Source organism: Ammodytes marinus (genome assembly GCF_949987685.1).
Source record: "Ammodytes marinus genome assembly, chromosome: 5".
NCBI lineage: Eukaryota > Metazoa > Chordata > Actinopteri > Uranoscopiformes > Ammodytidae > Ammodytes > Ammodytes marinus.
In genome coordinates, this window is record NC_137234.1 from 26,577,115 (window position 1) to 26,707,415 (window position 130,301).

Genomic DNA, 130,301 nt, shown 5'->3' on the forward strand with positions numbered 1-130,301 from the left:
AAATGATTAATTGTGCCCGGAACATGTTTTTTTTAAGAGTTCCTGAGATTTAAACTGCTGCAAATGTGTGTGTAGTAACAATGACAATTTGGTTGTCTGGTATCATGGACTTAAAATTGAACAATGCCATTCACCACCGTTTTAATAGGAGTAGTTGCAGCAGAAGTCTCTCGAAGTCTGGTTATGAAGTCAACTGAAGACATATTTTGTAATTTGAGACTCTCTAATAATGTTATAATATCATATATGCTTTATATAATTGGTTTCTATCCTGCTGTCGAATGTAAAATATTAATGCATCTCTGTAAATGTATCATTGTCATTCAGATGTCTTAGTACAGCATATGTCTTGCACTCTTAAGCTATTCATTATACCTTCAAAATGAAACATGAGCTTCCAATATGTCATTTTTAAATAAGCTGTTGGTACTGTATCTGCATAAGGAAAGTAGGGAAAGCAGGTGGCCTCAGTGTGTGGTCTGGAGAAAGAGATTAATGAATGTGCTGTTAATGATCATAAAAGTGTCCGCCCCTGATAAGCTCCTTTCAGACATGGACAGAGATGTGTTAATGGCAATTTGGCTGTAACATGTTGACGTCATGTTTAAAAATGTTCTCCAGTCCTTCTTTGAGTGATTGAACCAGACAGAAGAAACAGTTCACACTTTGAATGCTGGACCTTGATCACTGAAATCATTTTGACTCTGCGGAATGTATTTCAAACTATTTGAGCTTCACCTTCAGCTTTTGTGTCAAATTTTAAAGAGGTTCGTTGAATGCCGTATATCATGCATTTTGACTGAACCTTTTCATATTTCTAAGACATGACAGATTTTTTTCAAAACTCATTCAAAAATACTAAGAAAAAGAGCAGGAGAAAAGGGGAGACAAAAGCCTCGTTCACACAAGCAGCCTTTACCAGTAATGTTCCTGCATTTTCCTGGTAAGGGTTCATCTGTCTGATTGAAAGCCGGAATCGGTTTTTGGGGAAATCTTCACAGGCAATTCCCCACCTCAAGACTATAGAAAGAGAATGTATTAATGAAGAAAAAATGGAACGAAAAGTCGGAGTATTAAAAGTACCTTGCAGGTCCTGAAAAAGCAGCCAAGCAAGGTTAAGAATCAGGTATAGCCCATGCTAATTACTTACGAAACTTTGAAGAGTACGGAAGGAAAACTCTGAAGTAATATGACGAAACAACGACAAAAAATTGTTTCATTTATTGAATGTAATTATTTAATGATGTGACTTGCTAGCCACCTCATGGACATAAGTCCAACAGTCACTTTCTGTTAGCGTAGATTTATTTAGATACAGATTTATTTCACATGTCATTTGATACATGCTCTGCTTTCCGAATCGCATACTCTTTCTTTTTTCCATTCTACATTCTACATCTGACGATAAAAAGAATCTTAGTGGTAGGATGGCCTTGAGGAAAGGTGGCCGACCAGTAACCTCATGGTTGCTGGCTCGGTTCCCGGCACCGGACAGGAGGGTGTTAGTTGTAAAACTAGTGGTGGCTGCTATTACATCTACAGTGCCCACCATCTCTACCATTGTGTCCTTGAGCAAGACACTTAACCCCAAACTGCTCCAGGGGCGCTGTATGGCTGACCCTGCGCTCTGACCCCCCTCCGAAGTGTGGTAACTTGAGAGGGGATATGCGGAAAGAAAAATTTCAATGTGACCATTGACTAATTAAGTAACGTAGGCCTATCTTAACTTTAAGAAGAAAATTTGCTTTTACCTTGTAGTGTCCCTCTAAAGTTGGGCTTACATTCTTCTTATCGATTGACTGACTGATAGATTGAACGAGGGGCAGAGACTGGGGTTAACCAATTTGACACCTGCGTTTGTCATAAATTCAGGTGTTAGTAATATGACTAAAGTAAATTATAGCCGTGTCCTCTTTCAAACCTCTAGGCACTAACACTAAGTTAGCACAGCCCAGTCCAAATGTTCAACATGTGGTCTGGCCTCCCATAGAATTCATCATAACCAGCATCATAACCTCAAATCAGTGAGGTGGCTCGGTTGTGAAGAGATGAAGTATGCTCTGAGTCTGAAATGAGACCATAAACGTACCTCTGTTGCCATGGATACAATAATGCGTGACCCTGAAATCTCCTAGGCTATAATATATTTGTATAGCCTACTGAAGGAAATCTACTGGAGATGAATGCAAGATGTGAGGGCTACCTTGGATACAGTTCATCTAAGTGTCATTTAAATGTGGTCTTAATAAATACAGTCATATCTGCAGTGTGAGCTGGTTTCTTCCCAACCTGCTATATAGGCCTACGCACTCTGCCTCTCCCCAGATAGCATTTCAATTTAAGGATGTACACATAGGCTACAAATTACAGTATGCTGATACTTTTTTTTTGTTGGCATTTTTATGCTTTAGGCCTATTGATAGTGTAGAGACAGAGTTGAAATGGGGCAGAGAGGGGAGTGACATGCAGAGAACGACTGCGAGCTGGAATCGAACCCGGGTCCGCTGCTGGCCGAAGCCCATGGGGGGGACGCCCTACCAACTGAGCCAATGGCGCCTTGTAGCTGATGCTTTTATCTGAAGCAAGCAATTTATAATAATTGCATTGTCCATGCAGAATAGGCTATTTAGGGGCCTGGTGAATAGGGCAGAGGGACAGAGAGGCTGATTTGGGGTGGCCGCATGGAGGTTCCACTCTGCAGCTGATGGGCTGACCTCACCAGAGCACATAACATGTGACAATAGAACAAGGTACATTTTGATTATTATTTTTTCTATCACAAGTTGCAGAGAGTAGACATCGAGTATAACTTCAATTTGATATCATGCATAGGCTGCTACATGATGCATATTTTTAAGTGGCCTAAATGTTTATCAATTTGAAACCGAGGCAAGGGTGGATTCTTCCAGTATGTATTAAGCCTGTTTATATCACAATATGGCAAATGTAGGCTATGCAACATAATATTAGATAAAAAAAATTATAATAGGCCCTATTCAATAAACTAACAATCGATCTATCGTATCCATTTCGTCATCAGACGGATGTAAAACCAAAGCTACAACCACTCATTTCGATCTTTTAATTTGTGAAATATAATTAAATCCCTACAAAGAAGACTGTCAAAAGTTGCTCGCACACTAATGACCACAATCCCCACAATCCATCGGGCCGTTTACAGCTCTGAGTGCGTGCCCACGCACAGGAGCAGACACTGCACTGTGCGATCGTGCAGCCGGCCTCGGTGTTGGTTAGAGGTAAGTTTCTTTTACTTTATTTTAGGAAGCCCTCCTTTGGAATACTGAATGGAAACATGTACCGAAACAAAGAGCGCTGGTTATGTCTGAAATGTGTACACGTGTAGGCTTGTATAAGTTGTTGAATCGGCTGCCGTTGCCCGGTTTAGGGCTAACGTTGGGCACGCCTATATGTAGGATAGCTGCTCCGGTGTTCCAAAGCTGCGCGCGCGGGCCCGGGGTGGCATAAACACTTGACGGGGTCGGGATATTTTTAGCAAGCGGTGAAAGGGCCAATGACAGCCAGTTGGATATTTTATTATACTATCTATGGATATCGCCTGGAAATATAAATGATCTGACGTCCAATATTGTCTCGCGGCGAAGCATACGAACTGTCTTTGCCAACATAGGCTTAAGTCAACGCCAGAAAATAAGACAACACACAAGCTAGTAGTAGCTAGTTAGCTCGGGTTAAAATAGCCATACATGAGCATTTCTATGTTAACGCTTCTGAATGAGCTAACTTTGCGCTCCCTCTAGCCTTAAGTTTATTTACGTGGGCCTGCCTAGTGCCTACTAGATATGTCCCTATGGTATGTATGATATGTTTGGGACTTCAATGCTAATGGTCAGGTTTCAGTTTGTCCCAGTAACAACAGTGTTTGGATATGTGGGAGCACATGACTTGTGCTGTCAGTGTCACCCGACCGGAGACAGACGGCGTGCTCAGCATAACACCACTGCCATGTTAGTTAGTTAGGTAACGGTTAGTTACTTTCGAGATTTATTAGTGTGAAAGTATTTGTATACTTCTATAGGGCCCGCATTTTACATTAAATATATGATCGAAAAGATCATTTTGATCTAATTTTCCTACACTGGATTTAGACAATCCCAATCCTTCTCAGTATTGCCACACGTAAATAGCTATACACAGTTGCAATGACGGATATCATTTTAACATATGGTTAAAGGACTACTTCACCCATACGGAATCGGCGTTCTATCATTATAAAATCGCTATTATAATATAATGAATGAGGTTTTTCTTCCCTCAGTCTTCCCTTGGCCCAGCTGTCCTGTTAATCCTAACCCTACATATTACCATGTGTGATGTCACACTAGTAACATTTAGGGTTGGACAGTGAGACCATAAAACACTCTTTCTGTCTTTTCTCAGACATTTATACTACACAGGATCTCAGAGTTCAATACACCTTCATATTTCCACTGGTGAAGTAGGCTAGGTCTTTAATCATTTGTGATATACTGTACATGAGAAAATATAGAGCTCTGGAAAGTTGCACATGTGTTCGGTTGGAATGAGATCTGGTGACTGAAGGCCATAGGATAGTCATGTCATTCTAAACCTCTTTTTAAGCCTTTTTATTGAAATTAATAAGGAGCCTGCTACTGTTCTGTGTTTCTTTCTTGTTTTTTTCTGACTGCTCCCCTCCCACTCTGCCTCTCCCCAGTGTGTGTAGCCCGTAGCCAGGCAGGGTGAGTCAGGATGGTGGACCAGCCTTTGTGGGAGCAGATAGGATCCAGCTTCGTACAGCACTACTACCAGATGTTTGACTCGGACAGATCACAACTGGGATCCATATATGTGAGTAAACAGAACCCTGCTTTGGTTCAGTTAGGAGGTTGTCTCACCAGGAGGTGTGGATGCGAATGTGAATGAACTTTTTTCAATGATGCAACCCAAATCTAACATTTGGTACCTGCTGTGCTCTGTGTGCACATGTAATGACGGTGTGTGAGTCTGCTTTAATAGCTGTAGTGGGGCATCGTTGTGCTCTCACTAGAGAAACAAAGTTGTAGCAGTTTTCTTGATTTAATTGTAGATTCATCATCAGGTTTTTGCATTGTTTTCACAAAACAACCCATGTTAATAAGTGACTTGAATACATGAACACAATAAAAACTAGTTGACTTTGTGGATTCAATATAAGACCAAATAGTGATGTCACTCAAAACTGCTGTGTGTGCGTCCATGCCTGCTGCCACTCCCCGCTGTCCGCTGTCGGTATTCGACAAATGGTCAGACAAAGAGCTGAAGCCAACAGGAAACATTTGTGTCATACTGGGCTTTATTTAAGACTACGCAATACATCCAGCTGTCAATACCCTTAGGGCCTGCCTCAAAAAGCAAGGTCAGTTGAGTTATCTGCCTTCACCAAACATGGCAGAAACAATTAGTCAGCGAAGGAATTAGTTGATGAATAGCAATGTAATAATTTAATCGTTCCAGTGATTCTCCGATTCATTAAAGCCAAATTAACGGGTGAATATTTACTGTTTTCTCTGTCTTATTGTTTTCTCTGTCTCATTGAGTAAACCTAATTCGGCAAACTGAATCTTTCGATGATTTTGGACTGTAAATGGACTCCACTTATATAGTGCTTTTCCCTGGTTTTTCACAGACCCAAAGCGCTTTACATTGTTTTGTACACATTCATCCGATCTCACACGCATGCATACACCGATAGCAGGGTCTTACCCAAGGACACTTCGACATGTGGCGGGGAGGCGGGGCATCGAACCACCAACCCTGCATTCTAGTGGACACTTCGCGACAGCCACTGCATTTTTAAAAACTTTTTATAGACAAAAATATGGCCCAGTATATTAATTGTAAATAAAAATAATTGTTAGTTTTTGCAGCCTTTATTAAGGTATTATAAATAAAGGTAAGCATAAATAACGCTAATTTGGAAAAATTGCTTCCCGATTTGAATAAATAAGTGTACCGTCTAAAAAGAGTCAAAATATACATGAACATAATCAGGTGGTACAAGCCAAGTCAGTGCCTTAGATAGCAATTTATATTAAGCTTACTCTACAGGAGACTTATTTATCGAGAATCGCAACAAAAAAAATTACAAAACATTATCAAAAAGTATTGTCACGAAAAGTTTAAGCCTTCCTTTGTAATTAATGAATGAATCCTCCCTTTGTATCACTAGAGTTATGTGATGTGGCTCTTTTGACACACCTTCCATCTGCAAATAGCATCCTCTTCAATTCATTCTTTTCCCCCCTAACCTCTCTGTCTCTGCTCCATCCACACAGATCGATGCATCATGCCTCACGTGGGAAGGACAGCAGTTCCAGGGAAAAAGAGCAATTGTTGAGAAGCTCACTGTGAGTTTATCTGGGAACCCATTGCTTTATACAGATAGTCACACGTAACAGGTTGTGGGTGGTCCAAGTGAGAAACGCACTGTTCGATACATTCACATTCACATGCACACCGGAAACCAGGTTACTCTGAGAGATGTAGTGAACATGCTCTGTAGTAGCCTGGCTATTGTAAATCTGTATATACACATGTAGCAGACAGTCTAAGTTATCACATTTCTCTCCAACCCGTGTGGAACCACAGTCCAATGTATTATGGAAAGGAGCTTCAACAGGCCACTTCCTATGTGTGCGTGTTTGCGTCAGGGCATTTGAAATGACGGTGCAGTGACAGGACAGATCTTTGTCAAGTTTCCGTCTGGTTTTTTTGACAGATACACTAAACAGAAATTGCTCTTCTCATAGTCAGAGTCTATGAGATCTTCACGTACTAGATTGTTCCTTTGTTAGTGCTTTTAAATCTCAGTGCAGCTTTTCATACTGGGGACCACCTTGTCTCGGTTAAAAGGCTTAGGAAGTGGATGAGTATCTTCTTATTTCTACTCCACCGAGTCTTGGGTATGAATGGTTAGACCTCAGTCTCTTTGCCTCTTCTCTTAAAGGTGCAGTGTGTAGAATCTATTGGCATTTTTTAAAGAAAATACTTGGTAGAAATGGAATATAATATTCATAGGTATGTTGAAAATAAAAGTTGTTGTTTCTTTTATGACCTTAGAATGAGCCTTTTATATCTACATACCGTAGGAGTGGGTCACCCCATATGGAGGCCTCCATGTTGCACCACCATGTTTTCTACAGTAGCACAGAATGGACAAAGTTAACGGCCATATGCATTTTTACATATAGTGGGTGTCCTTGGAACATGCACCTGTTGGATGATGCCATATTCAGTAACTAGCTTATAGTCCTTGAAGGCCACTGTAGGTTCTGTAATTATGTGAAAGAGAGGGGTTATCAAGGAAGCGTTGCAATCCATAACTTTCTATAACTTTAGAAGTTTTAACTAGTTCAATGTATATCAGAGGAATCTCCTTGTTTTAGATTTAGGGGTTTCTATCAATGTCTGATAAACCTTTTTGAGTAATCTTCCTCTTGTGTATTCTTTGTGTGTGTGTGTGGCAGAGTCTCCCCTTCACAAAAATAGCGCATAGTATAACAGCGCAGGACCACCAGCCAACTCCAGACTGCTGCATCCTGAGTATGGTTGTAGGACAGCTTAAAGTAAGTTGTGCAATCATTCACATCCTGTTTTAGACCACGTCGTGTGTTGTTATAGCTAAATCATGACAAACTGAAATGTAAAGTAAATCATGTTAATAATTGAAGTAATATTTACTCATTTCTGTTACAACACTAACAAGTCCCCCTTAACAGGATTATCTTTAAAAAAGTATCATGTACCGTCATGAGAAAAAGTATTCAAGGGATATGTACCTTCTTTGATGGTTCGCAATACCCAGAAAAGAACATTTTGGCACTTTTTTGTTAACACTCACTTATTCCTTTTTCAAAACCAGATACAGCCAAAAATACCAACAATGCAACCCAATACACACCTCAAGCTCTTTTTCATAGTCTCCTGCCATCGACAGTCACTGACTCAATCTTTTGAGGTCATTTATCCGCCCCACCCTCTGGAGACACAACTTTTTAGTAGTAGTAGAGTAGGACACTCTCCAGGACCTGTATACACACTTTGATGTGTCAAATCACTGTTGTGTCCAATACGCTGGCTGCTTCAATCACAGTATCTGCAGCATGGGCTCATGGTTGACTTTTTCTTCGCCCTGGTGCTTGTGCTCACTTGAGTCTCTATAGTTGTTCTATGAGGAATCCCCTTAGCAAGCCATATTTTGTCTTAATTCTATTCTAAATTGTTCAGTTGGCTTTAATGATCTTCCCCACAATTGACATGCTGCCTTTTTGAAGTGTGCAATGATACATTTAATCACTGCGCTGAAACCCTTGCTATCTCTGTTTGTGTGTGTGTGTGTGTTTGCAGGCAGATGACGACCCCATCATGGGTTTCCATCAGAGTTTCATCCTGAAGAACATTAACGATGCATGGGTGTGCACCAATGACATGTTTAGGCTGGCCATTCACAACTTTGGCTAACCCCCCCCCTCCCTCCTCCTCCTCCCCCACTCTGGTGGACAGGGGCGGCCATAGTGAAGGGCAATGTGACGGAAGGAACGGAGGGAGGCGCTGAGGGCTTGGAGACGAGAGAACACTCATCCCTCCCTCCTGCCGTCTCATTTACGCCTGTTTGACAAACAAAGCAGACAACCGGATTTTAGATGTCAATCACTGTACCTCATCCAGGTGGGTTTGCAGACGACCACCACCACCACAGCAAGTAAGAACTGCGACATGTTTCTTTTTGCTGAGAGCCGGCCGACCAACCAAATCGCCCCTGTCTGCCACTCTGCCGAATTTTTTGCATGACGCTGGGAGTATTTACAATACCTGCACTCAAGCCACCAGAAAGACAGACAGCTGACCGACCGACGCCATTAACTCATACTCTGCTCTCCCACCCTTCTTTACTTAATTCTAACCCCCAATCTATTATGGCTGTCATAGCCTGGTTCTGTTAGCACCTGTTGTCGGCCCGGTTCGTAGAACCATTGTTGGCTTCTTCAGTTCCGACTTCTTGTGTTTGTAAGTTTGTTTTTTAGATGCCACTTGTGTGTTCTTCTTAGTGTGTTTAACAAAGTTCTATCATCCTTCACATTACTGTTTACTTTGCAATGATTGACTCTCTCATGCCGGGTTTTGCGTTGGCAAACCAAAGAATCATGGAGGAGTTCGGGAGGACATAAAGTTTGACCTTTGCGGTGTGATTGCCTCTGATCCTGCATATTCTCTCTTTGTCTTTTTTCATTTACACGACATGTCTTGCAGTTAATATGGACTACAGCCACGATAGACAATAAAACCTGGACTTTTTTCTTAATGGTGTGGCCTTTTCTCTCTGTATCTCACTCTATGGCTGATTTCTTCCCCAATCCTTAACTTTTTTACACAGGCTGATACATTTCTCTTTCTGTGACATCACAGAAAGAGAAATGTAGGGTTAGACAGTGAGACCATAAAACACTCTTTCTGCCATTTCTCAGGCTAGGATGATCCGATTTAGGTTTTTTTTTGCACATTTATACTTCATAGGATCTCCGAGTTCAATACACCTTCATATTCCAACCGGTGAAGTAGGCCTTTAACGTTTACACAGTAAGTCTGCAAACAAGTGTGTATATATACAACAAGTGCACTAGTTAAACGTGTTATGGCGGAAGGTCGGCTGGAAAATGGAAATACCTAGTTTCTTTATTGTGATGTAGTTGGTAGAGAATGTTCATATTAATGCACCGGAGGTCCGCTAGATTATAATCCCCTATAAAGTGCATTGTGAATTGCTTATACACTTTAGTATTTCCACTATATGAGTCACAGCATTCCCTGTCCTCGCGTCACCTTACATAATAATGAGGTCAATAAATTCCAACTAGCATAATATTAATATTTCCAATTTGGGGAAAAAGAACAGCAATGGTGTTTGGTTTGTGGTTAGTGTCAGCAATTGGTAAATCCTTTAGTCAGCCGTAGCTATAACTAAATACAGATTGGGGAACAATTTAGAAGGGGATAACCTGAATAAATGAGTGGAGAAACATAACAAATGCAGATGCCTAAGGACGTCAAGCAATTAACAGCACATCATGCTCTGTGCTATATAAAAATTATGAGGATCCCCAGCTGATACTCTATCAAGAGGGAAAGAATGAAGTGACTTTCAAAGAGGGTCCATTGTTGCTAAACGGATGGCATGAGTTTTCCGTCACAAAAACCGTTCAGCTGATAAGTGTTTCAATAGGAACAGTGACATCAGCATTTTTAGATCTATGGGAAAGGGGTCAGTTAAATAGGGTCGCAAAACCAGTCCAAAGCTGACATTGGATGACAGTGATTCTCAAGCATTAGTGTGATAAGGGAATACAGACGAGAAACTCCTCCAATGTCAATGCAGAATGATTAGACATAAGTCAGCGAGTCAAAAACCTCTATGAAAAATGAATGGTCATTTCAGAGATGAGTTGCTCAGGCACTGTTCTACAGATATGTACAAAAAGTGATGTGGTCAGATGAGTCATCCTTCACCATATTCTCCACAGGGGGGTGGGGATGGGGGGAGTAAATGTCAGTGGACACTCCAAGAGAATGGTACCCGCCTACATGACCCCTACAGCGAGGGGTCTGGTAGCTATGGGATTCTGTGGAGGGCATTTACTCCACATACATCCTCAGAGGGAAGTGTCTCTGCAAGTCAATACAAAGTAGTTCTGAGTGTTCAAGTTTATCCTATCATGAAACCTTTCTATCCCGATGGGAGGTTGCATTTTTCCATGATGACAATGTCCCCATTCATAGGGCAGGAGGGGTCACTGAATGGTTTGAATGAAAATAATGTGAATGTGCTAAAGCCTTTTTAACCAGATCTAAACCTTATGGAACCCCCTATTGATGACTTTGGACTGACTTGCTGGACAGAAAAAACACCAAATGAGATTATCATTTTTTTATTTATTTTTATTTGCAGAATAATTTAAGCTGTTGGAGCCGCAAATAGTCACGCAACATCTTTTCATCTAAGACACTTTATGGAGGCTATGTTGGTTTGCCCTTTAATTTTGTCACCACATCTGATGATTCTAAAACTTTTCTGTTTTCCTTCCATAGCTGTTGCCATATAGTATTTTTGGTGTTGTACAAGTTTGAGTAGCACTCTGCACAGGTAGTACTAAAGACTGCATATTTTGAGGCAGAAGTATTGTACAATCATTAAACTGAGTCAGAGCCTATATATAGAGTCTGGATGTGCCGCTGTGCCCACTGAATAAATGATGGTTTTCAGTGTTGAATAATAATGAATTGATTTACTATAATAGCAATACAGGAATTCAGATTAGTGTTGAAATGATGCTGTTAAAAAATATATAGAATGTTCATTTCATTTGATCTAAAAAAAGAAAAGAATAAAACTGGATTTTATAGCCATTTTTTGTGCCAAGGAGGATTCTCATTGTCTCGAGAATATGAACCGTACCAGTTTGTAATACTTTACTTTCAAATTCCAAGTACTCCCATCATGTAAATCTTCTTCTTATACACAAGCATACAACAAACTTACATCCCAATAGAGGATAAAGTATGGGAGCATAAAACCAAAAAATGATTGCAAGAGATGTCATTGAAGAAACTCTGTACATCAAAGATATTCAGTGCATGGGGATATAGGAGGGAGCAGGTTTTGTGAGGGAACTTCAACAGGGGGCATCCTGTATAAAATAGTGTAATACTTTGCCATACGGAGGTCTCGCTGAGGAGCATTAAATAATGCAGCAAATGAGAGTGAACCACTTTCTTTGACTTGAGGCCTTCTATGACAAAATAAGTGATCAAATCAAATGTTTAACAACATTTGTTTGAGTGTAATGATATTTATTTTGTGGTGTAGGCCTATATTATATGAATGTGAGCTATGTATTAATATTAATTAACGTATGCCGAATTGTTTATTAGTTTGATTTATTGTTTAAATTGAATACGTGGAATCTTATTATATAATGTGTACCATATGTCTTCAACCATGGACTGATCTGGTCTGGAACTTGAGGTAGGAACGAATGACTCGGCACAGACGCAAGTCGGAGCTCGAGGCGCGGACATAACGGAAGTTTAGACGGTTGCTCTGGGTGAACGGAGGGGAACATTGACAGCATCGCATCAAACAAGAAATCATTCTCTCCCCCTAAATCAACCCAGTCTCCCCTTTCCCTCACACATGGCGTCCAATTCCAATATAGACATTGAGGGTGCGACCCAGCATCTTCGGGACATCCTCAAGCTCGACCGTCCCGGGAGCGGCGCCGGTAAGGTTGACCGGGAATGAAGAGCGGCTCTGCTAGCTTAGGCCTCGGAGGCTAATGGAATGCTAGCTAGCTGGCTAAAGTGGTACCTAGCTAACGTGGGTTTGGTTAAGCGCGGTTGCCCGAGTAAAGTTAGCTGGACAGCAGCTTCACTGCCCGTTATCGGAAGGCACCCTGTCGCGTAGAAGCACAGTTTGGATGGGAATACATGTACACATTTAGTATTTTATCACTTAATTCCGCGTAGCTACGAATGTGTTGAGGTTCGTCGAAATGTTAGGGCGCTAACTGCGTCAGAAAAAGTATTTAGTATTGTATCACCAAGTGTTAGCCAGGTTACGAGCTAGCTTATGTCTAATATATATTTTCTAGTATCGAAAAGCTGACCAGCGACGGAAAAGTTTCAGTTTCGTTTACTCGAAATGTCTTTAGCACTTGCTCGTGAGTGACTTCAAAGCGATACACTTCGTGCCTGTTTACACAGCATCGTTTGGCCATAGTTATTATTATGTGTACCGCTAACAAGAGGGTTTAGCCTTAACCTCAATAACTGCGTAGAAAGTGAACTCGGTTTTCTCTGCAAATTTGGATTTACTGTTGCCAGGTTAGGTAGTGGTACCCTAGTAGCACCTGCTTAATTAGAAACACACCTGGCGAAATTATCATCGTATTTTGACGAAGACATTATCTGCAACAGGGAAATTAGAGAAAATACAGGTGTAGGAAAGGGGTGCAGACTCTATCCTGCTCCAGTGCTGTATTTTTTGTGTGTGCCAGAAGTAGTTTGCTGTGTTGCAGAAAATGTACACACATGTTAATATGGAAGCATATGATACATATAAAATATCATTGTTTGATTAAAGGTGTTAGTAAGTTTTTTATAAAAAAGCAATATGAAAGAATGAGCCAACATAAACGCCTTAATCTAATCAGAAAACAGCTTTTTAGTAGTTTGGACTGGATTTACAGTCCAGGTGTAAAGTAAACACATCTGCCATGCTACTGCTGAACTTATTGTCTCAAATATTTGCATACATTTTACTGGACGTTCTTTTGTTTAAATCAATGTGCAACCCCTTTCACCAGTAATCCTTTAAAGATAGTAGTAGTAGTATAATTATTAATATTGTATAAAATTATTTTGTGGTAATTTAGTTTGTTTCAGTTCATATTATTTGGACAGACAGTTGCAAATAGCTGAAATGGTGCTTTTCTGAGGCCTATAGCTCTTTGTCACAGCCAGTTTAAGAACAGGTGTGAGTAATAACATCAATCAAGTGTCCGGTAGTTGGTGTAGCTCTGAGCCAACATATATATTAAGCGGGACTTTGGAATGGGTAAATGTAAATTGGATGCATTCTAGGGCTGTGAATCTTTTGGAATCCCACAATTCAACTTGATTCCGATTCATGGGGTCCTGAGTCGATTCAAAATCGATTCCTGGATTCAGTTTAAAAGAAGATGTCTACTCCAGTCCACTGTGTGCTAAGAGGCGTTGTGGCAATATATGGCATGAAATCAAGTTAAAGTCCATGTCTTATTTATCTTCATTTAAGTCTATTCTAGGGGGGGGGGGGGGGGGGGGGGGTGACGCCCTACCAACTGAGCTAAGGGCGGCCCTGAATTGACATATTTTTAACAGTGTATCCCGACCTAACCCCATGCATCCATGTCTCCTCAGATGCACAATCAAGTGATGGTCTGAGAATGCCATCTTTTAACGGTGAGCTGAACGGGTTGTTGGGAGCCGCAGGCCTTCTGGGAAGCGCCGATCGCTCGACTATGTCAGAATCCACCCGGCCCATCTCCACAGACCTCAGCACGGCTCAGGAGACACAGATCATGTGAGTGGACCCTGCGCTTTAGTTAGAATGACTCGTCATATTATGAAGCATAAAGTTGTGTCTCTCCTCTATTTGAAATGAATCATACAGAAATACAGAGGCAAATTTGGTAAAAAACACATTGAACTTAAATGAATGTGTGCAACTTTCAGCTGCCTGTCTGGAGACGATGGCTCCACCTGTATCCCCATCACCTCCAACAATGTGGAGATTGTGGCCAGTCAAGATTCCAGCATTAACAGCAAGGCTCGTGGCAGCAACAAGGTATGGAGTCAAATCAGCAAACCAAACAACATTGTCCATTGTTAGTGTGTACATCAGACAGGAATGTGTAAAACCTACGGCACCGTCAACGTATAACGGTCGAGCTGTTTGTAATGACTTAACAAGAGTCAAGATCTTGCTTTTGTACAAGTGACAATTCCTGTTTAATTTTAAATCCCTGATACACCAGATTTTTAGAAGAAAGTGTGTTATCACATAAGTGCATTCATTTTGAATGGCTTGGCTTTTGGCTCACACAGCCTCATGTTTAAAGAGGGATTCCGTTGAGAGCATTAAGTCATTTTGAATGTTGATTTTTTTTTCATTCAGGTGAAGATTCAGCCTGTTGCCAAATACGATTGGGAACACAAGTATTATTATGGCAGACTGATAGCTGTGTCCAACTCCTTCCTGGCCTACGCCATCAGAGGTGAGAGTCCTTAAGGTCCTGTTATTTCTACCATCAAATGACACAAACATCAAATAGGGATGTAATAAATCAACTACTACTACTACTACAGACAATTTCGGTATAAGTACATGGTATGTGGCCTTTAACCCATTGATGACGGCTGCTGCGCGATGCCACATTGGCTCTCCTGCCTGATGCTGCATCGTGCAGCATTATTACTTTATCTAATTTTCATGGCATTCCCAGCATTGAATGCACTGTCATTGGTTCAAATACACATGAGGTGGGTTTTGTTGATTTTTTTAAGACCACGTGACCACCCAAAAGTTGTGTGGTTTGCCGAAAATCATGTCAATCAAAAAGATTAAAAATTAAAATAATAATAAAAAAAATACGCCAGCTATGTTGGCGACAGAACAGTTAGTGGCGTTTGGTGCGCAGAATCAAGGTCTACTATAGACTACTGACGAAAATCACACAACACATTTCATCTATTTATTAACAATATTTAATAATTTTTTAATTCATCTAATTTTGACGATTTTTAGAAATATTTGTTGGTTTGTAAGCGCTAAGGGAGCATGTTTAAATAAAACATGTGAACCTTAACTTTTAAATGTATTTTATTTCATGTTTCTATGTGCTACACAGGCTTAGATATTAAGGTTTTGGTAGACTTGACAATTCGTACTATTTTTTCAGAAAACCCTCAGGCATTAAGGACATGCATCCTAGATTGCCATAGTCATCAATGGGTTAAAAGATAATGCTTTCATTTTGGACAAAAACATTTTTCTAATCAAAAGCAGTTGAAACAACAGGAACCACGGATGTACATTGGAGAAAAAAATTAAAAAAGCGTTCTTTTTCTGTAAATAAATTCAGAATTGGTTTCCCTGTCACTCTGGATAAAAGCAACCTCACAGTCTACAGTTGAATAAATATAATAAAGTTTTTAGGAACTTTTTCCTCAGTATAAAGTATTCCTAATCAACAGTGTAAGTGACCCACAGATCTTTACAGTTTAAAATTCCTTTTAGGAATATCCTATTCCTATTGCTGAACAGATATTTGACTCTAAACCTCTAATGATCAGATCCAATGAGTCTGTTGTTGCTCAGATGAATAATGTACTGTGATACCTCATCCCCTGGTTTATCTCATTCCTTTACATAAACCTCTCTTCCCCCAGGAGCCAACAACCATGCAATGATCCGCGTGCTGAGTGTGGGCTTCACCGAGCGTTCCCTGCTCAAGGGCTTCACCGGAGCCGTCACAGACCTGGCCTTTGCTCACCTGGACTCGTCCCTGTTGGGTTGTGTAGACGAAGCAGGCAACCTGATGGTCTGGCAGCTCACCTGCACTGGGAGCAAGATACTGTATCCTGACATGTGGGACAAAGTGACAGGGCACAACTGCATTGTGGTTTTACACAAATCCACGTGATATCACAACCTGCTTTGGCATAGTTATCATTGAAAGAAGTAGATTTTTTTCCCTTTTTCCTTAACCCATCCTCCCTACAGTGATCAGGTGGTGATCCACGTTCGACGGCCCGAAGACACTCCACTCAACTCCCACCGTCGCCTCATCTGGTGTCCCTTCATCCAGGAGGACAATGAGGAGAACCAGGATGACACCAGCCAAACCTTAGCTCTTCTGCACGAAGACAGGGTATCACATTTTATTTTCATTTTCACACAAGTCTCTTAGACAGTGGGTTCACAAGTTCTGACTCAAAACATTGTTGATTCAAAAATTCATCAAAATGTGCACATGATTTAAAATGAATACAAATTAATATACATTTAATTATTTTCATTTATACAGTAAATGTAAACAAGTGTAAAATTAGGGAGGGATCCCACTAAAATGGAACACACACACACACACACACACACACACACACACACACACACACACACACACACACACACACACACACACACACACACACACACACACACACACAGACATACACTCTCAATCATTTTAACCTCACAAAATAGAAAGAAGAGAGAGATAGGTGGGAACTTTTTGTCTGTAATTGTATCCTCCTCTCAATGTAGGCTGAGGTGTGGGACCTGGAAGTCTTGAGAGCCAATAACAGCAGTTGGCCCATCGATGCTGCAGACCTGAAGGACGGCCTCATCACCATCAAGGGACACACACAGGTACGGGTCAGGATAAGACAGTGATGTAAGAATTAGAAATGAGATATTTTCATGAAAGAAGTTCAACTGCAGCCACTGGAAGTACAAAGTGGTACACTGTATGATTTGCCATCTAGATTCCTTGTGAAACTGAGTGTGTGTGTATGTTGTTTGTTTTCTGCCCCTGCAGCGAGTCAGTGAAGGGGCCCTGTCTCCAGATGGGACTGTGTTAGCCACAGCCAGCCACGATGGATACATCAAGTTCTGGCAGATATACATAGAGGGGACGCAGGACAAGCCCAGGTCAACACAGAGGAGGTTTTAGAAATGAACATTGATTTCACTGCAATGCACCATTTACTATTAGTTATTGTTATTTATTTTCTCCAAGTCATTTTTGGAGACAAACAAAACACACATCTCATGTTGTAGTCACTCATTGCCTTTTGGTTTGGGTTTTCGTCCTATAAATTCTCCACTTTGTGACTCCTCTTTACTCTCCCACCCAGATGTCTTCATGAATTACGGCCCCACGGAGGACGTCCCCTCTCCTGCCTTCTTTTCTGCGACAACCACAAGAGACAGGACCCAGAGTGAGTATACGCCGGTGCAATCACAGCTCTCACTGGAAGTTGTGACATACAGTAATTGATCTGATTGAGTGCGGCGGTTAACATTGTCTTGCTCCGCCCCTTTGTCACCTCTCGTCTGTTCTACTTGGCTCTTGACAGGGTTCCCTTCTGGCGCTTCCTCATAACTGGAGCAGATCAAAACCGCGAGTTGAAAGTGTGGTGCACTGTTTCCTGGACCTGTTTACAGACCATCAGGTGATTGCTGTGCTCCATCAAGTCTAAATCTGTCCTTTGTGACAAGGGATGACCTTTTCTAAATGTCCACTTTGAAGTCCCCCATGAAATACAAGCCCAAATGTACTTCTCAAGTTTAGACATTTGTGTATGTTTCTTCTGCTTCACCTCATTTGATTTATAACACCAGATGTATAGACACTTATAGTAGTGTGTTTTTCTTTTCTTTAGGTTTTCTCCTGATCTGTTCAACTCATCGGTTATGCCGAGTCTAAAAGCGAGCCTGGACCTCTCTGCGGAGTATCTCATCCTCACCGACGTACAGAGGAAGGTCAGCTCAATGTTGTCAGCTGTGGGCTTTAACCCTTCCATGCTCCTTTAAAATAATCACACTTTTACACCTTCGACACACTTGTGTGTCCATGAGAAATGAGCCTATAAAAATGATATAAAGTAATATTTTTGTTAAAAAAAAATTACATTTTATTTTAAACCAGCATCTGAACTAAACATACATATAAAATATTAATGTATTTTTTTGTTAATTAACCCTTTAATTGACATGATTTGACAATCAAAACCCCCTTTTTATCGGTTGAAATATGCAAAATATGATTTATTTTCAAAAAACGTTATGCAAACTAGACTATTTCTGGTTTGGTTATTGCAGGCTAGTGTGTGTGAAAGATTAGCAGCAACATTTATCAATTTGTATTTTCTATTTTTTTGCAGTGCCATATTTCATAAAATACTCACACTTTTACACCTTCGACACACTTGTGTGTCCATGAGAAATGAGCCTATGAAAATGATATAAAGTAATATTTTTGTTAAAAAAAAATTACATTTTATTTTAAACCAGCATCAGAACTAAACATACATATAAAATATGAATGTATTTTTTTGTTAATTTACCCTTTAATTGACATGATTTGACAATCAAAACCCCCTTTTTATCGGTTGAAATGTGCAAAATATGTTTTATTTTCAAAAAACGTTATGCAAACTGGACTATTTCTGGTTTGGTTATTGCAGGCTAGCGTGTGTGAAAGATTAGCAGCAACATTTATCAATTTGCATTTTCTATTTTTTTGCAGTGCCATTTTTCATAAAATACTCACACTTTTACACCTTCGACACACTTGTGTGTCCATGAGAAATGAGCCTATAAAAATGAAATCATTAGATTTTTTTATTAAATTATTTTACATTTTATTGAACCAGCATCAGAACTTATCACACATATAAAAATATAATTGAGTCAGTCATGCCTTTCAGGCCCTCCAGCACGACCCTCCTTCCCTGGTTCCGCTCTGCGGGCTCACCAGCTGTTCGGCCGGTGTAGACAGACACCCTCCATGCGTATGCAGTTTTCACATCGCATGATGTGACCCACATTTTCAGCCCATATCTGGCCGGCTTCTTTGGCATATACTGCCGGAACTGGCAGCGCCCCCTGTACGGTACTGCTCGTCGACGCAGACATCTTTATCTGGGTTGAACATCAGGGGGAGCCTGGCCGTCCAGAGATCCCACATTTCCCTTACTGCAGCCAGCTTGCCGTTTCCCCTGCGCCGCGGTCTAGAAAGTCTGTCATCGAAACGGATGATTGTTGCCAGCCTCTCAAATGTCTTCACGGACATTGTCGCCCTGAAAATTTGCCTGCCAGTCTCATGCTCCCAAAGGCTGCGGGTCGCTTCTCCCCGAGAGCGGTAAACACCGGCCAGCAGGAGGAGACCGATGTAGCTCCGCACGGTGATGTCATCAACATCCTTCCTGTCCCGGACCGTCCTGTTCCCGTGCAGGTTTGTATAAGCAGTGATCAGCGCCGTCATCTCGGGTGTAAAAAACAAATAAAGGTGTCTACGAGCTCATTGACGCGGGCCACAGCATAGCGGGTTGGTCCTGGAGTGAGTCCGGTTTCTGCAGGGAAGTACCGGAGCGTCTGGGCGTTTGACGGTGCCCAGTGGATGAGGCCGTTCTTGGACCCCCATAGCTGGTCCGGAAGAGCCTCCTCTTCCCCTGAATTGGATGCTTCACTGGAGCTGGCGGAGGATGTGTCAGGGTCCGGATGGTAGTCCAAGTCTGCATCCTCATCCGCCGTATCCGTATCGGAGTCCGATGTGCAATCTGCCTCCTCGGGCTCTTCGTCCGTCTCCATGACCATAAGCCGCGCTTCCTCGGTACAGTATAGTCTCTCCATGATGCCAGGTAAGAAATCAGAAGCTTTTCTCCTCTCTACTAATGTAGAGAGGAGCATTGTGCACCTGTCTAAACAAAGTCTGCGTATATTCTGATTTTCACGGCGGCATTAACTTTCATGATCTGGGAAAGGACCTGAGTTTCATTTATATCAAAGTTGTGCAAGGGCCAGGGGTAGATGTCTGTTTTAAGTAGTTTGTAACAAAAAAAAATGTGGTGCTTTGAACTTTTGCATGAAAAATGCACATGAATGGAATGGTATGGATAAAGGCCATTTGAAAGCACCTGCGCTTCAACCCATTCGCTCATACAGTAATAAAGTGTGCACGCTGAAGACCCGCGCGCGTGCACATACACAAACTTTGATGTGCATTCATTCCCACACACACCTACTCGCACACTAACACAAGAATAATGCCCTAAAACTTGTGTAACGAGAGTAGGAGAAGGATAGAGTGCGAGCGCCCTATTTCGCAAAAAAACGTTTTTTTCTCCATTTGCCACATATAGTAAAAATGACGTCATCTCCAAAGAAATGCCTCGGAGCACACACTTGAAGCCCCAGGCCTCGATTGAAGTGGAAAAATTAGACATTGCATGTTTTATACTTGTTATTCAAGCAGGATCAAAAATAGAGATTTCAACGGATTTGAATGGGTTTCAATGGGACACACTTTTGTGCTTAGGTGTAAAGGTGTGAGTATTTGCAGTAGGGGTGTTTACAAAAGGCAGAACATAAAGTATTCATGAAAAAAATTGAGAAAACCCTAAAATGCACAAGCTGGCCAAATTATACACAATATAAGCAACAAATGAAAAAGATATGCTAGAAATTAAAATCCCAAAACACACAAGTGTGTCTAGGTGTGATTGAAGGTTAAATAATGTTCATAAACACTTGTTTTAACCAATAATATTGCTTAATGGAGATTAGCATTTTTCTTTTATTCTTTCTTGTCACCTTTTCTATCGGTTAGTTCCACTCTATTGATCTAAATCAGGACCATCACTTTTTAGAATTTTAGGACTTGCTAAGTTTTTTTCCATGCTAACCAGATGGACACTCGATACTGTGATCAGAGCTTGATGCTTTGCTGATGTGAATGTGCTCCAGGTTCTGTATGTGATGGAGCTGCGTCAGGACATGGAGAAAGGAAAGGCCACGTTCACAGCCGTCTCAGAGTTCCTGCTGACCCACCCTGTGCTCAGCTTCGGGGTGCGCGATGTGGCCCACAGCCGCCTGAGACACACGGAGGTCCTGAATGCAGAGGAGGAGAGCGAGAGCCTCACTACAGGTGGGAAACACTTAGCACAAAAGAAAGGGACTCTTTGCACTCCTGTGGTATTTGTGTCAGTCCCGCTACCGTACAATGTTTTCTTTTCAACATATATACGTGGCAGGCATTGATCCTTACTAACAAAGCATCCCTTTTTGTCTCTCTTCTTTCAGAGGGCTCTCAAGGACCCACAGAGTCCAAGTCTGGGATCCAAATCAAACTCTACTGTGTTCACACTAAGTAAGTTTCCTCCCATGGTCTGGTGTCAGTGGTAAGATGATGGCTTTAGTCCAAAAGAGTAAAGCCCTCACGGACATTATGTCATTTATGTTATGAATTAATGAATACCAAATTACAAAGACTAGCTTTTCATTATAAGTCATGTTAAGTGAATGGCGATGTTTCAGAATTTGAGAGGTATGCAACACACACACACTAGGGGTGTGAACGTTAACAAAAACGGAATGTATTTTGTGTACACCAGGGTTCAACATAACTTTTTTTTCCTACTGGCCCGCCGGGCCAGTGGATCCGAGTTTTGCTGGCCCCTTGTATATTTTCACTGGCCCTGCACACACTTTTTTTTTCTTCATAATTTAGTGTCAATAATTATAATATCTGTATTAGAAAAATAAAGAAAGATAACCAGATCTAAAGGGAATATCTATACTGTAACAGTATAGATATTCCCTTTTAGATCTGGTTATTTTTCTTTTAGTTAATTATATGAAATGTTGATATTGCTCATACACATATTAAACCAGGCAAACATATTGAATTAGAAGCCTACAACTGAAAGTATGTTGAAAGAGTGGGCCAGTATTTTAAAGTCCAGTAGTTTGATGGTTGTTTTTATTCTTGAATTTGGGCAGTTTAATGAATAGTTCACCTAAAGAAGTCATGTTCAAACATAAAAAAAAAATAAGAGATGAAGGTCTGATCATTCTTTGTGGTGTGGTAGGCTGTTTTTATTACTTTCTCTATATGCATTAGGGATGTGAATGTGTCGACCGAATGACCGGTTTTCCACTTGCGCTCAAGTTGACTTTAAAAATAGAATAGAAATCCGAAAATCAGTGGGTTATGCCGTTTTTTTTAATGGGAGATTTCACCGTGTATGTGAGTTCACGTCTGGTCGTGAGCGCGCTGCAGGAGTGTCACTTCTCCATGAAGTGTCAGCTTCACATAAGAGTCCGGTGTGGGACCATTTTTTCAAACTATTGATAAAAAACAATGCAGTGCAAAATATGCAGCATAAGTTAAACGCTCGTCTAAGACTATGACGTTAAATCACCGAAACACACAATGCCTTCGTCCGATCACAGCAGCGTTTCACCGTGTGATCTCGCCAGCGAGTGAGCCGCCGCGCAGATGAACTGTGGTTTGTGGCTAAAATAATAACCGGGGATATTCTCCCCGTTAGCGATTTCAATGGGAAAGACTTCCGCGATCTGATTGAATGTCTCGAGCCTGAAAACACTGTGCCAAACTGCGCGACTATAGGAACTGTACAGTGAGCGGAGTCCCTCCGTTCGTTTCTGTCTACAACCGACACAATCACCAGAGACGCATTCACAGCGTTTAAATAACGCCTCTCATTTGTATTACCATTGGGGCTTGGATGCAAATACTGTAACATTACGGCGGCAGATAAAGGAAAAGCGCAGTTATCATTTTCTGCACCTCAACCTCTGCTGTGGGAAGAAAGAAAGGGGGCAAAGCAAGTCGATTAATTTGTCGACTCGCAGGCGGACGGTAGGCAGCTCTGCCAACGGAGCGAGAGTGCACCCGCTTGTTGCTCCGCCTGTCAAAACGCCCACGCATCGGTTGTCCGCTGGCCTTTCATTAAAAAATATATTTTATATTAGGTTTATTATATTGAGTCTTAAATAAACACTGCTTTCATTACGACTCTCAACGCGCATTTCAATGAACCATGATGTAGTCTACAAAAAGATACTGAACTGTGATTTGCCAGCCCGGGCCAGTGACTGGCCAATCAACTTGCCCTGCATATGATTTTACTGGCCCCGGGCCATCGGGCTATACGTTATGTCGAACCCTGGTACACGGTTAACCGTGACGTCTTTGCAGTCTTCACAATCTTAAGCTTATCTTTCATCACACTTCCGTGGCTGTGACTCGAGCCCGACGGCGACTGTGTGTGTGTGTGTGTGTGTGTGTGCGTGTGCGTGCGCGACAGACAGTTTCTGCAGACTAGCTTTCTTCAGCCCCAAATAGTTTTGCTTTATTTGTGATGTGAACTGAATGATTGCATGTGTCCAGAACATATTGAAATCACTTTCAAAACTTTATTTGTAAGAAAAAATAAGTTTTTTGTTTATTGAGTTTTCCTTTATGGTTATGATTGACTAACCACACGCACGTTGCAGTTATGACATTTTGGAGGAAAGGGGATAGACTTGCATGTTTGTGGAGAAGCCTTTATTATCAGTGTTGTCTTACATTGGTGTGTGTGTGTGTTTTCAGGAGCCTGCAGGATGTGCAGATCTGGTTTCAGCCCCATGCAGGTTCCAGCTCTGCAGCGTTCCTGCCACACTCTGATTCACAGGATGGTTTTGGTGAGTCACAGCCCAAATGAACCATTATGAACAAAAAAAGACTTCTACCTAAACAAAGGAAAAAAAAATTCCGCTATTAGTGAATTCTTACCAACCCTCGATAAAGCTTTTTCTCTTTAACCACAGCTCCTCTTCCTCCTCCTCAGTTTTCCATTTTCATTTCACGGTTCACTCTCCTCCTTCCTCCATTTTGACTTTTTTACTGAACTTAAAGAAATCCTGGATCACCAATTGTGATTTGAGTTGATGTCTTTATTATACTGTACACTCTGTTGTTTGAACGTTCTTTCTTTCCATGTTGTGTTTCCAGCAGGCTTTTCAGACCATCTCACAGACCAGAGTTCTGACAAGGAATCAGTAAGTGGTTCCCAGTCCGACCTCAGGAAGATCCCATCTCTTCCCGCTCCGACCGACTTCCTGTCAAACTCTGTCACTCTCGGCTCGACAATGCCCAAGCTGATGACTCCAGACGCCTTCATGACACCCAGCACTTCGGTAGGACCATTGATGAGCAGGGCTGTCAATCTTTTGGAATCCCATGATTTGACGCCATTCCGATTCCCGTGGGCTCGATTCGATTCAAAAATAGTTTTTTGATTCAAAGCGATTCCTTATTTAAAATCGGTTTCTTCGATTCAGTTCAAAACAGGATTTCAGGATCTACTCCAGTCCACTGTGTGATATGAGTCAAAGTCAGCTTTATTGTCAAAATATGTGCCAGACATACAGAGGAATTGAAATCACGTTTATCTCCGACCAAAGGTGCAATAATAACAAAAGGATAAAATTAGGTAAAATGCGATTTTAAGTAATATTTACAATAAATAATTTCTAAATAGTGCAAAAGGTAAGGCAAAACAAAATGGTATATATGAACTAAAATAAAAAAGTAAATAAATTGAAATGTGCAATGTGAGGAACATTATTTACAATATGTGCAATATACGTAATATAAGTAAACTGAAGAAATTCACAGTGTACATTTTGCCAGCCCTAATCATTTTACTTATAGTTTTATTTAGTTGAAGGGTTTTTGCAATTTGGGTGTTTTGCTTGATGGCAATCCATCCCAGTTATCTGCTTTAGTTTTGTTCAGTATAGGAACTAAAGCATAATGTTAACCGACAAACATTCAAAAGTAATTAAAGGAAAATAATACAGTATATGCATGTTCATTTTTAAGCATTGAGTTGAGGTGACTTTCTTTTTCTTTTTGTACGGCCTGTAAACCGTTTTTTAATCCTCCAGGTACCGGCATCTCCGGGCAGCAGTGCCAGCAGTTTGACTATCGTGACAGCAATCAGCAGCAACTCTGACTCAACCAACAGGTGAGCTTTTCTTTGCAGTTAAGAAGAGATTCCATCATGATAAGGTAATCCGTAGTGACCAGCATCTGTAGTACAGTGGAATCTCCAAATAAAATGTCATGTGTTTATTTGATAAGGTTCTGATTAGGGATTAACCATTTAACCGTTAACTGATAAGAATAATTATAACCAATTAATAGTATCAGTTAAACGGTAAAATTGCGCGAAAAGTCCTTATGGAAATCGCCCCGACTGTGCATGCTTTAGTACATCCTTTAGTACATCCTTTCTCAACCGTGTTGCCGCTCATTTGATTTCCCTGAGTACAGCGTGTGTGTGTGTTGCTGTGTGCAGAGCCATGGATGATGTCAGCCAGAGTCCTAACAGGACAGAGAACAACAGCAGCAGCAGTAGTCTGACCCTCTCCACCAGCAGCCCCAGAGCTGCGTCTGCTGTGCTGCTGGAGAACCTTCAGGTAGGATCTGACACACATCCGTCATCGCTCCATAATCTGAATGGCATGATCCTTATATTTAACTAAACTCCTCCTCTCTCTCCATCTGCAGGCTCTGGCGTCCCCTGTCGGTCCTCTGTCACTGGACAGCTCTCAGGTGGTGGACTCTCCCCTGCTGCCTCCTCTGGCCTCTCCCACCAGGGCCCGCTCCCCTGATGTCATCTCCTCCGCCTCCACAGCCATGTCCCAGGACATGCCGGAGATCGCCTCTCAGACCCTGCGTGGACTAGTGTCAAGCCTGGAGCCCTCACCTCTTTCTGCCCTCCAGACAGACAGTATGGCCTCTGCTGCATCTGCCCTGCACCTGCTCACCTCACCACGCACTGCCAACAACAACAGGTATGTTAATGACAAGTAATGATAGCTTAACTTTAAATGAATGCGTGCTGACTTAAAGCTATAGTGAATTACATCTGTCGCCCTATGCAAACAACACTGTTGGCGCATCTACATGAGATAAGCCTTTGGTGATCGCGCACAGATTTAATTCCTTCTGCCATAAGTCCAGGTTTTTACTAAGCAGTAAAATCAACAACTGAAAACATTTTGTGTGCACCTACTGAGCTCCTGCACCAGTGTCAAGGGGAGGGCGGGAGCGTTTCTAAATGTGGCCGTACTGAGAAATACAGAGAGAGTTTTGCAGAGCTGATAGGCTTAATATACTTTGTGTCAACTCGTTTGGCTTTGGCTTGAATGTAACGAACATTCATTCATATGAAAAAGTTACGCACTACGGCTTTAATGTTCATAGTAAATATGCATCTCTGAAGTTGTCGGAAAGGTATACAAATCATTTTTAAATAGAAGTTCTGTGGAAAAACACTTTCAATTACCCGGTGATGGGTCTTTAAAAAAAATTAAAAATAATGTATTTTCTGTGTCAGCTTGTTGCCCCTGGAACTGGGAGGTGCAGAAGGCCCGGTGGGCGGCTCAGTGGAGGCAGAGCCCAGACTGAGCCACACCCCCTCTCTGCTAGAGAACGCCTTATCGCAGGAGAACCCTGGGGTCGGAGGAGGGGCCTCAGAGAGCAGCGTCACTCTCACACCTTGGCCGGCCGCGCCTGACATCACCAGAGAGACCAGGAACAGCCTCAGGGACAATGGTCTCGGAGACTGGTAAGAATTCCCACATACAAAAACATATAACGATCATGCATATATATAAAAAAGTTCTAACATCTAATTCTCAAAATCCGACGACTCAATATCACTTGTATAAAAGTTCAATTTTGAATGGCGAATGAGATCTCAAGCATTCGTTGTCTTTTTTTTGTAGGATTGTAAAATGTGGAAAATGATCCCCTTTAACTTACCAAAGTATATCAATCACAATAACATGAGAAAAAGAGTTGCATTGGGCTTGCAGGTGTAAAGCAAATAGAGGATCTGGCCTCTGACGGAATGAACAACATATCAATATATCTTGTATATCCGTGTTGAAATCGTCAATGAAGTGTGAAAATAAGTTTTGTGTCACGTGTCTACTGTGTTGCAGTTCACGAGAGGAGTCGAAGGAGAGACACTTGAGCTCACCGTACCACCGACGCTCCTATCACCTCACACAGAATGACTGTCAGGACGCTGGCGCAGAGCAGAGGTAACACCCAATACAAACAACAACACTTCTAGTGTCATTGTAAATGGGAGATGATAACATAACGAGAAGCCACACAAATTCACAGCTTAATTGAAAGCAGCACTAGGTAGGAATTTTGGTTTGGCGACATCTTAAGGCCAAAACGCAACTGCAGTGTTGTGAATAGTAGAGTCTGGCTGCAGTACTAGTAATGTAACTAGGGATGGGGATCGAAACCCGGTTCTATTAAGGACCCGGTTCCGCTTTATTCAAAACCCGAAAATCAATAACGTTTGAGCTTATCGATACCCTTATGGAGTCCAGTAGGTCCCATGACGTAATGTTACATTTCAAGCAGAGTCGTGTCATTTAAAAATCTAATCACTTCAGTGTCATATCTTATCACAGTGGTCCGCATCATAGACTGCATATAAAAGTGTTGTAGGCCTACCTTCAACTGTCTTTGGGTTAAAAGAAAAACTCCTTTAACTCAGTATCCGTCTACCGGTAGTCCAAAAATAAAAAATAAAATGCGCACAGCTGCTGCTGCTGCAGACGGGCTCGAAGAGTCGGCAACGTGCGCATCAACGGTCATTCAAAGCAGCGGTAGTTATCACACAACCGGACGGTGTAGAAAGTTGCGTCAGTTAAAAATAGTTATCCAGTTTAGCTAGTTAGCTTAAAAAAAGTTGCTAACGGTGTCCAATGTGTTGTGTTCAGGTCGGCTCGGTAATATAAATATTAGGCAAAGGTAAATCATGGTGTGTTCAAATGTAACAAAAAAAGAGAGAAACTTTAATAATACAGTTTTGGTGAAAAACTTGTTTTTTCAGCAATATAAAATAGATAGTAACTATGGAATTATGACTTGTTTAACGTCCTATCTTGAGCTCTCATCATCTTATGGGCAATTAAAGCAATAATACCAGTTATCTTTCAACAAAATAATAGAAAAGTATCGATAGTGGTATCGATAAAGACCTTGATCGATAAGGAGACTCGATAATGGTATCAATATCAATAAAAATCAACGATCCCCATCCCTAAATGTAACACTCGGGCACAAAACTCCATTCAGAAATCTGTTTATTTAATGTTTCCTTACTAATTTATCCAGGTGCGTAACTCTGGAATGTACATAGATTGTTGTTAATTTGCGGACTTTCCCAGTGTGAGTACACCCTTAAACCCACCTTGAAGATGTTTATTAAGGTGGAAAAGTTCCCTATTGTTGCTTTAAAGGGCACAGTGATGTTTTGATATTATTGAGCTATTCCAAGATGACTTGAGCGCACATGGCCTCCACTCGACTACATAGACTGATACAGCAGCACGTTTTCTGTGTTTGACCCAGTGACCCTGACGATGAGGTGGGCAGCATGGCATCAGCACCAGGGAGCTGTGGCAGCCGCTCCTCTCACAGGCTACCAGTGAAAGACTGGAAGACCTCACCGCGAGGCTCGCCAAAACTCAAGAGGAAGACCAAGAAAGACGACGGGTATGTTGGGAGATTGTCAGGCCGTCGTCAGAACTAAAATGGGCTTGATCTTAATGTACGCTGTGGACTGACAGAGGGAAGGTGATCAGTCAATCTACAATGACTGACAGAGTGCTCATAGCCCACCCCTTGACTTTTTTCAGCATAACTGAGTTAAAGTTCAGCAGCTGATAGATAGTGAAGATTAGGCAAAGACCAGGCTAAAAATATCTTTGTAGCTCCAGGTAATGTGTTAATGTTAATCTTATTAACGCCTTCTTCATCAACAAGTAACTCTGACATAAACAACAATCATTACTTTTATGTTGGTTCATATACAGTACATGTACCAAACTGTATAAAATACTGTATTGTAGTGCAATAAAAAAAACATGCATGTATGTATTTACACATGAACAAAATACTTGATGCTGAATTATTGGTTCAAAGTGACACACTCTCTCTGTCCTTTCTCCTCAGTGAGTCGTCTCAGTCCAGGCAAATGGACTCTAGTCAGGTAAGGTGTTCACAAAACAATCTCTGCGTGTTGGTGAGCTTCTAACTGCCACTATGCTACCAGGAATTAAAGAAAAGTTACTTTGTATTTTAAAATTGCCACCTATCTTGATTTTAAGCTTGTAGAGGACAGATAAATATCAAAACAAGCGTGCAGACACTTGGTTTGGTTGGACACTTCAGTTTTACGAAGCTGAAAGATATTGTTTTTGTGTAATTTAGCATTGTACCTCGGTCAATTTGCCTCCTCTTTCCATAATTCTCTGCATTCCCCTCTGTAGATGAAAGCGGACGTCCAGGACGAGTTGTTGATGCTGCTGCGAGGCCAGCAGAGGGAGCTAACTGAGCTGCGTGGACAGATTGAAGCCATGCAGAGCTCCATCATGGCCCAGGTGGACCACGTCCTGACCAACCACCACGAACAAGAACGTATCCTTCAGCCTCTTATCACTCACTCACCCAACTTGTGGAGTGGCTTGTTCACTTGTTCACTATCGCCACCAACTATAAAAACGTTCTGTGTAAAAACCTGAACCCACTCTGTACCCTAGGCCTAGTGCACAATGACATCACTATTTAAAAATACTTTTATAAAATTTGTTTTTCTTTGGTCGCACAACCTGAGGTTAACCGGACCACCTGACACTACCTCTAGCGTGGATCACTTTAGGACACCCAAAAGGTTGTGTAAAAGGTCTTTTCTGACAAAGTTGTTGTGGCAGTATGCATTCAGGTCTTGATGTGTTTGTGTTTGTGTGAGCCTTGACCCTTGATGACCTCAGAGCGCAGACTAGAGCGGGTCCTGGCAGAGAGTCGGAATCATCAGCAGCAGCTTCAGGAACAACTGAGCCAGCAGCTCGGCCACACGCTCAGCTCGGCACTGACCAACAGAATGGACAAAGTGCTACGAGAGGAGATGAAAAAAACTGTCCCGCAAAGTAAGGACCCACACACACACACACACGTAGGCACCAGTGTGTTAATACAGTCATTCACACCTTTTACCAGATGATGGGGATGTTGCACCATTTTTTATTTACAACAAAAGTATTTGCTGTTATCCAAGTTAGGGATACAATAATCCAACCTTTTCTATCTCCATTCCCATTCCTACCTATTCCAATCTTCTCTTTTTTTGTCTGAATTTTAAAATCTTAATAGAACACTGCAAGTTTTATATATTTTTCCCGATGCCGTCAGAGTGAGAGTATGCAGTGGAGAGAAAGATAGGCAGACAGAGTTTTATTTTATAATTATGCTCCTGACTTTAGACTAACTCCGAATGTTAGAAAGTTAAACTGAAGGTGGAGCATGTAGGAATTAATAAATATTGTAACGAAACACAATTAATGTGAGTTAGTAGGCCTATAGTAGCTCACATAGGTGCACCTGTTGCGTGTCCGCAGTGCTGGTTCCCACACACACACACACACAAACACACACACACTGAGAGGGGCAGACGGATTCTGCAGACTAGCTTTTATCTTCTTCAAATAGTTTGTGTAATTTCTGATTTGAAATGAAATACTGTGTGTTTCCAGAACACATTGAAGTCATTTTCAAAACTTTATTACATTTTTGCGTTTATTGATTTTTCCTCAAAGGTTCTGATTTACTAACTACACGCATACACGTGCACACCCCTAATTGCTACAGATGTTCTGGTCCTTTTTACTCCTGCCTTGATCTCGTGCAGACCAGTTCTAGCTAACATGCCTTTCTAATGCTTTCCCCTCGCTAGCAATCTCTAAGAGTCTTGAGCCAGTGACGGCTCAGCTGAACAATACCATTGCTGCTAAGCTGACCGCTGTGGAGGTCACCCTGAAGGACAATGTCAGCAAGGTGGTTAAATCAAAGGTGAGTGGCTGTCTAGTCTTTTGTCCTAGCCTAACCTCTGAAGACATGACCTAGCTTCTCCTGCCTTGCTCACTGGACCCGCTTCCTGTTTACAGAACACAACGGATGCGATTGGCCGGGCAGCAGCCGAAGCCATGCAGGGGCCCATCCAGGCAGCCTATAAAGACGCCTTTCAGAGCATCGTGCTGCCAGTCTTTGAACGAGGCTGCCAGTCCATGTTTCAACAAATCAACGACAGCTTCAAACAAGGCACCCAAGAATGTAAGGCAATCTTATCTCAAAGCTGAACACTCTACATCCATTAACAGTAAACTAGAATTCCAGAACGTTTTGCAATCGTCCCTTGAATCTTTTCTGATTGGCTCAAGATGGCCGCTTTCCTCATTGGAAAAACTGTATTTTTAACGTGGCAGTGCTCATGTTGGTTGATCCCTGTATATAGCCCTGAAATCTGGCTTTGTTATTCTGGAAGTCTAATTAAATAACCATCCCTTTGACAAGTTCAGGGACAGCCTTTGTAATGATGCCTTTTCAGACTAATCCAGGGAACTGATGGGTTGATAAGCACTCTATCTATTCTGTGTTTGTGCTCATACCCACGCCAGGAAACTGCAAGCAAGATGTTTTTTTTTTTTTTTAATTATATTTACCAAGGCTGTAATCATGTGTACAGAGGGGAGCTGCACACTATTAGCCTGCAGTACATGGGGAGGCTACAATATCCCCTCTGAGCATGTGCTCTCGTGAGCTTGTTCCAATTTAATTTTAATCCGCGATCAAATGCAGGGTTTTGTGTTTAAATATTGACTTTAACTACATTCAGACAGCAGGCACTAGTGGCCCAAATCTGTTCATGATAACTTAGAATCTGATCTATTCAATCCTAATATGGCCACGTTTCATATGTGGTCCTGAATATAAAAATCTATATAAATTAGATTTTTATTTATTTATCTATATTTTCTTTGACTAAACAGTCATATTGGAATTCAATAGTTTTATGCCACTCTTAACCGGCTTCGCCACAATTCTGTGCTGTTGCGCCCAGGTTAGACGGATGTGAGTAAAACTTTGCCCTTGAAATTCTTTTGCTAATTTGTCATATTGATGGGTTGGAGTTAAAAAGAAGAATTCTAATGAATAAAATACCATTTGATTGATTTTAAAAAGGCTAAGCTTAATACTGAACGCACATGCTGGAGAACAAAATAATAGCTGTGCAGAGTACTACAGACTCCTCTCTTGAAAACGTTCATTTTTGTAGTACATGCATGTTTTATCTGTTTGCTTAGCATGGGTTAAGAATGGTAATGCTTTTGGGGGAAATCAGTTGTGAAAGAATTTTCAAAACATCTGTCCATCTGTTCTTGAAAACACTTAACAGACAAAGTAAGGCCCACAAAATAAGTATGTGAGGAAAATGGAAGTTGGAAAAGTGATGTTGCAATTTTCGATTTCTAGGAAGCTCAGAATTCTCAGAAAACTAGCCCGATGCATCTTCAGCTTATCGACTTGTTATGGCTAACTGTCACTGGAGTTGTATTTCTGGCATCTGAAAAATGTAACTCCAATAACGTTGACCTTTTCAGTGTTATTTGACTCCAGAGAAGATATTTGGGTGTTTGACATGTAACTCAACTTCCATTACCAACCATGCTTTTTTTTTAAGTGTTTGTTCAGCTTCTCTTATCTTAGAAAGAGCCTCTTGTATATATTAGGTTGAGATGATGAGAGCTGTGGGACTCAGCATACACTCAGCATGAATGAAAGAGTCTGGGTTGTGTGACAGAAATAGACCTGCCACTATCACTGCAGAGATAGCTTCATTGTAAATCTCCAGTAACACTGAATTAATGTGAAAGGGTTATTTTTTCACTGTTTCCAGCTGCCTCAACAACATGTTGTGACAAGTAAAAGCCACCAGTCCTCTGTTCCATGAAATCACATTTTCTTACCTAAAACGTCATTAGAAAAGTTAACATGTCTGCTTTGACTGTCGGTGTGAATGTGTTCAGTTCCACTCTGCCATCGCAGTAATGGCCGTGGTGCTTGACAAGCACAACGCAAATCAGCTGCACTGCATTCATCCACGGAGGTTCAGCGCTGGTTGTTAATTCGCAGTAGGTTTGGCATTACTGCTAACCTTTTTACATTACTGTCAACTGATCCGGTGTTAACATGGAGCGTATCGCTTCACTTTAGCTTTGGGTTGTATCTATGACGTGTTAGCTTCAGTGTTCAGGGGAGAAGTGATTTTCTCCTGGTTGGTTTTGCAGACATCCAGCAGCTCGAGAGTCATATGAAGAACAAGAAGCAGAGGGAGCAGGAGACCAGAGACCCCATGGTGGGCCAGCTCCAGCTAATGATGGACACCTTCCAGAGCTCCACCGACCAGCTGACCAATAACATCACCGCCAACGTGCGGGCAGACGTCCAGCACCAGATCCAGATGATGGTGGGAAAGTATGTATCCTAGCCTAGCCCTCCATTGATTTCACTGTTAGGCTGCTTGGGATTAGAAAGCCCTTTCTCAAACCGTGTTTTGGTTCCCATTTAAAATGAAATGTATCTTGCCTTAACCATTATCATAATTTCTTCCTTCTGTTGTTCCCTGCCATTTAGTAACATTAAAATATTTCCCTACATATGATAATGGTGTAACTAGACTAGACACTGCATGCTCATAAATCAAGATCATTAGTTATAACATGAACACAAAAAAAAAAAAAACACACACATTCTGACTTTGCCAAAAGAATCCTGATATCTCATATTGTTGATGAATTATAATCGACTTGTTATTATGGATTGGCATTCCAAGCAGACATTTTGAATATTAGATATGTATATCAGCAGATGCCTATGCCAGCAGCCCTAGCCTTATTCACTGCTGATTAAGCAGGTGCGTAATGGATGGGAGAGTACAAACAAGCAAAGCTTAATCCTGGGGCTAATGTAAGAACATAAATTCGATTGAGTCTCTTGTTCCCTTTGCAATTTATTTCATGGCCTCTAGAGTTTATAGATTTGACGGGCGGAGAAGAAATAAAAGTAGTTTGTAGCCCAGCTAAAACTTTAGGATCTTGAGATGGAAATGACAACGCTGGTCTGTGCTGAGCCCGATACAACTTTGTATACAACATGGAGACCAGATTACATTTAGAAAGTTATTAAAGTTGCACTTTGTAACTTTGGGTGTGTCAGAGTGAACATTTTCTAATGTATATTCTCATTACTGAATAAATAAACTTTCATCAAAGGAAAATTGGATCCCTTAAACACTGTTTGCAGTTAGAAAGCTACATTAAAAGTTCTTGTTTCCCTGTGGTTTACAGCAGCAGGGCTCACAGTTTGGTTTACAAACACATGCTAGTCTTTCGTTTGGTTCCAGGTTCTTCAAAATATGTATTTTAAAATTTTGTAAACTAACATCAGGCTCTGCAGGTAAACAGTTTCCCCTCCCCTGAAACTGCATAAAATAATAATAATAATACAAAACATTGTTCTGCCACTATGTTCTGAAGCACAGGCTCTTTGTTCCTTAACCCATTGAGGCCTGATGCTGCACGTCAGGCAGGAGATACAATGATGCATCGTGCATTATCAGGCATCAATGGGTTAACCTAGCAAGTCTGCTACAGTGCAGTTTGGAGGCTAGTCTGTCCTCACCTGTCCTCCTGTGCCCTTCCCCTGTGCAGCTTGCAGGAGACTATTCTTAGCCATGTGCAGCGCATCGTCAAAGGGGAGGTGAGCATGGCCATGAAGGAGCAGCAGGCGGTGGTTACCTCCAGCATCATGCAGGCCATGAGGTCAGCGGCCGGAACGCCCGTCCCCACAGCCCACCTGGACTACCAGACACAACAGAGCAACATCCTGCAGCTGCTGCAGCAAGGCCAGCTCAACCAGGCCTTCCAGCAGGTAACACACACACACAGACGCAGACACGCACAAAGACACAGACAGACGCACACACAAATATGTCACTCACTCACATACACACTGCAGTTGAACTGTATTCAACATCTGTAAATGATTGCAAACACACTTAAAGCCACTACAAGTAACTTTGTCCGTTGGCGGCACCTTTGGACAAAAGCGGTAGTATTTTTACGACGCCAGCCGGCCGCGCGAGAGTCAAATGAATAGGACGTAATATTGTGCATGTCCGTGTAGCCTATTGAAAGTGTGAGTGCACCAGACTCTTTTCGGCTCCGTGAAAGTGTTTAGTGACTCTGCATCAACTAATGCCAGTGCCACACACACACACCTGATTGCAATGAGTTGATGCAGCAGCGTCACCTAACTACTCTCACGGAGCTGAAAGAGTCCGTGTCCTCACAGAAAGCGAATGAACGACAGACGGCAGTTAGTATGGATCACGATGAAGTACTGTGTTTATGTTGTTGTAAATAATGACTATTTCATATGAATAATGGTCATCTGATGATGGTGAAGCAAAGCAAACTTTGTTTTAGTAGGCTACCGCTCATTCATTTAGGAGTAAACACTGCAGTCCAGTTCGCTCCCGTGAAATTGTTTACACATTGCTTGGCAACGTCCTCCTCTCGCCCATCTATCACTCTCCCTTTTAGCTTTTCTTCATTGCATTCTCTTTTTTTTCTTTGATGGTTCTGCCCCGTTATCAGTCATTATGATGACAAATAACTGTCTCAAACAAGGCTCCCGCTCCCCTTTCCTCACCTGGAGGGATAGGCTTCTCAAATCGCGTTGCAGCGCTACACTGAAATCTGCGACCAATACGGATATGTGACCAAAGAGCATGCATGCGCGAACCGAAAATTGGACTGGGTGTGCGACTAGACCAAATGCAGTAATAAAAACTATATAAAAACTTATTTCTTTGCACTGATGGTCTTGTTTGCTGTTAAAGGTAATTTATGATTATCAGAGGAAACATGAGGCTGTTTTAAAAGATATTTAAATGTTACTCGTAGCTGCTTTAACACAAGCACAACATTCAACACCACACTGAAGAACATGTTCATTCAAGCACAAAAGCTCCCACAAGGACTACAAGCCCAGACAGCCAATTTGCTCTTTATCTACTTCACACAGTCCCATTTCCAGACACCACCAGTTCATTAGCTCAGCTGCAGACACTCATAGCTGCGAGTTTACAGAGGTAGCACACAACTTCTAATAAGGACATTTTATCTGCAAAGATTCATAAAAATTGTGTAATCTGACCGAAAAGTCCCCCCCCTCTCTCTCTCTCTCTCCACCCAGGCTCTGTCTGCCACAGATCTGAACTTGGTGTTGTACGTGTGTGAGACCATCGACTCTCAGCAGGTGTTTGGTCAGCAGCCCTGTCCTCTGAGCCAACCCGTACTGCTGTCACTCATCCAGCAGCTCTCCTCCAACCTCACAACCCGCTCTGAGCTCAAGATCAGGTGAGGAAACCCATTTACAATACAATACAATACTATACAGTATTGTGCCAAATATTTCTTTATTGCACATGATGACATAACACATGAGACGGATACATCATATTCCATGATCACAACTCACACCCACCACTATGTATGTTTTTCCTGTTTGTCCTAGTCTCAATCATTACTTAATTATTATTATTGTTGTTCATCTGCAATGGTTCACCTGTATACTTTATATATTTATCACAGGATATTATCTCACTCGACTAGGGTAGGGCGATCGGGTCTACTTTCAGATGGTCCAATCATGTTCAGTATGGATAGACGATGATGGGGTTACGTCACTGCATGCAGTCTTGGGGAGCTTTTTAATAGTGGGACCTTTAAACGCTCTCCTATACTTAGTTACATGAATAAATATTAAAGTGTGTGAACATCCCCATAGACTATCCCTTAAGGCAAGGACACACCGGCCCGATAATCGGCCATCGGACATGGTCGGAGAGTCTGGAGGGGGCGGGGACACGAATCTGTTTGGTGTGTTCTTTCACGTCGGCCGTCGTAGATGTTGTCGGGCTTCTTTTCAGCCGATTCAACATGTTCAATCGGCGTCGGGCAGTCTTTGAGTCGGAGCAATTTGATTGGTGGAGGGCTAGCGAATCAGTGAAGCTGACAAATTTTTTGGCATCATTGATATTTAATACTTGGGATCATGAGGACCGAAGAAATCGAGGAACAACTTATCAGCATGGTAGAGGATAGACCGTCGCTTTGTGTTTGCTTGGCTGTCCCATCATTTCCGGCTTCCGTATTTTTTTGGGCCACACAAAACAGATTAGCGCCACCTGCTGTTATGGAGACATTACAGAGCGTACGGAAAGTCAGATCGGCTCGGTGTGTTCTTGGCACTTTTTTGGCCGCGACGGGCAGACTGGAGCTGCCTGAATCGGCAGACTCCATTTTTGGGCGACGGTCGGTAGTCGGACCGGTGTGTCCTGGCCTTTACATATTGAGACATAGCAGAGCATGATGTTTGGAGTTCTGCCTGGACGCTTCAAATGTGTCTGTCCACACAAAATAGCACTTAACTACAAACTATCGGGTGTTCTTCTCTCCCCGTGTTAAATGTGTGTTAATATATGAAGCATCGGCTTTAGCGAATTCATGCTGGAGATATAAAAATAAAAGTGCTCTGCTCTTTCCTCTTCTGTGACAAAAGTTAATCAATAAATAACTCGGCCTTATGGCGGCAAAGTTCATCAGAAGACAACCCGGCTGTAGGCTGCAACAAGGGGAAACGCTGCTCTGTTCAAACCAATCCCTTTTACCGTGTGTCGATGTCATCTATTCGTGAGAGTGCTCTGAACACGGCAACATCACAGTATGTTATATTTAACATAAATAGGATTCAATTCAAATCAGTGTAGGTCAATGCTACTTGGAGCGCAGAGCAAAGGTTTGGTGAGCAGATGAAAAACAGAGTTCACACACAGGGTGTCGGCCATGGGAAGAGACAAGGAGGAAAACTGGGTGGTAAATTAGGACTTTAATTCACTTGTCACCAACTAGGCCTACTTTTTGACTGTGCTGTGCCAAGGAGACATGTTGCTACACTATATCAACATGTATAAATGCATGATTACTTTTATATAACCTCTTATACGTTAATTAAAGATGCCTTCATAGCCGATCCAATCGTCTTGAAAAAAAAAAAATCATTATCCATCGCTTCAATTGCTGATTTTACGATCCGATCGTCAATCGGAACAAGCCTACAGTCCACTGTATATTGATATGCAGCCCAGTCCTGCAGTGCAGCAGCCATAATTTTAAATTTTTCAAAATGTAATTGGCTTCAATCCAAAACATTTGAGCTGTAAAAGCTTAATTCCTTCCCAAAATATCTTAATTGTTAGTTCTCACACATAGATGACCGTGCAAACTATTTGAATTGTCTGATACAGTACACCTTCTCCCCGACACAAGCTGGATCCAGTGCTGCCGTCCATCAGTGATAAAACCTAAACTTTGGCCACCCCTCTCCTCTCCATTGTGTGTCCATTATGATTGGTCTCCCGTGTGCTAAGTGGTGCTAAAGTGCTGACCCCATGGCCTGCTCCGTCTGTAGCCCTGATGCACATCTGCCCAGGGAGCGCGGATCATCCCCAGAATAGTACAGCCCTTTTTAAAACCTAAATTGTTCTGTTCTTTTTATGTCCTTGGTGTCTTTTATTATTTCATTCACTTTGGCGCACTGTCGTGTTGTGCTGTGACTGCTTGCTCTCTCTCTCTCTCTCTCTCTCCTCCTCCGAGAGCCCTAGACTCACTCACTATATGTCCTTCCTTTTATCAATCCTTCCATCCCTTCCCCTTTCGTTCTTGTCTCCCACAGAAAGAAACCTCTTTCTTTATCAGAGTCCCTTAACTGTGCATCACCTATGTGCTTCTGCAGCTACCTCCACTGCTGCTGCCTCCCACTGCTAACACAGCCCTGTGGTGGGGGGCAGAGGAGGGCAGTAGTCTGAGGCATTATCAGGACAGAGCTTGAGTTGGTTGGAGTTCAGTAGAGGTGTTCAAAACAAGATGATTCACACAAACCTCTTTGTACTGTTACCTTTCTAAATGGCAAATTATATCCGGGCAGGAAGACTCTGTGTTCTTGTGAGTGAATAGAAGTCAATTAATTCTGGGGGAAGGTATACAACATATTTTTGAGGCTTTGCAAAAGATAAAGAAACCTTTTTTTGTTCTTTGTATGAAAGGCTGAAACAAAAGCGATCTTAGGATGGTTGGGCCCAGGGTAGATCATTAGCTGGTTTTGAAGAACACATTGATGTCAAAACTGATGCAAGAATAATGTGAGCTGAAGGGGCATGAACAGCAACCTAATGTGTGCTTTCCTAAGTGTTGAGCATCATTGTTTCCTGCAAGATGCTAACTAGCTCGTCAGTATCTGTGGTGTATGGTGCAGTGACCATAAAATGTCCCTTAATTTGAATAGTGTGTTGGCAGGGTTATGGGGACCTGATAGACCCGTTATGTCCGTGGGGGAACTGTGGCGGGAAGCCAGCTGGCGATGACTGGGATCTAAGCAGTGCTCCGGCCGTGGAGAGGTGGTCCTTTTAAACTGTAAAGACACAGAGGGAGAACAGAACAGAAATAGATCAACCCCTGCACAGTCTGACCAAAGCAATGAAGGCAGGAGTGGGATGTAGTTTAGAATGGTGAAACATTGATAGAATCTGCCTTCCTCTGCTGCTCAACACTCAAGCTATCCTTGTACTGCTTTATGTAGCAGAATGAATGTGCGTTTCAGATTGTAGGTGTGAAACTTTGTCATGTTCTCCAATTGAGCAAAAGTGCTCACAAGAAAGTTGTACCTACTTAGCTTCAATCTGGAGTCAGCGATTCTGGACAATACTTGTTGTCAAAATCCCTTTTGGTCAAAATCAGCAAAAAATTTCACTGATTTTGACAAGTGTTGGCTGACTCCCTTTTTTTTTAACAATTTCTCTCGCACTCACACCTTCAGAAAGAGAATCTGTCCCTGACTGTAAATGCCTCATTCATCTGGTGTCATCACTCTCTATTGTGTGTGTGTGTGTGTGTGTGTGTGTGTGTGTGTGTGTGTGTGTGTGTGTGTGTGTGTGTGTGTGTGTGTGTGTGTGTGTGCAGCTACCTGGAGGACGCGGTGATGAACCTGGACCACAGCGACCCCCTGATGAGAGACCACATGGCGGCCGTGCTGGCCCAGGTCAAGCCCAAGCTGTTTGCCTTCCTGCAGCAGGACCCACACAGCCCGCTCAGCAAGACGGCCCGGCGCCTCATGATGATGCTACAGGGCCTGGTCAACCACTAGCCCTGACCCGCCCCTTATAGAGTGCTATGTGCACAAAGAGTCAAGAGATGCAAGATCATGAGTCCCCAATATTTTTTTTAGATTTTAAAAAGGAGAATGCAACAAAGGACAAGTTGAGCCCACTTTGAGGCTGGGACTTTGTGCTCTCGGTTTAAGATGGAAGATGACCGGCCCACCTGACCCCCAAATCCAGTCTCCCACCCCATTCCTTCCCTCTGCTCTCTCTCTCTGCACCAGGGAAGATTCAAGTTAGCCTGTAGAAACTGTTTTTTGTTGCTGTTTTTTTTTATCCCAGACAGACCTCTGCAAAACAATAATGGTTTGGACAACCCTTAAGTTCACTGAAGACCCTTTGTTACTGCTGTGCCCTCTCCACTTGTTTGTCCTTCCTTTTTAGTCTGCGTCAAGAATAGAAACCTCAGCCTGACTGCTCTGGTCAGACACAACACACCTGAAAAAGTCCTCTGATCTCTCATCACCCAAATGTGCATAAGACTCAAAGAATGTTTGCTGTTGGTCCACTAGACCAGACATGGCTGTTTTTGCTTATGTCTTTAGTTCCGCTGTGTTCCTCTCGCCCGTGTTACGTTTTTCGGATACTGAACAAGTTTGGATACAGGTGCAGCAGACGGAACAAAATTCTATGAAAAGAAGTTTCACCACAAAATGTCGCCTTGTATCTTGGCCTTAAAAGCAAACAAAAGGCTTGGAGACCATTCTTTTTTTTTCCTTTTTCTATACAGACCAGCATCCTTGCTAGAGCCAACTTGGAATTCAGTTGCTTGCTGCAGGATTACGCTGTCCTCAGTTAGGTTTGTCAATAAACAACCTTAACTAATCCCGGCAACCAAAAGTATGTAACATCCAAAGCCATTTTATGTTGGTTGCATGTTTCCTTTCAGTTATTTCTTAACCAGGTTGGAGTCAACAGCCGCGCCAGGCCCAAACCTTTTTCTCAGTTATTTGAAGAAAGCTCAACAATGTTGGAATTGTCTTACTGAAAGTTAGTTGAATTTGTTCCTGCGTTAGAAGTATTTGGGAAGAAAGGCATATCTCATTATACTTTTTCATCTGACCTTCTTTTCCCCCAATCATTCTAATGAGGGTGTTTTTCTCTAAAGGATACAAAGAAGATTAAAGGATAACAAATAAATGTTTTTGAAATGTAACAAAGGTTCCCCTGGCGGAGAAGAATTCCTCTGAAACATTTGGAGACCAACATTGACAGCCGTCCATGTGCACAGCTCTGTCCTGAAAATTGATCAGCCTTCTGCCCCCTGTTTTTCTTCTGTACGTCAGTCTCTTTTTTTATATATATAAACCTTTAGTATTTGAGAAAACTTGTATACTTGCTTTAAGAATCATCAAACTAGTTATAAAGCATAATAAAACACTTCCTAAACATAATTGTTACTGATGTTATTTTATCAGGTTATACCAAATAATGTTTGTGAACTTAATGTGCAGTTACCCTTCATAGGCTGTAGGAGGCAGCACTTAGTTGGACTGGAGAGATTCACCCTGCTTGTCATTTTACGTTTTTGAATTTCAGAAATCATTCCCGCTCATACAGCGTCTATTTTACCCAACATTGAAAAAAAGCCTGCCTTTTTAGGTTGTAAAAAATGCACCGTTTGTTCGTTTTGTCTTTAAAGTGTGTTGAAAAGTGTATGATAACTTGTGTACAGTCCATCTACACACACACACACACACACACACACCATTGTTTGATTGCAGGGTGGACACACTGTTTTCGCTGATTGTAAAATAAAGTTTCTGTTCATTTGACCTCTGTGTTTAGAATCTGTTTAGTTGAGATGTGTCTAGCAAGTGCCTTATTGTAATCTACATGTTCTTTTTTTCTGAAACATTGGATCCCATTAGACCACTTGTAATGTTGAAGCGTCATCCAACAGAGGCTTCCATTTAAACTTTGACGAGCATTAATGTCGTTTTAAAAGGCATCTGAAGTCAAGCCCCGTTCAGTGCAACAGAGAAGAATCTGTTTTATGTTGTTAGCAAACATAATGACATCCAAGACCGATTTGGGCCCATACGTGGAAAAACAAAGAGAAGTAGGCCTACTATTTTGACTATAATTCCACATTCACCTTTTCAGTTAGGCACCCTGTTTCTAGTCCTGAGAGTAGAAGGAGGCTGTGTGTGGGAGCTGTGCTAGTGGTGTGTATGTTATTCTATTTTTCTCTTTCGTTGTGTTTAATCCCCCTCTGCTTGGATGGTTATGTTGTATCTTTAACAGTTTTCTTTTACCCCAAACATTTTTGGAATAAAAAAAAGACTTGTTCAGTTTATTGTGTCTTTATTTTGTAGGAAGATAGATGTAGGGGACCATCATTGCTCGTGGGCACTTCAGAAGCCAATACACACAAGGACTGAAATGCTTGTAGCCTACTAATATAAACAGCTACACCCATCTAGTAATACTAAATTAAAGCTATAGTGCGTAACGTCTGTTGCCCCCTTGAGTTATTACAACGACACTGTCAGGGCATTTACATGAACTAAGCCTTCTGTGATCGTTCATTGATGTATTACCTTCTGCTATATGTCCAGGTATTTTCTTGGCAGTAGAATCGACAACTGAAACATTTCTTGGGCGCTTCTTATTTCAAACAACCGGTTTGTAAATGCTGCCCTACTGAGAAATACAGAGTTTAACGGAGCTGATCGGCTCACTCAACTTTGTGTCAACTCGTTTGGCGATGGCCTGAACGTGATTAACCCACATTCATTTAGCCTAGGCCTATATGAAGAAAAAAAGTTACGCACTATAGCTTTATAGTAAAGCAACCATCGGGGGATTCATCTGGCTGGAAGGGACTTTGATGTTTTAAAATAATGTGCAGTTAATACTCTACTGTTACTTTTGTGGGTTTTTCAAAGCAGGGCTTTATCTGTAATGTGTTATTTATTTTATATAGCCTACATTAGGCCTATTGGACATGCAGACTATACTTCCACCATAAGGAACGATTTGATTTCGTCCAGCACTGTCAGATCACCCCAAATAGCCTACTCCCGGCAGCTTCCCCTCAGTTCAGGCAGCAACGCTTTTGCCAAGCATCGGGAGGACTTTGCGAGCTGCTCTAGACCTTCATCCACCCTCCTCCTCCTCCTCCCTGACGCGCCCTCCCCTCCAGTTTCTCTGTGGCTGTGAGCGCACTGTGTGAGTGTGTGTGTGTGTGTGGATGCTCCAGCGCTGAAGTACAGAGCTGCACCGAGGAAACACTGTCCAGTAGCAGCGCAGAGGAGCGGGTCTGCTGTCTTTACTTTACTCAAGACAAACTTGGGGGATATTCCTTGTATGCGTCGGGTCGACAACAACATGGCATCTCTGGTCAACTCTGCGTGCCTCCTCTTCTTGCCTGTTGCTCTGCTTCTGAGTAAGTAGCCAACAAAAAAAGATTATCTCTAAAACTTATTTTTTCTGAACGATGCACAACTTCTACTGCAGTAGTGATGTTTGACTGCGATAGGCTCATTGTTCTTGTCGCGCATGACAGACTCAGGTTCCGACTAAGTTCGCGAGAATTTTTTTTTACCGATCTGCTAGTTGTTCATACAGCAGTCTGCCTTCTTGAATTTACACTGTGCATCTCTGTTCGTTGTAAAGTGCGAAGAAGGGGTCCGGCGTTTGATTTCCTTCCAAACATTGACACATGCCTGCCGCTGCTGCAGGACTGGAGACCCCGAGACAGTCCGGTCCAGATCATAAAAAATAGCCTAAAGGTTGTGGCTGCTCCCAAAGGTGGATACATTTATTCGTTCATTCCGCTAAACTGCCGTCGTGACTTTCACCCGTGGGATCTGACTGTCAGCATATCTCCTGCCCTCTTAATGAACAGCACCCATCGCTCCAGCTCAACCAACTTCATTCATTGTAGTGAAACTGCAGCAAGATTCATTCATGTAAAATATATGAGCCGCGTTATGTCTAACTGTTTCGCTTGTGGTTCCCATGTGTAGGCTACCAGCGTGACACTTGACTCTCTGTCACGCCATGTAGAATTTCATGAAATAGAATGTTTGTGAGATTGAAGCAGTTCTCCTGGTACATGGTATTGTACTTCCACAAAGTTGGGGGATTAAAAAAAAGTATAATGATAGTCATGATCTAGCCTATAGCAGGTCACAGATATCCAGACTTTTATTTCCCCAACATTTAGACCCAAATTAGATCCTACATTTCCCATAATGCAGCTTTATTGCACTTATTTAAAAAAAAAAAAAGACTTTCCTTGTCTGGTAAATTCACACACCTGCCAGCCCTCCCTGCCCACATATTGTCACACAGATTGACACATACAGTCTCTCATTTCAAATCAGGATAACCCTTTGAGTACATCATTATGACATCATCAGACAGGCCTACTCATTCATTTATGTATTTCAAACTTTGGAAAGCTCCCTTCAACGCCACACAGGGCATTACACAACCCTTTTCTCAGACTACACAATGCTCTCCGTGACGAGTAAACTGAAGCGGATGTGTACAATTGGTGGATTGGCCCTTTAAATGAACGCTGAATTAACGTTGATGTTGAGTCAATTGATTCTGGCATTTTTTGAAATATTTCTGTGTGTGTCTGAAACCGGTTCTAATCCACTTTAATCTATATAGGCTACGTGTCAAAAATCGTGGTCTGCGTCATCATCGATTGTCATCCTTTGCTGCTTCTGCCGTCAGAGCACGGAATATAAGGGATGGAATGGAGATGGGTCCCAAGGGAGGATTCAAACCATTGGGGGGATTGGGAAGGGGGGGAAAAAAGAGAATGAAACTCCCAGCGATGGATATAAATGATGAATGAATCCATCTGTCCTCCCTCCTCTGCTTTAGAGGTGTCTCCAGAGACTTTCCATTCAGTCCCACATCTCAACCCGCTGCTGCTGCTGCTTCTGTCATCTCACACATCCACTCACTCTGTCCCTCAACTCACTTCTGTTACTGACACAAAGGGAAAAGTATTGACTCAATAATGCATTAATATGGGCTGGCTGATATTTTTTTTACACTAAGATTCTTCACGTGTGTGTGTGTGTGTGTGTGTGTGTGTGTGTGTGTGTGTGTGTGTGTGTGTGTGTGTGTGTGTGTGTGTGTGTGTGTGTGTGTGTGTGTGTGTGTGTGTGTGTGTGTGTGTGTGTGTGTGTGTGTGTGTGCGTGTGTGCGTGTGTGCGTGTGTGCGTGTGTGCGTGTGTGCGTGTGTGCGTGTGTGTGTGTGTGTGTGTGTGTGGGCATCTTTGTGTGAGTACAAATTTTAACTTTAAACCATTGGAGTGAGGACATTTTGCCTGGTCCTAAGTTTTTCAAAGGCATGTTTGAGGGTTAAGACTATAGGTTTTAACGCTCAGATTAGAATTATGGTTAATGTAAGGGATGGCATTTAGTTGAGATGGTTAAGGTGAGGGGAAGGGGATATGGAATGCATTATGTCAATGAGTATCCCTACAAAGATAGAATTACAAGTATGTGTGTGTGTCTCTGTGAGCAAGTGCGATGCTGTCATCTTTTACAAATCAGTCACGAGATCTTAAAATAGTTTAACTGAAGATCCTAAATCTATTGGGGGAAAAAAAAGAAGTCTCCTAAATGCTTGTTCTTTTAAATACTGTAAGACAGACTGCGATATTTATAGCTGCCTTTGATCACCATAGAGCCATTACAACACAAAGCTCCTGTTCCTATGTGTCACATGGGAGTACACTAGTGTGGAAGTCTTATTATAAATAAACAACATTCTGCACATGTTAAAAAAAGTAGGGTTATTATTTCAAAATGCACACGTTACAAGAAGTATTTTTCCAAAACATATCTCAAAGGGGAAAAAAGAAGGAGGGCTTTGATTCAGCTCCATATGTGCTCAAATACAGACACTTAAAAGCACAACGGCAAATAAAAGGGCTGTGTGTGGGACCATTTTGTGGAAATTACCCATTGTTCGAATAAACAAATCCTGTTAAAACATGTTCCTAGAGAACCAGGCTAAGAATTTTCCCCTGTATACAGTGTGTATGCTAAGCTATGCTAACTGACAACTGGCTTTAGCAAAACCTTTACTGTTAAAGGTGCAGTATGTATTGACGTGTATTTTGGCGGACTAGTGGTGAAAGTTCTAGATGGCAAGGCTCCGTGTCTACCCCCTGCAGCTTGGAAAATGTACAGTAGCTGCTGTGGCCTTAAGAGACAATAAGCTATAGTTACTAAAGGTGGCTTCATCCACCACTACCAAAATCTTTACACAATATTGCATGATGAGGTGAAGATGTATTTAGTTATTTATTCTATAGTAGGCTACGTATTCTTCATCTTACAACAGGTGCATTTCTGGCTGACACCCACTAGGCTATATAAAAAGTCGTACGGCCGTTTTGTGCTACTGTAGAAACATGGCGGTGCAACATGGTGGCGTGCCCCGCTCCTATGTAGATATGAAAGGCTCATTTTAAGTTCATAAAAGAAACAACAACTTTTATCATCAAGAGATTATATACTCTAATTAAAACTTACTCGTCAATATTATATTCCATTTTAAGTCTGTTTTCCATTTACACACTTGCACCTTTTAAGGCACAAAAAGCTACACATTTCTCATCACATTCTCAAAAGAATAACAACTTGGTGTTCGTGTAACTTATTAATGTATAGCAGCATTGAAATCTCTGTTGTCAGAATGCATCTGGGAGCTTGTACCGTGTCATGTCTCCCTGGACTATGTGGTTGTAGATCAGTGGTTGTGCATGTCTGTCGCCTCTCCTCTCCTTTGTCTCTGTTCAAAAAGCCTGCTCACCTCTCCGTGTCCCTGGCCCAACGGGGAGAGAGCTTTCCCCCTGGGTGCATGCTCCCTGTTTCTGCGTCATCAGCACTCCGGCAATCACATTAAAAGCAGACCTCGAAGGAGCAAGGAGATTTATATTTGGCTTTTAATTCTTCTCCTCAGGAAATCATCCCTGACCTTGCACCCCCTCCCCCCTGCCCCCCTAAGTTCTCTCTTTAAAAGAGAAAAGAGAAAAAACTACATCACAGACACGTGAAGTGGAAAATTCCTCATTAACACAGGTTTAAAAAAGTCTCCCGGAAAAAATTGCCCGTGCTTCCTCATCCTCCCATCTTTTTTCCATTTCCTATCCTCTTCTCTCTGCCACTTCCTTCATCCCACACTTTTTCCCTTCTTTACTTCCAGCAAACCTAGTTTCCTGGTTTCTCTCTCTGCAGTGCTTTTCTATCCCCCATGCCATCGCTCCCCTCCTCTTCTTCTTTTTTTGATTTTAAACTTGCTCTCTATGCCTCATCTCTGTGCCTCTTTCATCATCTCCCACTTCATGTTCTTACCACTTCTTCTCCCTCCTTTTTATATTGATAAATGTGATATAGCGAGAAGAATCCTGCCTCATATTTTATCGCAAATCAAAGCAAAAAGCTGCTTCAACTCCAGGATTTTTTTTTATCTTTTTCTTTCTTAGAATACTTTTAAAAGTTCTCCTGGGGTAAGATGTACGTACATACCATGGGCAAAACTGTGTGTGTGTCTGATGAGATCACGAGTGAGGTAATATCACACAGCCATGGATTGCCTTGCACCAAAAGACAAGAGAGAGAGAGAGAGAGAGAGAGAGAGAGAGAGAGAGAGAGAGTGAGAGAGAGAGAGAGAGAGAGAGAGAGAGAGAGAGAGAGAGAGAGAGAGAGAGAGAGAGAGAGAGAGAGAGAGAGAGAGAGAGAGAGAGAGAGAGAGAGAGAGAGAGAGAGAGAGAGAGAGAGAGAGAGAGAGAGAGAGAGAGAGAGAGAGAGAGACACAGAGAGAGACACAGAGAGAGTAAAAAAATCAGACCGTCGTGGAGACACTTCAACTTTCCAGGGCAAACATTTGCTCTTCCTCTCATTCACTCTATTGTGGTGGAAGGAGTTTGGGATGTGTGTCTTGTTGCTGTCTGAGCTAGGACTGGCTTCACATATATAAACAGTGTTATCTTAATGCGTGTTGTGTTTGAAAATGAAGAGATCATTCATTCCGCTGTTGTCCAACACTTCCCAACTCCAGACCACAGCAGCACTGCTCTGCTCAGTATTAACCTGACCACCTCTATACCAACGTCAAAACCTCTGACCACAAAATCTTGACACGTAACTCTGACTACCCACACTGATGACTCAGATTCGGACTTGTGCATTCTCGACTAAAGAATAAAAAGCAATGTGGTCAATAACCGTACAAATATCGATTGATAAGAAGTCGAACCAAACCAACGAGCTAAATTTAAAGCTATAGTGCATAACTTTTTCATAGAACAAATGTTTCAGTTACATTTGAGCCGTCGTCAGCCCATAGTTGACACAACGTTGATTGATCCTGTCAGCTCTTTTCTTGGATATGGCAGCATTTAAGGTGTTTAAGGAGCTCAGAAAAAATCCCAAGAAACGCAAATGCCCTAGAAATGTTTCAGGTGTTGATTCCACTGCTAAAGAAAGCCCTGGACGTACAGCAGAAGGTATAAAATACATGCAAGATCACCGAAGGCTTACCTCATGTAGATATACGCCCGACAGTGTAGTTGTTATTACTCAGAATTTCTCATGGGGGCGATAGAAGTTACGCAATTTAGCTTTAAACAATCAACTGAGATTAAAATGTGATGACTCAGTCTTGTGACTGTAGACTCTTTGGTGACTCAGACTTGAACTGTGGGACTGTAGAGTGACTCGGACTCCAGAATTTGGTGACTTGAGGAAATTTGCTGAATGTCCTGCTTTTACCAAGCGAAGCTCAAAATGTCATCTTAATGCTCAAGGTTGCCTATATATATAGGTCTACTATGTAACAATTACAGAAAATGTAGAATATATATTGCATATGGGTGAATGGGTAGCAATGTAACTTGAAACATCTCCCTGACTTTCGCCATTGCCTATTGCTAGCACAGGCCTTGTTGGCTTATATGTTATAGTTAACCTGCAACAAATTATTATTTTTGGAAGTAGCAGAATACAGGTCATGAACACCACATTAACATATTCTCCTTTTAAGTTGATACGGTACACTACGCTTAGCAAACAGGTGCTTATTTACACATTCCGCAGTTATGGGGCAAAATTAGCAATCAGTCAAGACGAGTTTCTGTCCACCTATAGTGAATGTATTCATTCTCCTTTAACTCTGTTTTTGGTTTCCACCAGCTCCTGAGTTAATATCTGGCTCTTTGACCTCTAAATGCTCCGCTTGTCACTAAACATGTCTGCTGTAATTTCCACTCTTTTTTTTCAAAATGTTGTTTTCTGCTTTGCTTTCTCTCCACCATCTTTTAGCCTCCTCACTCCTCACTGGTTACACACCTTGTGTTATGCTGCCTCACTTCCCTCCATCTCCTCCTCAGTCTCCCTGTATGTGTTCTGTATTTTTAACAGTTCCACTTCACTTTCCGGTGGTGAACCCACATACAGACAATGCATCGTTATGAAAGTAGGAAAACACACACATGCACACACTCACGCACGCACGCACGCACTCACACACACACACATACACACACACACACACACACACACACACACACCTAATGAACAGACAGAAGATGTTTGGGTTAGGGTTAGTGAACATGGACATGGACAACAAACACTCTTGAATATTTCACAAGCACTTAAACCGTCCAAGGGCACACTGAATCTTAGACCAACATACACACTGAGCACATAAACAACAACAGGGTATGTTTACAAATTATTGTCCTTTAAAAAAAAAAATCATTAATCTCCTCGAGGGGGTTTGTGTGTGTGTGTGTGTGTGTGTGTGTGTGTGTGTGTGTGTGTGTGTGTGTGTGTGTGTGTGTGTGTGTGTGTGTGTGTGTGTGTGTGTGTGTGTGTGTGTGTGTGTGTGTGTGTGTGTGTGTGTGTGTGTGTGTGTGTGTGTGTAAGTAAAAGGTGACAGTGTGTGTGTGTGAAGAATAAATGGGATTAAGACTATTTGAACAAGCTCTTAAGCAAGTGTGTGTGTGTGTGTGTGTGTGTGTGTGTGTGTGTGTGTGTGTGCTCCTCTAACGAATCCCAAGTAATGAAGTACCAACAGAGTCTCTCTTCTCCTTATCCCCAAACTACACTGAGCATGAATACACACACACACACACACACACACACACACACACACACTTTAAAGACGCTGTATCGTACGGACCCACACGAATACTGTATGAAGGAGTCACTGTCCTCTGTCTAATCAGACTAATTTGATTCATCCCCTGTTCCCACCTCCCACTGTGTGTGTGTTTGTGTGTGTGTGTGTCTGTGTGTGTGTGTGTGAACGTGTATGTGTGTGTTGGCATGTAGCTCCTCTAACTGAAGTTTTAATCTGATTGCATATGTTAGATGTGCTATTCATTTGCATAAATAGAGTAGGTGTGTGTGTATACATTCATTCTATAATTCAAGGAGGGGAGCACTTGTCATCCAAGGTCAGTGTCCCTCTTGTTTTACCCCCCCCCCCCCCCACCACACACACACACACACACACACAATATACAGTTCTAAAGGGAAGGAGCGCAGAGAGCATTAGCTTTCAGTCTGAAAGAAGCAGGAAAAATAAGGTAAAAGGTTTTTTTTTTTAAAGTATCCAATCCAGTTTACAGGTACACAATACAAGAGGGAAAGTAAGACAAGTGTTATGTAGGAGAGTGAGGGAGGCAGAGGGCAAGTAGAGGGAGAGACAGACAGACAGACAGACAGACAGACAGATAGATAGATAGATAGATAGATAGATAGATAGATAGATAGATAGATAGATAGATAGATAGATAGATAGATAGATAGATAGATAGATAGATAGATAGATAGATAGGCAAGGCAAGTTTATTTATATAGCACAATTCAGACACAAGGCCACTCAAAGTGCTTTACAGGGGCAAGATTAGAATACATACAGATAGATAGATAGATAGATAGATAGATAGATAGATAGATAGATAGATAGATAGGTAGATAAGACGGAGAGAGATAGATAGAGAGAGAGAGAGAGAGAGAGAGGACAGAGAGTGCGAGAAGAGGAGAATGTAGAGGAACGGTGACGCAGAAGGAGATCAGGACCTGTATTTATCAGGGCCTGTCAGAACTAGACAGAGCATCATGGATCACTGACCACAGCCTCCGGACAATTCAATTGGATAACATCTGAAGCCAACAAAAGAGATCCTGCAAAAAAAAAGCTCTCCGGCTCTGGAAAAGGTTGAATAAAAAAGTCCACCGGGGAGCAAGTTAAAGGACAAGAAATGGAAAAAGGAGACACAGAGTAAACAGAAAAACTTGTACTCTGGTGAAGGACGAATAAAGGGTGGAAATCTATTACCAAACGGAGGTTAAAGGGGGAGACTTCTCTGAGTGCTTTAGCGGTGTAAGCTGAGATGGGGGAGGGGGGGGGGGGGGGTGGCACGTAGCAACGGATGATGTCGTCATCAGTCAAAATGTAATCAGGCATCCGTCTGTAAAATGCTCCCAAAATGTGATCAGGCCAGTTAGTGTAATATAAATGACCAGATTATGAAGCATCTTTAGATTGATAACATTCTCCTCGTATATCCCTGACTGACTGGCAGAGCTTTTCCCAGCAACACTATACACAATCAACTGCTGATGTAAGAAGTTCCTCTGTGTGTGTGTGTGTGTGTGTGTGTGTGTGTGTGTGTGTGTGTGTGTGTGTGTGTGTGTGTGTGTGTGTGTGTGTGTGTGTGTGTGTGTGTGTGTGTGTGTGTGTGTGTGTGTGTGTGTGTGTGTGTGTGTGTGTGTGTGTGTGTGTGTGTGTGTGTGTGTGAGCACAGGAGTTCACTGGTGGACCACTGCAGCTCATTAGCACACTTAACACATAGTATACAACACGCTGGGGCAGCGTGCGAGATGCAATCATTGATTTTTTTGCCCCCGTACACTTGTAGGAAACAGAAGCATCTGTAAACACAACACTGACATAGTATCTGATAGAAACAATCGGTTGTAGTGAAGCTTAAAGAGTCATTAGAATAATACAGTAAATAAATACCATTAAGAAACAATCAGTATGTATACTGAATACATCATTTAGTATGCATTAGATTCAGTAAGGTAGAACTTGGAGGATTTAGAAGCTTTACGTAGAGGTAGGCAAGTCTCGCTCTTGTACAACATTAAAGAGACCAGCATTATTACTCAGAATAATATATTTACGGAAAACAACAATTAAAACATAATCCAAGTTAATGTAAAATGATGAACCACAGGAAAGATGGACTTTGTGTGTGTGTGTGTGTGTCTGTGTGTGTGTCTGTGTGTGAGAGAGAGAGAGCATGAGTGAGAGCGTGAGATAACATGTGAATGTGTGTGATCACTCTAGGTAGTAGAATGGTGTCTGGTTAGAAGAAACGGTCCTTTACCTACATGCAAGACTGTTAAAGTGATGTCAATGTATCATGTGTATCATGTGTATTAATATATTTTGCCTTATATTCAGTTTTAGATTGTATTTGTCGATATGCTGTATGTGTAATTAAGAAAAATGATGCCTAGAAAATGCCAGGACTGGAATGCTATAGCCAAATGACAGAAAGATTTAGCAATTCAAAGTTGTGTTATAATGGATTTTAAAAATAGCTGGTGAAGAGTAAACTCAGAAGGGTAAGAATGAGTTGATTGAGTTGAATGCCATTATCTGGTTAGTTTCTTGTTTGAGTAGCTGTTCTGTGTACTGTCTCTGTATGAATTTATTTAGTGAATATCTCAACAAAAAACCCAACTTCTCCATATGAATGATTTGATTTTCTCAAATGTATTCCACAGTTACTAGTTGAAGAAGTGCTTTGATGTGCTGCTTGGTGACGAGCCATGCTGGAAACTTTGTGGTATAGTGTTACTGAAAGTGTTTGTCGTGCTGTGCAGTGCTCTGGTTCCTTGCAGTATATGGAGGAAGCTAGTTGTTAGTCCCAGTTTGTATTTGAATATAAAGTTTGCCTAAGTTTTTTATAGGTGTTACTATCTAGGCCCACTTTGTGTATCAGAGAGGTCTACAAGCAAGTTAGTGCATTTATTTGGTGGTTTCAGAGAGTTACAAGGGTCTGTAAATGCGACGAAAAACAATCATCTACACAATTTACTTCAGCAAAGGATGTATTGAATCATTGAAGTGATATAGGCTTACACATACAGTATGAATCATAATTAAAAAACGGGGCCACATTTGGCTGAATTACATAAGGTATAAGTGGTAAAGGTATAAGTGGTCGCTTGTTGGTGAGCTGATCCAAATGATTCGGAGCCCGGTCCTGAGTTGATCCTTTTTGCTGTACCAGCTTATGCAGTGCCACTGTGATAAAAATGTTTGCACCGAAATGCAGCAGTAGCTCACTCTGTCTGGCTGGACCGTTTGATACATTGTGCAGTTGGTTACAGCTTGTCCGTACCAGTGTTACTCTCACAAGATAGAAATACAGATTTCTGCGGCTTTACTGTAAGGACTCTCACCTTGGTATTTTAAAAGATGTTGTCAGGTTGTATTTCTTATAGCCACACACTACTGCCCCTATAGGTAGACTTTTATCTGGGTACAATGGTTGACTAGAGGGAATTCAAAAGCTTCTGGTGTGTGTGTTGACGGTGCAGCATGGGAAATGTAGTTCCTGGTCACAAGCAGATTTATAGGAAATATAAGTTATATATATATACATACATACAGTAGGGGAGAACGGGGTAATTTGTCACACGGGTTGGTTGTCACAATCGTTATATCTCGGAACCAGAAGGCGCTGTCTGTGACATTTTGGTATGTAAATATCCAGAATTGGGATCAGAGGTCACCTACATAGTCTTCCTTGGAGTTAGACTGCTGAATTTGAGGTGAGACGACTGTTTGTGTTTTTCTTGTCAAATTGAAAATATTTAGCTCCTCAGTATTTTTCTTCTAGGCTTTTACACAATGGATTTATAACAAAACACTTGTTACCCATACAAAGTGTGAAGGGTAAACTATAGTTTAGATTGTGGTTAGCAAGCTAATTAGTTGTCAGATGGTTGTTGGCCTTGATGCTAGCAAGAAATTCAAGTTGGGGTTGGTCGTCACATTTTTTGGGGGGTTGGTTGTCACATGTTATCTCAAGGCTACAGCCAGAAAAGGAACCCAATAACGAAATAAATTGAAGGAAAGAATAGAGCAGGAAAAGGCAGCTAGCATGCAAAAGAAAAAAGGGCAACAAAATCAAAACAACCCAGTGCATCCCAAACTGGACCAGCTGCCAAGGCTACATTAAGTTATGTAGGCCTATTTGTCAACTTGACAATGCAATTAAACTTTCAAATTTAGTTCTACTTTTTTGCCTTCTTTTTAAGATTATTCCCATTAAGATAACATTGTGACAAACAACCCCATAGTGTTTGACAACCGACCCCTTGATGGGGTTGGTTGTCACAATGTGTAAGGGTGTCTTTACACATTGATTAATTTCTTCTTTATTACAATAAGATAGAACAAGTGAGGGCTACATATTTCAAGCCAACACCTTAAGCTTCAATTTAATGTAGGAATGACTATTGAAAGATGTTTAGGTGATAAGCAATTCTCACTAGAGTAAAAAGTGTGCCTACTTACCCCGTTCTCCCCTATAGCAAGCTGATAATCAGAATAACGGCAAGTTGTGCAGTATGCTTATACTGACATAAGAAAGCTAAGAACGCCTGTGCTTGCAGTTATCTTAACGCAGTTCTGGTGATAATGGATGGATTAACCTGTTAGCTCCAGAATCAAAAGACCATTTTCTCGAGATCACAGGATAATGATACCGCAATAATGGAGAACTCAGATTGGGTATATAATCATAGTTTCCAAAACATTGTACTATTCTGCTAAATTGATTCATATCACTGATTTAAATTCACCAACTTTGCAGCTTTCCACTTCAATTGGTTCAAATGATGTTTTTCTGTAGGTAAGGGTTTTGTCTGCATCCTGCTCCATATATGAGAAAGGACAGAGTTGGAATAAATGGCCACACAACCTTTGATGATGTGAACTGACATGAGCATTAAAAAAAGATGTGCATGCCTGGTTGGATGATGAGAATGTAGGCCGTGCACCTGCCACCATGTACCAAAGTGTGTTTGGCTATGTGTGTGTGCTTACTTGCCTGCATGACCACCTGTGTTTGTCTTTATGTGTGTGTGTGTTTGTGTGTGTGCGTGGGTGCGTGCATGTGTGCGTTGGTGCGTGTGTGTGCGCATGCGTCTGTGTGTGTGCGTGCGTGCGTATGTGTGTGTGCCTGTGTGTGTGTGCGTGTGCGCACGTTTGTCTGCGCGCGCGTGTGTGTGTGTGTGTGTGCGTGTGTGTGTGTGGGATGAAGAGGAACGTGAAGTGGACAGAGACCTGGTTTGTAGGCTGTGGGCTTTGAGGCTTATAGAGAGAGGGAAGAGAGAACACACATCGACCGCACACTCCTTCAGTGCACAGACAGTGGAGATTAAGCAGACACAGTCAAAGGACAGAGAGGGAAAATCAAACTCAACTCATTGAAGATGTAAAGGTTGAAGACGACACTATGGCCCTGTTTCCACCTGGGATTATGATGTGATTTTGGTAATCCGATCAAAGTTGGCCAGCTCTCAGTCCGTGTGTTCACACTTGACTTCTTTGTCTACTTGTGATCGGATTGCATTTACCCGCTCTGTATGTAAATCAACACGTAGATCATTTCCGTTTGCATTGGTGTTTTTAACCGGTGGGGTTCAAACAAGTTAACATACAGGGCTGTACAGTGCCACAGTTTTAATCGCATGTGCTATTAAAATGCATTACGTGTGAAGATAATTACAAGTCTAGGTTGACGAGATAGGCTACTTAGACAAGGAGGAGCGATGCACAACACTGCTTAGAGGGCTCTACATTAACACTCGCCAAATGCGGGTAAATATCATAGATAGTGTATAAAAGTAAAAACTTTTAGGCAAGTAAGTTATTACGCCACTTTGGCTGGTGAAAGATGTATGCTCGCCGGGCGGCTTTTCTAACGTCTGCTACACTCTTGTCACCACCACCAGTACACAACTTTCTATATGCAGTTAAGTTACTGCATGTAAGAACAGAATATTTCCTGTGCGCCGTCACATTAAAAGCCTGTTTTAAGCAGATAAAAACAGGAAGTTGTTGCCTTGCAGCGCACCAGTCAATAGCAGCGATTTCCGTGTTTTGAGATTTACGCAGTGAAATGAAAACAGAGGACAGAAAGCTTGTCATTTGCAATACTGGCGGATGCAACTAACGTTCATGAGGCTTCTATAAAAGCTGCATGAACGCCAGTGATGCATTTTCAACGTATTTCCGCACAGGCAGGGGGCGGCAGTTGAGTAGGAGGTCCCTAATGTGGACAAAAGTCACATTGCTGTTTCCACTACCATTTGAATGGGAACACATCGGACACAAGCGACGTAAACCACCTCCGAATGTGGAATTTGGGATCCGATCTCAATGCGTCTTGAGAGTGTTTTCACCTGTAGTTAGAGCTGTATGTGATCAGATCACAAAAACCACATGTTAAAGGCAAGTGGAAACGGGGTCTCTGTTGTATCACCAGTGAGTCAACCCAAACAACAGACAGTAGTTTAGACACTGTATGTTCTCCCTGACAAGGAACTTAACATTCTGAACAATAACCCAAACCTTTCAGAGCTTTTTGAGGCTTTGCTATTCAGTTCAGTTCATTTTTTTCTTGTTGGGGAGATGAAAATGCTTTAGTAATGCATTTCCATTGAGATTCCAAAAAAGAGAAAGCTGGTCCTTGATTCTTTAAACATTTTGTAGAAACTTTTTTAAAACTTCTTTCTATAGACCCCTTTGAGCAAGTGGAACACGGTTAGATCTCTAGAAGGCATCGCAATGTCCTCTGGTTCATATTCTAATTTCCTGCAGTTCATTTCAGCTCCCACATCAATGGGATCTTCTCCCCAAATGCTCCTCAGGTCTTGTCGCTATGCTCCAATAGTTCCCACTCATTTTAAATGGACTTGACTTATATAGCGCTTTTGAGACAATTTTTTCAGCCCTAAAGCGCCTTACATTTCTTACCACATTCACCCAGCCATACAGTACACACACTCATACACCGATGGCAGTAGCTGCCATGCAATGCGCTCTCTGAACCATCGGGAGCAATTTGGGGTTCAGTGTCTCTTTGCCCAGGGACACTTGGACATGTGGCGGGAGGACGGGGGATTGAACCTCCCTACACTCTAGAGGACGACCTCCCTATACCCACGTCGCCACTGCCGCCCATAATTTACATAGTGGTTGTTGTTACAGTAGTAAAATGTTTATTGATATGTTGTTTTTTAAACACACTACGCACACTGAGTGACTTCATGGAATTAAAAAGAAGAAAAAAGTTGTCAACAATTTAAAAGCATCACAGCTTCAAAGCCACCATCTGCAGAATAGTGCTACAGCATGACCGGGCTAATGGCAACCCATTCATATTACGTTGTACTTTTTTAGTTTCCTATAAGAACCAGCCACATCAGGGGAGACACACAGCATGTAATGCATACGCACAAGAGGCTGAAGAGATATGCAGATATGTTGTTAAAGAGGCACAACTTCACTCCTCCTAATAAATGAGCTCTGAAATGTAAATGTAGAGGAAAATGTAAAGTTAGCAAGCACAAACAGACCTAATTATCTGCCGTGAGTTAAGTCACAGAGTTTGAAAGGATCAGAGTAAATAATAAAGCGGTGTACACTTCAAGTACACAACAAGTTTCTTCATGGATATACAACAACACACAGCACCTCCGGGGACAGGAAGTGGAAGGTTAGATATCCATATTGTTGTACATTAAAGGTGTTTTTATTTTTTCATTTATTTTTTTCATCCAGAGAACGCTAGCGAGAGTGTTGGTGTGTGTGATGTTTATGTGGCCTGGAGGGAGATAGAGGTGAGGCTCGAGACCAAAGGAGTCAGCTACAAAGGGAACAACCTTCTTTGTTTCTTTTATTAGCCATGAAAAGGATTTGATTTTCAGTTCACGTTGATGGCAGCAAAATGTAAAAAGGCTAGTGTTCCCAGCCTCCTACAGAGAGTAGGATATGATTTGTGTGGGTTCGTTGGCGGCCCTATGGCGTCGCCCATCCTAAATCCGCTCTCAAAACACACACAATGTTCAAACTAGGGCTGTCAAATGATTAACATTTTTTATTTAAAATGTAAAAATGGTTGACAGAGCTCTATTTATGTATTAGGCTTAAAGTGGCAACGAGGAACTTTTCAGTATTTTTAAAACAGTCTCATTGTTCCTCAATGTTGACAAATTACCTGTATAAGCGAACAAGACCATCAGTGCATAGAATGCTGTCTTTATATAGTTTTTATTAATGCATTTGTCCGGGTCTGACACCTGCATTATGGCCCTTTCCCACCGCCGCGTGGCAACTGCCCTCTCAACTGCCTCCTTGCCGGTGGACTCCACTGGTGAACCCGGCGTTTTTGGATTACAATTTATGCTCAATGCATTTTAATTCCACAAAGATTACTTGATTGCGTCAGCCAAAACTAGATTGTTGATAAAATCCATGAGGACTGGATTCATAACAAGACTGTTGCATTAGATTGCACATGGATTTGTGTATTTCTTAAGGGATAATGGGTATAGGAATTCAAATGGTACTTTATTAACAGACACGAAATACCATATATGTTCAATTAAGGTGTAAGGAAAGTTCCAAATGCTGGCTTTGAGAGATGGTTTCTTATTTAAATAGGATCGATCAGGAATAAGTCTTGTTACCGTATACCTACTGACATGCTTTATTTTGTTATTGAGAAATCTACATTTCAACTCTGGAAAGAGAAGGCTTTTCTTCCATCCTCTCCCTCTAACAACATATTGTGGCAAAAAAAAAATCATGTTTGAGTGAAAACATTTTATTAGACAAACTATCCATCGTTAGTATAGGTCCAGAGGGAGTTGGTACTTTTACAGACATGCATCATTTGGCCTGTGTGTTTTTAGATATACTTAAGACATGTGAAACTGCTGACGCCAGTGTACCGGGCTAGACACTAATGCTGCTGAGAGGGTTCACAATTAAGAGGACTTTGTAGAGAGGAGCATGCGATCGAAGAAGGGGCTCTCGTGGGGCAACATGAGCAGTTGGAGCAGGCGATCAAGTCCCATGGGTCAGTGCAGGGTTGGCAGAGCAGCGGCGGCTTGAATGCAGTGACAGAAGTACGTATGGCAGCCTTAACTGGAGAGGGAGAACCAAATGTAAAGATGTAAAGAAAGGATGCGAATAGGTAGAACCCCATGAATGACTATATAGACGTACAAGCGAAAGCCCCAATATACATTCTATGGGCCACTTGTTACGGTGTGGCAGACAGGCAGGCAAGCAGGACCCAAATGCAAGACGTAGTAGCAAAATAATATTTATTTAGCTCAAAAGGCAACAAAAAAGGCCAACAGGCAAAAAAGACAGCCGGGCAAAAAGGCAGAGAACACAGGTCACAGGTAACGGGTAACGGGTAACGGGTAACGGGTAACAGGTAACAGGTAACAGGTAACAGGTAACAGGTAACAGGTAACAGGTAACAGGTAACAGGTAACAGGTAACACAGGACAAGACTCACCGACACGACAAACCATAATGCACAGACAAGGAACAAAGGAACACAAGCAGTATATATACACACACACAAGACAGGGTAGACAACGAGGAACAGGTGCAACACATTAGGGGAGGGAGCAGCAATCAAACAAGAGGGAAACTTGACAGGACATGGGGAGGAACAAGACAGACATACCAAAATAAAACAGGAAACACCAAAAACAAGACAGGACAAAGACAGACCATGACACCACTCCTTGTGAACACAATGCATTATACACTCACCGACCACTTTATTAGGTACAGCAGTGCATTTTCTTATTAACACATATAACTAATCAGCCAATCAAATGTCAGCAACTCAATGCATTTAGTTATGTAGACCTGGACGGGACAACTTATTGAGGTTGAAACCGAGCAACAGAATGGGGAAGAGAGGGGGTTTAAGTGACTTTGAACATGGCAATGTTGAGGGTGCCAGAAGGGCCGGTATGAGTATTTCAGAAACTGCTGATCTACTGGGATTTTCACTCTAAATCACCTCTAGGGTTTACAGAGAATGGTCCGAAAAAGAAAAAATATCCAGTGAGCGGCATTTGCCTTGTTGAAGTCAGAGGTCAGTGGAGGATGGGCATACTGATTTGAGATGATAGAAAGGCAACAGTAACTCAAATAACCACTCGTTACAACCAGGGTATGCAGAATACCATCTCTGAACGCAAAACACAACCAACCTTGAAGCAGATGGGCTACAGCAACAGAAGAACCCACCGGGTGCCACTCCTGTCAGCTAAAAACAGGAAAATGAGGCTACAATTCTCACAGGATCACCAATATTGGACAGTAGAAGATTGAAAAATCATGCCTGGTCTGATGAGTCTCGATTTCAGTTGCGACATTCAGATGGCAGGTTCAGAATTTAGCATAAACAACATGAAAGTATGGATCCATCCTGCCGTGCACCATCAACCACGCCATGTTCAAAGTCACCTAAACCCCCTTTCTTCCCCATTCTGATGCTCGGTTTGACGTTGTCTTGACCACGTCTAAATGCCTAAATGCATTAAATTGCTGCCATGTGATTGACTTATTACTAGCTTTTTGATTGTATAAGCCATTGAACAGGTGCACCTAATAAAGTGGCCGGTGAGTGTATATAGTAAACAGAGAAGGATTTCGGTCCAAATCAATCAAGCATCAACATTCTACAGATCTGAAATGACATGTGGTGTCAAGGTGATGTCACCTTTTGGCTATAGAGTTATCTCTCAAGACCTACTCACAGAGCTTCTGAGAGCAACTTTTACTAATGAGGGAGAACTTCGGTAACACTTTACAATAAGGGTACATTAATTAACTGTTAGTTAATGCTAGTAATGGTTCATTTATGCATAGTTAATGTCTATCAAGTATTAATTAAGTGTTAATGCTTAGTTATTAACGGCTAGTTAATGCTTCGTAAACTAATTCTTAGTTCATCTTAAACTAAGCATAACAGTTAGTTAATGCTTAGTGTGTATAAATAATTTACTAAGCATTTATTAACAGTTAGGTTAGGCTTAGCAAATGCTTATTAAGCCTTAATTAAGCATTAGCTAACAGTTAATAAATGTACCCTTATTGTAAAGTGTTACCAGAACTGCTATAGGCTAACAGAATGTAACCAAAGCCTTTACAAAGACGAACAAAAATGGGTTTAAAACCTAGATGAACGTCCAGACACAGGTCATCTGATTTGAAATGTAGCTCTACTATGATCATAAAACCCTCGCGGTTAAGGCCATACTATTTTTTTTAAAGAGCTCACCATCACTACATCTCTCCAAAATGGCATCAAAGGATTGTTTGTAATATACCCTTAGTGATAGCAGTCCTCTTAATTACTCATAACTCTTCTTACGTCCAGGAGCTAGTTGTAGCACTCAAATGCTAAGCGAATAACTCTCATCCCAAAAAAGAAGGGGTCCCACAATTAGAATTAGCTATAGTCTTAGGATGTTTTGTGAATAACCCCCTCTGTTTATAATGTGAAGCACAACTTAGTAAATGTGTTTGAAAGCCCTGTGTGTTTGTTTGTGTGTGTGTGTGTGTGTGTGTGTGTGTGTGTGTGTGTGTGTGTGTGTGTGTGTGTGTGTGTGTGTGTGTGTGTGTGTGTGTGTGTGTGTGTGTGTGTGTGTGTGTGTGTGTGTGTGCTCTGGGTAGCACACACACACACCAAGAGACCAAGGTGTGTGTGTGCGCTTCCCTCTGTCTCCACAAACACACAGACCTTTCCGCGCACACAAACCCTCCCATGCGGCGCGTGCTAACAGTGATAAGTTACAGCAACAGCTTCAAGGTGCTGGAGTCAATAAAAGCTCATTAACTCAACTAGGGGGTCAGCGGCTACGTCCACCGCAATATACTTCCCACTTTGTCTTCTGAGCAGGGCGGCGCAGCAGTGTGTGTGTGTGTGTGTGTGTGTGTGTGTGTGTGTGTGTGCGTGTGAGAGAGAGAGATGGGCTGTGTTCTCTTCTGCATGCATGTGAGCTTCTGGATCAATGGGTGTGCTCAGTTCATTTCCTCTGGCTCTGGAAACAGTGGGAGGGAGTGGGGAAGAGGAGGGAGGGGGGAACCAATGGAGTAGAACAACAACTTTAACCAGATCAATAATTATGATTAGGATAAACAGCTTATGTCTTAAGACCCCTCCCCCCTCTGTCTGTTTGCTTATGTCTTCACCTGTTAGTAACACCTGTGCACTTTGAAGACATTCAAAAGAAATGGGTAAATAGCTGTAAAAGAATAAATCAAAGCCCTGGCACTACACACGTTGCACTATACACAACTTGAACACTTACCTGTGTATCCAGTTTTAATTTGTATCTATTTAACTTTTTTTTTTCTCTATTTATAATATTTTTCATTTCAATAGCTTGTGCACATGTAAATACTTGCCATAACTTAATACTTTTTCTTTATTGGGTGTCTGCTATATTCTGTTAAAACTATATCATTTTTTTTTTCAATCTATTTTTCTTTCATTCTATCGTATTTTATTTGCTATTTCGAACACAGTAATACGGAGTGTGTCTCATCAATATTTATCTGCACATCCTGTTTGAGTATGTGACTTTTAAAAACCTTTCAATCTTTAAATCAAAGCTAACGTAACATATGGATGAGTAAGGGGCCTCAAAGGCAACGGTTAGAAGACTTATTAGTATTCCACAGCAAACGTATCAGTGTCATGGAACGTGACATTATATTACACTTTGCTGAGTTGTATTACAAATCTCAAGTACGTTTCTAATCTCTACGATGATTTTTAGTAATAGTGCACCGAATGACTGGCATTTTAATTGATTTCCAACCAATTGTTGAACTTCAGTAAGTGTATGATATGTTTTAAAGTGGTCTGTCTTTGCAGTTAATAAGCTGTGTGAATTTCTTCTATACTGTTTTTTTTTCAAACACTCAAGCTCTGCTTAACCTTGAGCGACATTTCCACATCCTTCTTACTTCCCTAAAAGATGAGATACTTTAAAATGCGATGCTTTTAATCCCAGAGCAGGTTAATGCTACAGAGAGTATGGCTACACCTTGATGATAGCTGTCTTGCTGGCCCATACTGGTGTCTGGTTTTCATACTGGTGAGGTCTGCTGTGTTGTGCTGACTTGTGTTTGGTGTGGAGATGTGAGCTTATGCCTCAGGGAGAGAGAGCTCCATTAATTCATCTGTGATCACTCACTCGCTCTCTGCCTCGTTGCCTTTGCCTCTGCTGCTGCTCCATCTATTTCATTGGCCATCGTTTCTCTGTGAATCTCCGGACTCTCCCTTGCTCTTTACCTCGCTGTCATTCATTGTCTCATTTCTGCTCGTCCTCTCTGGTGTATTTGTCCTTAATATGTCCTGTGTCTGTGCCGTTGTTCTCAGACTGTCTCCCTCTCTACCTCTCTTCCTCTCTCCCTCTCTTCCCCCCTCTCTCTTCCTCTCTCTCTCTTCCTCTCTCCCTCTCTCCCTCTCTCCCTCTCTACCTTGACATGTCCAAGTCTCAACCGCTGCTTTATTGCTTTACATAACGCGGGCTAACTAAACAGTTTTTTACGCATCAATCTTTCATTAGGGCTCCGTTGTGAGCACTGCTTAACAAGCTTTTAGGCTGAATAATGCACTGAGCAGTGGCCCGCGGCGTGTGTGTGTGTGTGTGTGTGTGTGTGTGTGTGTGTGTGTGTGTGTGTGTGTGTGTGTGTGTGTGTGTGTGTGTGTGTGTGTGTGTGTGTGTGTGTGTGTGTGTGTGTGTGTGTGTGTGTTTGTGTGTGTGTGTGTGTGTGTGTGTGTGTGTGTGTGTGTGCGGTATTATCAGATTCACATTCACATGGGTCAGGTTTAATTTCCATAGCAGAATGGTAGTGGCTCCAACGACCCATCTGCTGTTGGCACTGCTGTGGCGCGGTCTGTGCCCCCTGGAGGTCGGTTTGCAGGGTTAAGTGCCTTGCCCAAGAGTGCACCGGTAGGACGGACGGGGCACTTTCTCAATTAGTTAGAGAGAACACGACCAAAACCACGTTCCAGTTTCAAACGTGCCCCCTGTGAACTGCGTTGTAGAATGACTTTAAAATGATCAAATGAAGGCTTGAAAGTGAGTGTTACCTCTCATCAACATCAGTGGACACAAATTGTTGCAGTGATCTATAGTCTGTTCAATTAAGAAACAGCATCTGTTAGCTTATTGTAAATCAATAATACCCCCCCCCCCCCCCCCACACACACACACACACACCCACACCCACACCCCCATGGCCTCATGGGAGAGGGTCAAGAACGTGGGCAGTCGGCGGAGGATTAGGAAGGTCACAGGTACAAGCACTTGTAAATGTTTAACTAATTATTATATAAGTCCCTTCTTAAATGAAACTTTCTCAAATTGAGCTGCAGACAGATCAGCTCAGTTACAGATCCACAGGTCAGGGATGGCTCAGTCACCAGTGAGGGAAATACAGCTGGTCTCGGGCACCACAGTTCACACCTATATGTATCATTTGAAATCTTAAAATCTATTTGTTTCAGATCTCTCCAAAATTATGACCTCATTAATTAAGTTGATAGGACGTGCAAGCAAAGAGTATTCCCTATAGTCATGAGCTTTGGACAGTGAGGGCAAAATAAGATTGTGTTTACAAGCACGAGCATCCTTGGCTGTGAGGACAAGGTGAGAAGCCTCAACATCTGAAGGGGAGCCCTGAGCCCATTCATTGTTGATGTGGCCTTCTAGACGCATCCTGTTAGAGGAATTCCAGGCACATCCAACTGGAAGAAAAAGCCTTGGGACATAGCCAGAACACGGTGTTGGGATTACATATCCCAACTGGCCTGGGAATGCCAAGGGAATCCTCATGAGGCAAGGCTGGGGGGAAAAGGACACCTGGGCCTTCTATACCAGACTGGATAAAAGTGGATAGTGATAGCTGGTTTACGCTGCAGCTATACGCCATAACTGCAATGGCCAAAAAAACAAGACCCCAAGAATTAGTTTTGCTTAGCTTTGACTGCTTGTGATCTCTCCTTGAAGTCTCCGATGAGGACATACTCTCTCCCATTGGGTATTGAGACGGAGCAAAACACATGTTCAGTCAGGAATACGTAAGGCAAAGAAACATTTATTTTTTTGATTTGCAGTTATTACTTTGCAGTAAATGATGTTAGGCAGTGTGGCTCTGGTCTGGGATCCCCCCCCCCTCCACACACAGGAGGTATGGGCGTAAGGCAGACGGAGAGCACACAAGGAGCCTTTTTGAGTCATTTGCCTAATCGGATGCTCAGAGGCGAATTGTTCAGCTGATGTAGCAGAATTTTTGACTGCTATAGCTTGACTCTGTAACCCTGCCTGGACCAACGCTATATGCTCCATTTACCTGGATGTAACTACCGCTCCATGTGTAGCCCCCTCCCCACCCCCCCACCCCCTGTATCCCAGAGTTAATGAACTAATGCAAACACATCTGCTGTTGGGAGTATCTAACGCTCGACACGGCCTAATCACCTGTAAAATGATCAGTGTAGACTAGAGAGTTGTGGTGCTAGACCTGAATCGAAACCAGTGTTAACACTATGCATCGAGAAAAAAAAAAAAAAAAAAAAAAACTGAATTTATGATGACATTTTAACTGGGGCGGCGGCTGTGGCAAGTGGGTAGGGTGGTCGACCCTCAACTACAGGGTCGGTGGTTCGATCCCCTGTCCCCTGAAGTGTCCCTGAGCAAGACACTGAACCCTAAATTGCTCCCGATAGTTAGCCTGCTATCGGTGTTGTGAATGTGTGTGTGAATGGTAACATGGGAATGGGATCAAGTCTCCCTTGAAAAAGAGTCTCCGGTCTCAATGGGATTTACCTGAAAAAAAAAACTGCAAAAACATTGAGACAAGACACTGTTTGCTGTTGGAACATTATGGGATTCTTTGGTTTTGAAAATGATTGAGCAGCAGAGAGGGTCATTATTCTCTCTTTTAATGTGAAGGTCCACTTTGCCTGGCTGTCACATGAGCTACATATGTTCCCTCTCTGTGTGTGGTGTAAGTCTAGAGCATTATTATGTTGCCGTTTTGCTTCTCTCCGTTACATAACCTGGTTTATTCTTGCACAACAACAAGCCTGATAACGCTGCATGGGCACTTATGAATAAAGCACAAATTATAACAGTGCATTATGTTGACAGAAACTGGGGGATCATTATTTTTAGAGCAAGGCTACATTTGCATACGCTGTGGAGTGGAATCGGATTTGGCCACACACACACACACACACGCACACACACACACACACACACACACACACACACACACACACACACACACACACACACACACACACACACACACACACACACACACATAGCAGATTACAAACAAGGTAATTATCTCCAAGGTTTTTGGCATGGAAGGAATAACACTGCTAAACTGAAATGTGAGTCATTCGGCGCTCGCTCTTCTTCTTCTTGCCAAATGGAACTTCCCAGAGGTGGCGTCAGTCTCAACATGGGCAGCCTGTTAGTTTTATTACTTTTTTTTGTTAGGAATTTGAGTTACTAACAAATGTTTTAGTAAGCATTTAAGTTATGATTTAATCTTTTTTTTTATGTTACTGCAAGGAATCAAGTTTATTGCTCGGCGGGTTGCAGTTAAAAACCCCACGCACCTGACATACACAGTCATCGGGCAAAAAACAGCTTGAAAAAAAACGTCTCTGATGAAGTTTGGTGAGACAAAGTTTCCTCTGATTTGATTTTAATGACCTGGCAGCTGCAGGTCTGGACTGGCCAAAGAGAAAGAGGATGAGCACACGAGGGGTGTGAACTCCAAACAGGACCAAAGTGGGTGAATGTTCTGCCTATATACATTTACCTACAAAGTTAACTTATCATCCATATTTTATGATGAGATGTTTTTTGGCTAAGAAACAGATTTTTTTTTAAACGCTTTAGTTTGCCAAGAAATCCTTTTATGTGATTTGGGAAGACAACTTCTTCTCGTCGGCTCCCCGTCTCCCGTGGCCAGGTGCGTTTGTTTTTATTGTCAGGCCCTGTCGAGTCGGCTTGAACAAAATACTGGCGCTGAACTTCCTGCCAAAAATGTTAGATCGGTGGTGTGTGTGTGTGTGTGTGTGTGTGTGTGTGTGTGTGTGTTTGTGTGTGTGTGTGTGTGTGTGTGTGTGTGTGTGTGTGTGTGTGTGTGTGTGTGTGTGTGTGTGTGTGTGTGTGTGTGTGTGTGTGTGTGTGTGTGTGTGTGTGTGTGTGTGTGTGTGTGTGTGTGTGTGTGTTTACAGCAAGGGATTCAACATTTTAAATGCTTGGAGGATCCCCAAACACACACACGGTGTGAACATAGGTCACTTCAATGTTGCTCTGATGGGACTGAAACACAGGAGTCGTGTGTCCGTTTCCAACACTTACAATGGTGTGTGTGTGTGTGTGTGTGTGTGTGTGGGAGAGAGAGAGAGAGAGAGAGAGAGACTAGCAGGGAAATCACCAAGAACAATCATGGCCACCCATCGCTGCCTTCTTTGTTTTACGGCGTTGTTAGACTGACATCTATTTGCCACAGCAGCGCAACAACTTTGTCTGTGTCTCCTCCTCCTCTGTATCTCTCAGTCTATCTCCACCTCCTTGATCACTTCTTTATCTTCTCACTCTCTGCCCGTCCCTCTGCACTCTCTCCCTGCTTCCGTCTCAGCGCTGCAGCTCTGACTCACTGCACTTTAACAAAGTTCCACAACTGAAAACATACATCTGATTTGAGTTCTGCTGCATCTGTCCTCCGCAGTACCCCCCCCCCCCCCGGCTCCCCCCCCCCCTCTTCTCCACAATCGTTCTCTTCCTGGCTCCACTTTCCTCCAGAGCCTCCTCTCTAACATTCCTCACATACATCTTTTTTTGTGGTTGTCATCCCTTTTAAATTCTCCCCTAGATTCCTTCTCTTTCTCTTTTCTTCTCAGATAAGTGCATTAGTCACTCCCACTCGGTAGGATTGCCGGCGTCAGATCGTCTTGTGTGAGAGCGAGTTTTGTACCCATCAAGAGAGAGGCTCTCTGGAGGAATGGTTTTTTACCCATATGCCGCGGCCCCTTCAAACCGAGCCTTATACATATTCATCGATGTAACTTGTTGGGCACATTTTCCCCAAAAAAATTGCGGGAAAGTCTGAAGTGTTCCTGGACAACTTTAGTAGGCTGTGCCACCGACTGGGATGTAATAATGCAAAGCAGCACTGAGAGATTTAGTGGAGGGTAAACTTATAGCTATAAAGTGAAAGTTTGACTACCAGGTTGTGGTTTTGAAACACTATATTTGGCATCTCTTTGCTCGGCTGAGCTAAATCTATATTGCAGTTAGCAGCAGCATTGTGCTAAGGATGTGTCACCAATAAAAAACAAACTGACAAAAGTGAAAAACACAGCCATGGACAATGAGTTAATGAATCTTTTTTTCTTATAAATAAGTCTTAAAATGAGATTATGATGTCACCGTTGAGAAATTGACTATGCTGTCTTTCATTTTGCGGCGTGACTAGATTTGACAAACGCATACAAAAAAAAAGTGTGTGATCAAAAGTACAACAAAATGAAATCAGATGCCTAACATAACACTGCGCTATGCTCTGAGGGGTTTCAATGGCTGATCGAGGGTCATTGTTGATTGAGCGTGTGTTGGGGATAAAAGAAAATTGTTTGAACATGTATCGGTGCGATGAATCTCTTTTCCACAAGCTAATATACCCCGAACTGTCTCTTTAATCAGCCAAATGTTTGAGTATTTCAATCATTTAATCAGATCCCGAGAACTAATCCTTTCCACCAGTCAGCTTGTTAGTTAGTGATCCGACAGTGAGTGATTGATATAGAGAGCGTCACCGTGCCAAAGCATTGGCAGGTGTTCTGTTCATTCCAGACTCCCTTCCTCTTGATCAGTCCAACTTTGATAGCTAGTGGTGCCGGCTCGTCTGGGCATTCCAAACCACCTTAATCACAGACGCCATGTTTGTTTGTTGGGGGGGGGAAATATAGGTTTGGCTGTCGGTCAATGTAATTGGCTATGCACCAGCAACTTAAAGCCAAGACAAAGCCTTATTACGCTGTCCAATAAATCCTACACCGAGCCCGGGATTTTTATCCTGTGATAGTAAGTGGGACACATAGTACAGGGTGTTGTTGTTAATGAGTGAGGAAATAAGAGTGTGCACAATAAAGAATAAGTAAAACTATTAATAACTATATGAATGACTTCAAGTATGTAACATTTTCAATTAAATAGAAATGATAATGTCACAGTTATTTTATTCACAATAACCATTCTACTTAAATTTGGCCGGGACTAGACTACACTTCTTCTCTAAATACTATTTTGAGTCTCTACTGTCTGCCCCCATACATTCGTTCCAGAATCACGCAAGCACTCGGGAAGTAACATGAATGAAAAATGTATTTGGCCACTACTACTATAGTTACGCAGTAGTACAGCTTTAAGAAAATGCGCGAATGGATTAAAAAAATATTTAAATGAAACAAATGAAAAAGGGAGAGATGGAGCAGTTAATGTTGTAGAAGCTTTTTTCCTCCCACCCTCTGGCTCCAACAGTTTACACTCACTTATTGATCTGAATGCCACAGACAGTATAGTGTATCACCTGGTGGAGACACACTATCAGCAACATGCAGTCTCTGAACACTACAGCACTGCGCTTCATTCATTTCCCCATCAGTACATCCACTGGCATTCTAACTGGCTAACTGCATCTGAGAAATAGAGAGAATGGACACACGACCTTGTGCGGCGGCTTTGCTTGGTGAAGTGAGAGAAGCAGTAGAGTCAAAGCAGAGGACATTGCAGTATAGTGATGCAGCACAAGTGTGTTAAAGGCTCGGAGACCAGCAGCACTGCATTTGTATTATTCAGCCATTTTAACTTTTTTTTTTTTTGACAATTTTATTTAAATTTTTTTATGTTGATGTTGAAAACAAAATATACTGAGCATACACTTTGACAAACATATTCTTAGTTTTTTGGTTACATACATACACATACAAACAACAACACCCCACCCAGAGCCCCACCCACTTCAACATGTAGTACACTCGGCTAGAATAACAAAAAGAAGAAAATAGATGAATAAATACAATAACAATATAAATAAGTAAACTAGTAAGCAAGGACACCACACTTAGCCGTGCCAAACGTCATAATGTACTTGTTAATTGATAATAATTAATCATTTAAACAAACAGGTAGGTAGATTTTTCCATTCATGAAACGTGTTGTCTCATCTTTCCCACTAAGCATTTTAGCTATAGCAGCAATTAAGGCGACCACATTTCACAAAGACAGTTTAGAAAAGAGAAAATTAAAAAAAAAATGTCACAGCAATTCTCCACACAATTTTGAATTGGAAAAATATATAATAAAAGTATAAAGTGTAAGAGAGGGGTTGGGTCTGATCATTCGTTTTGACATTACCTGTGTCATCTAGTAACAGCTAATGAACGAGCCAGTGATAGTGAAGCATGATTAAGCAGCGGCTCCCAGTCTTTCTGGCATATGACCCCTTCCAAGGCTTGAGGATATTACTATTATTCAGTAATTCACACTTCTCAACAGTCCAGTTCATTTTGCATAATTCTGTGTTGCACCATTTTTTTCTGCTTTACTTTAATGTCTAATTGTGTCAAAATCCCTGCGATGTATCCTCATTAGTACAGGCTTGATCCTGAGGTTGGAAAAAACGACTGAGCTTATACAAGCATAATACAGATCGGGACAATCTTACAGAGAATAAGTCTTTTTAGCTGCAAAATAAAACACCAACGCCAAAAACCTAATTTCTGAATCGACCCATCGTGTTTTTCAGTTCAAGGTAAAACAATTACAACAATTAACGGACCTCTCTCTCCACATTGCCTCAGTGTTTGTTTCTGCCTGTCAGGGTTAAGACAGATGAGCACCGAGCTACAACTACACTTTGTTCACACGTCAATGTGACTGATTTCCTCCACTGCTTAGAAACCACCTACAGCACTGGCAGTCCTAAACACAGAAGCGACAACATAAGCCAGTTAAAAAGTTCCTATTCCTATACAACTTTGAGCGCGTTGATTGAAGCAGAAGACATTCATTATTGATTGGGGCTGACAACCGTATGAAAGTGAATAACAAATTGTGTGTCACGTATTATGGCAGGAGTGAGATGGGCTCTCTTGTTTAACAGCATGGGCAGACGGTTTCCCTGGTTTCAGTCAGTCTCCTGTCATGGCTGTGAATAACAGCTATTTGACACAACTAGCACCCACAACGCCAGCAGATAGCCACGTGTCACATCACTGCCAGTGCAGAACAAGAAAGAGAGTGGACCAGAGAACAGGTGGGGACAAAGACACCAGTCCATCTGTCCAGAAATAAAGTATTGATTTAGCTCAGGCAAAACCTGCTAGAGAAAGCAGTGAGCCACCCCTCATTCAACAGCCAAGTTGATAATGGTGGGGAACAACTAGTTAGCAAAATGCTACTGGAACCCGAACCCAACTGTTGGATGGGATTTTTGTGAGTCCTTGGCCAATAGTTCTTGTATTTTCTTAGACAGGCAATCCCTTTTGTCAGTCCTCTGGTTATACAATAGCAGGTCTAGGAGTATACACATACAGTACCTGCTTTAGAGCTCAATTGATTTTTTTGGAGGGAATGTTGCTGTGGAGCACGGAGGAACAACTACAGCGGCATACAAAGTAGAAGCGGATGTTCTGCTGACATAGCATATTGAGTGTACCATCGCATGCTGTAACCTTAGCAACATTTATTACAAACCAAAGGTGGTAAGGTTGTAAATCTCTCTCTCTCTCTCTCTCTCTCTTGCTTTTTATTTTTTTAGATACATCCATTCTTTAAATGATCCTGGAATTCTTTGGCAGCTCTGTTGACTTGTTCGCCACATACGAGAGAAATTGGCACGTGTATATATACGTTTATATAACATCATGGTGTAAAAGCTACTGGTCCAATGCTCCTCTGGTGCCAGAAAGACGAGTGGAATCAGCACTTTGTGTTAGCTTGTCACTGAGTCTCTCATTAGCATGTGTTAAAGGATTTAAGCGTCCCATGAGGAGAATGAGCAGGAGCAGCCATATATCACCGTGTGTTAAGGGCTGATGCCAGGATAAACTTAATGCTGTGACCTCAAATGTGTGGCGCATCGATGAATATTTATTCACATACATACGGTCACGTGTCACCAGCCCAGCAGGGGTCCAAAGCTCTTTGTAACATACTCTTTCTTGTTCCATCCTTTACCCTTAAAAGGTGCATGCAGTTTAAGAGGAGAGGGATTTTTACGTTTTGCAGAGCCTGCAGTTGGTCTACAAAACATACTGTACTCTCCATTTAATTCTTGGTATTAAATGAATTCTTTCATCAACGACAGTGAAACAGTGACTATTCTGACTTCAAAAAAAGTGTTCCAAGGATAACATTTTCCCAGGAGCTAAGTTTTTTTTTATTCAGTCATGAGAATATACCTAAGAAAATGTTAACTTTTCCAACACTCCCAAAGTTAAAAAGTAGCACCTTTTAAATACACCTTCAACCAACTGACTCGCCCAGATGCAGGGAGGAAGGCAAGACGTCTCTATTGATTGAAAGATATTGATGAGAGATAAAAAGACAAATTTCCCTTTCAAATACTCTCCCCTACATGAGCGCATTGCCCTGCCACGGAGGAAGCCAGGCGGGAGAGAGTTGCAAAAACAAGCTCCAATTTGACCAATTTACATCAAGCCACACACACACACACACACACACACACACACACACACACACACACACACACACACACACACACACACACACACACACACACACACACACACACACACACACACACACACACGTTTCGCACATGCTCAGACCGTCTTTCTATTTAAGCCAATTTAATCATGGATCACAAGCCTTATACCAGACTTAAAAGGGCTGCGTTAAACTCCGACACTCATTTCATCTCTGCTTTAGAGGGAAAGTTGAGCTGTAGTCTGCTCAGTCGGTATTAAACGTCTGGCTACTGCCAACTCTCTGGTGCACCAAAATGCATGAAGATCAGGGCTGCATTCAGTCTGCCAGAGCAATAATTTCTAAAGAGTTCACGCCGACGGCTTGATGCAGCAAATAAAGTCGTGGCCCAACTGCTAGAAAGTAATTCCCCTCCTGTTTACGGCATGAATACTATTTTTGCAAGGAGGATAGAGCTGTCAGCTACTGATCAATATACATACTGTATGTGCTTAGACATTAACACAATAGAGGATCTGAATTTTTAGTAGGAACCCAATATTCAAGATGTCTTTTTGTCATGTGCACACAACAATTACAGCAGCAGTGATTGGCAATGCAGTTATAAGACCTTAGGCTCCTCTCAACAATGCAATATAGAAGAAGAAAACCGTGAGGTAAAGAGAGCCACACCTAAGACACAAATACACACAAAAGTAGTGCAAGGACACAGTGCAGATTAAAGTGTAGGTTTAAGGTTTACAAAATCAAATTTGAAATGCAAAATAAAATGTGGACGAAATAGAAAAACTGTACGGTTGAAATAACAATTTAAAAAGCAATAGAACTCTAGTTGCCCATGGAGGTATTTTCTTCCGAGAGTATACTTCATCACGACGATGAGATATGAACTTAAATTCATTTAGAACAAGGCAGGACTTCACAGATATTTCCAATCAGTTCATTCATTCAGCCAGTGGCTCTGTGGGGCCATGAATATGCATTTTCTTTTTATGTCTGTACTTGGGAGTCCATTTAGCAATAGGTCTGCATTTGGGTAAAGTGTATTTAATGAATTCATCTTTACAGTATAGCAAACAAGCGAGCAAGCTTTGTTTGCGCAGCACTCTGGGATGAAAAAATTACAAAGTGATTTCCAGGAAAAAAAAGAAAAAGGAGAGAGGAAAGAGATAAATGAGACAATATACTGTAGAATGCAAGCATCGTTAAGGGTACACAACTCACCCAAGGAAAAGCTGTTAGATCAAGAGAAAGCCAGAGAGGCTTTGATCTCCGCTTTAACCTTGGAACAGCCAGAAGAACTCTCAGTACAGAGCAATAGATGAAGGCATTACATTGACGCAAAACTAATCATGTGTACTTTTTTTTTTCTCTGGTTAAAAAAGCCTGGCTACAGATTGGGGACCAGATGGAGTTAAAGTAGGGGCTAATTTGCTAAGGCAGATGTACAAGGTGTATCAGAAAGTGGAAACACGATGTAGTAATGGCATGCGTGACTGTGCATGACATTTGCATATATGATGCTGAGGCCAGAGGGAGCGAGTGTGAGCATTGACTTTATACATACTATCCCTGTGTTCCAGATCACATACTTTTTCTTTTTACTACACAACATACTAAAGTACAGAAGAGTACTATATTTTTTCATGATGTCGAGAAATGTCAAGAATAAAGATGAATACTCCAAAATGCTATTGGAGTTAGTGGGGCATTTATGTATTTTCAGCATACTACAATTGAGGTGCAAGTATTAGGACATCCTAAATCTTTTTCTGGCGTACTAAATAGTATGGAAGTATGGGGATTGGAACGCAGGGTGTGTTAATGTACAGGAGAGCGATGCATGAGGTCTCCTATTTGCCTCGGTAAAAACCTGGAGCAAAATGCAAACGTATCCTGTTCATCTTTGACTCAAGTCAAGTCTGTACAAATTGACTTTGAGGGGCTTCATGATGACTGTTGCAATATACGTCACCCGTTGGCGCTAGACCCTCGTACGTGTACGGAGAAGGAAATATACTCCCTCCAAAAAACTATTAACGGGGGAAAATATAAGAAACCTCAGAAAGAGACACAGAGAATGGTTTTATCCAAAATCAATGGAAAGCTTAAATGAATTTCCACAAAATGCAGTGTGTAAATTGCACTTTTTAACAATGTGCCTTTATCAGTACGCCATAGTGTTGGATATTTTTTGTGATGTTTCAATTTGTTAATACATTCCTGTCGTTTCCACTGTTTGTTTGTTTTTTAATTTGTAATGCTTTATTTGTATAGCCCAATATCACAAATAGACATTTGTCTCAGTGGGCTTCACAATCTGTACAGTATGATACCCTCTGCCCTTATACCCTTAGCTCGACTGAGAAAAAACTCCCAGTAAAAAACCCTTAAACAGGATTAATTTTTTTTTAAATCTCAGGGAGAGTGACAGAGGAAAGGATCCCTCTCACAGGACGGACATTATGCAATAGATATCACATGTACAGAAAAGAATAGAAAATCACGACGGAATACGCTCATTGACCAGATGTTTACATGGCAATACACTTAAGTAAAATATGAATAGTGAATAGTGTGGATGCTTAATACACCTGGATGGAAATGCACTTAATGTTGCCTGTAGTGATCGTTCCCCTTTCCCTGTGTGATCCGCTTACTCAACATAAGTGAACCGAACCAAGCGGCCAAATGCACCAGAGTATGCTGAGCTGCACCAAACAAATAAGATGCAAAAGCATTGACTCGCAATGTTCAACATGTGTGAAAGTGCAAAATAATGTAGATTTGACATGCAAAGTAAACTGGCTCAAAGTAAACTGGCTCATAAGAATGCCACCTATGGAAGTATTGAATTGACCAAAATCTGCATCAGTAGTAGTGTGTTTTGCCATAATCTTATCTCACCCTTAACTGTAAAAACTTAACCTGCACTGCAACAGTAACCATCAGATAATTGTATTGGATAAAATCTTAAAATCAAAGTACAAGAGGCTTACATCTTTTTTGAAGTCTTTTGAAGATAGTGTGTTGTCAGCAGTGTTCTCTGCACAGGTTGCACTTAAGGCTCTGGCTCAGGGTAATAATTAAGGACAGGCCAAGGATCCAACTTTCAAATCAGGGGCTCATTATGTGAAAAAAATATAATAATGTGCTGCAGTACAACTTTGAGGTACTTTTGCTTTACCTGAGTAATTCCATATGACGTTAGCCTCATAGCATAATTGCCTAAATCATATTTACTCTACTCTACTTTTACTCTATACGTCTACTCTACGTATTCTACATCTACTCTACTCTACATCTACTTTTCGTTAGCCTAATAGCATAATTGTCTAAGTTTCACAGACAGGGCCTAGATTAAGCCAGGAGTAGGCCTTAATGTGGACTAGTTAAACTGGGATGTTTAAGTCACTGTCATGGATATGTCTTAAATTGGGCTTAGTTAGTCTGAGACTATGAAGTCCTGGAGTAAGGTAAGTAAGCCTGATTGTAAACACCTGCCCATGAGCACATGCTGCTGGTCCAACGGTGATCATAAAACCCCGGAGTGGAGCAGAAACACCATTGCTTGTGAGAAAAAACAATGGCAGAGGCTAAAAAAATCCCGTCAATAAACTTTAATGAATTTGAAAAAAATCTCTTATATAACAACAAAATTACAAAACACAACATGAACACCTTTTATTTTCTACTTATATCTTCACTGTGATTAGTAATCACAATTGTCTCAGTACTGTATCTTGTTTGAATCATAGCTCTCTCTTCCAACTTCATGTCATACAGTTTACGCTCTCTGGACTTTCTTTCCACCTCTGTCCCCAGAACCCGTACTGAGTTTGGGAAGAGGGCTTTCATGTACTCTGCTCCCACCGCCTGGAACACTATTCAAAAAACACTCAAATTGCAGGAACTCATCACTAAGAATGATTTTTAAAACTTTTCTCATTGCCTCAAAATTGTTCTTCTTCTTCGCCTTCTGGAATGTATTTGTCTCTGTTTTCTCATGTCTGTGCTTTCTTCTTATGTTTGTCTTATATTTCATTCATTCTAACTGCTGCCATTTTCTGCCAGGCCTTGCTCGGAAAAGAGGTCATTTGACCTCAAACAATTTTGCATGGTAAAATAAAGGTTAAATAATGTCCAATTCCACCTGTAGAATTTTCATTTTCATGTCATACTTCCTTCAGATATTGCATTTTCTGTTCATGGAATTCTCGGGCTAACTTTCATGCAACGTCATATTTTTTGTCCTTTGTTGAAAGGTTGTGGCAAGCTCTTCTTTCTGTCAAAGGTTTTTTTTTTCAACAAAAGATTTGCGAAGCAATTACAGTACAATGATTAAGTTTTTTCCCCTTTTTTCTTCCCCCGAACACACCCCGCCCACCCAACTACAAACAATCCTGCATCAAAAAATCAGCACAAAAAACAATACACAATGTTAAAAATGACATAAACGAAATACACGCTACAAGAAAAAACAAAAATAAAAAAAAAAACAAAAAAAAACAAAGAAATAAAATTAAATCAAATAAAAGAGGGGAGGAGGTAGCTACTCTTCTATTGTTGTTGTTGGTTTTTTAAAATAATTTAGGAAGGGGCACCAAATTCTGTCAAATGTATTCTCGGATCCCTGGGTAGTATAACGTATTTTCTCTAAATTCATACATGACATTATGTCTCTAATCCAATGTGAGTGGGAAGGAGGAGCAGGATCTTTCCACTTGAGTAAGATAACCCTACGAGCAAGTAATGAGGTGAAGGCCAGTACCTTTAGCTTCACTTTAGGCAAGCCCGGATTTGGAGCAATGCCAAAAATTGCAGTGAAAGGGTTCGGCTCAATTCGATGCTTAAGTACTTCAGAAATTGTTTGAAAAACTGATGTCCAGAACTCAGTCAAGGTGGGACACAACCAGTACATGTGAAAGAGTGATGCCGGTGCGCTCTTACAGCTATCACAGGTCGGGTCTACATCGGGGAACATACGAGCTAATTTAGTTTTAGATATGTGGATACGATGTACTACTTTAAATTGCACAAGAGCATGTCGGGCGCACATGGAGGTAGAGTGTATCCGATCCAGGACTGAATCCCACATGTGATCTGTGAAGGCAGAACCTAGGTCCTGCTCCCATAGGGTTCTTATAGCTGCTAATGAGGGGCTATGCAACTTCGAAATAAGGTTGAAAAACACAGAAATTGAGCCTTTTAATGTGGGGTTTACAGAAAGAAACAAATCGACATGATTGGCTGGCGGTTTATAAGGGAATTGGGGAATTAACTTCTGCGTAAAATACCTGATTTGCAGAAATCGGAAAAAATGTGTCTTTTCGATACCAAAATGTTGTCAATTGAGAAAAACTAGCAAATAGATCATTAATAAATAAATCACCGATGCATTTTAAGCCTTTTTTATGCCAGATCTTGAATGCACCATCCACCGTCGAGGGAGTAAACAAATGATTAGCTGCAATTGGGCTGAAAAGTGAAAAATTCTGCATTCCAAAATTCTTCCTAAATTGGGTCCAAATTCGAAGGGAGTGCTTAATCACGGGACTACTGTTGGGAATCGCCGAAGAGAGTGGAAGTGTGGCGCTTAAGAGGGCAGATAGAGACAATGGGCTAATAGCGCTGGACTCCATTGTTACCCAGACTGGGGCTGAGTCGTCAAGGTGAAAATGCACCCAATACACTAAAGAACGGATATTAGCAGCCCAGTAATAGTATTGGAAATTAGGGAGGGCCATTCCACCTGCTTGTTTGGGTCTTTGAAGAAAAGCTTTCCGTAACCGAGGGTGTTTACCATCCCAAATATAATTTATCATTAAAGAGTCAAGGGCCTGAAAAAAGGATTTGGGGAGAAAGATGGGGAGACATTGGAATAGATATAGGAACTTTGGGAGTAATGTCATTTTAATTGAATTTATTCTACCTATGAGAGAGAAAGCCAGAGGAGACCACTTCGATAATATTTGCTTCGCCTGATCCAATAATTTGAGGAAGTTCGATTTAAATAGGTTTTTAAAATTTCTGGTAAAACATACCCCAAGGTAACTCAGGTGATCTGTCACCACTTTGAGTGGGAGAGCTGTATAATCAAGTTTAAGAGCTTCTTTATTAATCGGAAAGAGTTCGCTCTTACTCAAGTTAAGTTTATAGCCAGAAAACTGACTAAAGACCTCCAACACAGAAAGTGCCTCCGGTAAAGAGGTGGCTGGCTTGGCGACAAACAAAGGCAAGCTCTTCTTTAAGGCGAGCTTCGGGTTTTTCCACAGAGTCTATCAGTGCAGATATCATTAAATATAATGTCAAAATTATAAATGAGAAAGATGTGAAATACCGATAATAATGAAGCTAACCTGAAGTTGGTGTATTGTGCTCTTAGTAACATTTTCATTAATTGAATTTGTTTCAAATTGCGGCCCAACTATTTATTTGCTCAGTCCCAGGAGTATGGCTTTTAGATTCAATAACCGGATGGTTTCAAACTATTTTTTTAAGAGATTTTTTTCAAATTCATTAAAGTTTATTGACGGGATTTTTTTAGCCTCTGCCATTGTTTTTTCTCACAAGCAATGGTGTTTCTGCTCCACTCCGGGTTTTTATGATCACCGTTGGAACAGCAGCATGTGCTCATGGGCAGGTGTTTACAATCAGGCTTACTTACCTTACTCCAGGACTTCATAGTCTCAGACAAACTAAGCCAAACTTAAGCCATATCCATGACAGTGACTTAAACGTCCCCGTTTAACTAGTCCACATTAAGGCCTACTCCTGGCTTAATCTAGGCCCTGTCTGTGAAACCGGCCCATAAAGTTACAACACATAATCCAGTAATGTAAAATATATGAGCATATTCAGTGAGTGTGTTTACTTTTGGCGGTATAGCTTGATGCCAATACTTTGACTTGAGTCAAATTTTGAATAGGAGTCTAAAGGAGGAGAATTATGACAGTGTTTAATTGTTTTTGTACTTTGACTCCGGTAAAAAATTCAGAGTATTTATCTGGTCAGGCAGACAACATCACTGCTTATCCTAGGGTGCCAAAAGGATAAAGTCAACATGAGGTAGACCCACTATGAAATACAATAAAAGTATTCAGAGCTATAATAACTGTATGCATACCACCTTTTCTTCACAGTGTTACCAAACCTACTCTTCACAAAAACATTTGTTGTGCAAAGCGGGAAGGAACATATTTCAGTGATCAGCATAAGGGAAATTAAAGGTGTCTTTTTATAGCAGGTGTTGTTGTGTATCGGTAACGCTGACGTCGCTCACCTGGGATTGCCACGGCTCGTGTGAGTAAGGTCTTTATTTTAACTCTGTGAAAAGATTGCTGTGTGTGGATAAAACATGAGCCTTAATTTAAACAGTTGTCATCTGAGGAGGAGTAGGAGGAGGAAAAGGAGTCCTGTGTGGGAGGAACTTCAGCACCTCGGAATGAGGCTTCAAACAATTGTAAAATTATGAATTAAGTTTGTGAGAGAACCCATTCCCCCTGTACTCTCTTGTGCTGTTTCATGTTAACAAGCCTTGAACTTGCCCACAGAGACTCTCTCTCTCTCTCTCTCTCTCTCTCTCTCTCTCTCTCTCTCTCTCTCTCTCTCTCTCTCTCTCTCTCTCTCTCTCTCTCTCTCTCTCTCTCTCTCTGTCTGAACACGTTGCTGCCTTTTCACAAGTTACACACTCCACCTCCAAGTCAGTTACCTAAAGCCTAACACTAATGAGGGAGACCTGCTTATTGGACAACTTTCTTCCTTTTTTTCAATCTCTCTTCCATTTTTTCTTTCTTTTTTTGGGTCTGCCCCCCCTCCCTACACACACACACACACACACATACACAAACCCACTCCCACCCCTAACCCCCCACAGAGATAGCAGGCATTGGTTAAAAAAGCACACACACACTGAGGTGTTAATGGAAAGGTACAGGCGGAGCAGCTCTTCCCAGTCACGCTGAAACGTCACCTGACCTGGACCGGCCTAATTATAAGGTGTTGTTGTTCACTTCTGGTCCCATGGACACGCGGGCAGCCCAGGCAACACACACACACACACACACACACACACACACACACACACACACACACACACACACTCATGCATACACATTGATGTGCATGAAGGAATATACGTGCGCATGCATGCATACACAAATGTTTATTTCTTTAACACATCACGTAAGAAGAACCCCCCCCCCCCCCTCCCCCTCCACACACACACACACACACACACACACACACACACGCACTCTTAGTAGTTGTAAACACTCTCCAAGGTCTCCATGGGACGCTGATTCGCACGCAATGAAGCTTGTCCCCCAGGGTGTATTTTCCAGAGGAGGCACGTCAGGGGCCAAAGTTTCTATAGTAAAATTTACCATCGCAATGATCGCATCATATAGAAACATGCATGTCACTTTCATGTGTATGTGTATGTGTATTGTATGTGTGAGCGTGTGTGTGTGGAGGAGGTGGGAGACGGGTTGCACAAGGAGCTACGTGCATCATCCAGGGATGGATTGAAATCTGAAGAAAAATAGCTGCAGGTCTAATCAATATGAACGTGTTCCCCCGTGGGATTACTACGTGTGTGATTGGTTGTGTGTGTTTGCGTGTGTGTGTGTTTGCGTGTGTGTGTGTTTGCGTGTGTGTGTGTGTTTGTGTGTGTGTGTGTGTGTGTGCAAGTGTGTGTGTGTGTGTGTGTGTGTGTGTGTTTGTGTTTGTCCAGTGAGCTGAGCAGCAGGCATCAGCAGCATTTCAGTCCAGTCAGCAGTGACGTTGCCAGCCTCTGCACGACCGGACTTATGAAAAGATCAGTACATTGTGTGTGTTTGTGTGTGTGTGTGGGGGGGGGGGGGGGGGGGGTGGGAGGGGTGTGTGTGTAGGTGTGTGTGTTGGTGTGTATAGAAGTATCTGGATGCCACTTGGAGACATTATGGTGACTGTGAGCCTGTCTTATGTAGGCCTATTGGACGTCACAGCTGAGTGTTCAAAGCAGACTACTGCTTACTGGTGTGTACACACACTGTCACTGCATGGGAGCGGTGTCACTGTGTTTCTCACTGCTCCACATAGCACACTGCTTTGAAAGTGGAGTATAGAGGGGGAAAAAAAGAAGAACTTTGAAGTCTATTTCACGTTGCACACAAATGTAAAACAAGAGCCGAGCTGAAAGAAGCTCTAGCAGTAACACTGGTGGAGTGGGTAGAACGGCATAAGAAAATACTCAGTCCTCCAAGCTCGCGTCCTTCGGGAGCAAATGTTTAGATGATACAAGATGCTTTAAAAGCTGCTTTCTGACAACAAAGATGTGGCGTCGTCGACCTTGTCAGTTAACAGACGCCATGCACTGCTTAATCACACTGAAAAAGATAAGAAGAAGAAACACTGAGGAATTAAAACTACTAGCTCACTTGCTGGCTTGCTAACAAAGTTACCAGACAGGCGGAGATATTTTGATGTATTCACTGTTCACTTTTCATTTTCTGCATTGTGAAGGTAGTTGACCATGGGTTGGGACAGACATAGTGTAAAACTACAAAGCTTGTTCAGCTGTTGGGTATGGGTTGGGTATATTTAATACTGTTAATGGTGTGCTTTAACAGAGCTGAGGAGTTGACAGTACGAGAGGTACAAAGTCATCATGTGTTGCAAGTTAGATTTTGTGTTCCAGTTAGACGATTGTCATAGTCATTTAGTGGAACAAGTTTACCCCACACATTTCAAAATTTGATTTATAAGTTGGGTTGTACCTTGTACTGGTTGACATTGACCTTCAAGCTCATTCCATGGCAATACTATCATCAGCAGAAACATTCTAGTCAAAGTTTGTATCTGTTTCTCACCCTTCTTGACCGTGCTTTGGCCTTGATAGCACACGACTTAAGGTCGGTGAAGGGGATCTGCAAGTTTTCCAGTTTAAAAGTGTACATTTTCAGCATTACTGTTGTAATACTGCAACATGTGTGCACTGTAAATCTTTTTCCTGTAAAGTAACAGTAAAATTCTGGCAGCAAAGACGCCAGCAAGCTACTGTTAGTGAAAGTTACATGTTTACAGGGAAACAAATTCTACAGCTCATTACTGTCAAACAGATAATATATAACACATTTCTGTATTTTTTTAATTTACAGTAAGATACTTGCAGGAGAGGCGACAGCAAGTTACTGTAATTCATTCTACAGTATTCTAACTGTTGAATATTTAAGCAATAGCTCACGACAGGCTGTGGAATGTGCTCATTATACCACAGTAACTGAGGCTCTCTCTTTCTTGAGAGATGAAACAATGTATTTGTGAACCAGTTTTAAAGATTAGCATTTGCGGTATAGACATAAATGGCCTAGGGGAGATAGGGTAAGGAAGTAGCAGAGTACTGAAAGAGGGACTAACACGCTATTGGTGTTTTCATAGAATGTGTGGACAATGAGAAAGATACTGCATAACACCCTGTTATCCTTTAACATCTGTCATAGAGCAGTGAGAGCAATATGTCCTGACATTAATAGTCCTTAACAATCTCACACAACAAACACTATTAATCAGTGCAATTCATCAACCCCCTCAGAAATACACTCTTCCACACTTCCTCATCTCTTTTTATCCCCTTTATCTCTCTCCGATCGCCATCAAGTTTGCAAAGCCTGGAGAATTCTCTGGCTGTCCATATTAATCAGTCCCTCCACTCTCCGACAGCTCTCTCTCTCTCTCTCTCTCTCTCTCTCTCTCTGTCTCTCTCCCTGGGCTCAATCTCAGTTCAGATATCAAATATTAATCAAGGCCTGAGAGGTTGAGAAGCAGTTGATCAGCTGGCCTGTCATTGATCTGCCTGCTGCCCTCACCACCGATGTGTCCCAAGCAAGATGGAGTTATACATCTACTGTAATAAGCATTTGCAGGTTCAAGTTTTTTTTTCTTTTTCTCATCTTTTCTGCTATTGTTTACTGCCACTTGTGACACTTTTCCATTGAACATCTCCCCTTGGTAGCCCATGTGTTCATGTCATAACAGAGCATCTTCAAAGCCGGGACATTTTAAATTCCAAATATTCAAACCTAGACGTCTGCAGCTCAGTCCTGCTAGAGTTTAAAGAAGTCAATTCAAATTCAGGCCAGTGAGCACACTCCTGAAGCTGAAGCTGAACCTGACAGATTGTAGCCATTAACTAATGGGAAAAGTCTAGCAATAGAGCTTTAATAATTCCCCTGATTGACCCAGAATCTAAGTTTGCTAATGTCTTGGGCTCATTCAATGATTCATTTTCCTTACCTGCTTGTCCTCTCTAAGGGAAATGAAACCCCTTCCAGCATAAACTAAACAGGAGTCAGGGGCACCCTAAATTGATTGAGCCGTCACTCTGGTCCAGATCAAAATTTTCTCAACAACAATAGTACGGATTGCCATGCATATTGGTTTAGTTCTCCACATGGTGAACATTAAACTTATACTAATAATCATCAGAATACTCACATTGTCAGTGGGAGCTTTTTACCATGCTGATTTGTAATTATTTAGCTTAAAGCACTGCTGCGTGCTAGACCCCAGTGTGACCATATACTCTATTATCAAACCAAATGTCCACAGTCCAACCTTAAAAGATGAGAATTTAGGTAATTATTACCAGATGACACAATGTTTAAATACAAAAATAGAACAGATCTTTATTGTTTGCAAACAAGGGTCAAGACGAACAATACAGCAAGGGGATTGTAATGAAGTTACCGGAGAATGCAGTCATTCTCCAGAAGTAATAGGAAAATGTAATTAGGCACAAACCTTATCCTACGTAATAGCTTTTCAGGGTTGGAATATAGTGAGACATAACAATTCAAGAGGATGAGGAGTAGTCTTGAGTTAAAACAACCTGACTTTATCCTACTCAAGACCGAGTTCAGAGCATTTTGACCGATTCCATGAAGATGAATATATGAAATATATTTACACTATATTGTATTATCATAAATTGTGAATCTTCATGGAATTGGTCAAACTTCTTTGACCTCAGTCTTGTGTGAGATACAGTCAGGTTGTTTTATGAACTGAAGAGTCACAATGTATGATAATGTAGTGTAAATATATTTCATATATTCACACAATAATATTTTCCCTAACAGTTCCCCCTGTTTAGAGTCTGGTCCATTGGATCAATATGGAGGATCCGTCTCGCTGTGAGGCCACAGGGGTGGGAAAAAAAAACGATTTTCCGATTAATATCGATTCTCTCTCGGACGATTCTGAATCGATTCAGAAAAGTTAATAATCAATTTTTATTTTTTTTTTATTTTTATTTTTTTATACTAATACTTCCTGCGCCATTGCGCATGCACACCACACATGTGCGAGTTGTTTCCAAAGTGGCTTCAAAAGGGCTGAGAGCAGCAAACCCATGACCTGCACCGGCTTTATCTCTGTTTACGTTTTTGTATGAGAGCTGAATTCCAAGCCATACTTTTTGTACAATGTGTTGAAATGACATAGAAAATAATAGATAATAGAATAGAAATCCTATAGAAACATGATTTACGAGATTAGAAATAAAATAAAACTGAATCGGTTTAGTTTTTACATACTTCCATATTGTGTTGAAATGCAAGCTGCATTGATTATTGCACTGTTCATAGAAAGTCATATTTGTGACAAGAAAAGCTTTTCTCTTAATACAATATTAGAGAAGGCAATTCATCTGTTGATTGTCTTTAATGATCATCACAAAAGTAGGAAGTGATTAGCAAACTCCGAGTAGCAAACTCAGATGTGCATATAAATATATTTTTGAAATTCACACGTGTACATGAAAAATGTTTTGCATTGAGATGCATTGAAAATCGATTTTGAATCGAATCGTTGACCTCTGAATCGGAATCGGAATCGAATCGAATCGTGAGGTGCCAAGAGATTCCCACCCCTAGGCCACAGTGTTGAAACCATGGGGTCCATTGGAGTTAAACCACGCAGTCCCGTCAGACCAGCTCCCAGGTGGACAAAGCTCAATCAAGCCTCACAAACAGATAATTAGTTTACCAACCAAACCAGAAACAACAAGTTCCTGCCAGCTGAACAGATGTGCTTCTCTGCCTTGATTTCCCAAACTGCTCCCCCAGACCTCATTTCAGTTTGAAGAGTGGCTGGTGGAGATAATCATACAGCACTGTTCTGAAGAGGTCCTCTGACAAAGAAGTGTAGAAATTAAAACAAATACATCATGGGAATACCATATGTATCCTGTTGATTTACATGTATTCAATATAACGGGATGAACTACTACTGTAGAGATAATGCATATGTCCATATTGCTTCAATAATTCCCAGCTACTACCAGTACCATATCATTAAGAAAACAGCAGTTAGCTGTTTGAACTAACAGACCAATGTATTTCTGTAAGAAAACAATAGTTTCAATATCAAATTTTAAATTTGAATTTGTTGTAGTATTTCTGATAGTGGAATGAGACAATCAATATATTAATAGGCATGGAAATTGACTCGTGGTTAGCCTAGCTTAACGTGAGGCACATTGTATCTTGTTTGCATAACCTATACTCGGAACAGAAATTGTAAAGATGACGGGTCTTGACTTTACACTGAGTTATGTCCTGGAGCTCTTTCTTGGAGAACAGTGTCTGTCAGAGGCCTGCCGTCACAGTGAGGTTGCCAAGTTTGATTCTGCCCTGTCCAGAGATCAAAACATGTGCTCATCCATACCTGGCAACCCGAGCTGTAGCCACAGACACTGTGGAAAGTGCAGGGATGGATTCCAAATAGATACGTGACGGGCTCCGACAACTGAAAGCCTGATGTAAGACCACTTTTATAAGTGATCCCTATCCTCCTTTCGTCATTACCAAGTCTAGCACTGTGGGTCACTTACTCTCCTCCCCCCCATCTCCTCCATCTCCACCTCTTTTTCTCTCACAGCCTTTCTCTTTTCGCCAGACGTTTTTTTTCCACCTCAGGTCTTCATTAAAACTTGATGGAGATGAGTGAAGCCAATAATCTTCAGGGCTCCTTGAACAAACCTGCCTGAAATCAATAGGTTTGCTTGAAAGAGAAAAAAAAAATGCAAAGAGAGTAGGTGGGTGGTATAAGGTCTGGGTTATTAAATATTAAACTGCAGGTATCAGGGGAGAGAGGGGAAGACTTGGTGGTGATGCAGTGTCTGACCCAATTAGCGTCTCCTGTTCACCTGCCACAGGTTCCAGCCGTGCGCTCCACTCTTGACTTTTACTCAACGCGACAAGCTACTTCTGGGACAGTCACCGTCTTGAGGAGGCTATATCCACCGCCCGTCTTGTACACTAATCATGACATGATGCATCTGTGCCTGTCACAGCCTTGAAGGGGGCCATCTTAGCTCAGTGAAATATCCGTCCCCCCATCATACCGGCTCCAAAATGATCTCGCTTTTGAGGAAAGCTGGCTATCAACAAGTCACAATGAGGCTCCTCGGGATGTGCTTTACTTTTCAGTTAACACTGTGTCAGCTTTTGGTGTGTAACCTGTTATGGTTTTATTTTGGGACCGTGATGCCACTGTCCCTGATGGTTAGCCAGCACCCTGCCACCCTTCCAACCTTGCTTGAGTGTGTGTGTGTGTGTGTGTGTGTGTGTGTGTGTGTGTGTGTGTGTGTGTGTGTGTGTGTGTGTGTGTGTGTGTGTGTGTGTGTGTGTGTGTGTGTGTGTGTGTGTGTGTGTGTGTGTGTGTGTGTGTGTGTGTGTGTGTGTGTGTGTGTGTGTGTGTGTGTGTGTGTGTGTGTGTGTGTGTGTGTGTGTGTGTGTGTGTGTGTGTGTGTGTGTGTGTGTGTGTGTGTGTGTGTGTGTGTGTGTGCGTGTGTTCAACTTTGAGTCTGAGGCTTCAGAGAAAATGTGCTATATACAGTACGTAAATGAGACCAATGTATTGCTCAGGCCAGTGCTGCGAGTGATTTAAGTGAACAGATCGCTGATGAACGGTTAAGACAAATATGACAGAAATCAATTTAATCAAAGCTTCTACTTGTGTTAATGAGGAATGTTTTAGTTTTTATTATTCAAGATCACTGTTTGTTTTCATCAGCTCAGAGCTAGTCCCCCTGTGTGTGTCACCCCCTGCTCTCGTGTATACAGTGATAACTATTCAAACACTGTTACTCTACACACGAGCAGTCATTGGTGTGAAATGCCCCGTGGTGAGACAGGAGCTCCAAGATGAATGGGTAAAGAGATTCATTCAAATAGAAAAAAGGGAAGAAGGGAATGAGCAGCAGATGGCAAGAGAAAGAAAACTGCCAAAACATTTGCAGCTTTCTTCTGCGCCACCTATTGTCTCCACCTTCTATATACAACTGCTCCCACAGGGTGAGGAGAGATGGAAGGATGTAGCGTGTGTCACCCCTTAAAACAAATCGATTTGTGTCAGTCCTTTGTTGAATGTTTGAATTTTCTAGTTGAGCCAATCAAGGGACAGCTCATATAAACTATTCTTTCTTCTCTTGTCTCCCACTCAGTCAGAAATTGGGACATTTGCTATCAAATATATTTCAAAATCATGGTGCAATGGATGTGTCAACATACAATCTGTTCGTACTTTTTCCATTTTGTTCAACTGCATCATTCGGTTTGACTCCCTGCCCAATGTTTGCCGATTCATTTTTGGGAGGTCAACCAGTCCGTAACCAAGTGATGTATTTGGAGCTGCTGACGTCATTTTGGAACATTTGTCATGTGGATTGAAAAAAAATAAAAATACAGCTGCATTCATTCATTCTTTCCATGTTTGTTGCTAAATCCTTGGCTTTTTCCTGTCCTACTCCTTTTTAGAAATAGCAGTCGCATCATAATTTGCAACGATATCTTTTAGAAAGAAATGAAGTTCTGCCTGCCTGGAATATATATGTTTTACTCTCAACATAATCTGGAAATGTAATCAATCAATATATCCGGCAACTTGCAAGGTCAGTGAAAGATGTTGACGTTGGTTCAAGCTGATTAATGCTGGAGTCAGCGATTCTGGAAAATGCTTGTTGTCAAAATCACTTTTTGTCAAAATCAGTGAATATCTCCTCATGATCCGCTACCTCTCTGTACTGTGTGTGTGTGTGCTGAAAAAAGAATGGCTGCCTCTACCTCGAAGCCTTTAGCGATTTGAAGCACGGAACAGAAAAGAGTGTAGTTAGTAACATTTAACAAACCTTCTTCTGACATTAACCAAAGTGCTTTCTTTGCCCAAACCACCACACACGGGACAAGACGTGAGCACTGGTCTTTGGCATTCAAGTTTTCATTTCTGCCTTAAAGGTGCTCCGAGGAACTTTCAGTTTGTGTTCATTCTTACACCCCCCTTTTGGACAAAGGCGGTAGTGTTTTTACTACGCCAGCTGTAGTCAAAAATAGCATTGTTTGCGCTGATGATCTTGTTTGCTGTTACATGTCATTTATGATCATCATCGGAAAAATTAGACTGTTTCAGAAATATTTAAAAGTTCCTCGTAGCAACAAATTAAAATTGTATAATTATTATTATATAAAAAATTGTAACTCCAAGAAGGTTTTCCTGTCCCTTTAGTTTGTGGCTCAATCACAGGAAGGCCACGCCCCAAAACTTTTAGTTACTATGAGTTGTTTTTCTCAAACGGGCAAACAGCCGTCACTCGACACATAGACTCATTTGTATCACTGAGACATCCTGAGACATTGGGCGGTGACGTCCAGAGGCCTGGAATCAGGTAACAAACAAACAAAAAATCTGAAAAGGATTTGGAAACTCTGACTTGAATCAAAGTAGCGAGATTGAAATTTGAAATCCCGCTCCTCCATCAGTTTTTTTCTCAAGCTTCTGATTCACATTCATTTGCTATTGCTTAAAACGCTGAGAAAGGATCAGCCTGGTTAAACAGTGGGTGCTCACGTCCCAGAGGAAGCCTATAGGTCTCTGTGTGGTGTGTGTGTGTGTGTGTGTGTGTGTGTGTGTGTGTGTGTGTGTGTGTGTGTGCATGACAGCTGCTTGGTTTCACTGTCAATCCTTCAATCCTTTTGTAAATGCTGGAACCACACCAAAAATGATTGAATGATTATCAGTGATTATTTCAATGTGCATAAAACACATATAGAAGAATTGTTCTCCTCCTCACGTCTGACTCAACAAACAGCTTTGGGCTTTGGTGAGATGATGTGAATAGCTTTGTGTACAATGTAAATGACTGGAGTGACTGGGTTCTCAGGGGTGTGTGTGTGTGTGTGTGTGTGTGTGTGTGCGCGCGTGCGTGCGTGCGTGCGTGCGTGAGTAGTGCTTGACAGTGAAAAGCTTCGATGGGGGCTTTCTCCAAATTTTCATAAACACACAAGCAAGAAGTGGTTTCCTGAATGGGCCTCAAATGGTGCTCATCTTTTGGGTTCACGTGACACATAAAAAAAAATAACACTATAGAGAATATAAAGCATCTACGTAAAAGCACAAGTGTATGTTACCTCCATTCCTTTCAGACACCCGCCGTTAAAATGCATTTCCAAAAGTAAAAAAATGTTAATCCTCTTTCTGCAGATGGTCACACGTCATACTGTACTGAAAACATACAAGCAAGTGAAAGCAAGTGTCGTGACATGCTACACTGACAATTGACAAGTTGCTATACCTGGACTTCCTGACACCTGAAAGATTTAATACTGTACACCTGGGGCCTATCCGAAAAGTCCAATCTCCTAACCTATAAGCCTCCTTTCCTATGCCTTAACCCCTAAACGTCATCGGGGTTAAGGAGAGATGAAAGGTGCTTCCTATCGAACATAGGAAAGGACAGCGCTGTTTCAAATGAATTCGACTCCACTTTTCCTAACCAACGTCATTGCGCGACGGCGAGTATTGCTGACGTGAGTCACTCTAGCGTGAAACTACACTATAGCCTATTCTCCGAAAATTGACCACAACAAGCGCTCGTTTGATCCATGCGTTCTTTTCATATTGATTTTAATCAGGTTGTCGCCAACAGAGTGAGAATCACTCCCATATATCCAAATTCACATGTGGAATAAAAAGAGGCTAGACTTGTGTTGATGTTGAAATGAACTGCCCCCAGTAACTTCATTAAATGTGAAGTTGGTATTTTATTTTCTTATGGTGTAAATTATGTGCTACGAAAATAACTATTATGATGTTGGTCTTTTATGAGTTCTTTATTATCTTTAGCCTGTGTGTGTGTGTGTGTGGGGGGGAGGGGGTATTTTGTTTTAGCCGAGTTAAATCTTCCTCTCTTCTCCTCTCCTCTCTTCTGTTTTACCTCTCGTTCGTATTCGTGTAGAGTCGGTAAACTCCGGCGGTGGCTTGTTGCTTTAAATCTTGCCGCCGTAAAGGATTATGGGATACCACTATCTCCTTTCCTTTAGCATAGGTTGGTCAGGAGTAACCTATGCTAAAGGAGGGTTAAAGGATGAATCGAGGCTCCTTTCCTATGCCTTTCCTAAGCATTTGGAGAATTCGGATCACCTATCTGCCGAGCACTTCCGGTTCATCTCGATAGGAAAGGAAATTTCCTATGCAAAAAAAAGTTTTTGGATAGGCCCCGGGTTGGATCCTGTTCTCAAACATTAGGGTTTTTGGTTGTATTTGCATGTAGATTATAGAGGCTGATATAATCAATATTTCTTTATTACAGTGACTACGAGAAACTTTTAACGCACTAGCAAATGTACTAAGGATTGCTGATGCTGGTGTCGTAAAAAAAAAACTACCGCTTTTGTCCTTTGGGGGCCGCTAGAATCAACAAAAAACTGAAAGTTGCTCAATGTCACTTGAAACAATGGACCCATCAGATATAGCTTTAGCAAGTTGAGGTGGTCAGGTATTGGCTGCACTCGTACATGATTGCCCTGTGTTGATGCTGAGGTTAAATATGTGTTGGGACATGGGCCTCTGTGTCTAGTCTTATGTTTTGATGTGAGCCATCTATCAGCAGTGTAATGAATGAGACGGGACAGGATTTACAGTTAAGAAGGACCCACGGCTGCCAGGGGTATAGCTCTGCTTGTATGATGGATCAATCTCAACCACTCAGTCAATCATCAAAACAAAGAGCTTCGCAGAAAGCAGTGTCGTTACCCATTAACAAAGAAAGAAACAGAAATGCATGTACTGTTCTCCGCTGCATTGATATTCCCTGCTGTGATGGATTTCCCAGGTTTCTGATTATGCAGCAACTTTAACTTTCAATTCATCTTTTCTCTGTGTTTTTATTTTCTTTGTGTTTTTTTTTCCAGTTCTGAGCCCGGGCCCTGCTGCTGCGGCGTCAGCCCGAAGGTGTCACTCCATCTATAAGGGCTTCGCTCAGTGTCTCATGGCTCTGGGAGACAGTCTGACGGACAGCGCCCACAAGGACGAAGACACACACGAGATACACTCCATCTGCAGGTCAGAGTGTGTGTGTGTGTGTGTGTGTGTGTGTGTGTGTGCGTGTGTGTGTGTGTGTGTGTGTGTGTGTGTGTGTGTGTGTGTGTGTGTGTGCGTGTGTGTATTCAAATGTCTTGCATTTCTAAACCAAGCATGGCAGTCAGGGCATGTGTCAGTGAGAACTCATGAGGCTACTTGGTCGGGGGTGAGATAGGGTTTACAAAACAAAGACGGAAGCTGCCTGGGGGGGAAAGAAGCACGCATGCATGCAGTATGCAGAGCTCTGGAAAGAAAAAAAGTTTAGACAAGTATTTTACTATTCAACAAAGTCACTCTGCTATCTGATAGCAACTGGGCACACCCAGGACGCACATCTGTACAAAATAGATCAAGGTCTTGGTCCTCTTCACGTGCAGTTAAGAGTGCTATTTACTGAAATAGCCGTGTGTGTACAATAGCAAATAATGACTTTAACATTAGACACATAGTAAATTGCACTACAGTTCCACGGCTGTAAAGGAGGATCAGGGGTTCTAGAATGTACTTGAGCTTTTTATAACATGTGTTCAATCGTGGCCATTTTAAATGAGACTCTTCAGTATTATTAACTACATAAATAAGAGAAAACTGTTTATCTCCCTGTATGTTAGAAAAGAGAGAGCTGCAGTCTGTAGATTTGTTCTGCTCTGAGTTCTGCGTTATCGACAGCATGATATTAAAGATTCTGACGCACCGAACTAACATCACAACTGTTGATATTCCTTTGATTTAATCCTCCTCCATTGTTGTCAAACTAAATTATCATTGAACATATTGCCCTCATTAAAAGTGTCTTTGACAAGCACACACACACACACACACACACACACACACACACACACACACACACACACACACACACACACACACACACACACACACACACACACACACACACACACACACACACACACACACACACACACACACACACACACACACCATCTTTATTGCACTGCCTGCCAGATTGCCACAATGCTGCCAGGTGTCAGTTGCAGTTGAAGGAAAAATCACTTCCAACATGTTTATCCAGTGTATCATTTGTTTTGTACAAAGGTATCAGAGTTGATTTGACACTGATGATAAAAAATGCTACATTATTCTATCTATCTATCTATCTATCTATCTATCTATCTATCTATCTATCTATCTATCTATCTATCTATCTATCTATCTATCTATCTATCTATCTATCTATCTATCTATCTATCTATCTATCTATCTATCTATCTATCTATCTATCTATCTATCTATCTATCTATCTATCTATCTATCTATCTATCTATCTATCTATCTATCTATCTATCTATCTATCTATCTATCTATCTATCTATCTATCTATCTATCTATCTATCTATCTATCTATCTATCTATCTATAGCCCCTATTACACAGCCAGTGAAACCCGGGAATATGCCGGCCTTTCGGCCCTCCGCCCTGCTGTATAAATGCGACCGTTGCGGAACGGGGAACGAGAGGCGCAACAGATTGTTCCGGGAATTTTACTACCTCGGGGGGTAGTAAGATTGCCGACACAATCAGTTCTGCCTCTCTGTTTACAGTTTTTCTCAGTCGCTTTGGTGCTTTTCTCACATCACTATTAACATTTGCACAGCAGTTAGTGCATTTCTCAAAACAATTAGTGCAAACTGCAAAAGCTAGTGAATAACCTGCAAAAGTACGTCACTTGCTCAAAATGGATAGTCTATTCCTCAAAAGCAAGTACGTTAACCTTTAGAGTCTATCTGCTCAGCACTCTTGATGAATACCATTCAAATCTACCACAATGTCAATGAAACTACCAGTGTCATCAAAATGAGAAGTCTTGACACCATCGTTTATGAACAAGATAGTCAAATGGCTTTGTCATGTTTTCACTATGACAGTTTATTCTCTCAGTGTTTTCCAATGCAAAAAAAAGGTCAGAACTCGGTGACACTACCTGAAAATGCTCAAGACAGCACTATACACTACTTGTACAGCCATTTGAAAACTACAGTAAAGTTACACATTGCTGTAGTTAGGGGAGTAAGTGAGTACAAGACACTGAATACGTGTGTTTCACATTTTTACTGTATATGCTCTTTGCAATTCTACAGCATTGTGCAAAAGAAAAATACACTTCAGTCACTTATTTAGAACAAACGTAAAAAAACACCCTTTTGGTAGAGCTGTGCACAAATGTGAACAATATAACAGCACATATTGTAACTGAACATATATAGGTAAATCATTCTGGCACATCCAGACGTTCCTGTCTGTCTGGCCACATATTTTCATCTACATCACAACGGATATTATCCCTTGCAATGCAGCAAGGAAAGTATCTATGATAAAGAAAAGGTATACAATTTGCTTGACAGAATTTGATAACTAGTTCAACAATTTTGTATATAATGACTCAAGCAATGAAATGAAGATTATTAGTTTTATTGGGAACGACTATTCAGCATCCATAAGTATAGTTCATTTTGACTGACATGACATAAGCAAATGACAATGTTATAAAACAGCAGAGAATTGTATAAAAGCAACTGATACATGTCCAAAAGCATTTGCAATTTGTTCAGAGGAAGGAGAAATTGCTACTATGATGAGCTCAATGTTGCGGAGGTTGAACTAATAGTTATGAGAATTTTCATTCTGATCTGAGAAAAGCACCAAAGCAACTGAGAAAAACTGTAAATGCTACAGCTTGTCGTTGCGGAACAGGGGGGTGTTTGACGTTCCATAGCCTACATTCTAAACATGCGACCATGGTAGCAGTTGAAGGAAGTGTGTTTAACATTAACCACGGCGGCCTGATGTCCCGTAAAAATCACCAAATAAAAGGAACGGCGTATAATCTAGCTGGTCATAAGGTCCGCTGCTCAATCCAAACCCCCACGCTACATTTTCCAGAGTTTATGAGTGTATCTCTGCCCAGGGAAAGTTGTACAATGAAGTGGGAAAACTATTGCTAGACTAAGCTAGGCTACAACCGGATCGCCGCCGCTATTATCATCCATAAGCCTGAGCGTATATCCACACTTTATTTCTGTCTACAGTAACGTGACTTAACACACTGTGTATGTGTATGTCTGAATGGCAGAGCGCTGCACTCACAAAGAGACTGGCTGTCACACAAACACACACACACACAGACACACAGGTGAAGCAGTGAGCGGAGTGATTTTGTTTGGTTAACAGTCCCAGTGATGTTGGACTCTACGCGTAGCGAGATCAACCGGCACATCACGGGGACAGTAAAATACGGCCCTCTTACTGCAAGCCCCAGCACTTCTGCTCTCAATTCACCGGCCAGTGTTGTTGTTGTAAAGCACCTGACCGGTGCGGCGCTAAATGTTTACGTCACACCTGACACTGCTTACAAGCACCCCTCTTTCATTCTGGAACGCTGTGTAAAATGGCAACTTGATGCGCCAGCAGGCCGGCGTTGCTTGGTTCTGTGTAAATAACACAGAAGCAAGCAAAGCCGGCATTGGCGTGTTCCGTCAATATGCCGCAATCTCTGTGTAAAAGGGGCTTATAAAGAAAGAAACGTCTGTCTGTCTGTGGCTCGCATATCACTCTGACTGTTAGTCAGATCGGCCTGAACTTTTGGATGTGGCTTGGGCACAGCACGAGGGTGTGCATCCTTGAGGTTTGGAAGTTTTTTGGACCAATTGTGTAGAAGTTATAATTATTATATCATGCTGTCGTGCGCATATGTGTGCATACTGAAGGCTGCAGTGTGGACGGGCATGAAGTAATCCCCGATTAAAACCGCCTCCTTCTGATTTGATTGGCTGCTGCGACCAAAATCTACATTGACGAGCGGGACATGGCCGCGCTAACACTGCAGTCCGCTCAGTGTAACGATGAAGCTAGGGGTAGGCGCCTGTTGCTGTGAGTGAACCTGGCCAATCAGAGCAGGGCTTGCTCTGATTGGCCAGATTCCAGGCAGAGAGCAGATGGGGACAGAGAGCAGTTGGGGGGGTCTCAAAGAGAGTTGTATTTAGGCTCTTAACAGAATGTTTTCGCAGAGAGGCTAAACTGCAATGCCAGTTTGAACCACACAAATAGCATTAAAGGTGCTCTTTAAGTGTGTATTCTACTTGGAATGGGGAAACTAGCTTTTAGTTGGTCTAGCTTGCAGTTAACACACATGTAAGTTAACACATGTTAGCACACATTCCCATTAGACCCGCTGAGGCGTCTGCAGCTCTTCTAGTGTTGGCTGCTTCTCCTTCATGGTTCTAATTGGGCTCAAATCATAGATGGGACTGAGCTAAGGTATCTGTCCCCAAGCTAGATACTAACTACATGTGAGGCTGTTGAAATTTAAAGGAGATGAACACAATTCTTGCTGAGAGTTTTATGCTTTGATTCATGTCTGTACGCCTATTTTAAAGCCACTGCAGCAGACAGTTAGCTTAGCTTGGCATAAAGGCTGGAATTCTTGAAAAGCGCCTGTAAAGCTCCCTAATAAACACAATCTCTTGACATTCATGTGCCAACCAATGTGTCAACCATAGCGAAGCACGGCCTGTACTTTGAATGCAAAAGTCTGTCCCTGCTTTACAGTAATGAGCGAGGGACAACGTTACAACATTGGTCAGTCGAGTGTTGGAGTTTTCCTCAATTTACCGTAGCACCTTCAAAATGAATAAGTGTGCATAATCCTGAATGACTTCCTCCTTAATTGATTACTACAAACAAGAAAAGAGCATTTTATCAGGTGGGTTATGTGCTGGACTAAATACTGGTCTGGGCCAGTTGCTTGGAAACCAGTGTACTCCAGGAAGTTCCCGGTCACAGGGTAAATCTGTTCACATTCAGCATACACACTAATTCTCTGCAAAAAAGAAATAAAAATAACATATTTCCCTACATTGCTGAATTGTGAAAAGCTATCTTTAGTGCCCACTCACACAGATGGTGTACTAATCAAATGACCAGTAAACCAAATATTCAAGCCCACAGGCGAACACTAACGCAAGGAGTGCAGAATAATAAATAACATTCAAATCTCTGGTAATGTCTTTGGTAATTACAATTTTGACCAAACAAGTCAAATATATACTGTAAGTCTCAACCAAACACAATGGATGCAATGATCTCTAGGGTTGGGTATCGAACTATATACTAAATGGTAAGGTGGTAAGGATACTGACAAAATAACAGCGGCACTACTCAGTACCGATTCACGTAAAATGCCAAATTTCGGTAGGTGCAGTGCATCTGGGTTAGAGGGTAGAAGGAAATATACAAGAACTTGGTTTATATTCTCAAAAACAAACACAGTACAGTAAATCTGGTGTCAAAACACAGCCTAAACTGGTATGTAAAGAAAGGACAAAGTGGGCCAACATGTTTCCTAAGCTGTGTTTACCCCTGGATATATTTTTTCTATGCACACACAGTACGGCCAGGGAGCGGATCATGAGGAGATATTCACTGATTATGGCAGTGGTTCTCAAAGTGTGGGGCGCGCCCCACCGGTGGGGAATAGAAACTTGACAGGTGGGGCGCAACGAACGGGAGGAATATGTGTCCACATCCGTGGCGAATAGTTTTTAGAAATATTTTAATAAAAAAAAAATGTAATCGTTTCCCAGCGTGAGTTGGAGGATTGGAGGAGAGCCCCTGATATTCCCCTTCTTCAATTAACACATAAAAAACATGTTAACGTGGATAGAGCAGAAGCCGAAATCATCGGCTCAGCGCACGGGCCAGGTGCTATCACTAATAAACAGTGTGGCGCCAGATGCGCAATGGGCACACTGTGTCATTCACCGGGAAGCTCCGCTAGCGTCAAGGCAGCTCATCCACGAACTAAACAAAGTTTTGACAGAGGTTGTGAGTGTGCTCAATTTCATCAAAACCCGACCAATGAAAGCGCGATTGTTCTCCGCGCTTTGTGAGGAGATAGGAGCGCAAGTAATCACACAACCTGACGGTGGAGAAAGTCCCGTCAGTTAAAAATAGTGATCCAGTTTTCAAATCCACGTTATAGAGCTAATTTGCTTACAAAAAAGTTGCTAACGGTGTCAAATATGTTGTGTTCAGGTCGGCTCGGTAATATTAGGCAAATGTCTATAAAAGGTCATCATGATGTGTTCAAATGTAACACAAAAAAAATTGTTTAATTTTCCGCGAGAAACTTGAATAATATGGTTTTGATGAAAAACTTGTTTTCCCAGCAATATAAAATAGATAGTAAATATAGATTTATGACCTGTTTGACGTCCTATCTTGAGCTCTGATCATCTTATAGGCAATTAAGGCAATAATACAAATTCTCTTTCACATTTGATTTTAACTTTAAAACGATTGCTCCTTAACGGCACTTATTTTCTCTAAATCTTCCTCCTACAGCTCTCTGTTTAGCTTCTCATTGTTTGAGCTGGAGGCCTGATGACACTTATTAAAGATGCAGAACATCTCTTTTACCCCCCCTCCTCTCCTCTCTTTCACCACTTCATTTCCATCTACATCCTGTGTCTATCCATCATCCCCCTCTCTCTCTTTCTCTCTGTCATCAGCCCCTCACCACTCTATTTATACATACCTCTTGTCATCCATCTTCCAGAGAAGTCCTATCCTGTGGACCAGGGTATAGGGGAGCCATGAATGTGTGAAGGGTTCTAGAATAGGATGTCAGGTCCGGTGAAATATCGACAACCAAAATTATATTGAACCCATCGCAGCAGACAGCACACACACACACACACACACACACACACACACACACACACACACACACACACACACACACACACACACAGTGTGAACAGTATAGAGGTCAACCACAGAGGTCAAAGTAGGGATGACACTCAAATAGTGTTGCTGTAACCGCAGAGCCGACAGGGCGACAAGAAGTTAATGCAGGAAACTGTGAGCGGCACTCATTTCTTACTACATTATGAATGAGGCTTTTTGCTAAACTAAAGAGCATGATGACGGAGCATCCTTGCCCTAGATAATTCAGCTTATGCAGTCATTAGCTGGTTCAGGGACAGGTGTTGTTGCTCTGCTCACCATGTGTGACTCAGTGGAAGTGACTCGAGGGAACCCGGGGAGGAATTTTTTTTCATTTGTGCAAGACAAGTTTCATTTGGGATCTACAAAAGCAGTGACATTATGGTCCTTGGAGGAAGCCCCAATTGAGTTATTGTAAAAATCTATCCCCCTCTGAGGGATGTGTGTATGTGCCAGCCCCTCTCATTGCATTATCAGTCATCTCATTGATATCCTGGCCCCCCCCACCACCCCCCCCCCCCCCCCGCACGCCTTTTTTCACGTTATGGTTCCTTTCTCTTTCACTTAATCTCAACCAACCTTTGTGAACCACGCTAGACGGCTAGATCCCCCCTGGGATGGCAGTGTAGATCTGTTGGGTCCACCAGACTGAAATATCTCACGGACTACTGGATGCATTGTGGTAGATTTCATTATACTGCATGTCGGTTGTCAGATATCTTGCTACCGACTGGACCGTTTGGCGTGAAATTTAGGAAGACATCAATTGCTCTCCATGGATAAGTCTTAATGATTTTAGGTGGTCCCCCTCCTCTAGCACCAACATGAACCATGAAATTGAAAAGTTTGGATTTTAGCGTACATTTATGGATTGCCAGACAATTTGACAGGCTAAATTATAATAGCTATGTGATCCACAGCTTTCCATGTAGGCAGATTTAGATTTTTCCAAAACTAATGTAATGTCATTGCCATCAGCCTCATATTTGAACTAGAGTTTTGATTAAAGTAAGGTTATTGTTTGTGTGTGTGTGTGTGTGTGTGTGTGTGTGTGTGTGTGTGTGTGTGTGTGTGTGTGTGTGTGTGTGTGTGTGTGTGTGTGCGTCACCATGGCCCTGCAGCCCACCCCTGGTACCACTCCACTGTTGTTAAGTCTCTTCTATTCCTTGAGGTACCAATTAAACTACTAATCCTGCAACCCATGCCACCTTAGTGTGAGCGTTGCCTAATTCTGGGGACAGAAGAGCCCTCGCTCTCATTCTCTCTCGCTCTCTCACACACACACACACACACACACACACACGCGCGAATACTTCAACCCAATCTACGCTTTCACTGTCCTCACCTCACTCCTCACTTCTTCTCCCTTTATTTTTCGTTCTCTTTTTCCCTCCTCCCTCGTTTCTTGTCTTCCTCCATCTCTCCACTCAGGAACATGGTTTTAGTGATTCTATCAGAGACACCTAATGAGGAGCTAGTTTTGAGAGGAGCAGTTTTGAGAGTTCCACACTAGCACCACGCTCACCTCTGAAAATCCTCCAGCACGTGCACACACACACACATGTACACGCACACACACACACACACGCACACACACAAAAACAAACACACACACACACACACACACACACACACACACACAAAAACAAAGACACACACACACACACACACACACACACACACACACACACACACACATGCCACAGTGTAGCCTGAATAAGAGGGTCTGATTTGCATCTAGGCCAAGGCTGCATCCATTGTCAGAACTCTCCCAGGAGTGAAGTGCTGCTTTTATTCCTCATATTCACAATAGGCCTTATGCGGTTTCAATCATACCCTTGGATCCAGAGAGGGAAAGGTAAAAGAAAAAGGAAATGTTTGGGGCTGACGATACCGAGGGGCTTAGGCACAATGGAAATAAACAGTAACCTTTTGCTGAAGCGTTCAAAAGAATACAGGAGCATCGGGTGAAACGGCACCACTTTACATAAAGGAAAAGTTAGAAAGGGTTTCTAGGCGTAGTTTATGAATGCCTGGGTACAATTTTCAATATCAGAAATGAGCCGTTATTATTTATATTCTTTCATAGATAAGAAGAATGCATTGGTTGGTTGGGTTGGAAACTGATGGGTATATTATGAATTGATTTGAGTTGGTTTATAAAAATATATTTTGTCAAAATGATAAATAATATATACTTAAAATTCCCCGTGGAACTGCATTCCTGACAGTGTTTGGGGGGCTCTTGGACTTGGGGAAAGTGAAAAGGAGTAAATAGATGAGAGTACAAAACGCAATTCATTTCTAAAATATACTTTTGGTTTCTCTGGTTAATACTTTCTGAGAGTGGTGATGATGGGTGCATCACTTCTACAATGGTTTAGACTTGACAACTTGATGAAAGGACTGCTCTCCATGGGAGGACATGTCTCCTTTAAGAGAAAGTGTTTAACGGGTTAAAAGTAAAAAACACTTTCTATTTAACATGATCGTTCACCCGATTTGAGTTTGAGGGCCGATTTGAGACATAGATCCTAATAAGCGGGGCTGAGCTTCTTAACCACGCGCTGTTGAACACACTCCCACATACACTCTATTTGATTAAGTCCAGTGTGTAGACCCTTTATTAGCTCGGCCTGATATTTGAAGAAAAACCAAGAGGCAGGGCCAATTAGCTACTGTGATGACAAACAAAGTGTCTGAAAGCGCAGGACTCATCATAATAAATCCAGATCTGCCATGTGGATTAAACATCATGCAGTGCTAAAATGAGGAAAAACTATGAGAGTGTTGATTCTTAATATCACAAGCTTAACCCAAATAGCAAATCACCGCAAAGAGGGATTAAAGACTTGTCCAAGTTGGTTCCAAATCTGTCAAAAAATCCACTTTATCTCCAATTTAATTATTTAACAGAGAAAACTTCTAGCCTTCTTACCTTAAGCATTGTGTGGCATTTGTTTGGAGTCGCATGGAAAAGCTGGAGGGGATCCGATCGCCAGTGGTGTAATGTAACTAAGTAGCCTACACTTACTCAGTTACTTTACTGAAGTTCAAGTTTTTCAGCTTCTCCACTACAATTCAGTGGGATATACTGTATTCTACTTTTTACTCCACTGTGTATATATGATAACTTTAGTCACCTACATAACATATGAAGAGTTTATAGAATTTCGTTAACCTTGCAGTGCCCGCCTACATACTTTGGCTTTTCATTTCCCTTCAGTAGTCAGTCTGGGCCTGCGGTATATTCTTACGTTTTTTCTCCGGACAGATTTCTGACAGTCCAATCAGCGAACAGAGGGAGTGGCTCAGAAGCCGGCGCATGACATATGTCACGACCAAACATTATGCGATTGGTTGGCAGATCCAGAGTGGCACTGGGCAGATCCAATAGTTTTAAACTTCAACAGACACCCGCTTTCAAGTGAGTTAACGTTTGTCAACTGAGCAATTCCAGACCTTCTGTAAAAATTAAATTAAGTCTTATGGTCTGGTAGGACCAGACTAGAATATTGAAGGCTACATAACCAACACTGACAAAAACGTATATATTTTAACGATACTCATTTCTAATGCAAATATGCCAAACATGTCAGCTTTTAATACTTGAATTACATTCCCCTGCCTATAGGCTACTTACATACTTCAACTTAGGTAACTAACATAAATGCAGTACTTTTACTTGTACCAGAGCATTTTTTACAGTTGTATTTTCACTTTTCACTGATATAGAGGACCTAAATGCGTTCTCCACTCTTAAGCACTCTCCAGTGCATCTCTGAGCATTATACATTACATATGACTACTTTTGCTATTGATACTTAAATACTTTTAGAATCAGATACATTTGTACTTTTACTCAAGTGGTCTTGTAATATACTGCACGTAGAATACTAGTAACAAAGTCATTCTTCTAGTACGGTATATCTCTACTCTTGTTTGGATTATGGTTTTCCTTACACGGTTTTCCATGGTTTTCCATTACTCTTTGCACGACTGCCGATAGCTCAAGCAGGTGAAAACTCTCTTTAACAGGCACTGCACCTGTCAATTATACCGCTGGCATCGTGACTCGTTGGAAGTGACTACTAGTAGTAAAAAAGCAGCAACAGTTGCCGAGTGTGGTGATCCATATGTGACTGTTTTTAGTGTTTTATGAATATTCCTCCCCCTCGGTTCAGCAGCACCTGTTGATCGGGACAGGTGGACAAATCTCTCAGACTATTTTATGAGGTTCAGGAAAACACTACGACTGACTGTCACCGTACTTTTAGAGCCACATCATATGAGAAAAACATACAACATACACCAACTACTGAGTGGTTCATTGCCACTAATAATTTGGGGTTCTGGCCTATCCTTCCCCTCAGTATTCATTCACTGCAGTAGTTTTGATTGGCCTTCATCGTATTATCCCCAGCAGATCATCAGAAGGCCATTCATGCTTCCATTGGATCTCTTTGCAGTGCCTCATTTAGGATGCAGCATTTAGGATTTCAGCTGCTGCCCACAACAAAGACGCCACAATATTCCCCTTAGTTCATCATCTTTGTCTGGTTATCGTGTGGAAGATTTTATAAATTACTTGGAAGGGGCCAAGAAGCAAGAGATTCGTTCAGTTCTTGCTTTTGGTTAATTTTTTACAAAAAAGTATCTCGGAAAAATAAGCGATTATAGATCAGTCAAAGATAGCCCCTGCTTGCTGACAGATTCCACATAAAATGGGTTGTTTTAACATCTTTATCAAAATAGTCATTTTACAGCGCAAACCTTTGCCGCTGAGACCCTGCAGCTGCAAAATGTATAGTTTGAGTTGTGTAAAAAAAGTTGGAAAATAGAAACTTTTTATTTTTTACTCTTCAAGAAGGCTTTATATATTTCTGAAGCGCGCCCAACCCACTGACCCTGATGAAGGCCACTGCAGCTGGAGAGCGGTGATAAAAGCTTTGTCAAACTCTTCCCTAAGCACAACAGACTTTCTCTTTCTTTTCTTCTCGCAACTCACTAGAGCTGAAGAGGCTGCAGTTTTTTATTTATTTTTTATTTTTTTACCTTTTAATAGCCTACATGAGCCTTGGAAAGAATAGTCACGATGCTTTCTAAAGCTCAAGGCAGGATGTGAAAAAAAAACACTTAGAACACGCATATTTTTCATCTTATTTTGTTTAAAATGTAATCACATGTATCCTGTTTTTCAACCATCTGCTTATTACTTGACACTTCTTAAAGAGGGAATAAGTGTTCAATTATTTCCGATAAATTTGAGGAAAGTGGGAACTGTTGATGTGATTTACATTGTTAATCGTCAATCAATAATGCTTCCTCTTTCTTTAAACCACAGCAGAATAAATTATGTTTGTACTGAGCATAGCCTACACACCTTGTGGATGTGACATACTGGGGTTTGAGGCCTAAACTGGTTATGGTCCTGGCAAAACATTCCCCCAAGTGATGTTAACCAGGGATTTACAGGAATAGTTTAGAGCTTTTTCTTGGCCAAAGGTGCCTGTGAAGATCTATACAACTCTTATATACTGTATATGCTCTCATTAACTTCGCTTAAAGGAATAGTTCAAAACAATTTTTTTTTAGCTCTCTGCCTCACACACTCAAACACTGGTAGTCAAGGGGAGCAGGTCAAATGAAAAAAATATAGAGCACAACATAGCATGATGAATAAACTGCATCCCAACAAGCACACAGGAGCGTTTAGTGATGTTGTTAAAGCCACTACGAGTAAGTCGGCACGTTGGCGACACCTTTGAACAAAAGCGGTAGTATTATTACGACGCCAGCTGTCGTGAAGCTGTTTTCTAGCTCGTGCAGGGCGTTCAGATTCAAATAATCAGGAAGCAATATGGTGCGTGTCCGTGTGTTGAAAGCAAAGTGTGAGGGCACCGGACTCTTTTCGGCTCCGTGAGTCTATGGGTGACACAGCATCAACTAATGCCAGTAAGTGCTAAACACACCTGATTGCAATGAGTTGATGCATTGTCACCTCTCACGGAGCTGAACGAGTCCGTGTCCCCACACAGAGCGAATGAACGAGAGATGGCAGTTAGTTAGAATGGATCACGATGAGGTAATGTGTTTATGTTGTAAATAATGACTATTTCAGATGAATAATGGTCATCTGATGATGCTGGTGAGGCAAAGTAAACTTTGTTTTAGTAGGCTACCGCTCATTCATTTAGGAGTAAACACTGCAGTCTACGTTCGCTGCGTGAAATTGTGTATACGTTGCTTGGCAACGCCCTCCCGCCCGACTATCACTCTCCCTTTTCGCTTTTCTTCATTGCATTTTTTTTTTTTCTTTTATGGTTCAGCCCCGTTATCAGTCATTATGACGACAAACAACTGTCTCAAACAAGGCTCCCGCTCCCCTTCCCTCACCTGGAGGGATAGGCTTCTCAAATCGCGTAACTGCGCCACACTGAAATCTGTGACCAATACGGATATGTGACCATAGAGCATGCACGCGTGAACCGAAAATCGGACTGGGTGTACGACCAGATCAAATGCAGTAATAAAAACTATATAAAAACGTCTTTCTTTGCACTGATGGTCTCGTTTGCTGTTAAAGGTAATTTATGATTATGAGAGGAAACATGAGGCTGTTTAAAAGATATTTAAATGTTACTCGTTGCCGCTTTAAGTTTATCTTTTGACCTGCTCCCCTTGACTACCAGTGTTTGAGCTAAGCTAACCTGGATGAGCGACCTTTGCACATTTCTATATCAAAAATGCACACAAAAGTTACAGGAATGGTTTCTGTCACCTTTTCTTGAGCCGGAGACTGAGTCAAAAAGCTAAAAAAAAAAAAATGACGTTGTACTATTCCTTTAGGCGAAGTTAATGAGAGCATATACGTATGAGTGTTGTTGTGTTGAATTATTGCTAACAAAGACTGGAAATAGGCAAACAAAAAGAGTGAGGCTGGCTTCTAAAAATTAAAATCTTGTACTTGTAATCACGTTAACTCACACTACACATTATTTTCAGTCAAAACCTGCAAACACTGTGCGGCTCAATTGACCGGCTGAGACACGTTGCTAGCAGTGAACTCCACTGCAAAGCCCCCCGGTTGGTTTTGTCAAGTGAGATTTAGAACAACGTTTATAAGTTACAGTCTGGTCAGTGTGTGTTCTGAACCCAAGTGCAGTTCCATATCACAGCTTTCTCATGACTAGTTTTAGACACACTATGTAAAATACTTCTCCGGTGTTATAAATACAAGCTCCTTATATATTTTAAAATGGATCTTTAGACAGCAGGGAGCTCATGGCTGCTCTCGCCTCAAATGACAAGTCAAAGAAAAGAAAAAAATCTGGAAGAAATTGGTCCGGATTCTAAAATGAGACAGGAGGACTAACCAATTTGGGGCTAAAATACGTCCAGATCTTTACAGTTTATTTTCTAGCCTGGCTCCGCCCACCTACCCACTTCCGCTCAATTTTCATTTCCCTTCAGTAGTCAGTCTGGGTCCGTGGTATGTTCACGGGTTTTCTCTTTTACCGGTCCAATCAGCGAACAGAGGGAGTGGCTGAGAACAATGATGTTGAGGTTGTGCGCCAGTTTCGGTTGTAGTCAGAAGCCGGCAAATGACGTCCCGACCAAACGTTATACGATTGGTTGGCAACCAATAGTTCTAAACTTCAACAGTCACCCGCCTTCAAGGGAGTTTACGTTTGTCAATTGAGCGATTCCAGACCTTCTGTACAAATGAAATGAAGTACGATGGTCTGGTAGGACCAGGCTAGTTTCTTTCAGCTTAAAGCTGAAAGAGTGAATGTCGATAGTTAGCCTGCTATCAGTGTGTGAATGGTAACGTGTAAATGGGAACAGGTCTCCCTTGAAAAAGAGTCTTCGGACTCAATGGGATTTACCTGTATAAATAAAGGTAAAAAAAAAAAAAAAAAAAAAAAAAGCTCACTAATTAACATGCAATCTCCTCGTCCCTGTGAAAATGCAAGGCAACCAGGTAGAGACTTGTCACTGCTCTGTACCAACACCGTCGTTTTACACTTTTGTACAAATGGAAAAAAACCTAATATAACTTGTTAAATAGTGAGTTGGTCAATTGTGTCACCTTTATGCAGTCAGGCTCGCTGTTTCCCACCTGCTTCCAATTTGTTATGCTAAACTTAGTTAAGCCAAGCCGCACCTGCTGTTCCCAGCTATGTATTTATAATGAGAGTGGTGGCAATTTTCTCATGTAGCTTTCCAAAAGAAGGGCGAATATGCATGTATCTGAAAATCTCAAACTCACTTTAAAGTTAAGTAGCTATGGCTCTGCTCAGGGACAGGGGGCCAAATATTGAGTGTTTCAAAGCCTAACATAAGCTGTTGTCCGGGTCACCAGATTTACAGCCAACAGTTATAGCACTGTCGAGTTGTGTTAAAAAAACATATCTAATATATCTGTCTTAAAAAACTGTCCTGTCATCCTGCATTTATCAATAATCCCAACTTTAGAAACTTTGCCCTTCTCTTCTCATCCACAATATACAATGGATGTGACTGTGTCACAGGGGTTGAACATACTGTGCCTTTGAGTTCCCTGCACTCCCTCTTCTCCCCTCTCCACACTTGCACTCTATTGCCTTTTCCTATTACAACTTTGTTAAGCTTAAAGGTTCAGTAAGCGAAATGGTTATTTTAGCTAACTTCCTGTCAGTGACTGCACTTAACAGTCCCCTGCCTCGTCCCCACGTCACCACATTAATGCACTGCGGTCTTCAAGCAGCGGGTTATCTGGCATCATCTCAGATCAATAAGTGTGATAAAACATGATAAAAAACATCAAAACAGACATTTGGAAGTATTCACCCATCTGTCGCTTTGCACGTGCACCGGCAGTCAGACGGGTGCCGGTTTGTAGCATTCTCTCTTCTAATTGGTTATCAGTAGTGGGACCCCCGAAAATGTTATTTGCCGATTACATGCAGAGCGGGTGACTGAGAGATCGGCTTTATGAAACGTGCACACTATACAAGTGATCACTGTATGAATAAAGAGCGAATTAACATATATATTATCATAAATCAATCGCTTACTTCACCTTTAATGTGTTGAATAATGCCCCAGATTTCAGTCGAAGCCATGAAACCTATAGTGAACATCCAAGTGACTATACTGCTGTGTGCAGTGTGTCCATTTCAACTAAAGAAAAACTGCTGAAGATGAGATCAGAACTGGGGTTTAGAGGTTTCCGTATGTCAGCAGCAGAATGTAAGCTGCAGAGCACATCTACTCTACTGTACTCTCACGAGATTGTATTACTGTGCAAGCAGCTGGTTGTCCATCAGTGCCCTCACTGCGTTTTTGCTGTCTCTGCAACACCTGTGACTTAAGACACGCCCCAACACACACACACACACACACACACGCACACACACTCGGACCAATACATCGAAAAATCTGCACCGCTGCACATGAAGCCATCCCTTTCTTTTGCTGACTTTCTTTTGTCATACAGTCAGTGTCTTTCAGACATATGCATACACACACACACAAGCGCACACAGACATGCACACTGGGGTACACTGCCGCTAGCCCAGATGCTGGCACACCATCCTCCCCACAGCAGCAGGAAAGCAGCCGTCCTCCTCCAGCCGCTGTCGGACCGACCACTGGAGTGTTTAAGCTTTGGACACAGGCCAAACGCTGGCGGGCACACACACACACACACACACACACACACACACACACACACACACACACACACACACACACACACACACACACACACACACACACACACATTTTTGTACAATGAGAGCAAAGAGGAAAGACAAGAAGAGTAAGAGTGTGTGTGTGTGTGTGTGTGTGTGTGTGCGTGCGTGCGTGCGTGTGCGTGTTTGCATTTCTGTGCTTATGATCAGACACAAAACAACAAACAGTACAGACAGGAAAAGTCCTCAGAGAAATGAGAAAATTGTTAATAACATTTATGATTGAGGAGTTCAGTTGGGTGGGTGAAAATGACAGCTCCACTTGGGCAGTTAGGTTAGTAATGCTACAAGCCTCATTCCCAACGTGGGACCGCAATAGAGGAGAGAGTCCTATTCCATCATGATTCATCTTATTTGTCCGAATTCATTTGTGGTGATCGATCGGCTACTGTGTTGAATTAAAATGGCTAAACTGCTCCATTGACCCACCACTATAAAACATTAGATCTTTGTCACCGTTGTGTACATGTGTATGATTTGCTGAGCCACACACTGAAGGGTAAAATGTGCTTACTAAAAAGACTGAAATAGGTTACAGATTATAGTGATCCAAACACCAATAATTATGTGTATTGACAAGTATAAAACGATTCTAGCGGAGAATAAATTCAAAGTAGATCGGTAGCAGTGCAGCTGTACAAAATGAACAGGTTATGTACAGACATCCAGTTTAAGCTTTGTCATGTCATTCTTTACTGAATTATATTTGTGAATATTTCTATATGACACAACCCTGATCTCATTCGTTGGTTCAATGTTTCTGTGGTCATTTTCACAAGACGTATACTCTTCCATTGTAAATGCTCAGCATATCCAGCGGTTTGCAGTAACGGGCAGATTTACCACTTAAGATTCTAAGCAATATGTGTAACAATACTGTAGGCCCTTGAATTCAGATAAGTGCAGATAGAAAAAAGGCTTCTTGCAATTCTACCCTGGGGCCATGGTATGTTTTCCAGTTAAACTGATAACTGTCGCTAGCAGGTTTTATGAGAGGGAACTATCTAAATAAACATGAGCCCGTTTAAAATGCTGTCACCAGTTGACTTGTATTGCTTCCAGCTCAATTATTTTTTGATTATATGCTAGTTGGCTACGTCAGTATTTTACTAAAATAATTATGCTAAATATACAGTTCAGGTCCAAAAAAGGCAAAAAGTCAGTATATTGACAATTGTGCGTATTTGCATTGAGAAGCTATAGCTAGTCCCATAGTATGGTAAGAAAAGTTATTATTGAACAATTGCTGGTCAAAGGAGTGGTTTAGCAGAATTAGCTGGACCAACCTCTGTTCAGAATGGACAGAGAATAACACATTTTGAACCAGAAAAAGAGAGTAGTCCATGTCAGATTGTGCTTTTTTTTAGGTTAAGAGGAGACACAATGTTTTTGATGACAAGGGGATAGCTCATCTGTTATGGGAGTTGAAAAGCAGTATTACGTGCAGCCTTGTAGTCTGTGGCGTTGAAGTGCTTTAAGTGTGTTGTGTCTTGGCAAATTCTGAATAAGAGCAACATGTGCTTGCGTCTCTTCCAATAGCCCTCCCTCCTTCTCCCTTTCATCTATCCCTCCTGTTATGTTCATTTGTCAGGAACAGCAATGTTGTTCCAGGGTCAATTTGACCCGATGCATGTTTATTATCCAAAAGATGTCCTAAACCAAAAGAAATCCTAACAAGCAGTGTGAACATGTCATTACTTACTCCATTACTAACTATTCTATCAATATTTAGTGCAATTTAGTGTTCCTTACCTCTAACAGGTAATGGTTCAATAAAGATAATTCACTCGTTTTTCATTTAAAAAATACATTTTCAAACTTTTTTTTTTATGTTTCATCACTTTATTACTTTTGAAAGACCAACATTACTCTATAACCCAGGCCCTAATATCACAGTGTATGAAATGCTGGTGGCATTCAGAGGTCGCTGCCCATTAAGGCAATACATGCCTTCCAAACCAGCTAAATATGGGATAAAAATCCGGGCAGCATGTGATGCAAACACCAGCTATGCATTGAACATGCAGGTTTACACTGAAAAGCCTGTTGGAGGAGCCCCAGAGAAGAATAATGCATGATGTGCCTGGGTTATAGAGTAGTGGAAGTTGCTCTACCCACTTGTCCCACACTGTCCCAACAGCTGCCAGCTTGTTTCTCTCCCATATACCAGCCCTGATCTGATTACTCTGGAGAAAATGTGAAAAGTTTCAAGAGACATTGTGGCTTGAAATATAGCCCTGCCTGTCTCTGCATCCCACAGACTGGCTGTCAATTCATAATTCGACCTACAGACCCCAGCCAGGATAAGGAGCCCCAAATACGCATCTAAATGTGTTTTGTCCTGCTCCTTCCACTTCTCCCATTAAAACACGCCTCCCTTCTACATTAAGCATTTCCAGAAGGATTTTCTGTATTGAATCTGGCATGACCAGCTCAAAAGCTGACTTAATGTCAGTCACAGGAGTCACTGCCATCCTAGTGGGCCCTGGCACTGTCTTTATTATGTTTTCTGCAGACAGTTTTGCCTGACGCATATTTGGGGATGAAGACCACTGTATTTCACCATTGTTTGTCATGAATGTCTTGCTTGGAGGAATAGGAATAGCAATTCCCTCATCTGGTTCAAAATCAGAATCATTAGAATCAGAATTTAGCTCAAGATACATCCTCCTCTATTTCACTAGCATGATCAATGATGACTTCCAGAGCCTCCTGGACTGTCATCCTTTTGCTTCTGCTACTCATTTTCTAAAGGTCTGCCTGACGGACTGTAATGTTGGTAGGACTCCCATGCAGATAATCTGTTATATGTTTTACCCCTCCCCTGTTGAGTGTCCAATGAATGTGGGTGGAGTGTTCCCGCGAGAACATAATGGTTCCTGTCAAAAGTCATAACACTTGCACCTGTGTGTGTGTGTGTGTGTGTGTGTGTGTGTGTGTGTGTGTGTGTGTGTGTGTGTGTGTGTGTGTGTGTGTGTGTGTGTGTGTGTGTGTGTGTGTGTGTGTGTGTGTGTGTGTGTGTGTGTGTGTGTGTGTGTGTGTGTGTGTGATTTGGGTGAAATATGTCTCACAGTTGTAAAGAAAGAAATAGTCTGACATTTATGACACCCTTTCACCTCCAGTTTTACTGCCAGGTCAAATTGACCCGAACAGTATCTATGTGATATAAACATGCAGGGGGTAGTTGCAAATATGTGAGATGAACTATTTTCATATTATATGTTGATTACCCTAATTAAGGCAAGCAGAAGAAGTTTCATACTGAAAAAATACTTTTAACTATTTTTCCTAGATCTTCAAACTTCAAAACGGGTCAATTTGACCCGGAACATAACAGGAGGGCTATAGTCAACCCTCAGTCAGTATTTTCTCAGGGACAACTTAGCCAACCCATTTGTGAGGAGAGGACGATTGAGCATCCACGCACAATCAGAGAGACATAGCTTGGGATGTGGACCTTGAAGTTTATTGAAATCATTTAGCAGGCACAGATAAATATTCGCAAATAAAATCTTGTTTATCCATTAGAGCTCTATATACCATTACTTACTGCAGTCTCCTTTTCATTACATGCCCCTCGTCTTTAATCTATCCTTTTAATTTTTTTTTCTCCTTTTATTGTCGCTCAAGGGTGTAAAGCAAGTGTTTCAATGGTACAGCTCTGGAAAAAATGAAGAGCCCACTCCAAATGTTCAGTGTTTCTCGTTTGACTATTTAACTACTATATGTTTGAGTAGAATGAACATTTTGGTTTTATAATACAAACAACTGACAGCATTTCTACCAAATTCCAAGCTATTTTTTGTCATTAAGAGCATTTTCAATAAGTTATGTAGATGAAGATGTACAGTAAGTAAAATCCAGACTGGTCTCTTAATTTTTTCTGTATGTTCTGCTTCTGGCGGATTGATTGATTGATTGATTGGTTGATTGATTGTCTTTATTTCGAAGCAATAAAAAAAAAAGTTAAAATAGTAGTAGATGAATAAATAAAACAAAAGCAAAAAACAAACACACTTTCCACATGCTCAAAAGGGGGTAGGAGGAAGTAAAAAAAAAAACGTATCTAGTCCTACCCCTTAACAAATCAACTTAGCCTGGATGAAACACTGCAGAGATTCAAAAAAAGGAGCGGTCCATTCCCTGAACTAATGGAGGTTGTTCCACGTTTCAGTCTAACCCACAGGGTGACCTGTGCTCTCCACAGCAGATGGTCTCTTGGCAACAGCAAAAAGAAGCCAAGGGAGCAAAGGAAAAAAAATAAGAAGATTGAATTGGATTGGATTTTCTCAGTGAAAAAACGCTAACACTTTACAATAAGGGTCCATTAATTAACTGTTAGTTTATGCTTAGTTTATGCTATTAACGCTTAGTTAATGCCTCATTTACTAAGCATAATGGTTTACTAAGCATAATGGTTTACTAAGCATAATGGTTTACTAAGCATAATGGTTAGTAAATGCTTAGTAAGCATTAACTAAGCCATTATTAAAGGTTAGTTAAGGCTTTGTTCATTATTTTAAGCATTAACTAACAGTTCATTAACGTACCCTTATTATAGAGTGTTACCGAAAGAACTAATGCTTCACTATCACTGCATCTTCACCAGTTATTTTCAGAACTGTCGGTAGAGACTCAAAATAGTATTTAGAGAAGAAGTAACAAATCAAATTTAAGTGGAATGGCTATTTGTGGACAAACTGCCAGTGAACTCCAATTTTTAAATAGGAAATCTTAAATAGTACAGCTTAAACTTTTTTTATTCATCAGACTTTAAGTTAAGTTAAGTTACTGTATTATGGTTACATTGAAATTTGTCTTTTAGCATATCCCCTCTCGCAGGACAGCCATATTACACGGCCCCTGGAGCCGTTTTGGGGTTAAGTGCCTTGCTCAAGGACACAATGGTGGGCACCGTAGACGTAATACCAGCCACTACTAGTTTTACTAGCTAACACCCTCCTGTCTGGTGCCGGGGATCGAACTAGCGACCTCATGGTTACTGGTCGTCAACTTTTCCGTCTAGGCCAATCCTACCATCGATTTAGATCTGTTACAAGTTTGCCTTGGGTGTTGTTCCATGTGTCACATCTCTAGGTGTTTTCCTCACGCCTCCTCTCTCTCTTCCTCTCTCTTCCTCCTCTCTACCAGGTCTTGGGATGAGTTCCATGACTGTGCCAACGTGGCCATGGCCGGCTGTCCGGACGAAGCGGCCGCCGTGTGGGAGTCCCTCCGTCAGGAATCCAAGAAGATGCAGTTCTCTGGGAACCTGTACGACATGTGCTCCAAACGGCAGCAGCACGCGCAGCCCGCCTCGGTGTCCCCGCCGCACGGCTCACCCAACAGAGAAGGGATCAACCAGGAGTCTCTAAAGGGGAGCGCTAATGGTGGCGGTGTGGCAGGCAGCCTCCATCTCCTCCTGCTACTTTCTCCACTGCTGCTGCTGCTTTGGATATAACCACTCCCGAAGAGATGGGACTAGTAGTGTGCATACAACAACAAACACTGTTTATTTTTCGCTCCATAGACTTCTCCCCTCTTTTAAAAAAAATATTTTATTTATTCCTTATGCTCTGCCGTGAGGGCTGAATATTTCCAACTTGCATGTATGTTCAGAGGCCCGGCAGTCTTTTTGATAATGTATCTTTTAAACTGCCTGTGCCGTTTCATGCATATTCCTCTGCCTTTTAATTATTTTCTCGGTTGGAATAACGCACACAATATTCATACAGAGATAAACACAGCCGCGGTTCAAACGGGCCTACAAACACATACATAGTTAATCAGATGGCAGCCTCACGCCGGCTGTCTTTTCCCCCCCCCCCCTTGCATCTAGTTAGTAAAAGCATGTTTATGATGGTTCCAGGGGGAGTCTGTTTCCCTGAGTGTAGTAAAGAGACAAACAATGACGTCCTCCTAGATCAACCTAAAAGTGAAGCGATGAAGAGGCAAGAGGCCATTCATGTATCAGCTTTACAGTTCTATCTACCAGGCTTGTTTACCTCACAATTGAAGCCAGTGGCTGTCAAGTGCAGAATGGGTCTCCAGTTGGCTAACAAGGAAGGTCCAACACATTTGTTATATTAACACATAAGGTAGGCTCTTATTCTCCAACATACTCCATGCTGCCTATACTATCTTAAAATCTCACCCCACATCACTCAGAACTGCATTCCATTATTGAGGCTAAAGACGCTCTAACGGACTTTTTCACTGTGTCCTTAGTGAGTTGGATTGGTGTAAGAGATGTGAACAGGCAGTAGTTAATTGCTCTAGACCTTTTCCTTTTGGCTAGCAAAGCACAAATGGAGTGTGGAGTCCGTTTTCTTTTTATGAGACAAGAGATTTTTTACATTGTCCCTTCATTCATATAAATACATTTAGTCTCTCCCAAGTATCCTGGCTCAATATAATACAATTACTACCGTCGTTTGTGAAATCACTCGAAAAAGCCCAGGGCCCGAGAACAAAAGTCCCAGTCCTCCAAATATAATTACTATTGGGGACGCTCAAAGAGTGGTACATTGTCTATCTGAGTACAAGTTCTTAGCTCAAGCACGTACAGCCCTTTTAAAATGGCAGTGGGTGTACAGATATGTTTGTAAATGCTTTGGGGCCCAGAAACATTGTTCTTGGATATGCGAAAACTGTTTTTAGCTGCCCTTGAAACACAACATCGGCAAAGGGAATCTGAAATATCAGTGTCATCAACATGCCAATAATGGCTCCTGTAATTGGTATTCATACTGAGCATGTGCTGTTGCCCCCACAGGATGATATAGGACCACACACATGGAATACATGAAAGACGATGAAGGCATATTTGCATACAGTCACAACTGCAGTACTGGAAAGATATTCTCTGAAGCCCTTTGGAGTGTATATATACACAACTACACACTATATTTAAATGAGTTAGACTTAAATTAAAAGTGCATTAGCTGAAGAGAACCAGAAATAATACTTTGTGATACTATGTGATCTTTTATTTTGAAATGTAAGCAAAGAACAGTGTCTAAAATATCATTCCCATTACTTTCTTGTCTCTTATCTGTAAACGCCTCCTCTGCAGCTGCTGCAGCGACTTGAGTTTTAAGGTGAAGTTAAAGTGAGAATCAGAGTTTTGCTGGAGTTGTGTATTTCATTTGGTGCTTGCCCAGGTATGACATTCCCCCAGGGCTGCTGCTTGGCATCCCACTCTGCAGCCCTCTCTAACAGTATGCTAACAAAATGTTGCCAAGTGCATTTTCGTGCTCCAAGAGTCGGTTGCGTGGCCCTGCAGGCCTGTTGAAGCTGCTTGTTATTCTAAGTGGCTGTGTGAGTTACAGTTGTTTGGGTCTGGATTCGGGAATAGAAATACTATCAGATTAGAGGCGCAGAGAGAGACAGAGAGAGATGGAGAGAGAGAGAGGGAGGGAGAGAGAGATGGAGAGATGGAGAAAGAGAGAGAGAGAGAGAGAGAGAGAGAGGGAGATACAGTATCTGTACACCTGCAGAACAAACACTGTTGTTGCCTAGTTGAAGATGATTCACCTGTCTAGCAGTTACACAGAGGGGCTTTAGGTTTTTGTTTTTTTCTCTTTTCTTTCTTCACAAAAAAATAAATCAAAGGCAGGCCGACTCTGAAGAGGCTGAGAAGTGAAAAAAAAATAAAAAAATAAAGGCTTTGGGAGAGGTGGGAATGAATACAGATTGATTGGACAAAGAGATCCAATGTGTCGCCTCGACATCTAAACGAGTCTACCTTGCCAGTGGCCAAGTTCTTTAAACACAACAAGGTTGAATTAGAAAAAGAGGTATCAAAAGCATACGTGGAGGTAGTTATATATACAGCAGAAGTGGCAATTGTATGTGTCTTATTTGGTTTGGGACCTCAATGTCAAAATTAGAATATTCATTGAAATCTTTTAGTCCTTCTCGTCACGCAGACAGTTTCACTGAGAGCGTTGAGAGGAAGACCTTGAAGCTTTCGCAGCACTTTGGCAGAAAAAACTGCGAAGGTAAATCTAAGTGCAAGGCCAAGGCAACTGAGCAAATATAAAGAAAGCACTTTTTTCACAATGTAAAAAAAATAAAACTCCTATCAGCCCACGGCTATTTTTTTCTTTTTTCTTTTTAATACATAAGGGACTTAGCTACGGAGACATGCTCGGTTGGTTTTAAAGAGGCTGCTGTATAGTCTTGAACTTTAATTAAGATGACAGAATTAGCAATAAGACACCCCAATGGCTGATTCACCCAAGTGCAGCTATTTGAAAACTATCTCCCAAGGAGTAGAAAATAAGATGTTGTCAGTTGAGGCTACAGTACAGAGGGATAATCCATCAGATCGGGGTGTGTGTTTTCCGTAAGTACAGGCCTATAGTGAGGTCAGCCACGGTAACTAACCTCAGAGATGGCATTGTTTTTATGGTTAAATAACTGCTGCTGTTCAAACGTTAAAGTGTGTGCTGCTCTAGAACGCGAGAAACGCACACAATCTCTCTCTTTGATGAGAATATATGTTTCATGTATAAGGCAGATTGGACAAATCGGATTTTCTGAGTGCTTTTCAATATCGCCGCTGGCTAAATGCAACGTTATTGACCAGAGCAGAGCAGGGATTTTATTTTTCCTATAGCGCTGCGTTTGAGACTGCACTATCTCCGGTGGCAGCGGCTCTGTGCTACTGACAAATAGGATTCATTATGACAGAAACGACTGTAGAAAGGAAGAGAAATAATCCTTGAACAACGATACATCATTGTCACATTTAGTATGTTTGGTGTTATTGTGGATTCATATTTACATGGCAGCCACTACCCGGAGCAGCTGTATGTGCTACTGTTCCTTTAACATTTACATAAACCCTTCATGACCACAGATAATATGTTTTAAACTTACAGTATCTACTAAAGGGCTCTTTCTTTGCCCTTCCTCCACTGGGGAACGTACATATGTTGTTAAGTGCTAAAGCTTTCAGTCTCTCCTATTCTCCTGAAACTCAATGGGTGAGGAACATAGATCATTGCGTGATCATGTAAATACAGAGTGGTGTTTCTCAGCTAAGAGACAGACTCAACCTTGAAGTTTTGGTCCGGTCTCAATCTATGTAGTGTGTATTCACACTACAGCTGATGTCATCTGCATATGCTGATATTTGTCCTTTCGACTGCTGAAGATGCTCCCTAATATTAACTGAATGTTTTTCACACTGGTCTTTGCCAACAAAAGATAAAAAAATTAAAAGAATAAAAAATTGTGCCCACAATCTTTCATTACCTCTATATTTTAAATCTGGAAGAACAGTATCCCATCTAAAATGCAGTGTAAGGCTGACACGGCTGGTAAACTTCTTAGCAATTGTGTTACGGTAAAAAAAAAAAAAGAAAATGTACTTTATATGCGCATGCACACATGCCAGGTTAGCAGTTTTGCGCCGCTTCAGGTTCTTAAACTATGATTGCTCTGTCCTTAAAGGCAAATACGTGAGAGTGCTGTCAATTCTCTCATGTGACTCTCAGAAAGACAGCATATAATACATTTCCCAGACTGTTGGAGACTTACTTTAAAGCACATAATGCCTTAATGCAGGGATCAGACCCACAGAGAGAAAAAGGAAACGCTGAGAAGGCATCAGACATTTTGCCTATACAAAGTCTGATGCCTCAATAGCACTTTTAGCTTGAACAAACATGAGTTAAGCCTGGAGAGACGTGGCAGATGACAGTGTTGAAAAATGCACGACATTTGGGCCAAAGGTTTAAGTAGAACGACGAGGATCGCACTGGAGACAAGACAGGCAGACAGACAGACAGACAGACAGACAGACAGACTCTCACCTGGGAACCAGATTCATGAACAGGCCCTGGCTGCCAGCACACTGTATTTTACAGACACAGATCTCAAACTTTAGAGCCACTGATTACCGATAAGACAAAAGAGAAATGGCTCTTACTGAAAACGTGAGAAAGTAAAGAACAAGATAAGATTGGCATTAACTTACGCAAGTCACTGAAGATGCATTTTTGGGGAGATTAAGGAGGGATACAAAAAGAATTCTACTTTATCCTGTTGAACTATCCTGCAATGATGGAGGAAGAAGAGAACGGTTCAATACATTTAAATGCCCCCTCTCTCAGTTTTACACACACACACACACACACACACACACACACACACACACACACACACACACACACTCACACACACACTGCTCAAATATATTTAAACAGCTGTTTCTTAATATGGATGTTAAATCTGTGATTATAGACAGGAAAACATACAGACTGACAACGAGTTAGGTCACACCACTGTGTATAATGTGAATAATTACAGCTCTATGAATATCAATGTATATAGCAACAATGTATTTCATATGTGTATAGATAATGTCATATATGCCCTGAAAGTGCTACTTTAAGCTTTAACATTTTCTATTAGTTGTGCGATAGCCCTGATTTGCACGCATTGGCCCATGATGCCCTGCCCAGGTTCCTCTCACTATAGCAGTCTGTTAGAGTTGGCAAAATGCTACAGGTATCCTACTTTTTCTTAGAGTTTTCAGTTTTGTTTTGTAGGAATACATCCCATGGAAACTTAAAGGTCACATATTATGCAAATTTTCCGGTTCAACATTGTAATTTGGGTTCTTACTAGAAACTGTTTTGATGGTGTAGTGTCCAAAAACCCTTTTATATTTCTCACAGTGACATCGCTGAATCTCCTCTTTTCAGCCTCTATCTTAAAACGCTCTGTTTTAGAGCCTGTCTATTTAAGCCCCGCCTTCCAAAAAGCCCAGTATGTTCTGATTGGCCAGGAATATAACTGCCTGTTTGAATCAGCCAATCAGTTAGATTAAGGGATATCTGGGTTAGGTTGGTAATGAAGAGGCTCGGCTTGTCCCCTTATGACATCATATGGCGATAGAAATCTGACACAGGTTTTCAGAAAGGTGCAGGTGGAGAAAAAAAGAGAGGGTTGTTTTTTCTTATACTTTGGGAGTCTCTAGTCACACGGGGACTCGTTTATGTTGAAAAACAATGAAAAAGAGCATTTTGCATAATAGGTGACCCTTTAAACTTTGAAATGTGATCACAGCTTATCCGTCTGGGAAGGAATGGGAAGACGACCCGAAAAGGTTAGCTTAGCGCTAGTTCAACTGTTACAGAGTTCAGGGCCACACCAAAAAATCCAGCTCAAACTAAATTCTGTAGCATTTCGCCGACACTCTAACAAACGCCTGAAAACTTAAAGCAAACTACTCAAACGGAAAGTTCAACTCCTGTCACATCCTGGATTTCAGCCTTCGGTAAAGTGCACAGTAGAATGTAAGATGAAAAAAGAAATCAGCTCAACATAAACTCTATGGAGATATTTAACACGATTGTTTGTCCTTTTCTCACTATATTGTCGTCTTTGTACAGCAGATGGTGAGTTGTATCTGTATTGAAGGTTCTATGTGGGAGGGAGAGAGGGGAAGAAAGAGAAAAAAAAATAGATCAAATATCTCACTGTGGTGTAAATTAGCTTGTAGAATGAATCATTCATCCACACAACACGTTGTACGTCTCACTGTTAATAATTAAACTGCTCTTCGAACTCCCTCGCTTTCCCAATCCAAATACGTTCCCCCCTAACTTTGTTGGGTTTATAGAAATAGCATGCCGAGCTGAGCTTTCTCTTTGCCTTCTCTGTATGTGTGTGTGAAACAGAATATCCAGACTGAAGCCAGTGTGCACCTATGTTTAACCATTATACATACTGTACCTACGTCATACACCTGCTGTGTGTGAAGTTGAAAGACAGAGACATTGTGTTCCTGTGTGGATCAAAAAAAAATGTATACAAAACATCAGAGTTGGCTTTAAATAAAGTGGCCAATGCTTTTGCTGCTTTGGGCTTCCCATCAAACAGAATGGAGATCCGAACATGTGGAATCATGGATGAAGGATGGCTGTTTCCAGGGATGAAAGGGGACGGAAACGCTATATACGACCACAGAAGCTCGCTGCACGTACACAGTACAGTACAACCCACGTCATGGCTGTGTTAACCTGTGGACTGTAACTAATAAAGCTCTGCATTGTACATCAGTTGAAGGACATTTTCAAATGGTGCAGAGGACCCAATTTCTTCTGCTTTCTAAAAAAGAACCTTGCCGCATTTTGTCCTTCGCTGTCTTTTGTCATGTTCTGTTCGTCTCTATCTCCATCACCTTTACCTCTCCCTTTCTTTCTTTGCCCATGCCATCACGTCACGTTTATCTGCTACTCTTACAGGTATTCTCTCTGTCCTTACCTCTGTCTATCCATCCATCCATCCATCTATCCATCCATCTATCCATCCATCCATCCATACGTCCATACATAGTAGGTTTTGCTACCTTTATATAAAATCATTAAACTGGTGCTGACTGACCGACTGGCTAATTGATTGTGTCCATGTGCTCTCTAAAGTTCATATGAATGTGTGTGAATAGGGGATTAAGTGCTCGGGGGTGAACAAGGTTACTACTTACACTGAACAAAATAAAAATAAATAAATTGTATTAAAAAGTAGAAATCTCCACAACAGAGAACAGAAATGTGGAGTATAGTTCATGACCAGGTCTTAAGAGCTATTTTTGGAGCTGCATTAAGAGCGTGGACCAAGGCTTTACTGCAGACATAACTCGGGAGAGAGCTCCTGTTGCTCATCAGCATTTGAGTGCTCTTCAGTGAGAAAACAAAGCAAAGTATGGACGTTCACTGAAGACAAAACTATGAAAGAGCACAACAACAAAACAAAACGTAAAGAGGGCATACAGTATATTCATTTTCTTTAGAGCAGCTAGACACGACTGACCGCACCGTAAACTTCCTGTAGATCTCTGTTGAAAGCCACGTTAGCCTTCATTACACACGCTTACATAAATTTTTTCTGTGATACAGTATGTCATGACTTGTAGATTATCGGATCGACAGGGCACTGGGCATATTTACTGCTCCGAATGGCTGCACGGGGAAAAGTGTTTGAACATTTCCACCAGAAGTCCTTTAAAGTGACAAATCAGTAACCAGCACAATCTTCTTGGCCTGTGATCCTTTATACCAAAGGGGAAAAGAAGTCATGAAGGTGGAATAGGTCTTCCTTTGCTGAGCGCAGACTTTTTCTGGACAGAGTGCTGCTGCCCCTCTCTCTCTCTCTCTCTCTCTCTCTTTGTCTCTCTCTCTCTCTCTCTCTCTCTCTCTCTCTCTCTGTCTCTCAGATCGGAGTTCACTCTTAAAATTTGATTCTTCATTCCCTGTTGCCAAAAAAAGAAGCCAACACATCCAACAGTAGCATTTTATTTGTGCAGACTGGGCAAATCGGCTACTACAATTTGCAGAGATTGGACACGCTCCTTTGCGGCGTCCACACACTTCATGATTTATTCATAATGAGGTGGATTTGTCACTTAAAATTGTGTCTAGTGCAGATAACACAATGTTTCCGGATGGATGGTTTGTGCAAGTCATTTGTATAGGTCTCACTGCAGAAAAACACTGCCAAGGAAGTTCTGTCTAAAGATATTTGGGACCAAGCAAACAAAGTGAACTGACAGCCTGTGACTGACAATAATGAGGGCCAACCGCAAGAAAAAGGGAAATGTTCTGCTTCTGCTGTTTATGTCTGTAACAGTCAACAGCTTAACATGAGCAACACCACTAAATGCATTGCCCCAGTCCGATTTAATTTATCTCTTTGGTCTCTTGCTTAAGCATCTATTTTTTTTATTTTTTTTTCTGACAGCCGAAAGTTATCAAAGACAGCCAGTGATGGACAAAAAGTAAATTTAATAAATGTTTCAATTTTCGATTAAATCATTTTTTGTTTTGTTTTGAGCATCTGTACGTTACACTTTCAGCCCACTTCGTTACTTCCAGGGTAAGCATAGATTTAAAGTCAGCTGTTTCAGATGGTTTTCAAAGTAATACAGAAATACATCACACCAGGTGCGCTCTTTCATTCAGACCCACTGTGATGATTAGAGACAAACTTGTTGCTAGGGATGTGCGGCCAAATCAGAACACCAATGGCCATATCTCTTGTAAATGTTCCAGATGTCGGAAATACCATAATACTTAAAAAAGGTAACTAACCTACAACATACAACGGGAGCGTGGGAGAGCATGTGGTTGCTCGGCGGAATGTTTATGACCCTTTGTCCTGCCTGTGTGTGCCTGGCCTTCACCATGGTCTAATACCTTTCACATGAACACACTAACAGTAGCCTTCAACAAAGAGTCTGACGCTGGAGCTTTGAGTGTCTGCTCTGTGTGTCTTTAATACAGGCATTTTTAAATAGATGTTTGTGTGTGTGTGTGTGTGTGTGTCATCAGAGTGAGGTATGTATAAGTTAAAGGAATACTTCACCCATACGGAACCAGCGTGCCTATCATTATAAAATCGCTATTATAATATAATGAATGAGGTTTTTTCTTCCCTCAGTCTTCCCTTGCCTTGGCCCAGCTGTCCTGTTAATCCTAACCCTACATTTTTGGTTAGACAGTGAGACCATCAAACACTCGTACTGAATTTATCAGGCTAGGATGAACCGACTTCTAATTTTTTTTTTGCACATTTATACTACATACGATCTCAGAGTTCAATAGGCCTTCATATTTCCACCGAAGTAGGTATTTGAAAAGCAGTTCAGGTGGTAGGATAGTGCTGCGTGTCACTACTAGGCTAACTGTTACCCTGTACATCAGTGACATTAATATCAGCGTGCTCATTTCATCGTGCAAACACAATGGATGGGAGCGCTCGTGGTGCAGTAGTTAGAGGCTCAGTCCTCTTTGCAGCAGACCTGGGATCATAGCTCTATGTCTAAAAAAAAAGGCCTGATTCGTTCGAGTGGCACTTTAAATAATCGAATTCTATCTGAAACTCTAAACATAACCCCCTTGGAGCAGGCTAGAGGTCCAAGTTACCATGGTGATCTAAGCAGGATAAAAAAGAGAGAGCCAAATACGTGACATTGAAAAACTCATACAATACCATACCTACAGTAAACATACAACATCAACTAATATGCATTTTGAAACTGCAGTATAGATATCATTTATAATATAAAGTAGATGTTATTCACTTTGTAACACATTCCTTTTTAATATTTTTATTTTGTTTTGTTTTTCTTATTTTAATTTTATGGGTGTATTTTATCAATACGTTCAACAAAAATATTTCTTCCATATGCACATGAGGTTACAAAGACTATGGTTTTAGTGAATGCAAAAGCAGAATCCAAGAGCAATGAGAATAGGAGCATATGGGTCAAAGGATGATTTATTAACAAATCAAATGTTTTGCAGTGTTACAGTCCTTGTGGCACAGTGGAGGTGAGCTTGAGGCTGGCAGAGGAGGAACCAGGGGAAGAGAGGGCTTGAGAGGTTGAGAGGCTGACTGCTGGAGACAGGGTCAGGGCAAGGCAGGGCAGCGAGCACAGGAGAGAGACCATAGCTCAGAGGAGAGCTGGATGGAGGCAGGAGAATGCACCGGGGAATGTCAGCAGGCAAAAGGGGACGAGAATGATCAAAAGAGGGATCGAGTAAGGGAAAAGAGGTTGCCAAATTTAAAGCTGGAACTGGTAGCTGTGTAGTACACCTGATCCCACTCCTGTAATCAGAGAGAGAGAGAGAGAGAGAGAGAGAGGCTCTATTCTAGAGCGGGAAGGAGCAGAAGAGACATAATGGAAAATATAAATGATGTGTATGTACATAAATGTAGCCCTTTATTTCATATGTTTATATTGCACAAGGACATATAGTATATCAGACTTTCATAGGGAAAGAGTATTCATTCTTCACTACATTATCATTGTATACTTATTGCAGTATATGGGCTAAGGACAAATTGGGACATGGAAAAGTGAAGTACTTCACTGTGTGTGTGTGTGTGTGTGTGTGTGTGTGTACCCCATGTTAGTTAAGCGTGTTGGCGTGTTAACATTTGCTAATTACATTAATTAAGTAGTGGCTGATGGGTATGTGTCATTAGGACTGCAGGCCAAGTATTAGACACATTTGTGAATGTGGTTATTACAGTTTAGCCTGAGGGCCACATGTAGCCAATCCACCCAATATGAAATCTCAATGGAACCCCACTACTGGAGACAACCAGGAGGATCACCGAGGTCAAGAATTTTCATCTGGTAATTTAGAGGTGTGAATGCAAACCTAAGAAAGACACATGGAAAGAAAAAGACAAGAGTGCAGATGTCAGTGTTACTGTGCATGCGTGTGTGTGTGTGTGTGTGTGTGTGTGTGTGTGTGTGTGTGTGTGTGTGTGTGTGTGTGTGTGTGCGTGCATGTGTGTCTGTGTGTAAGCCAGCGCGATTGAGCGTCTCAGGTGAAAGCCACGTATGTTATGCAGAGAGTTGCTCCCAGATATTTGGATGTTTTTTTGCAGATTAATATTTCATTACTCCCGGTTGCCTCAGTAAGCAGAGAAGCAGCAGCAGCAGCAGCAGCTAACAGAGTGAAGATGAAGTCCCAGCCCCTCCTCAGGTTTGCACAGTGAGTGCATGAGCACGCGTATACACACACGCGCACACACACACACACACACACACACACACACACACACACACACACACACACACACACACACACACACACGCACGCACGCACAAACACACACACTCCGGTTTGAGACGCTTACAGACAAATACTTACCAACTCGAAAGCCACATTATGTATAGAAAGTGTGAAGCTGTTATTACTGTATATAGTAGGTATCTGTTTCAGAGGTCCTTTTCCTTCCCACAGTGTTCTGCTTGTTTTGCAAAATGGCAGTGAGAGAACACTTCTTTTGAGAGTTTGGTCCGTGCTCCGAAAAAAAACTGTAGAAAGAAATCTGTGTCAAAGTTTGTTATTTATTCATTTTGACTTCGAGGTGCAAATGTTTCCAACACGGCTGCAGCTCTGCTACACAAATGGAAGGTGAATGTGAGGCGCGTGATTTGAGCCAGCACTACACAGGACCATTGGGGGTAAACCCTCTAGGCACAGGGGAGTTAAAGAACATTCTCCACAGAGAAGTCCAAGCCTCTCAACAGGTTCAAGGAGATATGATTTGTTTTTACCAATAAATAAACTAAATAGATTATATATTAATATTTTCGCAATTTACGCCAATTCCAGTTTTATTCGATTATTGTAGTGTTCTATTTATAGATTTAAAGGACACCTGATAATAAATTAAACCATTTAATTTCACGAAGGTCTATTCATAACAAATCCAATCATTAGAAATGACTGGCTGAATGTGTGGCTCGGTGCACAGGAGAAACTACTCTATTGTGATTTGACCATCACAAAAACAGTGGCCGATTCACAAAGAATATACAATATATCTTCATATAAAAGTAACAGAGGTCGACCCGTGGAACTTTACTGGAGGTCATCCCCCCTCTCTTTCTGTCTCCCCATTTCAACTCTATGCTATCTAATAAAGCTTGAAAATGCCAGAAAATAATCTTTAAAAAAAAAGTAACAGAGGTTCATCTAAAGTAAAAGGACAAGCAGAGAGAAGTAAAATCGGCGAAGCAGAAATAATAAGAAAGTGTCAAATGTTCAGCTGTAAGAAAAGACAGAGTAGCCTCCTCATTTCCCCTCAGTCTATTTGATTTTTAAAACAACATTAAAGTTTGAATGAAAGTGGGGCAGACAGAGTGTAGGAAAAAGGATGAATGAAATGGGGGGGGGGGGGGGGCGTATATAGCCCAGTGACAAAGAGAAGAAAATTAAAAAAAAAAAGCGAGAGAGGAAGAAAAAGACTGAGTGGGTTGGGGGGCTTGAAGGACAGATTATGAAGATGTATGCAAGGGAGGCGTGTACGCAGGGGGAAAGAAAGAGAGAACAGAAAGAGAGTGAAGGTTAGACTAATGAATGTGTTTTACTGGGGAAGGCAGAGAAGAAGAGAGGAGAGGGAGGTTAGGAGGAGGATGTGAGGGTGTCAAGGGATGTTTAAAGAAATGGAGGGTTAAGTTAAAAAGTAAAAGAGGGAGGGTCCCTTTGTGTGTCTGTGTGTGTGTGTGTGTGTGTGTGTGTGTGTGTGTGCGCGTGTGTGTATGCGTGTGTGTCTGACCTTCAGCGACCGAATAAGTAGCTATGTGTAATTCGAGGTGTTTTACAGAAATTGAGCATAGCGTTAGTTCAGGCAGGGTACGGACGTCAAGCGGCTGTCATCTGTGCGCATCAGCTGACAGCCAGTTTACGCCCCTAGCACATCATTGGCCGTACACTCAAGTGGCGCCTTATTTAAGCTGCTCTAGCCTACCTACTGGTGCTGCTTCCTCCGCAAGCTTTTGCAACCCACCTCCACCCCACCACCTCCTGTTTACTGTATTGTCATCAATGTCATTTCTGTTGTCATTGACGCTTGTTCTGTTCTACACCCTAGGGGGTCCTTGCTGCAGATCTCCTCACCTTCGGTAATCCATGTAGCTCATGGAGGTCAGAGGGATGGCTCTCTCTGCCTAAAAGCTTCCCACGTGTGCGCGTGGAGGGGGAGGAGATCATGGATCAGAACCATACCGCCAAATATAATAATTGCAAAGTATTCTGCTAATCGAATAAACTTCTATTTTGACTAAAGTATTCCTGACTGAAGTGCAGAAATACACATACACACACAGACACACACACGCGCACACACAGACACACACACACACGCTCACACGCACTCACGCACACACACACACACACACACACACACACACACACACACACACACACACACACACACACACACACACACACACACACACACACATATTCAGTGTAAGTGAAGATGATCTAACAGAGTAGTAAATGGTCTGCAAGGCTCATTACACATGAGTAGAATTGATCTAATGTGTAGGACAACAATTAGATAGCAGGAGTTGTGTGTGTGTGTGTGTGTGTGTGTGTGTGTGTGTGTGTTTGTGTGTGTGTGTGTGTGTGTGTGTATGTGTGTGTGTGTGTGTGTGTGTGTGTCTGTGTGTGTGTGTGTGTGTGTGTGTATGTGTGTTGGTTGACATAGGATCCCATATGTGTGGTGTGTGTTTGTATGTGTGTGCGTGCGTGCGTGTTGGTTTTCCCAGTTTTGCTTGTTTGTTTGTTTGTATGTGTGTGTGTGCGTGTGTGCGTGCGTGCGTGCGTGTGTGTGTGTGTGTGTGTGTGTGTGTGTGTGTGTGTGCGCGTGCGTTTTGCTGCAGTCCTCCCAGTGACTGCTGTAGCCTCATTGCCCCAGCTGTGGCCTGACCTTTTTCTCTAATTGACTCTAATCAATTGAGCTCTAGCCCTTTTATATCAAGCTGCTCTAAAGAGGGATACTGCTGCTCTCCACCCCGCTGTATGTTCCAATTCTATATACTATCTATTGTTCCAATCAAGCCCTGTATGAGGGACACCACTACTGCAACACTCAACAAAAGCTCAACAGCCTGTGCATTAATACACAGATGGTTTTTTTCTCAACCGTTCTGCAGGCTTAAGTGTACTGAGATCCAGTAGTATGGTGGTGCATTTATCTTTTGTGTGTGACAAGAGAACTCAGAGCAACTTCAATATGACCATTCTCCCCACTTTTTCTTCTTTTAAATCTATGATTTCTGATTTTCACCATCACCACTGCATTTGTTTTAACTGAATTAATTTTTTAAGCTCTTTTATTGTAATTTTTTATTTCTTTTGATCTTTTTTATCTTGCTAGGATTTTGTGTTTCTCTGTTTTATTCTGTCACTCTGTTGTTATTGTTGTTGTTGTGTTTGTTGTGCGCTCGTCGGCGTTGTAAATGAGGGGAACCTCAATGCCTTTCGAGTTTGTATAAATAAAGGTTTCAATCAATCAATCAATCAAACTACCCTGCGTTCCAATTCCCATACTTCCCTACAATGCCAAAAAAATATTTAGGATGTCCCAGTACATGCACGTCAATTGTTGTATGCTGAAAATACACAGATGCCCCACTAACTCCAATTGCATTTTGGAGTATTCGTCTTTATTCTTGACATTTTTCGACAAGGAGAATAAAAAATCTTCCTTATCTGATTTTTTTTCTCTCTCCTGTGGCCCTTAAACTCTTCTTTAGTATGTAGTGTAGTAAAAAGAAAGAGTATGTGATTTGGAACGCAGAGCTAGTTATTTTTCCAAGTACAGCTTTTCTGTCACTATTTTTGCTGTTCTATAATTTAAACCTAGCCATATCTCCGTGAGTAAATGAGTCCATGCTCCTTTGGCTTTAGAAGGGGAGTGACACTAATTGCAGTGCAAATGAAAGGTTGTTTCCTTCAACTCTGTTTTTTTTTTTTTTTTTTTCTGTTCACAAGAGCAAAGTTTGGTGCCCACTCTCTCTGTGTGTTATTCTTGTTCATTTTGTCCTCGGGAAAAAAATACAATCTCAGTATATCGTTCGGTGTATTTGAAGTGTGGTTGTATATGAGCTACTTTTGCATAGTTAGTCTACTATCTTATAGAGAAGGCGGTCAGCGCAGTTATTTTAAAGAGTTTGGGGGGGGGGGGGGAGACGTCGCTGTAGCTGTCGGGCTGAACTGTTGTACTGTGTTGCAGAGGTGGTCGGTAGAAAAACTTTTTTGTCTCATATCTAAATGCTTAGCTGAAAAATTAATATCCGTTCAATTGTAATGCAAAATATATGATTTTCCCACTGCTTTAGTTTGCCATTATTTTCTAGGTCCTTTGTAGCTAACTTCCTGTCAGTGACTGCAGTTAGCGGTCCCCTCCCTCGTCCCTACGTCACCGCAACGTGAACACGCGGCCGTCTTCTTCAGATAGTGCCACGAGGGAGAGCAGCGAGTCATCGTTCACAGGCAGAGACCCGCCTCTCATCCAAATGAAGTGCAAATTTGAACTGAAACACAATCAATTAATCTGCATTTTTATCCACTGTTGTTTACTTAAAGGCCTACTTCACCGGTTGGAATATGAAGGTGTATTGAACTCGGAGATCCTATGAAGTATAAATGTGCAAAAAAAATTGAAATCGGATCATCCTAGCCTGAGAAAAGGCAGAAAGAGTGTTTTATGGTCTCACTGTCTAACCCTACATTAACACTCTTTCTGCCTTTTCTCAGGCTAGGATGATCCGATTTAAAAAATGTTTGCACATTTATACTTCATAGGATCTCCGAGTTCAATACACCTTCATATTCCA

The 130,301-nt window shown here is 41.6% G+C and overlaps 3 protein-coding genes across 6 annotated transcripts; all 3 read left to right on the forward strand.

Annotated features, from left to right (window-relative positions):
• Positions 1–3,193: 3,193 nt before the first annotated feature.
• nutf2 (nuclear transport factor 2) lies at positions 3,194–9,323 on the forward strand. The gene is made up of 5 exons (XM_080027477.1): positions 3,194–3,257; positions 4,715–4,848; positions 6,315–6,386; positions 7,506–7,604; positions 8,386–9,323. The coding sequence occupies exons 2-5, from the start codon at positions 4,750–4,752 to the stop codon at positions 8,497–8,499; spliced, it is 384 nt and encodes a 127-aa protein (XP_079883603.1). The 5' UTR covers positions 3,194–3,257; positions 4,715–4,749; the 3' UTR covers positions 8,500–9,323.
• A 2,819-nt stretch (positions 9,324–12,142) lies between these two features.
• edc4 (enhancer of mRNA decapping 4) lies at positions 12,143–42,622 on the forward strand. Of its 4 annotated transcripts, none has more exons than XM_080028366.1 (30): positions 12,143–12,314; positions 13,993–14,155; positions 14,308–14,419; positions 14,750–14,849; positions 16,024–16,210; positions 16,358–16,505; positions 16,901–17,005; positions 17,175–17,302; positions 17,494–17,577; positions 17,716–17,811; positions 18,022–18,121; positions 21,107–21,287; positions 21,443–21,509; positions 23,760–23,851; positions 24,162–24,346; positions 25,100–25,179; positions 25,513–25,633; positions 25,725–26,011; positions 26,557–26,787; positions 27,167–27,268; positions 28,602–28,745; positions 29,205–29,241; positions 29,522–29,669; positions 30,023–30,178; positions 30,982–31,097; positions 31,193–31,358; positions 33,374–33,560; positions 34,796–35,015; positions 36,345–36,508; positions 40,169–42,622. In XM_080028366.1, exons 1-30 carry the CDS (start codon positions 12,227–12,229, stop codon positions 40,350–40,352), a joined length of 4,179 nt encoding a protein of 1,392 aa, XP_079884492.1. In that variant the 5' UTR covers positions 12,143–12,226; the 3' UTR covers positions 40,353–42,622. The 4 variants fall into 4 exon arrangements, with proteins under 4 accessions (XP_079884492.1, XP_079884493.1, XP_079884494.1 ...); XM_080028367.1 differs by having other exon boundaries at positions 24,165–24,346; XM_080028368.1 differs by having other exon boundaries at positions 17,175–17,287.
• A 1,036-nt stretch (positions 42,623–43,658) lies between these two features.
• On the forward strand, positions 43,659–114,596 carry nrn1la (neuritin 1-like a; the record flags this gene model as incomplete). Its single annotated transcript, XM_080028259.1, has 3 exons — positions 43,659–43,756; positions 92,490–92,640; positions 114,290–114,596. Exons 1-3 carry the CDS (start codon positions 43,678–43,680, stop codon positions 114,594–114,596), a joined length of 537 nt encoding a protein of 178 aa, XP_079884385.1. The 5' UTR covers positions 43,659–43,677.
• Between the last annotated feature and the right edge of the window lie 15,705 nt (positions 114,597–130,301).

Bases quoted from the DNA above. Each gene is read 5' to 3' on its own strand.
- nutf2 (XM_080027477.1), top strand. From the start codon at position 4,750: ATGGTGGACCAGCCTTTGTGGGAGCAGATAGGATCCAGCTTCGTACAG. The intron at 4,849-6,314 runs GTGAGTAAACAG...CCATCCACACAG, and splicing joins CACAACTGGGATCCATATAT to ATCGATGCATCATGCCTCAC. The intron at 7,605-8,385 runs GTAAGTTGTGCA...GTGTGTTTGCAG, and splicing joins TGGTTGTAGGACAGCTTAAA to GCAGATGACGACCCCATCAT.
- edc4 (XM_080028366.1), top strand. From the start codon at position 12,227: ATGGCGTCCAATTCCAATATAGACATTGAGGGTGCGACCCAGCATCTT. The intron at 35,016-36,344 runs GTAACACACACA...CTCTCCACCCAG, and splicing joins TCAACCAGGCCTTCCAGCAG to GCTCTGTCTGCCACAGATCT. The intron at 36,509-40,168 runs GTGAGGAAACCC...GTGTGTGTGCAG, and splicing joins CGCTCTGAGCTCAAGATCAG to CTACCTGGAGGACGCGGTGA.